The sequence below is a fragment of the Anser anser genome, assembly GCF_964211835.1.
Source record: "Anser anser genome assembly, chromosome: 21".
Classification (NCBI taxonomy): domain Eukaryota; kingdom Metazoa; phylum Chordata; class Aves; order Anseriformes; family Anatidae; genus Anser; species Anser anser.
In genome coordinates this window covers 12,946,108-13,078,582 of record NC_139742.1, presented here as the reverse complement: position 1 = coordinate 13,078,582, position 132,475 = coordinate 12,946,108, and the positions used below count along the sequence as shown (strand labels likewise).

Below are 132,475 nucleotides of genomic sequence, written 5' to 3'. Positions count from 1 at the left end.
TCCGTTGACTCGCAGTCCCCTACATGCACATCCGGTCGCTAAAGCTATTTTTACTGGGAGTTAAGATATGGTTTTCAGGTCCGTATCGCAACTCAGGATCTGGGTGCAGTTCCACCATGGGACTGCCTTCACTCGTTCTCGACTACTAGTTTCCTTCTGATCTGCCATATATTCTTGGTCCCTTTGGCTATCATTTGTCTTACCAGTCCACTGTATGCACCAGGGAGTATTTCCTCCATATTGATATCTCTGCAGTACGCTCATGGTCCATGCGCTATCCCAGCCTTCTAATTCTCCTGATTCACTTACTTCCTCGCTTTCCCATTTAACTTTCTCCTGTGATTTTGTACGTTGCTCATCATACTCACACCATCCTAGTTGTCTGCTCACGGTGTTTAAATTCGTGAATTGATAGTTTCTTTTCTTTTCGCATTGTGAGTAGTAGGCAATTACCCTTTCCCTGTAATATCCCTCGATCTTTTCCGTTTCCACAGTCTTTTCTGCTTTGCATTGAATTGTTTTATTCCGCTCAATCTGGGGCAATGAAGATGTTATTATGCCCCATGGTATAGGGTCCCCTGCTTACTTGGGTATAGGTAAACAAGCAGTTACTTGACTCACATTCTGCATTTTTGCAAAGTCCCTAATCAAACCTATCATCAGATTTTCTTCTCGATTCTTTACTACCCATTGCATTCCTGGTGTTGTAGGCTGAATTGATCTTTTCCTTTTGGTTTCGGAGACTGTAATCTTACTAAATCCTCCAGCAGTTCCGTTATTATACGAACCTTGATATTCTTCTAAGTTCTGCCTGGTAACTCCTCTAATTGTTAGGGTCATCTGGCCTCCCAATCCTATATCTGTCTTGTGTTTCTCATCCTCCTCAACTGGATCGTTGTTCCTTGTCCAGCTGGTATTGGCTCTACTGTTACCCTGTAACCTACAACAATGACCAGGCCTAATTCCATAGCCCTCTTTTCCTCTCAGATCCTCACCAATTCTCACCAAGCACCTATACTTTCCTTGGCCTTCGAGAGTCAGGTTCCAGGGGTGCAGCTCTACACTTCCTTCTTTCCCTTGACATTTTTCATTTACCCATCCTTTCTTTTTCCAGTGCTCCCATAATCCCTCATGCCCGCCCTTGTTGTAGTAAATTGTATCGGGGTCTTGCGGGGGGTCTCGAATCTTTTCCCATACAATCTGGGCTTTAGACAGATCTATCGGGGAATCACTTTTGACCCTGCAGGCCAGAGTGGCATTATTCCCAACATATACGATCTTATTCTCTTTCTTCTGAGGTATTTTCAGAGAAGCAGCATTTGTCTCACTATAATACGATAGTACCCACCAACCCCAAAACACTCCCAAAATTTGATAAACAATCATATCAGATACTCTGGATCTTTAATTTTGTAGGGCCCAGTGGCTGTGCCTCCCAAAGTCTCGGTACTCGTTTCACCCGAGCGTAATGTATCCAAGCACCTACCCCTTCTACCTTGACAGCGGTGAAGGTTACCAGTAGAACTTGGTAAGGTCCATCCCACCGTTCCTTCAAGGGTTCCTCGTTCCAAGTTTTGATGTAGACTCTGTCTCCTGGCTGCATATCATGCACTGGATTCTCCAAGGCCAGGGGTCGGTTCCACACCAGAACGCTGCGTAGTTGAGCTAAAGTCTTACCAAGGGATAAAACATAATTATATACATCCTGTTTACCGGTAACATGCATATTCGGGTTCGGTTCAGGAGACTCATAAGGTTTTCCATCCATGATTTCATAGGGACTTACTGACATCCCACTTCTTGGCTTTATTCTAATTCTTAGCAAGGCTATTGGTAAGGCCTGTGGCCACTGTATCTTAGCTTCCTGACAGATTTTGCTTAATTGTCCTTTTAAAGTTTGGTTCATCCTCTCTACCTGACCACTAGATTGAGGCCTCCATGGGGTATATAAATTCCAGGTAATTCCCAGTAACCTACTAACCTCCTTAACCACATTGGCAATAAAATGTGGTCCCCTGTCTGAAGAAATACCCAATGGTACACCAAATCTAGGGATTATTTCCTGTAGTAACCATTTTACCGTTTCCTTTGCTTGATTGGTGCGACAGGGAAGGGCCTCCGGCCATCCTGAAAAAGTATCAACCCCTACCAATAGGTATTTATAACCTCTTGCTTTGGGCAGTTCCACGAAGTCTATTTGCCAGTAATCTCCAGGCTCTATCCCAGCCCTAGTTCTTCCCATCTCAGCATGTTTCCTTGCTACCGGATTATTCTTTAAGCAAAGCTCACACTTTGACATTACTGGCTTTGCCATTGTTAACATGTGTACCGAGATGACACCTCGTTTCAAATAGGTCACCATTGCTCCTGCACCCCAGTGACATTCGTTATGTTTTATTTGTAAAATTTCTCGCATTACTATAGGAGGCACTATGAGTTGCCCTGTCGTAGTCACATACCATCTGTCAGGATTCTTTTGGGCCTTCATCAAATTCGCAAGTCTCTCATCTTCTGCCGAATACTTTGGGTCTTTAGGTAATTTAAAACGAGAGGCCTACCTTTGATGGAATTAGAGTCATTACTTTCCATACTTCACACGCAACCTTCCGGGCCGTCAAATCTGCCAGTCTGTTACCTTCTGCAATCTCTGACACCCCTCCTTGATGGGCTTTACAATGCATTATGGCCACCTGTTGGGGCTTCTGTACAGCTGTTATTAATTTCAATATTTCTTCCTGGTATTTTATATTAGTCCCTTGTGAGGATAACATTCCCCTTTCTTTCCATAATGCCCCATGTACATGAACTACCCCGAATGCATATTTTGAATCTGTCCAAATATTCACGTTCTTACCCTCGCTTAGTTCCAGGGCTCGTGTCAGGGCAATTATTTCTGCTCGTTGGGCTGAAGTTCCCGGAGGTAGGGAATTTGCCTCAATCACTACCTTTGATGTAGTTACTGCGTATCCTGCGTAACGAGTCGCATTTTCCACAAAGCTGCTTCCATCCGTGAAAAGTTCCCAATCCGGTCTCCCCAGAGGCTGATCCTTTAAGTCTGTTCTGCTGGCATAGGTATGTTCGATGATCTCCACGCAATCATGACTGAGGTCTCCTTCCTCTGTAGTTGTTCCTAGAAACACTGCTGGGTTCAATAAGTTAGTAGTTCTTAAGATTACATCATCTTGCTCAGTTAGTATAGCTTGATATTTCATCATTCGGCTGGGTGATAGCCAATGGCCCCCCTTTGCTCTAATACCGTAGTCACCATATGTGGCGCGAACACCTCAATTCGTTTCCCTAATGTGAGCTTCCTGGCTTCCTGTATTAAAAGGACTATGGCTGCCACGGCCCTTAAACACGAGGGCCATCCAGCGCTTACCGCATCCAATTGTTTAGAAAAATACCCCACAGGTCTTTTCCAGCTCCCAAGTCGCTGGGTCAGTACTCCTAATGCCAATCGTTGTCTCTCATGCACAAACAGCTGCAAGTCCTTTGATAAGTCCGGCAAGCCCAAGGCAGGCACCTTTATCAGGGCTTCCTTTAATTTCTTGAAGGCCTCTTGTTGTGGCTTTCCCCAGGTATATGTACAGGCCTTTTGGGTTTCATAGAGGGGCTTTGCTATGAGTCCATAGTCCATTACCCACAGTCTGCACCACCCAGCCATACCTAGGAAAGCCCGTAGTTCATGCAAATTTCACAGCTCGGGGATTTCACAAATAGCTTGTATTCGGTTAACTCCCAACTTTCTTTGTCCTTGAGAAATTTCACATCCCAAATAAATTACTGTTGTGCACGCGATTTGTGCCTTTTGTTTAGAAACCTTGTACCCATTTAGTCCCAATTGATTCAAAATATCAATAGTTACCTGAATACATTCTGACTCTCCTTCAGTAGCTATTAATATATCGTCCACACATTGTAACAGCAGGTATCGATCCTTTGGTACCTGAATCTGTCCTTGGTTAATCCAATCTTCTATTTCTTTAGCTAGTTGACCGCCGAAGAGGGTCGGGCTATTCTTGAATCCTTGAGGCAATCTTGTCCAGGTCAGATGCATCTTTCGTCCGTTCCGTGGATTTTCCCATTCAAAAGCAAAGAGTTTTCTACTATCCTTGTCAATGGGTATGCAGAAGAAGGCATCTTTTAAATCAATTACCGTAAACCACTTATATTTCTCTTTTACAGATGTTAACAATGTATAAGGGTTAGCCACCACTGGGTGAATATCTTTTGTTATTTCGTTTATTGCCCTAAGGTCCTGCACTAGCCTGTATTCCCCATTAGGTTTCTTTACTGGGAAAATTGGGGTGTTATATTCGGATTTGCATTCTTACAGAATGTGGTAGCTAAGAAACTTATCTATAATCTTTACTATTCTTAGCCTAGCTTCTAGCTTCAACGGGTACTGTTTAATCCGTACCGGTCGGGCCCCTTCCTTAAGTTCAATTTTTACTGGCTGGGCTACTTTCGATTTTCCGGGTACGTCTGTTTCCCAAATCGTAGGCATTACTGCATTTTCTACCTCTTTTGGTATATGAGGAACATATATGTTTGGTATATGAGGAACATATTAATCATTAATATTTGTCCCACTTTTGATTCCGGGATTCTCATAATCAATTCTCCATCTTCAAACGTTATGGTAGCGTTTAGTTTCGTTAACAAATCCCGTCCCAAAAGAGGAATAGGGTATTCTGGTACATATAAAAATTCATGCGTAATTTCTTTACGTTCAAACCGTAAATCAAGGGGTTGTAAGAACGGCCGTATTTCCTCCTTCCCGGTGGCACCTACAATAGTAGTTTTCCTTTCCCCTATCTTACCACTCAATCTATTGAGTACTGAATATGTGGCCCCTGTATCAATTAAAAATTTTACTTCCTTATTTCCTATTTGAATTTTTACTAAGGGCTCTTTAGTTTCTGCTACCGGATCTCCTAGTCAGCTATTATATTCCCCCAGAACCATCGCCTTGGCCGCTTCTTGGTTTCGGAACGAATTTCCCCCACCAACGATCAGCTGTCCACGGAGAGGGCACTCATTTTTCCAACGACCCTCCCCCTTACAATGGGCACATTGGTTAAGACCCAGCCGGTTTCCCCCTGAGCTCGGGTAGCCTCTCCCTGTTCCTCTACCTCGACCATTAATATTTCCTCTTCCCCTGCCCCTTAATCCTGCATGTTCTCTCCCTCGAATTACTGCTAATAAGTTCTGTTGTTGCCTTTTTGTCATTTCCTTTTCTCTGTTATTATACACTTTCCAGGCTATTTCCAACAGCCTATCCAAATTTCTCAAATCTGCACCTTCCAACTTTTGCAATTTCTTCCTAATATCCTCTTGGGCTTGTCCCAGGAAAATGAGTGCTAATTGAGCTTTAGCTTGCTCAGTCTCTACGTCTAAATCCGTATATTTCTTAGCAGCTTCTTTCAATCTCTCTAAAAAGGCGGAAGGTGATTCCGCTTTTTCTTGCCTGACATTATACAATTTTGACCAATTTATGGTCCGGGGCATGGCATTCTGTACCCCGACTTGTACCCAATCTTGATATCTCTTCAGCCTCCTTATTCCATCCCCTGTGTTATAATCCCATTGGGGATCCTCAGTGGGGAAGTTTTGATCTAGATTTCCAAGCACTAATCCATTTCATACATCCTCTTGGGCTCTCTCTAGCTGCCCGCAATACCATGTCTTTTTCTGTCGAGTCCATCAAAGTATCCAGGATCACCTGGAGATCATCCCAATCGGGATTTTGGGTTTTAATTATCATTTTCATTACCCTGGCTACTTTATCTGGGTTTTCCCTGTAGGTGCCGGCTGCTTGTTTCCATATCATTAAATCCCCAGCTGAAAAAGGCACCTTAACATATACCGGTCCTTCTGTCCCCACTCCTTGCCTGAGGGGAGCGATTATCTTCCCTCTCTGTTCATTTATAGTTTCTCCTGCCCTTCGCTGTTGCCGAGTCCTATGTGACACAGGGGAGACTAAAGTCGGGGATTCTCCATCACTACTGCTATCTTCATTCTCCCTTTTCCCTCCCTGTCCTGGCTCTTCCGGCGGAGCCGACGGCGAAACTTCCAAATCAATATTTCCATTATTCATTTCCCCATGGTACTTATTATTCTCTATTGCCTGATGCTGTATACAGCGTCCCTCCTTAGTACATGCACAACAACGTTCCTCAGTTGAAACTTCAAGCACCATTATTCCACAAGCATGCTGCCATTCAGGCTTTCGGCGCAAATAAAAGAATAATTCCACATACGGCAGTTCATCATATTTTCCTTCCCGCTTGCAAAATAGCATTAATTGTAAAATTGTGTTATATTGCAATGTTCCATTCTCAGGCCAAGTTTCTTGGTCCTCTAGTTTATACTGTGGCCACCAAATATTACAATAATCAATCAGCTTTCCTTTCTGCATTTCTTGACCCAAACCTCCCTCTTTCCAATGCGCTAGCAAACACCCCAGTGGGGATGTTCGCGGGATAGGTACATCTTTTCCCAAAATTCCTTTAATCTTTTTCATTTTGAACTTATGATACAAACCCAAAAGCTGCCGGAGCAGCAGCAGCACACTCCCCCAGAAGCTGCCGGAGCAGCAGCACACTCCCCCCAGAAGCTGCCGGAGCAGCAGCGTGCTTACCACATACCAATAATACCAGGTGCTGACCCTTCAGCACGAACCAATACAATTACCAATACCAAACCACCAATGCCGAACCTGCAGAGCTTTCGCTCTGTCTAACGGACAGCGCCTAGGCTTACCCCGGGAGCTCCCTGCCCAACCGAGTGTGGCTTTCGCCGCGTCTGACCGGCAGGCTTTCCCAACCAAATCGGTACCGAATACCCAAAGTCGAAAGCACCTTTGCTTACCGCTCCAGTGGTACGTCGTGAGCAGCGGAGGTCGGTCACGGTCAACTGCTCCCCAAGAATCCCTCGGTGCCGGCTGGAGCAAAACCGAGACACGATCTGCCTCAGCAGTGCCAACGCCGTCCCATCTGGGTCGCCAAAATGTTAGCGTAGCAACCACATAACCACCAAGTGATTATATGAAGGTGCTTTATTCAGCGCTGGAAGCCGGGGCAGGTGCCCAAATGTGGCTTCAAGTCCCGTTACTTCCCAGCCATTATTTATACTTTCAACATTACGTAAGGCATACATATTCATTACAGGTGGTAACATCAGCCTCGCATTCCATTCTAATTAGCTCCCCTCCCCTTTGCACATGCGTGGCGCTCTCTGGCGGTCATCCAGGTGGTCGTCCAGATGAAGTAAGGAGTCTTCCTCTCCGCTAAACTTTTTACCTTTCTCACTCGACGCATGCTCCTTCCGCTCCTTGGTTCTGCTTCAACTCATTTCAGCATTTCCAGGCCCTTATCCAAGGTCAGGTTGTACCTGTTCCCTCCCAGGGTTCCCCTTCAAAGATTCATTTGACTGTTCAGTATACTCCCTAAGTTTCCCAGTATACATAGATTAATTGATAATATACTCCCTACACTTCCCAGTATACATAAATTAATTGATAATATAAGTACATTTGGCAATGCTTAATTATACTTTATGACCCATCACCTAAGAGACATTAATAAAACATCCGTTCGATTATCCCTAACACTAACAGGGTGGGCAACCGAGCTCCACCACAATAACTCTCTCACTCCCCCTCCTCAAAGGATAACAGGGAAAAAATATGATGAAAAGGGCTCAAGGGTTGAGATAAGGACGAGGAGATTACACAGTAAATATAGTGACAGGCAAAACACACTCAGCATAGGAAGACAGAAAGATTTATTGCTTATTACTACACGATGTAGAGAAGCGAGATACGAAGGAAAGCAACCAAAAGCACCTTCCCCCCCCCCAACCACCCTCTTCCAACTTCTCCCCCCCAGCGGTGCAGGTGACCGGTGTTTATGGCCAGTCTATAGCGCTTCTTCGCCGCCACTCCTTCTCGGACGCCCTCGTCCCCTGTGCTGTGGGGTTCCTCCCACAGGATGCAGTCCTTGGTGAACTGATCTAGCATGGCCTTCCCACAGGCAGCGGCTTTTCAAGAACTGCTCCAGACGTAGGTCCATTCCACGGGGTCCATCCCTCAAGGAGCAAACTGCTCCAACCTGGGTCCCCCACGGGCAGCAGTTCCTGCCAGCTTGCCAGCTCACCTGCTCCTGCAGGATCTCCTCTCCACGGTCTACAGGTCCGGCCCGGAATCTGCTCCGGCAAGGGTCTTCTACAGGCCGCAGCCTCCGTCAGTGCAGGTCCACCTTCTGCACCGTGGTCTCCTCCACCAGCTGCAGCGTGGAACCCTGCTCCACCGTGGTACTCCATGGCCTGCAGGGGGACAGCCTGCTTCACCCTGGTCCTCACCACAGGCCGCAGGGGACTTCTGCTCCGGCACCTGGAGTACCTCTCGCCCTCCTTCTTCACTGACCTTGGCGCCTGCAAGGCTGTTCCTCACTCCTCTTGCTCTCCCAGCTGATGCGTGGCACAGCGTGTTTTTATTTTTTTTTTTCCTGTCTTAAATATGCTCTCACAGACGCGCAAACAACATCGCTTATTGGCTCCGCTCAGCAGCGGGGCCCTTACCTAACGTGGGGCAGCTTCTAGATTCTTCTCACAGAAGCCACCCCTAGAACCCCCTGCTACCAAAACCTTGCCACATAAACTCACTACACCCCTTCACTTCGGTTAAGGGACGACCAGGCTGACAACATGCTCACCTTCCCTCACTGCTCCGTGACACGGGGATTTCCCTGTCCAACACTGCACGAAGCACCTGCAGAAACGAGAGAAAAAGCACACCCTGAGGCACCTCACAGCCACAGCGTACCTGCTGCAATACCTCCATTGTCCCAGCTCCTTTACCTCAGCTGCTCGTTAGCTTGATCTGAGATAAACGAGCCCGGGCGGCGCCGCGCAAAAAATCACAGACTTACCCTTTACAGATGAAAGAGGTGACCCTGCTCAGTCTCTTGGTAATACTACAGCGCTTATGCAGTCGAGGAACCGTACCCCACCATTTCCCAAAAACAAGTTAGCCGGCAATCCCTCCTAAACTCACCTCTATTACGTGAATTCCAAGCACTTAAAATCTAGAAGGCTGCAACGTCTAAAGACTCTACAGCCACCCAAACCGCAGGCATAAGCTCCAAAACTATAACAAACTGTCCCTAACCCTGAAAAAGACTACACCTTACACGCCTACTGCTGCTCTTTTCAGATACATGCTTATACAGGGAGCTTCAATTATACTCATCTCCTAAACCCTGCTCCATCACTTTGCCATCAAGGTTGTAACTTTGATAATATTTGCCTTAATTCAGCAGAAATCATAAGGGACCCAGAACCACAAAGCAAACACACATAGTAAGATTGCCACCCTATCCGTAAACATGCTATAACAATTACTCACCTGAAGAAGAGCTGCATACAATACAGGCACCTATTACCAGATTGGTTTACTCTAACAGATCCTACTAGTTGTTACCTCACAAAGATGGGCGTACCGGTCTCTACCTGGAAACGCATCGGTCCATGGACTCTTAACCACCTAAAGAAACCTGCAACTGACTGAAGGAAAAACAAAGCACTTACCCCAAAGTGCAGCCCAGGCACAATGAGCTCTCTGATGGGATGCCTGTGACTCAATTACCACTAGGCCCTGCATGGAACCCAAAGCCAATCACCTGGGAAAGGGGAGGGGCAAAGCACAAGAAAATAGAGGAGGAGCACCAGCTGTGGTTTATTTATTTATTTGGCTTAGCTCAACAGCATGCAGAGGGCAGACAAGAGAACTGGGGTGTTTCTAGAAGCAACAATCCCCATGCTTTTGCTTCAGCCTTGAACATTGAAAGCTTTGAATATTGGAACCCTGCTCCACCATGGTACTCCATGGCCTGCAGGGGAACAGCCTGCTTCACCATGGTCCTCACCACAGGCCGCAGGGGACTTCTGCTCCGGCACCTGGAGTACCTCTCGCCCTCCTTCTTCACTGACCTTGGCGCCTGCAAGGCTGTTCCTCACTTCTCTTGCTCTCCCAGCTGCTGCATGGACCAGCGTGTTTGGTTTTTTTTTTTTCCTGTCTTAAATATGCTCTCACAGAGGTGCAAACAACATCACTTATTGGCTCCGCTCAGCAGCGGGGCCCTTACCTAACGTGGGGCAGCTTCTAGATTCTTCTCACAGAAGCCAACCCTAGAGCCCCCTGCTACCAAAACCTTGCCACATAAACTCACTACACCCCTTCACTTCGGTTAAGGGACGACCAGGCTGACAACATGCTCACCTTCCCTCACTGCTCCGTGACACGGGGATTTCCCTGTCCAAGACTACACGAAGCACCTGCAGAGACGAGAGAAAAGCACACCCTGAGGCACCTCACAGCCACAGCGTACCTGCTGCAATACCTCCCTCGTCCCAGCTCCTTTACCTCAGCTGCTCGTTAGCTCGATCTGAGATAAAAGAGCCCGGGCGGCGCCGCGCCAAAAAGAGCCCGGGCGGCGCCGCGCCAAAAAGAGCCCGGGCGGCGCCGCGCCAAAAAGAGCCCGGGCGGCGCCGCGCCAAAAAGAGCCCGGGCGGCGCCGCGCCAAAAAGAGCCCGGGCGGCGCCGCGCCAAAAAGAGCCCGGGCGGCGCCGCGCCAAAAAGAGCCCGGGCGGCGCCGCGCCAAAAAGAGCCCGGGCGGCGCCGCGCCAAAAAGAGCCCGGGCGGCGCCGCGCCAAAAAGAGCCCGGGCGGCGCCGCGCCAAAAAGAGCCCGGGCGGCGCCGCGCCAAAAAGAGCCCGGGCGGCGCCGCGCCAAAAAGAGCCCGGGCGGCGCCGCGCCAAAAAGAGCCCGGGCGGCGCCGCGCCAAAAAGAGCCCGGGCGGCGCCGCGCCAAAAAGAGCCCGGGCGGCGCCGCGCCAAAAAGAGCCCGGGCGGCGCCGCGCCAAAAAGAGCCCGGGCGGCGCCGCGCCAAAAAGAGCCCGGGCGGCGCCGCGCCAAAAAGAGCCCGGGCGGCGCCGCGCCAAAAAGAGCCCGGGCGGCGCCGCGCCAAAAAGAGCCCGGGCGGCGCCGCGCCAAAAAGAGCCCGGGCGGCGCCGCGCCAAAAAGAGCCCGGGCGGCGCCGCGCCAAAAAGAGCCCGGGCGGCGCCGCGCCAAAAAGAGCCCGGGCGGCGCCGCGCCAAAAAGAGCCCGGGCGGCGCCGCGCCAAAAAGAGCCCGGGCGGCGCCGCGCCAAAAAGAGCCCGGGCGGCGCCGCGCCAAAAAGAGCCCGGGCGGCGCCGCGCCAAAAAGAGCCCGGGCGGCGCCGCGCCAAAAAGAGCCCGGGCGGCGCCGCGCCAAAAAGAGCCCGGGCGGCGCCGCGCCAAAAAGAGCCCGGGCGGCGCCGCGCCAAAAAGAGCCCGGGCGGCGCCGCGCCAAAAAGAGCCCGGGCGGCGCCGCGCCAAAAAGAGCCCGGGCGGCGCCGCGCCAAAAAGAGCCCGGGCGGCGCCGCGCCAAAAAGAGCCCGGGCGGCGCCGCGCCAAAAAGAGCCCGGGCGGCGCCGCGCCAAAAAGAGCCCGGGCGGCGCCGCGCCAAAAAGAGCCCGGGCGGCGCCGCGCCAAAAAGAGCCCGGGCGGCGCCGCGCCAAAAAGAGCCCGGGCGGCGCCGCGCCAAAAAGAGCCCGGGCGGCGCCGCGCCAAAAAGAGCCCGGGCGGCGCCGCGCCAAAAAGAGCCCGGGCGGCGCCGCGCCAAAAAGAGCCCGGGCGGCGCCGCGCCAAAAAGAGCCCGGGCGGCGCCGCGCCAAAAAGAGCCCGGGCGGCGCCGCGCCAAAAAGAGCCCGGGCGGCGCCGCGCCAAAAAGAGCCCGGGCGGCGCCGCGCCAAAAAGAGCCCGGGCGGCGCCGCGCCAAAAAGAGCCCGGGCGGCGCCGCGCCAAAAAGAGCCCGGGCGGCGCCGCGCCAAAAAGAGCCCGGGCGGCGCCGCGCCAAAAAGAGCCCGGGCGGCGCCGCGCCAAAAAGAGCCCGGGCGGCGCCGCGCCAAAAAGAGCCCGGGCGGCGCCGCGCCAAAAAGAGCCCGGGCGGCGCCGCGCCAAAAAGAGCCCGGGCGGCGCCGCGCCAAAAAGAGCCCGGGCGGCGCCGCGCCAAAAAGAGCCCGGGCGGCGCCGCGCCAAAAAGAGCCCGGGCGGCGCCGCGCCAAAAAGAGCCCGGGCGGCGCCGCGCCAAAAAGAGCCCGGGCGGCGCCGCGCCAAAAAGAGCCCGGGCGGCGCCGCGCCAAAAAGAGCCCGGGCGGCGCCGCGCCAAAAAGAGCCCGGGCGGCGCCGCGCCAAAAAGAGCCCGGGCGGCGCCGCGCCAAAAAGAGCCCGGGCGGCGCCGCGCCAAAAAGAGCCCGGGCGGCGCCGCGCCAAAAAGAGCCCGGGCGGCGCCGCGCCAAAAAGAGCCCGGGCGGCGCCGCGCCAAAAAGAGCCCGGGCGGCGCCGCGCCAAAAAGAGCCCGGGCGGCGCCGCGCCAAAAAGAGCCCGGGCGGCGCCGCGCCAAAAAGAGCCCGGGCGGCGCCGCGCCAAAAAGAGCCCGGGCGGCGCCGCGCCAAAAAGAGCCCGGGCGGCGCCGCGCCAAAAAGAGCCCGGGCGGCGCCGCGCCAAAAAGAGCCCGGGCGGCGCCGCGCCAAAAAGAGCCCGGGCGGCGCCGCGCCAAAAAGAGCCCGGGCGGCGCCGCGCCAAAAAGAGCCCGGGCGGCGCCGCGCCAAAAAGAGCCCGGGCGGCGCCGCGCCAAAAAGAGCCCGGGCGGCGCCGCGCCAAAAAGAGCCCGGGCGGCGCCGCGCCAAAAAGAGCCCGGGCGGCGCCGCGCCAAAAAGAGCCCGGGCGGCGCCGCGCCAAAAAGAGCCCGGGCGGCGCCGCGCCAAAAAGAGCCCGGGCGGCGCCGCGCCAAAAAGAGCCCGGGCGGCGCCGCGCCAAAAAGAGCCCGGGCGGCGCCGCGCCAAAAAGAGCCCGGGCGGCGCCGCGCCAAAAAGAGCCCGGGCGGCGCCGCGCCAAAAAGAGCCCGGGCGGCGCCGCGCCAAAAAGAGCCCGGGCGGCGCCGCGCCAAAAAGAGCCCGGGCGGCGCCGCGCCAAAAAGAGCCCGGGCGGCGCCGCGCCAAAAAGAGCCCGGGCGGCGCCGCGCCAAAAAGAGCCCGGGCGGCGCCGCGCCAAAAAGAGCCCGGGCGGCGCCGCGCCAAAAAGAGCCCGGGCGGCGCCGCGCCAAAAAGAGCCCGGGCGGCGCCGCGCCGCGCAATTAATTCGTTCTCCATCTCACTGGAAAGAGCTTTTCTCTTATCTGTGACAAAGGAGAAAAGTTTTATGATTGTGGGAGTCATTATACAAAGCCACACTCAGTGAATTCACTGTTACAGTTAAGATCGTTTTTAATCAAAAACACCTCAGCCGCAATGTTACCACTGCAAACATAGCGCTGCACAAAAATTCAATTCAAGATAAAGGAACAATCATTAGCTTGAGTAACAATCAAACCACTTGAGTAACAATCATTATCTACGCCTACACTTAAAGCCAGGACTACACTTATCTACTTAGCATTTCCCCTTATTATGACTACACGACTACCTTGGAATACAGAAAATTGTATTTTTATGTATCTCAGGGAAAGACCGGCCGCGCACCCCGGAGCCCACGTGGCCTCCCGGCACCGCAGAACTACAGCTCCCAGCATGCCTTGGAATGGAGCAGTCCATCGAACCCAGAGCGGAGTCGGCCAAGCGCACACAACCGCCCCTTCCCCCCCGGCGCTCCAAACCCAAAAATTCAGACCATGTGACTAAGTGAACAGTCCAAACGCTTCTTAAACTCCGACAGGCGTGGTGCAGTGACTACTTCCTTGGGGAGACCGCTCCAGTGCACGTAACCCTCTCGGTGAAGAACCTCTTCCTGCCCTAACCCTAGACCCAAAAAAAAAAAAAAAAAAACACACTACCCCTAACACTATCCCCAACCCTACCCCCAATCCAAAAAAATTAAAAAACCATAACCCTAAACCTAACCCAAAAACAAAAAAACCTAACCCTAAACCCTAACCCTATCCCTAACCCTAACCAAAAAAAAAGACTCTAATCCTAACCCTAACACTAACCCAAAAACAAAAAAAATACCCTAACCCTAACTGTAAACCTAACACTAAAACCTACCCATACCCCTAACCCTACCTCTACCCTAGCACTAACCCTAAACCCTAACCCAAAACTCCTAACCCTAACAGTAACACTAACCCAACCCTAACCCAAAACCTAACCCTAAATCTAAGCCTACACATAACCGTAACCCTAACGCCGAACACTAACCCTAAACCTAACACTAAACATAACACTAACCTTAATACTTAACCCTAATAGCTAACCCTAAACATAACCATAACCCTAACGGCCTACCAACCCTAACCCTAAACCTAACCATAACCCTAACCCTATTCCTAACCCTAAAAATAACAGTAACACTAACCCTAACCTAAACCCTAACCATAACGTAGCTACCCCTAACCCTAACAGGTAACACAAACCCACACCCTAACCATAACCCTAACCCATACCGTAATGCTAACCCTAACTGAGCTAACCCTAATTAGGGCCCTAGGAAACACATACGGCACCACTTTCTCCCATCAAAAAGTACTCCCAACAGAAGCCTTTGGGTACACCTGAACTCCCTTGGGGAGCCTTTATGCAACCCCACACACAACAGGACTCTGCACCTTCTCTCTTTCCAAACCCTAATTGTATCCATTCCTGTAACACTAACCCTAACCGAAAATCCACAAGACAGTATATATCCTCTCCCCTTCTTTCCTCCCCTACCCCAACAGCCAAGCCCCAGAGCCACCATGTCCCCCAGCCCAGCACCACTGCTTTGCTCACCTAATGTCCCAAAGAGATCCATCACACTCCCTGCTCCTGCACTCTGAGCATCTCCAACACCTCAGGAACTGGAACTGCTGACATCCGGTGTACCTCAGGAATGTGGCATGAGATGCACACTACTGTCATGCGGTGCTTGCCAAGACTGCCCAAATAACTCAAACACAGATACCGGAACCCAAAAAAAAAAAAAAAAAAAAAAACAGATCCACAAATGCACAAAAGCCATGCATACACAGCAGCCCTGGCAGGGGTAATCACAGACTTAACCTTTATAGGTGAAAAAGGTAACTCTGCTATGACCCTGCTCAGTCTTTTGGTATTACCACACCTATGAGGTCAAGCCCCTCACGGTGTGTACTGAAGCTCTTTTGAGTCCTCTGGAGAGTTACTCAAGTGGTCTGATATATCTAGAGATCAAAACATAACCTAAAAACAGAAGTATACCCCACCATGTCCCAGAAACAATCTGGCCAGCAGCCTCTACCAAATATCCACTTATTAACTGAATTCTAAGCACTTAAAATCTAGAAGGCTACAAGGTCTAAAGACTCAACAGCCAGCAAAACAGCAGGCAAAAGTTCCAGAATTATAATCAACTACTGCTAACCCTGAAAAAGATTACTCCTTATGTGCTTACTGCTGCTGTTTTCAGATATATAGTTGCACATAGATCTTAGATGATACATTGACCCTAAACCCTGCTCCATCATTTCACCATCCAGGTTATATCTTTGGTAATATTTGACAGAACAGGTGAAGACATAAGGTCACATTCACAGTAAGCCCTATAATTGTGCAAAAATCAAACAGGGCCTAGAATTACAAAGCAAACACAAAGTAATGTCATCTTTCTAACCATAGACGCCATAAAAATTACTCACCTGAAGAAGAGCTGTAGGCAATAAATGCACCTACTACTATATAGATTGTTTTACTTTAAATGATCCTACTAGTTGTTACCTCAAAAAGATGTGTTTACCTCTCTCAGTGTGGAAACACATCAGCACACAGACTCTGACCCACACTAAAAAAGAAAAAAAAAACTGCAACTGACTGAGGAAAAAACAAAGCACTTACCCCCCAAAAAAGCAGCTCAGGCAGAATGAACTCTGATGGGATGCCTGTGGCTCATATACCATTGGGCCCCGCCTGGCACCCCGCCCCAATCACCTGGGAAAGGGGAGGGGCAAAGCTCAAGAAGGGATGAAGAGAAAAGGAGGAGCAGCAGCCCTGTTTTTTGGCTGGCTTAGGTCAACAGTGTGCAGAGCACAACAAAGAGAACTGGGCTGTTTCTAGAGGCAACAATTCCCATGCTTTTGCTTCAGCTTTCAGTATTGAAAGGACAATACGACCAAGCAAGTAACTGAAACTATTTCAACTGAAATTAGCTTAAACCTTTCTTTACATAGGTAAAAATAATCTAGGAGTGTAACAGACTACACATGCACACACACTCACTCGCTCACTCTCAACGTAATAACATTACTAAGAGGAGAAATCACAGACTTGAGTAGGATATCTGAAAAAACATAAGGCTGTGCTGATAGGTCAAAACAGGACACAGGATACTGGTCCTCTGCTGCGCCAACTTAAACCCCATTGCCACAAGGTGGGATGAGAGAGCAATGTGCCATTACAGCATGTGAGCGACACCTGCTCGGGGATAGGCTGGGCATCGGTCAGCGGGTGGTGAGCAATTGCATTGTGCATCGCTTGTTTCGTACACGTTATTATTAGTTGTACTATTATCATTATTATTATTATTATTCTCTGCCTAAATAAACTGTCTCTATCTCAACCCACAGGCTTTATTTTCCTGTTTCTCTCCCCCATCCCAGAGAGGGAGGGGGGAGGGTGAGTGGAACAGCTGTGTGGTGCTTAGCTGCTGGCCACAACAAGTGGAAACAGTGGGGAAACGTGGAAAGTCACACGTGAAAACAGCAGAAAAATGCACCCCACGATCTCGGGGAGGAAATAACTATCCTGAGCAACGTGCTGCTCTCGGCATGGAAGCCGAACGGCAACGTAAAACTACATTTTCCGGCATGCCCCAGTGTTCCAGTTCCAGCTCCTGCAGATTTGGGATTTGACGACGTCCATTTTGCCATTTCATTCCTAAAAACTGGATCTCTTGTGCAGGTCCTTTACCTTTATTTTGTTTTATGGCAAAACCAGCCTTCAGAAGGATTTGGACTATTTTCTTCCCTTTCTCGAAAACTTCCTCTGCAGTGTCACCCCACACAATGATGTCATCGATGTACTGCAGGTGTTCAGGAGCTTCCCCCTGCTCCAGCGCAGACTGGATCAGTCCATGGCAAATGGTAGGGCTATGTTTCCACCCCTGGGGCAGCCGATTCCAAGTATATTGGACTCCCCTCCAAGTGAAAGCGAACTGTGGCCTGCACTCTGCTGCTAGAGGGATGGAGAAAAATGCATTAGCGATATCGATTGTGGCATACCACTTGGCTGCCTTTGATTCCAGTTCATACTGGAGTTCTAGCATGTCCGGCACTGCAGCACTCAGTGGTGGCGTGACTTCGTTCAGGCCACGATAGTCCACTGTTAGTCTCCACTCACCATTAGACTTTCGCACTGGCCATATAGGACTATTAAAAGGTGAATGAGTCTTGCTGATCACTCCTTGGCTCTCCAGTTGACGAATTAGCTTATGGATGGGACTCAGGGAGTCTCGGTTGGTGCGATATTGCCGCCGGTGCACAGTTGTGGTAGCGATCGGCACTTGCTGTTCTTCAACCCTCAGCAACCCCACAACAGAAGGGTCCTCTGAGAGACCGGGCAAGGTAGACAACTGTTTAATGTCCTCTGTCTCTAAGGCAGCTATGCTAAAAGCCCAGCGGAACCCTTTTGGGTCCTTGAAATATCCTCTTCTAAGACAGTCTATGCCAAGGATGCACGGAGCATCCGGGCCAGTCACAATACGGTGCTTTTGCCACGCATTACCAGTTAGACTCACTACAGCCTCCAATACAGTTAACTGCTGGGATCCCCCCGTCACACCATAAATACAGATGGGCTCTGGCCCTTTATAGCTTGATGGCATTAGAGTACATTGTGCACCGGTGTCTACTAAAGCCTTATACTTCTGTGCGTCTGACGTGCCAGGCCATCGAATCCACACAGTCCAATAAACTCAATTGTCCCTTTCCTCCCCCTGGCTGGAGGCAGGGCCCCTCTAGTCCTGGTCAGAATCTTCATTTCTGTGTTTAAAGGACTGCCTGCTGGAAGTTGGAGCAGCAAACTTTTCAGAGAACCCCTTTTTCCCAATTGTTTTCTTTTGCAACTCACGTACCCGTGCCTCTAGGGTCGCAGGAGATTTTCCATCCCGTTTTCTCATGTCCTCTCCATGGTCACGTAGGTAAAACCACAGGGTGGCGTGGGGTGTGTGCCCACCATATTGTCTTCCTTGCACAGATGAACGTTTACCCCTAATAGCTGAGACACTGGTTTGTACAGGTGGGGAGGAACATAAACTCTCTTTAAGTTGGTGGACCTCTTCAGAAAGTTTCTCCAAAGTATTCTCTTTTAGCTGGTGGACACTGGTTCGTTCAGGTGGAGGGGAAGATAAATTCTCTTTCAGTTGGTAGAACTCTTCAGAGAGTTTCTCCACAGCCGAGACGCAGGCCTGTAGGAAAGAGGAGAGACTTTCTTCGTACTGCCGGAGTTGTTTAGCCACTTCATCCACTGTGGGTTCCTCTTCCTCTTTCCAGGCTATTATTGCCAATGAGCTGGCATATGATGATGGTGCACTCCGTACAAACTTCCGCCACATGGGTCGTGTACACTGGACTTCATCTGGATCTGTGGATATTTGTGCGTCGTCTAGGTTCTTATAAATTACTTCCCGTACGGCTAATTCCCTCAGGTACTGAATTCCCTTCTCCATGGTGGTCCACTTGCCTGGTAGACATACAAGTTCTTCCTTGAAGGGATACCTTTCCTGCACAGCTGACAGGAGACGCCTCCAGAGGCTGTGAGATTGTGCTCCATCTCCAATTGCTTTGTCAATGCCTGCGTCTCTAGCAAGGGATCCCAGCCGCCTGGCTTCCCTGCCCTCTAATTCCACACAATTGGCTCTGGTGTCCCAGCACCGGAGCAGCCAGGTGACAAGCTGCTCACCTATACAGCGACCAAAATCTTTTTGCACATCTCATAGCTCACGCTGGTATAGGGTTCAGGTAGTTACTGTTGATTTTTCGACATCCTCATCCTCATCTTCATCCTCCTGCACATTTGATGGCCCAGCCTCATCTTCTCTATACCTAGACCTAGCAGAAGACTGTCTGCGTTCTAAACGACCTGAGTCTCTATACCATTTTTTCACCTTGTCTACAGGGGCAACTTGCACTGCTACAGCTCGTTTCTCTGACCCAGCCACAGGGTCTGCCACAGGGCTTGGAATACCCTCTGCAGGGGCAACTTGCACTGCTACAGCTCGTTTTTCTGACCCAGCCACAGGGTCTGCCACAGGGCTTGGAATACCCTCTGCAGGGGCAACTTGCACTGCTACAGCTCGCTTCTCTGACCCAGCCACAGGAGTGGGAGCGGCTGCAGGAGCTGGAGCTGCTGCAGGGGCTGGAGTGGCTGCGGGAGCTGGAACTGGAACGGCTGCAGGAGCTGGAACTGGAACGGCTGCAGGAGCTGGAACTGGAACGGCTGCAGGAGCCGGAGCGGCTACGGGAGCTGGAACTGGAACGGCTACGGGAGCTGGAGTGGCTACGGGAGCTGGAACTGGAACGGCTGCAGGAGCTGGAACTGGAACGGCTACAGGAGCTGTCGCTAGGTTGATAGTAGCATCAATTGCAGCTCGATAGGCACAAGCCAGACCCCAGCACGCTACAGTGATTTGTGTCACTTTGGAACTGCCAGAGTCATGACACCTTTTTTCAAGCATTCTGCCAGCTTTTTAGGATTTTGCAGTTGTTCAGGGATGAATGTCCAAAACACTGGAGGTGACCACTGCTCTAGAAACCTGCCCATATCCTCCCACACTCCCTGCCACTTGCAACTATCCCGCCTCAAGACAGATATCCAGATGAAATTCCTAAGTAGTTGTTTAACCTTAAACAAAACCTGAAGCGCATTCAGGAGACATAACAACAAGAACATGCTGGTCTGAGTATCCCAAGGATATTCAACATCTTGGAGATCTACCGTAACTAGCTCGGGGGATAAGAGGGTGGTGAAGGAGAAAGAGAGAGTGCACAGGTAGGGAAACATGTCTTCCCCTGTCCCCTCCACAGATTGGCTCCCTGTTGAAAAAAGGCAATAGGTGTAATTGCTAATAGTTTCCGAGATATGGTTTCCAAAGTATAGTCGATGACAGTGCTGAGTACAAGTACCAGGTTAGAGTCATGACCAGAAATCTCATCATTTCACAAGCCATTGTTACACTGCACAGTACCACAACAATCTTAAACCAGGGCCCGGAAAGGATAAACAGTGCAACAGGGAGCACATACAGAAAGTAACGTGCTATAAAACTCAATTTGGAAAACAGGCACAGCAGACTGGAGATTAAGGCAATCAACATCGCGACTAGCAACTATTAAGCAGGTCCAATACTTATACCAATTTCAGTTTAACACACTCCGATCAAATCTGCCGATATCTCAATCCTTTGAGCCCCACGTTGGGCGCCAAAAGGACTGTTGTGGTTTAACCCGGCTGGCAGCTAAACACCACACAGCCGTTCGCTCACCCTCCCCCCTCCCTCTCTGGGATGGGGGAGAGAAACGGGAAAGTGAAGCCTGTGAGTTGAGATAAAGACAGTTTATTAAGACAGGAAAATAATAATAGCAATAATAATAATAATGATAATAGTATTAATAATAATAATGTGTATGAAACAAGTGATGCACAATGCAATTGCTCACCACCCATTGACCAATGCCCAGCCTATCCCCGAGCAGCCGGCCCCCCACCCCAGCCAGCCACCCCTATATATTGTTTAGCATGACGCCAGATGGTATGGAATACCCCTTTGGCCGGTTTGGGTCAGCCGTCCTGGGTCTGTCCCCTCCCAGCTCCTGCTGCACCCCCAGCCCGCTCGCCGGCAGGACAGAGCGAGAAGCTGAAAAGTCCTTGGCTTGGTGCAAGCACCGCTCTGCAACAATTAAAACATCAGCATGTTATCAGCGCTCTTCTCATCCTAATCCAAAACATAGCACCCTACCAGCTACTAGGAGGAAAATTAACTCTGTCCTAACTGGAACCAGGACACCCGGGAACCAACACGGCCGACCGGAAGCCTGGAGCGCAAAGACCACAACTCCCGGCATGCTGCGGGGCACGACGCCTGGCCACAGCTACAGCGCATGCGCAGTACATCTCTGCCTGCAGTACCAACTCTTCGCCAGCAGGTGGGAGAAGAGTGCAACGCGCCACGACTCCGCATGCGCTGCGCATGTCCGCCTGCAGTACTCATTTTTCTCCAGCAGGTGGGAGCAGAGAGCGAGTCGCCGCTGTGGTGCCTCTCCGCCTGCAGTACCGCTCTTCGGCCAGGAGGTGGCGGCAGAGTGCGGCAGTTGCACGTGCCAAGAACGGCAGGCACGGCTTCACAAACTGTTTTCTCGTTAACGGAAGCAGTGGGATCCTCACGGAAAGTTAGACATGAAAAGAGCAGAAAGAAATGCACACCACACTGTCGAGGGGAGGAAATAACTGCCCTGAGCAACGTGCCGCTCCTGGTTTGGAAGCCGAGCAGTAACGGAACACTACATTTCCCGACATGCCCCAGAAACCAACATGGCCGACCGGAAGTCCGGAGCACCGGAGCCTAAAGACCACAACTCCCGGCATTCTGCGGGGGGCGAGGCCTGGCCACAGCTACGGCGCATGCGCAAAGCCTCTCCTCCTGCAGTACCGATTCTTCACCAGCAGGTGGGAGCAGAGTGCCACGTGACGCTACTGCGCATGTGCTGCGCATCTCCGTCTGCAATACCGATTTTTGTCCAGCAGGTGGGAGCAGAGAGCGAGTCGCCGCTGTGACGCCTCTCCGCCTGCAGTACCGCTGTTCGGCCAGCAGGTGTCACCCGACACCGCCCCGGCGCCCGTGCCGACTCATCCTTCTCTCATGCGCGGAAGCAGAACTGCAGGCACGGCTTCCAAAACCGTCTGCTCGTAAAGGGAAGCAGCGGGAACCAGGCGGAACACCGCACGAAAACGGCAAGAAAAGTCACCCCGCTTCACTGACGCGGAGGAAGGAACTGCCGTTCCAAACTGCCCACGTGACACTCCGGGATTGGAAGCTGAGTGGCAACGTGAAACTACATTTCCCGGCGTGCCCCAGAAAGCAGCTTGGCCGACCGGAAGCCTGGAGCCCAAAGACCACAACTCCCGGCATGCTGCAGGGCAGGGTGCTCACAGCCACCTGACCGTGTGGACGCCCCAGAGCCAGCCCCGAGCTTTCTGACCTGCTCCCCCGCCCCGCAGTTTCGCCCCCCTGCCAGAGGCTTTGCCTGTCCCAGGAATTGAGGAGCGTGAAGAATGACGCTGGGGCGGGGAGAGAATCTAATGAAACCTAGGGGGAAATTTACTGTTTTGTGAGGGAAATTCTGTGATAGCATTAGAGGATAAGAAACTACATTTATGGATTAAAATCTGAGATAACTTGAAGGGGACAAATGGAGCATTTTGTGAGGGAAATTCTGTGGTAACGTTTGGGGATATGAAATAATATGTTGGGGATAAAATCTGAGGTAACTTCAGAGGGCAGAGAATGACACCGTTAGGGGGTGGAATCTAATGAAACCTAGAGGGGAGAATTATCATTTTTGCAGGGAAAACCTGTGGTAACATTAGAGGATATAAAACTGCAAATACATTTATGGGTTAAAATCGGGGGTACCTAGAAGGGGACAAATGGAGCATTTTGTGAGGGAAAATCTGTGGTAACATAAGAGGATATAAAACTACATTTATGGATTAAAATCTCAGGTAAGTTGAAGGGGACAAGTGAAGCATTTTGTGAGGGAAAATCTACAGTAACGTTAGAGGATATGAAATTACAATTATGGGTTAAAATCTGAGGTACCTTGAAAGGGACAAACTAAGCATTTTTGCAGGGAAAAACTGTGGTAACAAGAGGACAAATGGACGCAGCGGGCATCCCCATATCCTTCAGCTGCAGGAGCTGGCTCTTGTCCTGTCTCACGGCATCATCCTTCCTTTTTGCAGCGTCCGATGGTGCAGGAGGAAGAAAGAAGAGTCCTGGTGTGGAGCTGTGAGGCAAGAGGAGCGGAGGACTGATGAGGTGGCAAGAGAAAGGCAGCCAGGGCAAAGGGAACCCCCTGTCACCGGGGCTGCGGTCATGGGAGAGCATGGCTGGTTTGTGCTGGGCGCCCTCCCTGTAAGCAGGGCTGGGTCTTTGCACTCTTTTTGGCCTTTTGGCCCGTTGCTCCTCTGGCTGCCCAGAGAGTGCAGCCCCCCTGTAGGCAGGGCGAGAGGCAGCATCTCCGCACCCAAGGGGGAGATGGAGCTCGCCAGACCCCAAGGCCTCCCTGTAAGCAGGGGCGGTCTGTTTCCCTGCTCCTGCGGCCCCAGTGGCTTTCTGCCTGCCGTTGGCCCAGCCAGCGTGACCCCCTGTCATCGGGGTGTGTCACGGCTCTTGGCCTTTGCCTCCTGAGAAGCCCCTGTTGGCATGTTGAGGTCTGTGGCCTCCATGGAGCCCTTCGGGGCTGGCCTGAGGCTCTCCCATCCTGCTGGCGGGGAGGGAGAGGCTGCTTCCCAGGCGCTGGCTGCACGGAGCTCTCTTTCTCTTCTGGAATGCTAACTTTACCCCACAAGGAATGGAGGAGGAAAAACAGTGATGGGTGGCAGGACAGATGGAGGAAGGAAAAACAGGGACAGGGAGCAGGACAGAGGTATGAAGAGCAAAACGGGAACAGGGAACAGGACATAGGAAGGAATAGAGAGCAAGGAGAAAGGCCAGAGAATCAAAGAGAAACAGGGACACAGATTGGGACAGAGGAATCAAGAGAACAAGAAATGAGTGGGAAGAAAGACAGGGACAGTGGCCTACAGAAAACCAAACCAGGGACAGTGAGCAGGACAGAGGGAAAGAGAGAGAAAGGACAGGAAGAAGGAAAGAAGAATAGAGAAAGAATGGCACAGGGAGCAGGACATACAGAGAGAGAGAAAAACAAAGAGGACAAGACAGACATGCTTGGCCTGGTAGTATGGAATTTTGGTTATCGGGTCACAGAAGAGAGCTCGGTAGTGCTACAGTTTTCCTCCTCATATGTGCTTGTATTTCTTAAAACTGAGGGTTCAGTGTCTTTCAATTATCGTTTACAGTGGTCGTAGTTGAGGGTTTCTTACTCAGGGGTTATAGTTTATTAATTTATTGGGTGGGACTTAGTATTTGTCTGGGTTTATAGTTTACTCATTTACTGATCAGGCATCAGGGTTTACAATCTAACATCATCCACAAACTTTAAATCCCTGACAATAATTTGTTGGCCCCAGGTCTCTGCAAAGCTCCCAGCTGTGACACTCCTTCAACTGTTAGGGTACACCTCAGCATCTGCAAAAGACTGAACAGTTAACAAATGGCCAGGCACAACCCCCACAGAACTATGCCCTAGTCTGTGGTTGCCACAATTAAGGCTGACTCTATGCTACTTTGGTCACCTTCTCTGGCTCTGTTTCATTACCAGGATGTCAAGTAGCCCTGAAGGTCTGACAGTTCACTTAGGTGCCCAGCTAACTCCAGCCCTCTGTTGATGACAGTCCTCAGAAACTGCAGCACAAACTGAGACTGCAATGCTAAGTGTCTCCCCTACTTGGCCTGACAATGCACACACCCAACACAGAAAGGAGGAACAAGCAGTCCCCTCACTTAACCACCCTCTCACTCATCACAGGCAGAAGGAAAGTGAAGCAACCAGCTGTCACAGTGCCTGAGCAGTGTGTTCAGCATACCGTCATCAGAAAAGTGCCTCTCATCCATCTGAGAGCCAGGAAGACAGCCCACCGCAGCTGTCTGTACCCAGCTGTCTGTCACTCCTTCTCCACTAATGCTTCTGCATTAGGTGCAGCCCTAGTCCTTCCTTCAAAGAGAACACTGCCACAGCATGCAAAATTTGTGGTCACCTTCAGACCGCTCATAAAGCTGTGTCCAGCCAAAACAGGATGAGAACGACGGTCTCTTAAAAACAAGAGACACTGGAGGGACTGAGCTACTGAGGCACTGACCCTGGCCTGGACAATGACCGAAGCAGGGCTCCGCGTCCCTCGCTCGAGCAGCCTAGTAAACAACGCCGGCGCCCTCCCTGCGGCCCGCGCCGTGGACCCGCGGGCTCTAGGACCCGGGCTCCGCGGCCTGCGCCATGGCGTGCGGCGGAGGGGACACGGGCTGCCGCGGCGCCGGGCCGCAGCGCAACCCTCGCCGGCGGCCTCCGCCCCCGTGCGCTCGCCTGGTCTGCGTTAGCAGGGCAGATCCGAAACCGAGGGGAGCGCGGGGGCGCCGCGGCGGGAAGCGTCCTGATGCCCTTCTCAGGTGCGCCGGACAGCTTCACCTCCAGCTGCTGCTGGTGCCCGGCGCCTCTGAGAGTTCTCTGGTAACTACCTGGCTCGGGAGCGTCCGAGAACTGCGGGCTCTCGGCCGGCGGGGTGGTGCCGGGAAGCGCCGCCGCTCCGGTAGCGCGGGCGGTGGGCGGGCCCCGGGCGCGGCGGTGCCGGGCCCTACAGCCGGGCTTTCCGAGGGCAGCGGCGCCGGCTGGTGCTGGCACCGCCAGCCTGGGAGGGGCGGGCGAGCCGCACGTTCTCTCCGTTGTTCGGCGGTGGCCTGCCCGGCTTGGTGGCGACTCTGAAACATGGGAAAACAGACAAAACGCCTTCAGAGATCTGTCTAAAATAAACCGAGAAACAGAAGATCTATGAAGAACTCATCCGAATGAGGTCTGTGGGTGAACCTGCCGGCCCTTGATAAGGCAATGTTTTCTTTGGTATGGGTTCTATACGTGTATTCAATGGTATTTATGTCTTTGTGTATGTATAGGTAGGCACACACATATTCTCAGAGACATAAGAATGTCTTGCCTATAGGAAAAGAAATTCTTGTCCTTTTATTTTGCTTTACAGATCATTCAAAACTGTCCCTAGAAATGTATAGATGAATTTTTCATGTGGGAAATTTAGAATGTTTTTAAAAGGAAGTGTTATCTTGTTTTCTTTAAAACTTTTATTTTTTTCTTTATCCACTGCTTTGCTGAAGTATTTAAAACATTTTAATTACTGAGAATAATTTATATATATATAGAGAGAGAAACATCCAGCTTTACCAGCTGTCTGCAAAAATAGCTAGAGTTGAGTCAATCTCGAAAAGTTTTCAGTACATTTTAGAAGATAATTACCTTAGTTCGACCTGTGCAAGATACCATTTTTTCCTAGAAGAAAATACAGCATAATGGCCTTTTTTTCCACTACAAGTTACACATTTTGTGCATTAGCCTGCTTAAAAATTTTCATCAGTTGTACTTTTTTTTTTTTTTTTTTTTAACAGCTCATGTTCTGTTTTGGGATTTATCAGATTAACTGGGTTTCGTTTGGATTTTCATCATTTTTTGCACCAGCTGTGTAATTGCAAGACACCCCCCTCCTTTTTTTTTCTAGAACTTTTTGGTCTAGAATACCAAATTCTCCATTTCCTGCTGAGATTCTGCCTGCCTGTGTGGTGCCATATACGCTTTAGAGAATGTTATTGTGGTTCTTCTGGTTCTTTACTTCTAAGTATTTAAAGTGTGCCTGCAGTATTAGTATTTTATCTGTTCTCTCTTATTGCTCTCTCCACAAACTGTGATGACTGGCTTTTTCTCAGTGTTCAGTATGATGCTATCTAGCTTCCTTATAAATTCCATTGCTTTCAGGGAAGTTGCCATGCATGCCCAGTATTTTAATATAATAGTGTGAAGGGTGTCTTGAATCAGGAGCAGCAAAACTTTCATGTCTCCTTGGCTAACTTGGAACTGGCTGGTTTCTGCTACTTGTAGGCATACTGAATACTCTCCACAGAAAACTGTCTGTAGGCAACTGAAATTATGTGATAACTTTACAATCCCATAAATGATCAACATACAGCAGGGTACTAGGAAGCAGATGAGTCTGCTCCTCTGGATCCATTGCCATGTATGCATATATATATATATATATGCATATATAGATATATAAGTTTGGAGATATAGCTAGTTCAGGAGCTTAACTGAAGTACTTTGGCTCTCATGTTATATGGTTGGTTTGCATGCATGCTGGGTGAGCCTTCAGAGACAGGGATTATAGAAGAGTGTAGAATCTCAAACTTGCCCAGGTCAACTTCTGCCACTTCAGGTCTGCACAGGTCCATTGAATAGACAGTGTGAAGGGGCAAGCTTGGAAGTAGTAATAGTGAGTAAAGTTTGGCTGTGCACTAGGAATGTTTATGGCTGGAAGCCAATGCAAACCTTCTGGTCAAGATCCAAGTGGTCTGATTTCTACCTGTCATTATGACTGCTGTTCCTAGTTGGCTAACTGCATTTGAAGGTTCAAAATGGATGACACAGAAAATGCTGGTTATGTGGACTTAATTATATTTTGAGCCACCTTACTCTAGCCCAGAGTTTTCAAGACCTCATTATTTATTTTGCAAACATTTAAAAATAAATAAATAAAACACCAAAACTTCAGTATTTGTGGCTTAGCCTGCTTTTCAGAACTTTGCTTCTAGATGTCTTCGTACCAATTTGGTTGTGGAAAAGATGAGTGATTTTGATTTCATCTAATAAAAGGAAATGGAACATCAGTTCTCTTCCTGGATCCTTTATGTTATGTAAGTATTTTGTTCTGCTTGCTTCAGAAGATGTGAGGTGCATCACCAGCAGAGAGTTACTAAGTGGTGTGGCTATAAAGGGAACGTTCATCCTTTAAAGGTGTCACTAAAAGCGTATTTATGCTCTTTGTGGAAAGCCAAGGAGATAAAATGGACTGATAGAGTTGTTTTGAAATCCCGCTAGTATCGTTACTTGTCAGGTTGAGATGTACCAGCTATATTCCTATATAAGAGTCTGCAATCCCTTCCAAAGTATTTTCCGTGTCTGCAAAATGCTGAGGATCTCATCTGTCCTAAAGTTGGTTAAAGAGTAAGATTTGTTTCACAAGGCTATAACAAAAGTAATGAAGACTGTGTTTGTGGTGGTTTTACCTTGCTAGGCAGCTGAACTCCACCACAACTGTGCTCTCACTCCCCCTCCTCTTCTTAGGAGGGGGAAGAAGAAAAGGAAAAAAAAAAAAACAGCTCATGGGTTGAGATAAGGATAATTTAATTAAAGGAAAAATAATTATTAGGGGGAAATTATTATTAATTAAATAATTTAACTAAAGAGTAAAGGAAAAGGGGGAAAGGGAAAAAAAAAGAAAAAGAAAAGGCTGTGTGGAAGCACAGAGGAAAAAAATAGCTCTCTACTTCCCGCCAATGAGCAATGTTTGACCACTATGTCCTTGAAGCAGGGCCTCAGTGTGCCTAGGATTGTTGTTCGGGAGGACAGACATTTTCACGAGAGCCCACCTCTCCCCTCCCCTTCCTTTTTTCACCTTTTATTACTGACTGTGACATCATATGGCATGGAATATACCTTTGGTTGGTTTAGGTCAGCTGCCCTGGTGATGTTCCCGCCCCACCTCTTGCCCACCTGCAGCCTGCTGGCTCTTGGGGGGTTAGAGGGAGTCCTGATTCTGTGCCAGTATTGCTCAGCAGTAGACACCACACTGGTGTGATACCAATTCTGTTCTAGCTACACATGCAGAGCACAGCACTGTATGGGCTGCTGCAGGGAAAGTTAACTCTATCCCAGCCAGAACCAGTACAGTGTTTTAGGAGAAGTATAGCACTATTTGAAATTGCTGACAGTACAGATACCACAAGTCTGGTGAATTAAGCCCTTCATTTATCGTTATATAAATCATACAAAATGGAATGCTGTTATAAAGGCAGAAGCAGATTAAAGGAGATGTAACTCTGGAAATTAAACAGAAAAAGTAGGGGGTCATTTTGATTTATACTTTTCTTCAGGTTTATTACCATGCCATATAAAGTAAATCACTTCTTTTTCCTAATATGCCCATAATTCTATTTCTCAGACTTTCTTCTTTAAATCATACATTGTGGGTCTTCTTTAAATCATACATTGTGGGCTCATTTGTCTGGCCTGTTTTAAAATATTCTCTCTCTGTTTATCACTACATGTGCTTAGAAAATCCATTTCTGTGTGTATAAATATTTCTTTTTGAGGGAGTATAGGGAGAAACTTGGCAAACAGTCAGCAGCAATTACAAATAAAGCAAAAGCAGTTCTTTGTGTCTCTGCCAGCCTGTTACTGCAGAGACATGCTGCATCCTGCAACAGAATAAGAAGCATCTATCGTTGCTATAAGCTGCCAACAGGAATCCCACATCTTATTAGGCAGCATCCAAGTAACCTTTCCTAGTTCCACCTCTGTGTGCTTATTGTTTAAAAAATAGGAAAAGAATTACTGACAGCGTGTTGTAAGGGAGGAAGCCCTTTGTGCAAAGAATATTGTGTTTTTATCATGTTTAAGATTTATTACAGCATTGAAATGATAGCATGCTACAGAAATCTGATGTGCTGTTCTTTCTCATGCAGAGGGTCTGTGTTTGCATTCCACTCTGGCTGGAATTTTGGCATGCTTTTGGACTTCAGTGTGGTGTAACACAGGCCCAGAACTTACTCAGGCTTTTCATTTCAGAAGACCTTCTTAGGAAGGAGTTGATTGAGGAAAAAGCTCAGTCTGAAAAACTGAAGTGAGAATCTTCAGCCTTGTTGTAGTTTCTAAGGTCTGTGCAAAAGTAGGTGTGGTTTCTTTTCTGTTTGAAAGAGAGGTGGTCGTGTTTTGGTATTACTTTTTCAGGATGACAGTGGGGCACTGCAAAGCAAATACTTACATTTGAATGCATGCATGTGTTCTTTTTTACTCTGTTTTATACCTAGTGCTTAGAAGGGAAGAGGAATAGGGTAAATGACAACTGCGTCAAAGTGAAAATTAAATACATTAAGTAGTAGGTTCTTTCTGTTTCATTACTTCCATAGAAGTAGGTTCTTCTGAAGGAGCAAGAGAAATGAAGCTTCACTTACGGCAAGCTTCTAAAGCAGTCCACGTATTCATAGAGAACGAATATTGTGGTTTAGTACAAAATGCTGAGGAGGGGTAATAGTTTTTTGTTGTTGTTTGTTTGTTTGCTTGTTTGTTTTTCTCCAGTAAATATTTTTGCTTCTCTAACATGGAAGATCCCTTGAAGCTGTTTTACTGGGTATGCCTTTTCTTGTCTATTAGGGTGTTTCTCAGTATACAGGCAGTCAGTCTTAAGTTTCCTGTTATATTAGGTGAAAATTACTTTCAGCTGGCATGTGGAATATATTAATTTAGGTTTGCAATAAACTTGTTTGTGGTAAGTGGTTGGATTTGTGTTCTGACATTGAAGTTACGATGTAATGGACTCTATACACATAGTCTGCAAACAAGTGAATTATTCTTTACAATGTTTAACGTTACAAGACTAGTATCAATTATTTCCATTGATGTTCAAAACTGGAAGATCTTTTCAATACATGGGGGGTAATCCTTTAGTAACAAAAGCAACTTTTACAGTTAACTAGTATGAAGACTTGTTTGCAGTACTTAACCAGTTATCTTGTAGTTTCTTGCCTGTAGACATAAGTTTTAGATGCACTTTTTTAAAAGAAAGTTGTAGTTGGTAAGGTGCAGATTTCTGTCTCCTGTTAGCTTTGAAGGTTTGTCAAGGTGCTGCTGTCATGTTTATACATTTAATATTGAGTAAAATCACAATAGTATAGATAGTGAGGGGAGATTACTCTCCAAATTATTAAATGTTACTGATTTAAATTTGATAGCATTATGTCTATCTGAAAGAATTATGACATGCTATAATTACATATATGAGGAAAAAAGTGTGCAGGAGAAAGCATGAAGAGATGTTACTCCAAGAGTGCTCCATGCATGGAATTCTTGCTCTGTTTTAGCATTGGGGATCAAAACAAAGAAAATAAAAAGTATGTAAGTATATTTAAATTTTATTCACCGAGCATCATGTTCCAGACTTAGATGCAGCCATCAACTGCCTGCAGTTTGCCCTTTCTACATTGACTTTCAGAGGTTGAAAACTACCTTGGCACTGATACATGCTTCTCTAGTAATAACAGCCAGTTTTGTGTGAGGAGATGGATGAGTGGATGCAATTTTATTTTATTTTTTATTTGGACCTCAGGAGCCACCTGCCAAACTGAGCAGCTGTTGGACATGTAACTTGTAGGTGGTCCTACATGATGATGTAAGGTTCAGAATAAAGGCAAGCTAGGTTCCAATTGCATTTTATCACTTTATTCATGCTTGCAGTTTGCTCGTATTAATCTACCATTAAACTCACAGTCCAACTGTGTTCCATTAATTCCTTGTATAACAAAAGAGTCTCTCTACCTTTTTTTGGAAGGCTTCCTCCCCCTTCCTCCCCCTTTTATTGAGTAGCTGGTAGTGTGGCTCCTTAAACACACCTTATCAGAATTAATAGTGAGGGGTAATGCTGTGACATAGAAGGAAGAGTAAGTTACTGGTGGAGGATGCAGACTTACTTAGACAGCATTGCTGCCAGAAGCTTGTATTATGAAGCTATCCTCAGGTGTCAAAATGTTGTAAACTTTGCTTATAGAAGATCCAAATTAATTTTCTGGTGGCTGACACAGTAAGCAGAGAGACTCAGAACAATATGAATTCTGGAAATTGAATTTCTTAACACTAGGGTAGCTTTTCATTAAAATCAAACCTCAAAGTTTTAGTATGTTACCTGAAGTTGCAATTTCATGGTAATGGTTGTAAAGAAAGCTAAGAATATACACACGATTACATCATGTAATAATTCATTACAGTTTACTACCTGGATGGCTGTGGTATTTCATAATACACAGTAGTGCACTTAAGTTTGTTACAAAACATGCGAGCCATTGAAATTATTGAAGGAGTTGGTGTAAACAGAGTACAGCCATGCAAGTTAAATTACTTGAGATACAAGTTGTTACTCTAGCAAAGAACTGTTTCATCTTTAGTCATAATGGTTGATTTCAATACTGGTTTCAACTCCTACTGAAAAGTTTTAAAATAAGTCTTCACATGGTCAAAGTACTTTATGTCACGTTGTCATGCGTAGATTCGTGATGTGAAGGTGATAAGCATTGACTATGTTTACCTCTTGGAAAGATAGAGAACAATAGCATGTATCTACATTAAAGGAGAAAGCAGGGAGAAGAGCTTCACACGCTTGAAAGTGTTTCCCATTTGGTTTGTGTTAGACTCTTAAAGGCGTGCAGGGCTTGTTGAAGGCTCAATTGCAATGAAGTGGTCTGGTGCCGGCTAGCAAAACCAAAGATTCTGTGCATGTGCCGTCTGAATTTTCAACTTTGTGAATGAAGTAATACTGGATAGAGCTGCCATTCTGTCCCCAGTAAGGTTTTGCCCTGATGGCTGGCTGGTTGTGTTTGAACATGACAGAATAGTCTGTGAGATGACTGCACTTCTGAAGTGTTCGAGCTGTAGCCAGGCAGGCTGAGAAGACCTTTTTATGTGCCTTTACTGATATAACAGTAGGCAGATTAAGCCTGGCTTCTAGGATGCAGCAGAAACCAGAAGCAGACAGTGAGCTGGCTAAAGAGTATTGCTGTGCGGAATGTTTTCCTCGGTGTTTTGCTCCTATTAAATAGCAACCAGCTCTGAGAAAACGACTCTACAGGAGCCTGCTTCTCTACGTCCCGCGTTTACCAAGACAGAGTTCGCACGGAGTGCTGCCGCGAGCCTGGCCCCTGTCTGTGTGTGGAGGGGCCGCAGGAGGCCCCCGTCTGTGGAGGAGCCCGGCGACCCGCGGGGCCCGTTTGTTCCCCTCGTGTAGCCAGCTCCCGGCTGCGGAGGACGGGCCGCTCGCTCTTGGGACTACAGCTCCCGGCGTGCCTCGCGGCGGCGCGGCAGCTGAGCGGCTGGCGCGCCGTGCCTGCGCGCCAGGGCAGCGGGATGTGTGAGGGGAGCTCTCGTCGTCTCTCCCGAGCGGGACGAAACCGCGGAAGCGACGCAGGAGCGGTGAGGCCTCCGCACGCATGGAACTGAGAAGCGCAGAGGCGGTCTCCAGTCGGCTCCTCGGCCTCACTCAGCGGTACCGGGGCCAGGGAGGCGGGGGCTGATCTCGGGTGGGGCGCGGCGTGGGCCTGCGCTGTCGATGGCGGTCGGACGGTACCGTAATTGCACCGGCTGGGACCCTGCGTGTGGGGGCCGGAGGGGCGGTGCCGGGCCGGCCCCCGGGCGGCGGAGCGGTGTGAGTCCCGGAGCGGTGTGAGTCCCGGAGCGGCGGCCGCCTCCCTCAGGGACCGTCGCCGCTGGCGTGAGCAGGGCCAGATGTGGTGTCCCCGGGGTGGATTTCTCAGCCTGTTCAGCGTCGTGCTCGTGCAGGCAGGTATCACTGGGAAAGTAACTGTGCGATTACTCGTCTGCCTAGCGTGTTTGTACCCGTGCCTACCTGTTCAGTGAAAATAGATTAACAGCTACGATATGTCAAAGGGCTAACAAGTAATGATCTAGATGGTATGGAGATAGGAGAGCTGAAGAGGCGTGCAGGCCTTGTAATCAAACAGGTGCAGTGTGCAAGCTCACCCCTTTCTGCCGCTGTTCTCCCCCCACCTCTCCCTGGTGAATTGCTCTCAGGTGTCAAAGTCCTAAACCACAAAACTTTTGACGTGACACTAGGATACTAAAATCACGTGCTTAAGTTTAGATTATCCGATATGTGGAAACTTGCTTTGCCATTTGACTTTCAGGACTGTTGAAGTTTGTAGGAACCTGTGTTCCCAAATAAATGGGTGAGGGAAATGGAATATATCCTGCTAGTGTACAAATGGGTTTAGACTGGTTTGTTTGTTTGTTTTCCATTGGAATAAGGGCTTGTCTGTATTAAAGCACTTTACAATAAAAGTAAATTCTAACTTATTAAACAGATATGAGCCACTGGTAAACTAACATTAGTATTTCAGTGCTGGCAATTCATCTTAATGCCATGAAAACTATTTTTTAAATTGTCATAACTGGAACACTAGTGTTTTTGTAGTGTAGGTCAGGTCAGGACTGAGGAAGGATGTGATCCGGTGAAGAAAATTAAAAAGAAAAGCTTTTATGTATAATTCTGATTTCAAAAGGACTGATAGTGTGTGGAAGTTAGGTATATTTTGGGTATTTTGATTCAGGATGCAGAAGGACAAGACTATTAATACTAAAACACTAGTGGAAACTGTCGCTGAGCTGTGCACTTATGTATGTAGTGGTGAGCATGGGGAGTTCTTTTTTATTTATGTTTTGATCCTATTCTCTCTGGAAGTTGTTTGGGAAAAAAATCGGTCTTGTTTGCACAGATTGTTAAAGAACTTATTTGCCATTCATAGAATAAGTATGTTGAGCAAACTGTCACTACAGTAACAGATCTGTTTAACATTTTTAGCAATGGTCTAGATGCAGGAGTTGAATGCATACTTAGCAAGTTTGCTGACAGTACTAAACTGGGAGATGCTGTTGACTCTGGAAGGGCGAGAAGCAGAGGGATCTAGGTAGATCGGAGCAATGGCATGAAATTCAACAAAGGTGAAAGCTAGATGCTGCACCAGGAATGGAGTAATGCTGATCAGAAGTACACAATGGGAGATGAATGGCTGTAGAGCAGCTCAGCAGAAAGAGATCTGGGGGTGCTGGTCGACAGCAGGTTCAACATGAGTCAGCAGTGTGCCCTGGCAGCCAAGAGGGCAAACTGCATTTTGGGATGCATTAAACACAGCATAGCCAGCTGGTCAAAAGAAGTGATGCTCCTACTATATTTAGCATCCGTGCAGCTTCATCTTGAATATTGTGTGCAGTTCTGTGCTCCACAATAAAAAAAGAATATTAAGATACTTGAATGCATCCAGAGGAGGGCAACAAAGCTAGTAAAAGGGCTGGAAGGCTTGTCTTGTGAGGAGAGGCTGCGGATACTTGGTTTGTCTTGTCTGGAGAAAAAAAGACAGAGGCGATCTCATTGCTCTCCTGAGGAAGGGACTCTCCTGGAGGAGGGAACATGCAGAGAGAAGTGCCTGTCTCTGCTCCCTGATAACTGATGGCAGGACGTGGGGCAGCAGCACAAAGCTGTGCTGGGGAGGTTCAGACTGGATGTTAGGAAAAAAGTCTTTAGCCTGAGGGTGATCAAAAACTGGAACAGGCTTCCTAGAGAGGTGGTTGATGCCCCATTCCTGTCAGTGTTCGAGGCATTTGGACAATGCCCTCAATAATATGCTTTAACTTTTGGTTAGCCCCGAAGTGGTCAGGCAGTTGGACTTGGTGGTCTTTGTAGGTCCCTTCCAAATGAACTACTCTGTTCTACTGTTTGCAGCTTATATTGTACATGCATTTGAACATGGAATGCATGATTGTGTTTATACGCCTATTTTCAAAAATGTTGTGCTACATTAATTTTAATTTCTACATTTTTTATGGGTGGAAAAAATAATCTCTGTTCATTATTGTGAGTATATGTAAGACTGATGAATTGAAACTATTGATGCTTAATTTCTTACCCTTCTTCAGCAGCAGAAATTCCTCAGTGAAAGAAAAAGCATCAGAGAAATGTCTTTGGTATTGAAAGGTGTCATTTGTGGTGGGACAATGTATTTTCTTAAATTATGTGACAATAGTTTGTGGAGGGGATAGGAGCGTGAACATTTTTGGTGTATAAGCTGTTCTTTGTTTTTTCTAAGCTTGTCTGTGTTTTCCATCCGTATCTCATGGTCTGAGAAAATAGATTTTTTTCTCCCATTAAACACACTTGCTCTTGGGGTTCTCCTCTGCATAATTTGATGAATATGCCCACCACTCTCACTGCATCTGGGAGTCTCTACTATACCCTTAGTAGGGTTAGATCTTAGGTATTCGGGTTAGAATGCCTCACAAGGCATGCATGCATATCAGTTCCTTTTTTTTCACCTGTATTGACATGCATCTCTGTGACCATGGGGTTGCGTTGGAGGTTGGCAGTGGTATTGCAGTAACTCTTACCAAGATCCAATGATGAGTGGTGCAAAGCCTCTGCCGATGTTCTTTCAGAAAGCAACAGTGCTAACTCTTCATTGTTTTATATATACTGCTGCTGGCTGTTTTCTGCTTATCGTTGTGTCTATCATGCAGTGACAGAACTCTAACGCAGCACTGCTCCCTGTCATCCTGTGGCAAGCAAAACTGATATAACATGAGATGTACCCAGTACTTTACAGTGCCTCCTAAAGGTAGCTATTTTATTGCTTGTCATTATGGAAATGCTTAAAAAAAAATCAAATAACTGTACTGGGATTGTCTAGATTGTGTTTTTCTTTGTTTGTTTGTTTTTGAGAATCTGGAGTAAAGAATCACACCAGCCATGAAGAGCTTTTGTATTTGCAAGTGCAGGTAAAATGTAAGTTTATGTATCAGCTGGTCTCCTTCAACATCTACTCTGTCATGGAAATCAGGGAGTCTTCATGGTGAACCGTTCTTTGGGCTAGTTGACCTCCAGAATATTGCTAGAAGCGGTGTTGCATGCAGCTGATCATATGGAGGACAATCACCTATTCCATGTTGGAAAAAAAAAAATTTACATTTGAATTTATTCTGCACCTCACTTTGTTTTGTTGTGACTTTCTAGTTGGGAAATGTTAGTGCAGTATTTGTTGTTGAAGTGTAGTCTGATCTGGTCTCCGTATTTTGGACGTTACTTCCCAGGCTCTTTACCTGGGTTGCCAGGCATATAGGCATATACATTAATATATGCATTACATTTTTATATTCAATTTTGCTTTCAATTTTGCCCTCCTTTACCTTGACAACCTGTACCCTTGTTACATTAGTGCACTTGTGTTGTATATGTATACCATTTCTTAGTTATATAATGTTTATTTTTTGAATTTCCGATTATCAATGCAGACAAACTCAATAAAGAGGTTAGGATTGGAGGCAGTCTGGGATGCAGAGACCGTGCCCTGGTTGAGCTTGTGATCTTGAGGAATATGGGCCTGGCAAAGAGAAAAGTCAGGACCCTGAACTTCTAAAGAGCAAACTTCAGGCCATTTAAAGACCTAGTGGATTAGATCCCCTGGAACGCTGTCCTGAAGGATAAAGTAGCTGAATAGAGCTGGCAACTCTTTAAGGATGTAAGGAAGAACTCTCTATCGCCCTGTGTAAGAAAGTGAACAAGGAGGGCAGAAAACGAGGATGGCTGTGCAAGGACCTGCTGGTCAAACTGAGGTGCTAGAAGGAAATGCACAGTCAGTGGAAGCAGGGACATGTGGCCTGGGAAGAGTACAGGCATGCTATCCAGATGTACAGGGATGGGATGAAGAAAGCCAAGGTACAGATAGAATAGAGCTTGGCAAGGGATGTAAAAAATAACAAGAGGGGATTCTGTAGGTATGTTGGTCAGAAAAGAAAGGCCAAGGAGAGTGTACCCCCTCTGATGGATGAGAAGTGAGGACTGGTAACAACAGACGTGGAGAAGGCTGAGGTATTCAACAACTTCACTTCAGTCTTCACTGCTAGTCAGACTTCCCATGTCTCTTGTTTCCCTGAACCTCTGGGTGACAGCTGAGGGAGCAAAGACCCTCCCACTGTAAGCGAAGAGCAGGTTCAAGACCACCTGATGAAACTGAACAAGTACAAGTCTATAGGGCCTGATGACATGCATCCCAGGGTCTGGAGTGAACTGGCTGATGAAGTTGACAAGCCTCTTTCCATCATATTTGAAAAGTCCTGGCATTCAGGTGAAGTCCCTGGTGACTGGAGAAACATCCAAACTGGAAACATCACCCCCATTTTTAAAAAGGGTAGGAAGGAGGACTCGAGGAACTACAGACCAGTGAGCCTCACTTCTGTGCCTGGAAAGATCATGGAAAAGATCCTTCTGGAAGCAATGTCGAGGTACATGCAAGACAAAGAGTTGATCTGAGAGAGCCAGCATGGCTTCACCAAGCGTAAATCATGCCTGACCAATCTGGTGGCCTTCTACAATGGAGTGACTGCATCAGCTGACAAGGGAAGACCAACTGATGTCATCTGCCTGGACTTCTGTAAGGCCTTTGACGCGGTCCCACATGACATCCTGATCTTCAGCTTGGAGAGATACAGATTTGAAAGGTGGACCATTCAGTGGATAAGGAATTGGCTTGGAGGTCGCACCCAGAGAGTGGTGGTCAATGGCTCCATGTCCAGGTGGAGTCTGTTGATGAGTGATGTCCTTCAATGGTCCGTTCTGGGACTGGTACTGTTTACTATCTTTATCAACAACATAGACAGAAGGATCGAGTACACCCTCGACAAATTTGCAATGACACCAAGCTGAGTGGTGCAATTGATACCAAAGAGGGAACGGATGCCATCCAAAGGGACCTGGATGAGCTAAGTCTAAGTGCAAAGCGCTGCACCTGGGTCAGGGCAATCCCAGACATGAGGACAGACTGGAAGAAGAACTCATTGAGAGCAGCCTTGCAGAGAAGGACTCGGGAGTTCTAGTGGACAAAAAGTTTGACATGAGCCAGCAGTGTGCGCTTGCAGGCCAGAAGGCCAACTGCATCCTGGGCTGCATCAACAGCGGAGTGGCCAGCCGGTTACGGGAGGGGATTGTCCCCCTCTACTCTGCCCTTGTGAGACCCCACTTGGAGTACTGCATCTATATCTGGGGCCCGCAGCACGGGAAGGATGTGGACCTGTTACAGTGAGTCCAGAGGAGGGCCAGAAAGCTGATCAGAGGGCTGGAGCACCTCTCCTGTGAAGAAAAGCTGAGAGAGCTGGGGATGTTGAGCCTAAAGAAGAGAAGGCTCTGGGATGACCTTTTTGCAGCTTTTCTGTACTTAAAGGGGACTTATTTAAAAAAAAAAAAAAAAGAGCAACTTTTTGCTTTGTCAAATAATGACAGGACAAGGGGGAATGGCTTTAAACTAAAAGAGGGGAGATTTAGATCAGAGGTTAGAAGGAAATTCTTTACTTGGAGGGTGGTGAGGCACTGGAACAGGTTGCCCAGAGAAGTTGTGGATGCCTTATCTCTGGAGGTGCTCAAGACCAGGTTGGACGAGGCCCTGGGCAACTTGATCGAGTGGGTGGCATCTGTGACCATTACATGGGGGTTGGAACGGGATGATCTTAAAGGTCCTTTCCAACCCAAGATGTTCTTTGAATGCTCTTTTTATATTTTATTTTTGAAGCTTTTTTTTAGCAATTGATTTTGTTATCTCCGCAGCATTAATATGTAGCATCCTGAAGTAGTCTTACTCATTGGAACTGACTCCTGTTGTGGCTCATTTGTAATTTATGTAAATCTTATTATTACTCTTATTACCCTTTCTTATACACCAATAGCAAGCACTTGAATTATTTTCGTGAGTTTTAAAGTTTTGTTAGATATGTCTTGTTTGTATTGTTCTTCCTTGTTTGAAGACATGGAATCCAAATAAACAGAACTAAGAATTAATGAATCATGTTTAATAAATTCTGAGTACCTATAAGTACAAATCCAAATGGAAAAGCTGTTTAAATCAAGATATTTCAGGGTTCCAGTGTCACAGTATCTCTTACACTCAAGAACCAAGTATGAGGGTGTTGAATTAAAATTCAAGTATTTCTTTTTGTACTGATGTAATGTTACAACTTACGGTACTTATCATTCTCAGAAAATTTAATCCCTTATTGCTGGTTGGTGGGTTACTGCCATTTAATTTTAATGTGAAAAAAAGGCGTTATCTTCATTAGGGCTGACATAGTGGTGAACTGTGAGTTCGGAATATGATGGAGTTACTTAGTTGATAGCCTTCTCAGCTGCTAGATGAGGTAATAAAGGTTTATTTTATATTTGCATCTAAATCTTTATTTAGCTTGTATTTGTAACATCTACCGCTAAGCCTTCCATTACAAATTTGAGAGGCTTGGTGTTTATAGCTAGCAGAGGTATTTGCCGTCTGTTTTGAGCTCATGAAACACATGCTGATGTGCTTAATGGGACATGATGGTATAAAATTATAAGCGATAATGCATGTAGATTTTGAACGTGGTGTTCGAGGCTTCCCTTTGCTTACCTGACAATTTTATTTTTGTCAGTGTTATGGGAGGGGGAAATCTATGAAATACCGTTCCTTCTTTCTGCTTTTGAATTGAAATAATTGTTTAATTTAATTGTGTGTAGTCTAAAGAGAGACTTTCTGGAGAAAAAAAACACACAGCAACATACTAAGCAAAGTTTATTAAGCGTAGACATTTGGAACTCTCTGTTGGTTCCATCATGACTAGATATTTAATCGTAGTTTTTGCTTTCAGTCAAGACACAGACATTTCTTTTCCTTTGGCTGGTAGTACGAACACCAGACTGCAATGGCTAGATTGAGCACATTGTAAGGAGTGTTCATTGCAGTAACGAGCTTATGCACTGCAAACCTCGTTCAGCAGGAATGATATTTGTTAATGGCAGCATATAGTGTTGCAGGAGTTCTAAGGCTAATTGACTGTGTATACTGATGAAGTGTTTCTATTCCAGCTCTGTCTCTGAAGATCTGGGTTGCAGACGTGGAGAGTTTAGCAGAAAGCACTATGGATCTGTGGAGCTTGTAAGTTTACTTTGCCCATCCTTTAATTTAAACACCTTATAACGCAAAGTGCAAATCCTTTTCATTTCCAGGTAAAAATTCGAATTTAGTTTGGAAGATGTGCTTTCTAAGCTGGACTTGAAAATTTTAGAGTAATAAAAAGAGGCTGCCAATTACCTGAATTAGATGTGTGCTAGGAAATCTTTTTACAACCTTATTTATGAATCTTTCATCTTAATGTGACAGAAAATATTATATAAATACCCTGTTTACCCCAGTTGATTCAGGAAGATGGAAATTGAGCATTTTTTCCCCTCTATAAGCTGAAGATTGTGAAATATTAGGGCTATATTTGATGAAGCATTTGTGGTGATCAGAGTTAAAAACTGTATCCGTGCTCATGTGTTGGCGTGTGTATGTCATTTTATGTGTACTTGCCCCTGAGTAGTGGGAAAGGGTGTAAAATTAAAAGAACTAGGCAACATAAGAATATTGAAAAATCTGTTTCCTGAAATCTGCTAGTTTTTCTGAATTTTCTTCAAAGATTAGCTCAGCACTTTTTTTTTTTTCTCTCATGTAGAAATTCTTTCTGTGAATTATTTATTCTATGTCAGGAGTTAAAATAGTATCACTGTATACGAAGTCATAATAAAATCTACGTAAGCGTGGAGGGGCACAAAAAGTAAACTTCAGCTCTGTTGCTACAGGAAGAAATCATTAATGTTCTGTTAACTAAGGTTGTACTTTCAAGATCTTGGCTTGTGTATTTATAAATATAAATGCTTTCAGTTGGTGGCTTAGTTTCTGGAATTTTCATTGCAAGAACACCAGGTACCTATCTTCACTTTCCATACATTCCATGTATTAGAGATGGTATTTTAATCAAAAAGGCAAGTGAAACACTTTGTGCTAAGAGGCACTTTCATTCCTAGTATTTTGGTTCTTTAGCTGGAAAAGAGAAATATATTGGTAATTATAAATTCACATTAACCTCGTACAAGTAGTCTTGTCTTGTGATTGGTTTTCTTAAAATTCTGCTAGTATTTTATGAAAGCATGGGTGGTAGTTTAACGAGGGATGAGTTAAACCACGCTGCCCTCACACTCCACCTCCTCAGAAGGACAGAGAAAGAAAATATGATGAAGAAAGAAAAGCTCTTGGGTTGAGATAAGGATAGGGAGAGATCACTCGCCAATTACTGTCACAGGCAAAACAGACTCAGTATAAGGGAGATTAATGTAATTTATTACCTATTGATAACATACTGGAGCAGTGAGAACTAAAAGCAAGCACAGGCATCTTCCCCCTCTCCCCCCCCAGCCTCTTCTGTGTCCTCCCATTGAGTGGTTCAGGTGAATAGGGTTTGTGATCAGTCCATAATGCTTCATCTCTGCTGGTCCCTCAGGGTCCTTCCCCTGGTCCAGTGTAGCATCTGTCCTGTGGGATGCAGTTCTTCTGAACTGATCCTACATGGGCTTCCCACAGACTACAGTTCTTCAAGAACTGTTCCCATGTGGGTCTGTACCATCGGGTGCAGTCCTTCAGGGCCGGACTGTTCCGGCATGGGTCCCCCACAGGCGGCAGCTATGGCCAGATCCACCTGCTCCTGCATGGGCTCCTTCATGGGATGCAGCATGGAGATCTGCTCCACTGTGATATACCACAGGCTGCAGGGTGACAGCCTGCTCCACTGTGTTCCTTACCACAAGCTTCAGGGGAACTTCTGCCCTGGAGCACTTCCTCCCCTCCTTCTTCACTGACCTTGGTGTCTTCAGGATTCTTTCTTTCCTGGTGGCTCACTACTCTCTCCCAGCTGCTGTTGCGCAGCAGTTTTTTCCCTTTCTCTAATATGTTTTCCCAGAGGCGCAACCTGCATCACTCATGGCTTGGCTCTGACCAGTGGTGGGTCCCTTTTGGAGCTGGCTGGAACTGGCCCTTTTCTAACACAGGGCAGCAGCTGAACTCCTCACAAAGGCTACCCCCGCAGCCCCCCTGCCCCTGCTACCAAAACCTTGCCATGTAAGCAAAATACTCTCTTTATCTTTTGAAATAAAAATGTAAAAAGGTGTTTGCCCTTTTAAGTTTCTAAATATTTAATTCCTTAGTATTTTCCTCAACGGCATCCCTATTGCTCAATGATTTTTATCTTTTATTTATTATAACACATTTGTTTTGTCTCAGCACCTAAACAGTTTCTCCTATGTCCTTCCTACTGGTCTGCTATGACCAGTTGTCCCTACGGTTTTTCTTGCAGTTCATACTGGGTCTGTTGCAGTTCTTGCCTTGTTAGCTTATTCCTGACATAGTCTCAGACCCCTTCAAAGGAAGGGGCAAAGAGAACAAAACATTCCGATAACTCTTCCACCAAGCAAAGAGAGAAAGTATTATCATGTAATAACATGGATTGCTGGAGGGAAGTGAAAAAGGGTATACTAATGCATTATTGTTGTTCAGATCCTATTTCCTAAGTTTGGTATAATATGTGACAATCTCTTTTTTACAGTTTTTAGAGGAGCAACATGCAGTGTTATTTACAGCTGATCTTTGAGGGGAAAAAAAACATTCTCCTCTTCTCTGCTGCTTCCTTTTATGGATCGAAAAACTTCTGAAAACTTACATAAATATGTAATAAATGCAATAAAAGACTGCTAGTCACAGTGACACTACCAACAAGTAGAGTTTTAAACATAGCAAAGCTGAGAGGACTAGAATCAACATGTCTGTAAGAGCCATTGTTTGGAAAGGAGTGAACTTCAAGATCAGTTTCTGGAAGGTGGCATGTACCTCTGTATGCATTGTGCATGTTGGTGTAGCCAAAACCTGAGACAGGAGAATTTCTGAATAGCACTGGATATACCAGAAGAAAGTACAGCTTTCCCACTCACGCATTCTTAGAGTTATAATTGGGTCATTCCAAATCTGTAGTCAAGTTGGTAATGGATAACACCTGGGAGAAGGAGAAACCAAGTAAGATTTGTTTGCTGATCATATTGGTGTCTTTGGAACTAGAACGTTTATCTTAAGCTCTTTCATAGCTTATATCTAGTGATGCTGATGGAGCCATCCAAAGAGCTGGAAGATTCCGTGTGGAAAATGGCTCCTCTGATGAGGTAAGTGGCTACATATACTCATAGAAAACAAAAAATAGATCAGTTTCAGTTACTCTTCACAACTGAAAGGTGGATTTACAGTCAATTACTAGGGGACTGGTCTTAAAAATGTTAGATAATATGAGAATATAAGAGTCTGAGAGTAGGGAGATGGTGGGCTTTTGCCCTCAAGTCTAGGGTTTTATTTCAAGAGTACAAAATCTTGACAATTTACTTTTTAAGGACAGAGATGATATTTATTTTAGTTTTGGTGATATTTTGCTCATTTGATCAGGTTAGAAGAAAAAAAAAGTCTTATTCTCTGAATAACACTTTGCAGACTTTAGTTCACTTTGTTACAATGGTGTCTTGATGATACTATAGTGTTCAAGCTAACCTTTGTGATTTTAAGTTTGTTCATGAGTGTGATGAGTTTATAGCTTTTTTTTTTTCCTCTTATATGTGTTTAGGCAGCTATGCTCATCTTTTAAATGAGAGATGAAGAAGCTGAATGGTGTCTGAAAGAGTCATTCCTTCCAGATTCCTGTGCTATTAATCTCATGGTGTTCCCCCTTAACCACTCCAGTGATATTTAGATTTCTCCTTAAATGGAGGACGGGAGTTATCTTCCTTTGTAAAACATTTTTAGCTATAAATATCAACTTAATACTTGAAGAAATAAAACTTCATAGTCTAGAAATGTGCATGAGGTCTTGGTAAACTTGTATTGAACTAATATTAACCATAAACTGTTACAGATCATCTGTTTGCATCTGCACTGGGTGCAGCATTAAAGCAAACGTTTCTGCATTTACTCCCTGTGAGGTCATGTTCTGTACACTGTTTTTTCAGTTTAGTTTCATGCATTTCAAAAGCTGATTAACTTGTATCACAGAGAGATCCTCTGGGTGACTGATTATGCAACATGGAGAATGGACCTGGAGAATGGCTTTTTCTTTGCATATGCTCTTAGTAGAAAGGGAGTGAGGCATGCTGGAGAACTTATTTTAACTAGTCAATCCAGAAAGAATGCTGAAAAACTTCCACAGCATGATTGGCTTTAATGAGGAGTCCTTGAGGAAGAACTGAGAAAATGAAACTTGTGGGACAGGAATCTGTTCATCTATTGATTTTTAGGTTTTAAAAATCCAGGTCTTCAAACTCCACATTAAAATATCTGCTTGTTAGTGGAATACTAAGTTATTACCTATAATGGTGGTACAAAGGGAAAAGTTATTTTAAAAATATGTAGAGAGAGATACATTTTAATTTCATCTGCACAACAACTGACTTCAGGATAATTCTTTGCTTTTTATAAAAAAAAAAAAAAAGTATACAACTAAAATTCTTCTGCTGAATTGGCCACGCTTGCTTGACTTTTCCCTCTATTATGTTCTCAATTTTTTTCTTCAGCATTTGATCTGCAGTCTTCCAATTCTGTTTCAGAATACAGACTACACTCCAGGAACATGGCACAGAACGGATGTGCATTTGGAAAATCCAGAATATTATACAAGATGGTATTTCAAATATTTTTTAGGAAAAGGTATTAATGTTTTTGTGAATGTATTTGAAGTTTTGTTCAATGCAAAAGCACTGTAGCTTTGAATTGCAAGTATTTAAATATGGGGAAAAAATGACGTTAATGTAATACTAACACATTTTTGCCCTGTACTCAAAGCAAGTTCTTGTTTGATGTATTTTTAACTTGAAGACAGAGAATGGTGTTCTGTAAGCAGCGGAACCCATGCTACCAAACAGAAAACAAACAGAAACCCCTCTAGGCCTCGAAGTCTATACCTGTCTCTTGTCTTTTATACGTATCTACATAACTATGTATTTATATATAGATAAGTATATATTTCCACATGTAAACCTGTGTGTGTGTGTTTTCTTTAAAATACATAACACTTATTTTTCTCTAACAGTTCATCAAAATTACATAGGTACAGATTCAGAGAAGAACCCTTTCTTTCTGTCCGTTGTACTCTCTGACCAAAATAATCAGCGTGTTCCCCAATACCATTCAATTCTTTGGAGAAAAACAGTAAGAAAAAAGTACTTAATTGCTGCTTTTTTTTTTGTTTGTTTGCTTGCTTGTTTGCTTTGTGTGCATTCACCACAGACTTTTTTGCTTCTACAGAATTTCAGTATTTAATATATGGAGATTTCATTTTTATATGAGAACATATAATTCTATCCTAGTAGATAAAACTAAGCTAGCTTAGTAGATAACAGTAAACTAAACTTTATGACAGAAATGTATGATGCAAGATATTTCTAATTGTTCTTACATGCAGCTCGGCATTGTTTTTAAAAATGTTGCCTAAATTGTTCTTGATTTATATCCTGTGATGAGTTTAAGCTGTGATATACTACTGATTTACTGATATTTTTATACAATGTTAAGAAAATAGCCAAATGTGATACTGGTTTTACTAGTATCTTCTTAGGATTTTCTTTTCACTTAGCTCTCCATAATGACCTTTATCTAAGCAATTAATTTAATATTGTTTAGTACGCATGCATAGTTCATAGTTTTTTAGAAGAAGAGAAATAGTTAGTTATGTCTACTAGTTTCAACATTCTTCCTAACGCCCAGTATTGTACTGTGAGTTTCCTCCTAAGTTCCTACATGGCAGAGTAGTAAAAGCTAATTAAAAAATATTTTTGCACCATCCTATGCCTTTTCATGTTCTTTTTTTCTTTTTTTTTTAATTCAGTAGTAAATATGACTAAGTAAAACTAGCATGGTCTTGATCTTTGTTTTTTACTTAATTGTTTTTATCAGCATTCCTATTTTAACGTATAGAGAATGTCAATATGTCCTGTAACGTCTTCTATTTTTTTGTAATTTTTCCCCCTTTATAGGGTACTCAGAAAATATGTCTCCCTTACAGTCCCACAAAAACATTATCAGTGAAATCTATATTGAGGTATGTATTTACAAATAAATTATGGGTTAAGAGACTTGTGTGTATCTTTTCTTCCTGTAATTCAGAGCTTGTGTTGAATGATCTTCATGATTTTAAAAACAGTAAAAACAGGTTTACAAATCTTAATCACTGAGGACAGGAAAAAGTGCTTTTAATGCCTGTCCTGGAGTAGAAAAAGTGACAATTTAGAATGGACAAAGATTCTCAGACCATTTCTTTGGCAGAGGGACTATTTTCAAATTAATTGTAAAACGTGTATAAATTTAATCCTGACATCCATGCAGGGTTTTAATGGTTTCTTTACTTAAAATGCAGAAGTTTGGGAAGTCTTGGAGATTAGCATTGTGGAAAAGAAATGATGATTCTGGCAATGTACACTTACAGCCCAGAAAGCCAGCCATATCCTGCGCTGCACCAAAATAAGCGTGGCCAGCAGGTCGAGGGAGGTGATTCTCCCCCATCTGCTTTACTCTTGTGAGACCCCACCTGGAGCAGTGCATTCAGCTCTGGGGCCCCCAGCACAAGAAGGACATGGAAGTATTTAGAACGACTCCAGAGGAGGGCCACAAAGATGATTAAGGGGCTGGAGCACCTCTCCTACAAAGAGAGGCCGAGAGAGTTGGGGTTGTTCAGCCTGGAGAAGAGAAGGCTCCAGGGAGACCTTATAGCAATCTTCCAGTACCAAAGGGGGCCTGCAGGAAAGCTGGAGAGGGGCTCTTTGTCAGTGAGTATAGTGATAGGACAAGGGGTAATGGCTTTAAATTAAAAGAGGGTAGATTTAGATTAGATATTAGGAAGAAATTCTTTACTCAGAGAGTGGTGAGGCACTGGAACAGGCTGCCCAGAAAAGTTGTGGATACCCCATCCCTGGAAGTGTTAAAGGCCAGGTTGGATGGGGATTTGAGCAACCTGGTCTAGTGGAAGGTGTCCCTGCCTAAGGCGTGGGGGTTGGAATTAGATGATATTTAAGGTCCCTTCCAACCAAAACCATTCTTTGTTTCCACAATACATTCTATGTAAGACAGGGCCTGTGAACAATTCCTTTTGTAAGCAGTTCTAACTGCAACTATTAGTGCTTTAATGTTGAAATGTATGCTTGCCTTTCTATTACACAGTATTTCATTTACATTTCAGTGCTATGAGTCTTGAGAAATTTGAGAAGAGCCCAAGGGAAATTTTTCATCCCGAGATACAAAAGGTAAGTGGTCATTTCTTCTTTTGCTTAGTTGTTTTTCTTTATTATTTTCTGGAAAATAAATCATTAAGCATAAATATTGCTAGTTTGTTTGTTTCAGCAGAATAACAATGAGGATTAGGGGTTTTAAAAAGTAAACTTTGTTTATCAGTTGAACTGGCCACTTCAAAGCAAAACTTAAATACACAGGGATGTAATCATTTTATTTGTGTTGCCTTTAATGCCAGAGTGCTAAACAAACTGTTTTATTTGCAGGATTTATTGGTTCTTGAAGAGCAAGAGGTAAATGTAAACTTACCACTCCTAGCTCATAGACTTATTCAAAGAATATAGCTGTATTTGTTATATTTGTACTGACATCTTTGTGACAACTTCCCAGTCAATTGCTTATTGCAATAAAAAATGGAGTATTAGTTTTCAATATATGAAATCAAAAATCATTTTAAACACCAGTGTAAAAAATATATCATACAATTCATAATCAAAGGTAAAATATTAGGTGCTTGTTATTTGTGCATGTAATGGAGTTGGTATGAGATATATATTCACATGTGCAGGATGTATACAAAGTTACACATTTAAAATTCCTTAGAGAAAGCATTAGTTTAGGTCTTTTGCCTGTTTAGCTTATAATCTTTAGTTTTATTTCTTAGGGATCTGTGAATTTTAAATTTGGAGTCCTTTATGCTAAGGATGGGCAGCTTACAGATGATGAAATGTTCAGCAATGGTGAGTTTTTTACCTTTTCCTTAATTTTTTATTAAAAATATAGGATACTGCCCATATACCGAGCATGTGGAAGCCAGACAGTGGATAATGATTATGTTAACAGTAGTTTTGTAAGGTTTTCGTGTTCATATTGGGTGGAAAAACTGTAGCAAAGAATATTCTATTTCTATGAAAGTTTGCTATAGGAAACCTAATGTTACAGCTTGGAAAATGATGAAATTTTCTTTCTAGAAATAGACTATACAAAGTAAGATTTAAAAAAAAAAAGAAGCAGTTGAAGGAGGTGACTCTTGTTACCTGCAAGAAGTCACTGTTTCTAGTTCTTTCATTCTTAAGGTTTTGTGATCTCATTCTTCTATGCACTTGAACAGTGTTGTGGAGTTAGCAAAAGAGATCGTTGTTTAATGTCGCATGGTGATCCTTTTTCTGCCATTCTGCAAGGCTGGGATGCTCTTTCTGTAAGGGTAGAAACCCTGGATGACATGAGAAGAAACTAATGCAGCTTAAACTCTGGTCTTTGTGTCCTAAAGGCAGGATCTGTTCCTGTATTTTAATCAATCTTTGGTAGGTGTTCTATTACTACATGTGCTTTGTTTTTGTAACATTTCTCCCTTCCATGTATAGAAACTGGAAGTGAGAGCTTTCAAAGATTTTTGCATCTCTTGGGCGACACAATTACTTTGAAAGGCTGGACAGGCTACAGAGGAGGACTGGACACAAAAAGTAAGAACTCAGCTGAGGCAAAGAAGCAGGGGCTACAATATGAATGATATTGCTTACTGCATGTGCATAATATTTGTTGAAGAAATAATACGATTCCAAAAACTTTTTCACATGCATGCTAAATGCTGTGCTTTATGAGGAAACAGTTAAGCAGGTTAGCTTAAATCACTGGTATGTAATGCAGTGGAAGAGAAGATATATAACTTGTATTTTAAGGTGAACGTTTCATTTTATATTGTAAGGGAGTGGAGAATAACCTGAGACATTAGTTGTTTCATAACAGTAAAGCATCATGGTTTGAATGCCCATATGTGGTTTCAGGAGGTTAGGTGAAGGACGTCATAGGTTTTAGCTGTGGGAATATGCAGACTAGGCTGCAAACTCAGATTTAGACATCTACGCAAAAACATGCAGTGTGGACATGTTCTAAAATTGGTCAGAAAAAGGGATGACTAAAGAAGGTTTCGTAGAAAGACCTGAAATATCTTTTAATCTTTAAAAATCTTAAAGGATACATTCCTACTAGGAATCTTGTCTTCCTTTGCAGATGATACAACAGGAACCTGTTCCATCTATACAGTTTACCAAGGGCATGAAATTATGTTCCATGTTTCAACCATGCTGCCATATTCTAGAGAGAACAAGCAGCAGGTACACGGTTCTCCCTTTCCCCTTTCCCCTTTCCCCTTTCCCCTTTCCCCTTTCCCCTTTCCCCTTTCCCCTTTCCCCTTTCCCCTTTCCCCTTTCCCCTTTCCCCTTTCCCCTTTCCCCTTTCCCCTTTCCCCTTTCCCCTTTCCCCTTTCCCCTTTCCCCTTTCCCCTTTCCCCTTTCCCCTTTCCCCTTTCCCCTTTCCCCTTTCCCCTTTCCCCTTTCCCCTTTCCCCTTTCCCCTTTCCCCTTTCCCCTTTCCCCTTTCCCCTTTCCCCTTTCCCCTTTCCCCTTTCCCCTTTCCCCTTTCCCCTTTCCCCTTTCCCCTTTCCCCTTTCCCCTTTCCCCTTTCCCCTTTCCCCTTTCCCTTTTTTTTTTTTTAACGAAGTTAATCATAAACTCCAAAACATCTTAAAATAAAATAGGGGATCTTCTTGCGTGTTAATATTTTAGAAATACAAGTCCTAAGACTTTTGTGAAGAATTTCAAATTTAATTAATTTAAAAATTACTAAATAGTCTGGTACTGAGGTGACTTGCAGAACTTCACTGCTGCAGTTGTCACTGCCTTCAAAGAATTTATGAAGGCTGGAAATTAGACTTAATTCTGAATTATCAGAATATGCACATGCATAATGTACAACTCATACTCAGGTAGTACTTAATGTAGCTTGAAAGAATCTCTGCTTGTGAACGTGTTAATGACCAGTTCTGTGCATTTGCTGTAAAGCACTGCTGTTCCCCTCTCATAGGCGGACTAGGTGGATTCTTAGGGTGCTTGTTCAAATACGCTCTCATCCATCGCTTGAACCTTTATGAAGGAAAAAAAAAAACACAACACTTTATAAGCATGTCCATAATGATTTATCTAAAATTACTCACAAATTGTTTTATTAATCTTTTAGAAAACTATTATAATCATATAATTAGATTATATAATGTCTTTTTTTTTATTTCCATGTCAGTTTTCTCATGTTTTTGCCTTGGATGACAAGATCATAGCAGAAATCAGAGGACCTTTATTGTTTTTAAAGAATAATAGGATTGGTGTTTTTCTCCTTTTATTTCAAGTGATGGATTTTCTTTTTTGGAATATTATGTGTTCCATACTCTATTAGTGATTATTAATATTTGGAAATTCTGAGAGCTTTTCTAACTTAAAAAAAAAAAAGGAAAGGAAAGAAAAAAATAGCTGCACTTTTAGCAGCTGCCTTGTATGTGCAACATGACATTGCTAAGTGTACTTAATTGTAGTTAGTAATTTATATTGTCTTCAATCATATTTATGATACTTTTTCTTAAGACTGGCATTTCCTGAGCTGCTTACAGATTAGGAGTTGTTGTTTCAGGGTTCTGTCACAGAACTGTTGAAGCATTGATATCCTTTAAATCCTTGTGTCTGTCTTTTCCTTCCTATTTTTCTTTTTGCTTTTTTTTCTCTCCTTCTTTATTTTTCTTTCAGGTAGAAAGGAAGCGGCATATTGGAAATGACATTGTCACTATCGTATTTCAGGAAGGAGAAGAATCTTCTACAGCATTCAAACCGTCCATGATTCGCTCTCATTTTACACGTATCTTTTTTCTTATATATGTATTTTTTTTTTGACTAATATTATTATTTCTAATTCTACCCTAATCCCTCTTACATGCTGTTTAGAGAAGGGAAAACTATTTTATGGTTGGCTTTCTGGGCTACAAGCGCACATCTTGAGCTTGTCATCAACCGACACCCCCAAGTCCTTCTTATCAAGGCTGCCCTCAATCCATTCTCCACCCAGCCCATATTTGTTTTGGGATTGCCCCAGCCCAGATGCAGGACCTTGCACTTGGCCTTGTTCAACTTTACAGTGTTCACACGGGCCCACTTCTCAAGCCTGTCCAGGTCCCTCTGGATAGCATCCCTTCCCTCCAGCATGTCGACTGCACCACACAGCGTGGTGTCATCAGCAAACTTGCTGATGGTGCACTCGATTCCACTGCCCATTTTGCTGACAATGATGTTAAACATCTTGAAGATGGTGTGGAATAAATGAGCTGATGAATGGAAAACACTGATCAGAATACTCCAGTGCTGAGGTGTTACTCAGCACCAGAAAAATGGTCCTGGAAAACATTTTGAAAGGTCTGGCGTGTAAAGGGATTTCTCTTTCCCTGAGGTACATGATTCTCCTATTGAGTGGCCTTATTGAGAAATGTACCTAACATCTGCCATTTCAGGATGTGTCCTATATCCATACGGACTTGTTTAGGTCATTGTAAGTAATACGCAGGTGGTCCACAGAGTCATATCACCTTCCTGATGTTTTCAGTTAAGAGCAGCCAGGGATAAAGGTGTCCATAAAAAATACAGGGGCTGGTCTGTGTGAAATGTGTAAATCTCAAAACTTATTTAATATGCTCTGTCACTTCCTACTCACCCTCTTGCATACTATAGCATCCCCTTTTTGTTACTTCTGCAATGGGAAAAGTTAAATATGCAGATATTTCAGTGTGCTGTCCTATATAGCAATGACACAGGTAGATTAGGATTGAGTTAATCAAATAAAGGCAGCCAGTGTTAGTTCAGATGTCCCAACGTACCTGAAATGTCTGTGCAAGTCTGGCTTATATGACTTAGGGCTTACAGAAGATCTTTACTCTTTTGGAGTGCCAGCTAGAGTCTAGAGAGTATGCTCTCAAGCATCTTAAATATATTTTTGTGTATTCCCAGTTTACATCTTTCTCTTTATTTTCTTACAACTCTGACAGCAAAATTATTTCGTGGGATTATTTTTCCTCAGTTGGAGTTTTGGCATAAGAGAAGCTAGGAATCATTTTTTTTTTTTTCTGGTCACCTAAAAGAATTTTTAATCTCAAGTTTATAAAATATGAACATGAAAGACAGAACTATATAGCACACTTTATGCTTCATATAACAGCAACAAGTATGTATTTGTGGTAGTAGCTCAATTTTTTAAATTGACCCCTTTTATAATAGTAAAATGTACGGTCTGGAATATTTTGTCTTTACGTTTATTATTATGCTTGACTACTATTAAATCTGTTGCAGGAACAGATTAAAATTAAAATACATGTGAGCTTTATTAGTACTGGATTAATTTCCTTAACTGAATGACAGATATTTTTGCCTTAGTGAGATACAATAAGCAGAATGATAGTTACAGGTACGTTGTGATTGTAACTAATCATTTCATACTTAATTTCTGATCGTTTAGAGGTAATGGGAAAACATTTTGTGTTGTCCACCTGTCTATATGCCTGGAAGCCGAATGAAGTTTTAAAGTTGAAAGACAGTATGGATCTAGATGCAGAGAACTGTAAATTGGTTCTAAGCTATGTGTTTCTAACAATCAGAATAATGAAATTCTGGAACAGTCATAAGCTAAGGGGGCAAAACAAAACTACTTTTTAGATGAAATGTGAAAAATGATGGAAGATATGTCTGCAAGATTCTGATCTGATGAGATCAATGACATAGTGAACTACCTGTATGATGGAAGTTAAATAGACATGATGTTGTGATAGCTGTGTAGCGGATCTTTACTGGTCCGGTTTCGGTTGTAGCTAAGCAAACCAGCTCATTTTTAGGGATCTTCAGAATACTTAAGAGATGTACATTTGGTCGTCACATACTTAAAACCTAGGGAAATTTTGTGGGCAAACAGTATATCTTTCAGTTAGCTGTGGGACCCTCACACATAGAGTCCTGTGCTGTCCAAGTCTGAGTCTGTTAGCTGTCAGCAGAATCTCAAGAGCAAGCGTTCTGGCATTCTAGCATTTTGTAGGCTTTAATGATGTGGTGGTTTTACTCAGGTGGGCAGCTGAGCTCCACCACAGCTGCTCTCTCACTGCTCCTCCTCAAAGGGAAAGGGGGAGAAAATATGATGCAAAGGGCTCAAGGGTTGAGATAAGGACAGGGAGATCACTCAACAATTATCGTGATGGGCAAAACAGACTCGGTATAGGGAGATAGAGGAGTTTATTGCCTATTACTAGCAAGATGGAGAAATGGGAAACAAAGGAAACAAACTAAAAACACCTTCCCCCCATCCACCCTCTTCCACCACCTCCCCTCAAATGGCACAGGGGAACGGCGGTCAGTCTATATATAGCACTTTGCCTCTGCCACTCCTTCACGGTCACTCTCTTCGCCTGCTCCAACCTGGGATCCCTCCCGTGGGATGCAGTCCTTCCCGAACTGATCCTGTATGGGCTTCCCGCAGGAAGCAGCTCTTCAAGAACTGCTCCAAATATGGGTCCGTACCACAGGGTCCATCCATCAGGAAAAAACTGCTCAGACATGGGTCCCCCACAGGCAGCAGTTCCTGCCAGGTCACCTGCTCCTGTGTTGTCCCCTCTCCATGGGCTGCAGCCCATGTAACATGTAAACATGTTACGAATGAACAAAGTGGCTTTTACCACATAAACCATTCCAGCTATTGTCCTGAGGTTAATGGTGAGATGCCAGAGATATCTGTCAGTCTTGAAAAAGCAGAATTGCAGAGGGATATCATTGTCTGAGCTCATGGGAGGGTTTCAGTTTGGGCTTGAACAGAATAAGCAGTAAAGACAAATAAAAGAGCTGCCCTTTGACTTAAATTGTTGTGTACTGCATTTCTCAGCATAGGTTACAGATTTGGCACTGTTATTTCTCCTTTACAAAGTAGTAGCAATGTCTGTACTAATCCCTCTTCTATTGAAACTGTGCTACATCATTTACTATTTAGACTAGGTCAATAAAAAAAAGAGAGGATTGCATTCACTTTCAGATATGTCTGAGGACAGGACACTGTAAGCTCAGATGCTGAAGTCTCTTATGGCTAAAGAATTTATATTAGGAAATCAAAATATTTGGTTTATCTAGCACTAGACAGGAGATTTTGGGGCATGAAACTAAAATTATGCCTCAAACTGGAATGCATGTGTGCATCTATAACAGTAATTCAGAGCTACAAACTTTGCAAGATGGAAGGGGGAACTCAGTGTGTTAGACTGTGAATGCAGACTCCTAATGATGGTGTGACCGTGCATGACTTCAATAGTTAATTAGCATAATTTTAAACTGTTTGCTTGTAAATCATTATACCCCACATTTGCAAGACCAAGAGGAGGATTGACCATGCTGGGTCTGTTACTTTGTGTGAAGTATCAGGTAGCTTGTAGGGGAAAGAAAGAAGCTGTGTACAGGGTAGACTTAGAAATGGCTTCCGGGAATCAACAGGGTCATTAGGTGGATTGGTTTTGCTTCCTCCTTTCCTGAAAATTCCATAACTATAAGGATTCAGGCAGGTTGAGAAAGAGACCAACAATATGCCTTATACTGATCACCTGGCAGTAGTCCTTTTTTGAACAACCAATCTCATTCTGACAGCTAAGAAATAAAGTGTTGAAGGAAGGCATTCTTTTAGCCTCTTCTTCCATGCACGGTATAGACCACAGATACCAACCATGGTCCATGGTTTCAGAAGCTGCTGCTCAGATCTGATCACGTTATTCTAACGTAATAATTTCCGGCTTGCTTTGGAAAGTTTTTTAATTCTTAATAGGCTGAGCTATCTTTATAGTCATCTATGAATCCATTTTTTTGTTCGTTTGCTGTTTTTTTTTCTGCAACACAAGTTACCTGAACCTTTTTTATTTTAAAGATACTGCATTAATTAAACCATACTGCCTAGCTCCAAAAGTTGATAATTATCAGTGGAAGTTTGGTGTTTCTGATGTTACTCAGAAAGAATCGCATCTTTCATAAGTGTGGTTAATGCACAGGTAAGGTAGAAATCTATAAGGAGAATATGTTTTGTAGGTGAAGAACTGTTCTTTTACAGCTTTTTGGAAAAGGACTAGATTTTGCCAATACCATTAACAGCATTATTCTATGAGTAGAATTGCAAAGTTTTGCTGTAATTGTTATTGTCCCAATGTTTATGTAAAAGATTCAGAATTTTGGGTCAAGCAATTCATTCCAAATGAATGCCCGTTTATGAGTGAGTTTGCTTGCTTGTTTGTTTGTTTGCTTTTTTTTTGTTAGACCTGTGGAAATTCTTACCTTAGACATACTCAGATAATTGTTTCCAGTTCTTTCTCCTGTCTGTAAAAATGGTGGGTTTTGAACATGGCTTTGAACACAGATAAATACTTGTTCTTTCACTAGGCTGAAAATATTTTCAGAAGAAAGTGTTCCTCTCTTTGGGCCTCCACTTCCATCCCCCCCTGTGTTTACAAATCACCAGGAATTCAGGGATTTTTTGTTAGTGAAATGTAAGTCAGTTTTTTCTTTTGCTAGAAACACTTTTTAAATAATTACTTTACTAAATTGAAATTCATGATGCTTAAAACGTAAATACATTTTATTGTGTGTGCTGCTCTTCTGTACAATTTTTTTTTCCAAATCTGTAAAGTAGATGGGATGCCAGGTCCAGTCAGATGAACACAAAAATTATTTTCTATGCAGTTATGCTTCTCAGACTACTAGATCTAAACTGACCTTTACATATGTAGAATGTGCAGCCACATATATTTTCATGTTTTCTTATAGGAACCTGAGATCTCACATAATTTATAGTGCTGCTCGATACTTAGTAATAAAAGGTGTTAGGTTAGCATCTCTGAAAATATAAGTATTTCTGAATGCATGCTGAATAGTTGCCTTTCTGCACCTTTAAGACCTTTTTAATTCTGTAGTGATTCAGTTCCAGGTTTCCTTGACCCTTACTTACGCTTCTAAATGAGCCATAAAGAGATATTTGGGAGCTGATCATAGAATCATAAAATAACCCATGTTAGAAGGGATCTCAAAAGATCATCTGGTCCAAAAGGAAGCTGAGATTATCTAGCAACCTCTCCAATTGCATCTTGAAAACCTCCAATGATGGGAATTTTACCACATCCCCAGAGAGATTGTTCCAGTGATTGATCTCACTATAAAACAAACAAACAAACAAACAACAACAAAAAAAAACACACAAAAAAACACTTTCTTATATCAAGACAAAACCTCTTCTGGTACAACTTGTACCCATTGCCCCTTCTCTTCTCCATGTGGATCCTTGTGAAGGCAGAGCTTCCATTCTCTTTGTAGCCACCCTTTAACTATTGGAATACTGTGATGAGGTGACCCCAGAGCCTTCTCCAGGGTGAAAAGACCTCATTCCTTCAGTCTTTCCTCATATGGCAGATTCTCCAGCTTTTTGATCCTCTTCGTCTCACTCCTTTGGACCCTCTTCAGTCTGACCCCATCTCTTTCAAATTGTCGGAACCGGAATTGGACAGTACTTCTCCTGTTTTCAGCTGTGATAGAGCTAAGTTTCTCCATAGTAACTGGTGTGGTGCTGTGTTTTGGATTTAGGATGAAAATAATGTTGATAACATGCACGTTATAGTTGTTGCTCAGCAGTGCTTATACTGGACAAAGACTTTTAGACTTCTCATGCTGCAGGGAGGTTGGGAAAGCACTAGAAGCAGTGAGGGGACACAAACAGGGCAGCTGACCTAAACTAACCAAAGGAGTATTCCATACCACATGATGTCATGCTGAACAATAAAACTAGGGGGGCGTTGGCTATGGGGGGTGCTACTGTTGCTCGGGGACTGGCTGGGCATTGATTGGCTGGTGGTGAGTAGTTGAGTTGTGCATCACTTCTTCTATTTTCTTTGCCCTTTTTCTTCTGTATTAAACTGTCTTTATCTCTACCACACGAGTTTTACTTTTTTTTTCCCCAATTCTCTCCCTGATCCCAGTGGGGAGGGGGTGTGAGCAAATGGCTGTGTGGTGCTTAGCTGCCTGCCAGGTTAAACTGCAACAGTGCTCCAGGTGTGGCCTGACAACCACTGAGTAGGGTGAGATGATCACATCTCTCTCTCTCTCTCCTAGTAATGCCTCTGTGGATGGAGCCCATGATTTGATTTGTCTTCGTTGCAGCACTAGTGCACTGCTGAATAATATTCATCTTGTCTACCAGGACCTAAAAATCCCTTTCAGCAATGCTGCACCCCCAGATCCTAGCCTGTGCTGGGCTCTTTTGTAATGCCATCCCAGGTGCACTTGGCTTTGTTAAACTTCATAGAGTTCTTGCTTGCTCACTCTTCTGGCCTCTCTAGGTCTGTCTGTAAGATGACTCTGCCGTCTGATGTGTCCACCTCACCACTCAGTGTAGTATCATCAGAAAACTTAGTGATGGTGCTTTCAACCACACGATCCAGATCATTTATGAAGATGTTGAACAGCATGTTTCCTAGTGTCAGTCCCTGGGGGACCCCACTTGTGGCAGGATGCCAGCTTGAGTAAAAAACATTGATCACCACTTTGTGCCATCTTAACACACGGGTGGATTCCATCCAGGCCCATAGATTTGTATGAGTGCATGCCCTGCATAATGTCTGCAGACCAGCCCTTCCACCACTGTTGGTGTGTCAACACAGGTGTTGTTGGAGCTACTTGATACTGTGATCTGGATTGTGAGCTACACTGGTAAAGAAAGAGGAAAAGAAGGTATTGAGAGCCTCTGCCTGTTCAGCACTATTAGTAACTGGTATCCTTGCCCTGTTCAGCAATGTCTTCTCTGTGCTGCTGCTTGTTGCTCATATATCTGAAGAGTACTTCCTTGTTCTTGACATTTTGGGCCAATTTCATATCTACCTGAGCCTTAGCCTTCCTGTCTGCATCTCTGCATAGGTCTTGGCAAGGTTCTTGTAGTCCTCAGTGTACTCATTGAAGCCTTTTTTCCATAGCTGATATGATTCTTTTTTGCTTCTATGCATACCCAAAAGCTCATTGTTATGCCAGGGTGATCTCTTGTTCTGCCTTCATCCTTTCTCTTTGTAGGGGATGGACTGTTCTTGTGCTTCCAGGAGGTTGTTCTCAAATAAATCCCAGCGCTCACAAGCTCCTTTGCCCTCCTTGCATGTTTCCCATGAAATCCCTCAAAGCTGGGCTCTGAGCATATTGAATTTGGCTCTTCTAAAATCCAGAATCTTTGTCTTATTGCTGGTCTTCGGTGTGCTCAGCAGGCTCTTAAACTTCAGTGTTAGGATTTCTGTATCCAAGTCTATCATTGGTAGTTGTGTTGTCAAGTTCACAGTTTGCGGGCAGTAAACCTAGTGCACCTTTGGCATGTCCAGCACGGGTAGCAGGAAGCAGTCCTTAATGCATTCCAGGGACCTGATGGAGGATCTGTGCACTACTGTGTTGTGTTCCCAACAAGTGTCCAGGTAATTGAAGTTACCCTTGAAGGTCAGGTTTTGTTGGCCTGAGACATTTTTGAGCAGCTGAAGTAAGGCTTCATTGGCCTCGTTGTCCTGACTGGGAGGTCAATAACAGACATCTAACGTAATCATAAGGATTACAATTACCCACTTACCTGACAGGAACTTTACTAGTAACTTATTTTGCACACATTGCTAAGAAATATTTAAGTTGGTTTAGCACTTAAATTGATTAGTAGTTTGTCTTTAATTTTTATATCAGGAGGTTATTGGGGTGCCTTGTAGAATACTGCTATTAGTCTTTATTTCCTTTTAAGCTTGAGGGATTGTCACTTACTAAAAAACATGCAAAAAGTGGTGAAACTAAATTACTACGGGAAAACTGGTTATATTTATATAGAGGCAAAATAGAGTCAGTGGAAAATAGCAAAGCACATTAAAGTAACGTATCTTCTTTTCCATATTTTAGTAATAAATGGTGAAAAAGCCACCTTGGAAACCCCAACATTTTCTCAGAAACGTCAGCGCACTCTAGACATGCTGATCCGCTCTTTATACCAGGACCTGATGCCTGATCTACACAAGGTAAATGTAAGTCAGAAAGTCAAAAGCGATCTCTGTGCCTCTCATGTTCTCTCCTGCTTTCACTAGTACGTTGAATGTTCTGTTGCTTTAAAAGGCTTTAATCCTGATGAGCACTGGATTGTGTACACTAGGCTAAATACTAATAGTGACATAGTTTGTTTTACAGTTATATGAAAATTGACAGACTGTCCTTTCAGGATAGGAGGTGGTGCTTAGGAACATGGTTTAATGGGTAATATTGGTGGTAGGAGGATGGTTGGACCAGATGATCTTGGAGGCCTTTTCTAACCTTTATGATTCTATGTCTGCAGCCTTTGTTGTAATTGTGTAGTATGAAAGTGGTAAAGGATGACAAGTAGGAAAGTAAAGAAGTCAATGATTGGAAAAATAGTGATTACTGTTCTCTGAAAAGCAATACAGTTAGATTCATCATGACAGGAAACTATATTAAAAAAAACAGACAATGTAAATGGTATTGTATTAAATTGACTAAAATTAAAAAAAATATGAAAACTTTTGATTTAATTTTAAAACAAAAACAATTTTTTCTGTTTTAGAACATGCTCAATAGAAGGTCTTTCAGTGATGTGTTGCCAGAGTCCCCGAAATCAACACGGAAAAAAGAAGAAGCTCGGCAAGCAGAATTTGTCCGACTTGGTCAGGTGGGATCAATTTAGCAAGTATGCATCTATGTTTACAAAGACTGTGTCATCACTTTATAGGCATACTGGATTTTGGTGTGCTGTAAATACTAGCAATGAAGATATATAAGATACCTTAAACAGCTTTATTCTCTATCTGAGGGGAACTATGTTTATATGGTATTTCGCTAGAGTGTTTAGCCCTTTTAGAATCAGAACACTTTCAGTTATACGTAGCTGAAGAATTCATGATACTGTGACCATGTGTCTTTTGGCACCACCCCTGTAGCAGTGTGTATCTATATAGTTTGATTTAGTGGTTTGCTAAATGCTTTTGCAAGTGAAAGGCCAGCTTATGTAACTGATAAAAGGTTCCTCTGATCAGCTGACCTACAGAATGAATTGTGTAGATGTGTCAGAGGCTCTATGTCCAAGTGGAAGCCAGTGACGAGTGGTGTACCTCAGGGATCTGTCTTGGGACGGGTACTGTTTAATATTCATATCAGTGACATAGACAGTGGGATTGAGTGCACCCTTAGCAAATTTGCAGATGACACCAAGCTGACATGAAGCTCATTTATATTTATATATATAAAATGCCTATCACCATATTGATAAACACTCTTTGGGACCACTCTGATGGCAGGGGTAAGAACAAGAGTTGGCCTTTTAGTACCTCAGCACTTCTGTTTCCAACCAGTTTAAAAAAAAAAAAGGCTACAAGACTTTGCTGTAGAAGGAAAGGATGCCAGCCAGAGGGACCTGGACAGGCTGGAGAAGTGGGCCCACGTGAACCTAATGAGGTTCAACAAGTCCATGTGCAAGGTGCTGCACCTGGGTTGGGGCAATCCCAGACATGAGGACAGACTAGGAGAAGCACTCATTGAGAGCAGTCCTGCAGAGAAGGACTTGGGGGTTCTGGTGGATGAAAAGCTTGACATGAGCCAGGAGTGCATGCTTGCAGGCCAGAAGGCCAACTGAATCCTGGGCTGCATCAACAGAGGAGTGGCCAGCAGGTTAAGGGAGGGGATTGTCCCTCTCTATTCTGTCCTTGTGAGGCCCCACTTGGAGTACTGCATCCAGGTCTGGGGTCCCCAGAACAAGAAGGAAACTTATCTTTTAAGAGCGGGTCCAGAGGGGGGGCTACAAAAGTGCTCAAGGGGCTGGAATACTTCTCCGATGAAGAAAGGCTGAGAGAGCTGGGGCTTTTCAACCTACAGAAGAGAAGGCTCCGGGGTGACCTCATGGCAACCTTGCAGCGCTTAAAGGGGATGTAAAAAAAAGATGGGGAACAACTATGCTCAATCAGATGAAGACAGGATGAGGGGGAATGGCTTTAAACTAAAAGAGGGGAGATTTAGATTAGAGGTTAGGAGGAAATTCTTCACTTGGAGGGTGGCGAGGCACTGGAACAGGTTGCTGAGAGAAGTTCTGGATGCCTCATCATTGGAGGTGTTCAAGACCAGATTGGACGAGGCCCTGAGCAACCTGATCTAGTGAGTGGTGTCCCTGCCTATGGCAGGGTGGTTGGAACTGGATGATCTTTGAGGTCCCTTCCAACCCAAGCCATTCTATGATTTCATTCTGTCGTTCTGTTCATTACTATGTTGAACACTTCATATTTTGAGCTTCCTTTTTTTTTATAAGCTATGGCTTATGGCTAGGCTTTGGCTGCAGCTCCATAGTGATTAGTGCATTCTTTCTTCAGGGTATAGATAATTCCCCTTCTTTCTTAATAACTGTAATAGCAATTCCAAGCTGTAAACTACTTTGTCATCCTAAGCTGTCCTTTCTTTTTAGGCTTTAGGTTATATATTAGTGACAAAAGCTTTAGTATTTAGTTAAAATACCTGTTTGTATTAGGCGCTGAAATTGAAAACCACTGTGAGAGGGGATACACCAGCTACCCTAGCAACCGCCAGCTTTTGTAAAAAGGAGGTGAGTGAACCCATTTGTGTAAGGAGAGTTCAAAAAAAAAAAAAAACTAAATGCAATTGAGTATGGTATTGTATATCAGTTCTATATATTGTTTATTTACTTTCGTGATTAGATACTATAGCAGCAAAGTTGTAATGTATAGTGTTAAAGTGATTCTTCAGCCCGTAGCAAATGAATAAAGGATGAGCCTGAAGGTAGTAGTACTTCTCATGTTAATGCAAGTCTGGATATTTTTATATCTGAGCATATTTCATGAAAAAAAAACATAATGTTTTCCATAAGCAATCATCTTTTGATTATTTTAACATCTTTATCAAGTTTAAAGCAAAATTTAGTTGTGTTTTTATTTCCTGTAACTACTCTTTTTTTTTACAAGGCATAGGAGTGAAAAATGTAAACCACACTTTTCTATGTGCATCTTATATATAGAAGCTTCAGAAGTGCTCGTAGAATTTCAGACTTCAGCTTAATACTTAATATTGGGGAAGAGGGCGGGGAGGGGACAGAATTTAGGAGGTAAGTACAGAGAACACATGACAAAAGAACAATTTGGGGGAAAGGTAGTTTTAGCAGTACCATGTCTAAATATCACAAACTGAACCATGAAATGATATCAAACTGTATATGCATGGTGGTACTGAATATCAGCTGCTTGGGTTTTAATTCCAGTGTTCCAAGTGTGTATCTTATACTTATTAGTCTCCAAATCCAATTGGTAGGGAGAGTATTTCTCTGCAAGAAAATTAACTAGATTTTGATATTTCAAATTCAAAAAATATACTTTTAAGAAATGTATCCTGCCAAAAGTATTTAAGTGTTCTTACATGTCATTGTCTTATCTCATTCGTGTCTATATGGTCAGTATTTCTTAGTATAATTAATATGTATCCCTTATGTTACATCATAGCCTTGGGAGTCCCAATCTTTCTGCAGTAATTTTCCTCATGAGGTTGTCTGTGCAGATTCCTGGGGCCAGTCCTTGTTGGTTTCTACAGATGCTGGCATCTTGTTAATTGATGGTTAGTAAATGATGCTGTGTTCTTGTGTCAATTATTTATGTATCTGACCATTTTCTTCAAAATAAATGTTCATAAGCTCTGTTTAGGTAATTGGTAAGTCCTCACCTGCAAGGATAGTACCAATCCAAGTGAATCTATTACATTTATGTAATCTAGTTGCAGATTTTTTCTCTGCATCAGAATCCTTATTTGGAGCCAATTTTCATGCAGATTTCTGAATATTTTGTTATTTCAGGTGCTGTTATCTTGACCATCTGAAAAGATTTATGAAGTCAAATCCAAACTCAAGGAGTGTCTGGATTTTTTAGCCCTTGATAATACTAATGAACATGAAGCACAAGGCTTATGTGATGTTGAAAGCCTGTTTCTTCCATAGCAGTGCTTTTACTAGTTTAACCTCTTATCTTCTGTGTGCCACATAAGGCCATTGGGAATAAGGGAATGAAGTTAGTTCTCAGTGAAAATTTTCAAACTTTCCAAAGAAAGGTCCCTCTTAGGCTTCAGTTGCATAATTTCATCCATGGCAATGATAAAACACTCCCATAGGGAAGTACTGGTTATGATGCTGCAGCATACATACGAGCTTTGTGCAGGATGTTTCATTTTCATGAGAAAAAACAAGACTTATTTTATTAGAAAGAAATAGTTCAGAACCATTGACTACCAAATTTTAGCAGAATTGTAAAGAAATATGTGTGTTTTCTTTTTAGATGGTCAGCCATCAGTTCAAGTATTTGATAAAACGCTCCAAATAAAGCAGATGCATGTGTTGGAAGCTCTGGATCTTTTGATTGCCCGAACAGACAAAGGTAGGAGAGGTCCTTGTTATTTGGTTCTCATATGAATATGTTTGTTTAACTTTTTATTTGGCAGACATAAAAAGGGAATAGAAGGGAATGCCTTAGCTCCTCTTCTTTAAGAGTTGTTTTTGTTTTTTAACTGGGAAACATGCTGTAGAATTTTAATTCCCACAGCACTAGATTTACATAATTGCCTTTTGTCACATCACATAGCTATTCTTAAATTGTTGTTGTTAGGTTTTTGAGCTCTGAGTTTATTGGTTCTCCTTTTCAGATCCTTCCACCCCTTTCCCTGTGCTGATTTCCTCTGGGCTGCTCACATGATGCTAACTTACGTTAGCCCTAAGGCTTTAGGGTTTGTAAGTGTCATGAGGCAATCATGTTCTTATCAGTGGCAAGTACATTAGATGCCTCATTTAGAATAAGGGAGAGCATACAACAACTACTGTTGTTTGTTGTTTGTTTGTTTGTTTCTAAAAAGTGTGGAAAAAAATCTCTAGATGCTAAGAATCATGCTTCAGAGCAAACCTGAAACTGGCCATATCATCAAATGGTTTTGGTTGTAAACAACTTTTCAAGACCTTTTAGTCCGACCTCCCTGCTATGGTCAGGTACATCTTTCAGTAGATGAGGTTGCCCAAAGCCTCATCCAGCCTGACCTTGAACACTTCCACATCCTCTCTGGGCAACCTGTTCCAGTGCCTCACCACTCTCATAGCGAAGAATTTCTTCCTTATATCTTATCTAAATCTACTGTCTTTCAATTTGAAACTATTATGCCTTGTGCTGTCACTACGTGCCCTTGTAAAAAGTCTCTGTCTTTCTTATAAGCCCCCTTTAAGTATTGAAAGGCCACAATAATGTCTCCCCAGAGCCTTTTCTTATCCAGGCTAAAAGAACGCAGCTTTCTCAGCCTTTCTTGTAGGTGTTCCAGCCCTCTGATCATTTTTGTGACCCTTCTCTGGATCCACTTTATCAGGTCCATGTCCTTCTTGTGCTGGGGGCACCAGAGCTGAACACAGCACTCCAGGTTGTATCTCACAGGGGCAGTGTGGAGTGGGGGAGTATCACTTCCCTCGACCTGCTGGGCTACACTCCACACTTCTTTTTGTGCAGCACAGGATATGATTAACTTTCTGGGCTGAAGGTAGACATTACTGGCTCATGTCAGATTTGTCATCCACCAGTATATAGTTGGTCTCCAGCTACTGTTAGAACTCAACACTCTTTGGAAATCTCCCTAGCTGAATAATGTGTTTGTTCAGTTGTACAAAAACGTGGAGGAAATTACTTATGCTGTCACTGTTCTACCAAATGCATAACTGGTTTTTGTTCTGTGATGTGTAACCACATTTTAGTGCTATAGATTATATTTTCTTGAGTGTTCTGGTGTAAAAAAAAAAAAAAAAAAAAAAAAGGCAACTTAAAACCTGTCAGTCCAAACAACTTTTTTTTTTATCCTCATTTCAAAAGGATTAAATGTCCCTAAAAGATGCACTTTTTCAATTAGGTACTTTTTACTCAGAAGTCTGCGATTGAATTTCACGAAGTGAATATGCACAGTGCAAGAACAGGATCTGTATGTGTAACACAGATAAAAGAATTACAAATATGGTTGTTTTATTGTTTTTTACCACATTATGTCTGTTTGCTCAATATTAGCTGAAGTTACATTTACCTAAACTAAGGGTAAAATGTGGTTCCTTTTGTATCATTGGGAGTTGCCCATTTTGGCTGGACCTGATGAAGTTCATCCTGGAACCCTTGCAGAACCAGCTGAGATTACCCGAGAGGCATTTGCAGTCATCTCTGAAGACACCTGGTGGGTGGGTGACATTTTTGAAGATCTGAAAAGGGTAGTTGTATCTGAGGCTTAGTTTATGAAGCTTCTAGAATAGATAATTGCATTTAATAGTCAAAACGCTGTAATGATTGGTTAAACCTGAAGAGAGAGATGTTACAAGCCATTTTGAGGTAACACGATTAGGCATTACTGGCATCAATTCATGATGCTTCAAGCATATGTTGATAAAGACTTTTTGTGTAAAAAGTTGCGGAGATTTTTGACTGCTGTTGTGGGTGCTTTCTGAATCATTTAGAAGAGAGAAAGTTCTTTTGTTCTTGCTAGCATCCTTGCCCCTTATTTTGCATTTGTATACCATAGTGAAATTGAAATCTGGAGTGGAAGAAAAGTTATCGTTGCCCGTTATTTTCAGACTATGCCTTAGTCTAGTTTTCAATATGGTCTTCTGGAGACCCTCTTCCTATCCCCATGGTGACTGATTTTGGCTGATAAAGGAAAATTAGAAAAATAATGAGTTAGATGGGTAAAAGCAATCTTATATTGGGTGCACAAATTGGTATTAAAGACTGTATGGGTTTTTAGGATATAATAATATGTTTCAAGGTTAACTTTGTATGTACTTTAAATGCATCCTTCTGATGTACTTCAAGTGCATCGAGGTAAAAGTGATATTTTAAGACTCAAGCAGAAAGACTGATGTTTGTGTTATGAAAATGTTCATATAGAATGTGGTATTACCAGCACTCAGTTGTAACAGCCAGGGTTGAGATCACTTTAAGGCGGCAGCTCATTTAAGAAGAAAATCCTGTTTCTACTGCTTTCTAGTACCCTGTGCATTTCCAGGAGAGAGGAAATGTTAACAGTGAAACTAGAACTGAAGATAATGATATCACTGACATTTTTCAGGTCAGCATACCGAGAGAAGGGGGGTATTGTAGGCACCAACAATACATCTGGTATTAATGACAGATGCAGAAATTGCTTTGGTAGCAGTGCTCTCTTTTCTAATGTTGATTAAATTTGTCTTAGTAATGAGAGATGAGTTATAGAAGTGGATCCACTTTGTCCTCCAAACATGTTTGTTTTTTTTTTGCTACAACTTATTTTGTGAAACACCTAGATATGGTGAGGGGGAAGGAGGAAGAGCTCCTTCACTTGGAATAATCAAGTCTGTAGGAGGTGAAGAAAAACTCTCTTAAAAAAACCGACACCAAAAAAAGCTTGGATAATGGTCAGTTTCATGAGCAGCCACAGATAGATGTAACACTGCAGTGGGGTTGTTTGGGACATCTGCAAAACAACTAGTATCCTGAAAGACGAATGCATTGAGGAGTGCAATCTCTAGGATGCATCCTATAGGACATACCTGACAAAGAGACAAAGCTGAATTAATGAGTAGTAACACGGTTCTTGAACATTTGATTTAGCTTATGTTTTCTGGCCTTCCTTTCAAAAGGGTGAATTTTGCTTGCCATTCTTCCTCCATGAACTCATTCACAGAAGCACACATTCTTGTGTGTACATTCTTGAAAAGAGAGAGATTGCATATATTTTATTTTCCTTTTATCGGTGTTAACAGTAAGAATTTGCTGGTTGCTCAGTGTTTCAAGTTGTGGTGGACTTAAGGAAACATTGCATCTTCTTTACTCTTACACCTTCTATGGGAAAAGAAGGTCCTAAAGGTTCCACAAGCTGCCCTGATTCATGTTTATCTATTATCAGAATTGAAGGCAGCAACTGTGATCTTGCTTTTGTATTTACGGTAGGATCCACACTGACTATATATTAAAAAAGTGTGCTTATGTTTCCAGCTCTACCAGTTAGACTAGTAAAAGAGTACCCCTTTGTCAGAAAATCTTGCTTTGCTTGCATTTTAAGAAACTTGGCTTTTAGGTAAGAAACTATTCTTAACAATAGCTTATTTCCAACTGTAAATAGTAGTGTATCGTTTATTTATTTATTTATTTATTTTAAATTTAGGAGTTGTGTATTCTACTCATGTCTATCTTTGTGGAAAATACATTTAGCCATGGTGGTGGATGCTATAGTATTTTTGCAGTTGGAATATGCCTTGAACCTAACTTGCCTAATTTTGAACAACTGATAAGCAAAACCAGTCCGCATCTAAAAGGTTTTCAGACTCTGTTAAAGATCCAGGTATCAGCTGCTAGGCTGGATGGTTGCAGGATTTAAAGTTAACCCTTCTTCTCTTGCCTTTAGTTTGTATCTATCGTATTTTCACTGCCTTCCAGCTGTGTAGGTTTCACTGTTCTGAGGCTCCTATCATTCGTTGCTGCAGCACCATCTGATGGGAAACTCTGCTAGTGAACTGAAAGGGTTGCTTACTGGAATTGTAGAGTCTAGACAGAGTTCACAAGCAGTCTTTCCTTCCTGTCACATTGCTGCTTACCCTCAGAGAAGCAAAATTGTTTATCTTTGCTTTCATGGCAATGCTCTGTCTGTTAGGTGCTTCATCTCTTTGGAAGTATTAATTTCAAACCACCACTGTCTTTTTCTAATTTGCTGTTTCCTGGCTTTCTCCATCTTCAGGGAAAGACTCTCGTCTCCTTGTCTTCAGATTGAGTGCTGTCCAAAAAGATATAGAAACAAAGCAGATGATAAGAAGCAAATATGACTGCAGAGAAAATAAATTGGAGAGAACAAAAGGTGGCTTTATTATCTTGTGTTAAAAGCGTCCACTGTGGTATTGTGCCAGTAGTTGCCAGGGTTTATTAGCTCCCTTGAGGCTGTTGTAGGTATTCACCTTTAGTTTTATCTCTGCACAGTTAATTCAAACTTTGTTAAGCTTATATGTGAAAATAACGAAGGGTACAGTCCAGCCCACCATTTGAGAACTTGGTAAAAAATACCATGTTACTTGGCAATCACTGCTGATGAAAAGCTCTGGAGAAAACAGGTATGTTGCTTTCAGGATTGAGGTGTATAAGAAAAATTATGCATGGATGTAAGACTGAAATAAAGGTCACTATGAGGTAGAGGAACAATGGCAAATCTTTTTAAATTAGTAGTGCTTAGAATAGTTTGGGTATTGCAGATTATTTTAGTAGATGTAAACGTTTTCCGATCTTCAGCATCAAGCTTCCTTGGAAAGCTGGAAACTACAGAATAGAAAAAAAAAAAAACAAAAAAAAAACATATTTACTCTTTTACTTGCAAACGGAGTAAGGGGGAAAATAGATTTCAAAAGAGTTATGGCCTTTTGTCTTTTTCTAGAATTTAATATTGTCCTGTTGGGATGTTTGTAATTCTGTGGTGCTCAGGCATCAGATACCCATTGTGCTAACCATCATACAAATACAGAACAAAAAAAAAAACAGTCCTTACCCCAAATACTTACAATCTAAATTTTTTTTTCTTAGGTTGCCATTTGTATGCCATTAATACTCACCATGGCAGTGAACTGAGGATTGTTGTGGCTATTCGGAACAAACTACTACTCATCACAAAGAAATACAATCCATGCAACAGTTTAACCAGCAGCTCTCTGCTATCATTACCTGAATCTCCAGTAGACGAGTTCCAGTACATCCGAGTATGTGTAATCTAATCACTAATTACTTTTACAGACTGGGCAGCGCTCAGCTAGTGGGGGAAAAAGGCAAAGAGCATACATTTTATCTTCTGGAACCTCCATACAGATGTAAGTGAGAAGCGATATGATGGAGATCCCTTATTTATATGCCAAAGAAATATTTCAGACTTCTTAAATTGTCATCTTGTTCTGTATCATATTTCTCTGCTTAGAGTACGTTCCTGTAAATTCATGGAGTAATGCAGTATTCACACTAAGAGCCTGAAAAAGAGAGTAATACTATTATTTATCTTATAGGAAATATGCCTTTCTGACCCTCCAGTGGTTATGACACTGGTGGATGGACCTACTGGAGACAGTGACAATATGATATGTGTGGCATATCGGCATCAGTTTGATTTAGTTAATGAAAGTACTGGGGAGTCCTATAGACTGCATCATGTTGAAGCAAACAAAGTAAGTTTCTAGCATTGAAACTGTTTTCTTGCAGAATTGGTCCATGCTGTGCTGTATGTTTCTAGCATTGAAACTACTTTATTGCAGAATTGGTCCATGCTGTGCTGACCTCCTGGGAGCAGCATTTATGGAGATCCTCATGTCTCCTTTACTTTTCACTTCTGTAACTTCTACTTTAGGGTACTCTGAGGCATTTTTTGCTTTTGGGAAGTGTGATAATAATCACTCCTAGGAGAGATAGTTATAAGGTGTGACACATTAGGAAAGAGCCTGTGTTTCAAGCTCTGGAATATTGCTGTTGATACAAATGCAAAGCCGTTTTTCTCCTTTCTTAGTCAATATTTTGATTTTTGTCTTTTCTTCATGGTCTCAGTGTTTTATTCTTTTGGAGGTTGCAGAAAAATAATTTCAGGTTTTGGCCACCATTATCTCATTCAGATTTGCCTATTTGCATGTACTAAAGCTGAAATATTTGTGTATATCTTTTAGTTCTAAACTCCTGCCCAGCCAAGTAATACATTAACTGTATCTTACTAACTAGGACATAGGGTTGGGATTTAAGTAAACATCCTGATTTTCGGAAAAGAGTTCAAATGTTTCCTGCTGCTGGGAAGATAATGATCTTCAGCATGTTAGAAAATCAGATAATTTTAACAATTTCTTAATACGGATGTGGATGTATAACTTTAAACGTAGTTTAAAAAAAAAAAAGGAACCTTTTACAGGGTTACTCTTTTGTGTTCTGTTGACTTCTCTGCTCATAACGATATAAGGGACGTCTCTTTTCATCTGATGCTTCTTGTTGATTTTTTTTGTTGTTTTTTGTTTGTTTTTTTTAAATCATCTGTATTTCTATTCAGATTTGATGATGAAGAGGGTTGGTACTCCTAGCATTGGCAATACAGCGTTAAGCTTCTCCACAGCGATGGGAATCTATTTTAATCTGGATGAGAAGGAAATACAATTAAAGAATGTGGACAGACGAGAACCGCCCCCCTCTGTTCTCCTCCGCAGTAACCCTTATTTCCTTTGAGAACACAGACAAAGCAGGAAGTTAATTAGAGCTGTGCCAGTGATTTTTGTGTTGCTGAAATTGGTCACCAAATTATTTCCACAGGTCACAAAGCAGAAATGTCTTTCAGTTGCTACAAAGGATGGATCAAAATGTGTTTTGTATAGATATATATAAGCTTCCAGGTCTGTTCAACAGTTCTTGCCCTATATTTGTCCTAAATCAAGAGAACACCTACTTTATTGCACAAAGGAAAGCCAAAGAACTGCTGTTCGTGTAGTCAATCTCCAGCCCTGCCCAAGTAGCAAATAGTGTGGTCTAGGAGACATTTGTCTAATCCAATCTTAAGTATTTCATCAGGGAGGTCTCATTTTCTGAATGTATATACTACTTCTTATTGGTGTCTTGTGTTTTTTTTTTTTAATTTAACTGTAAAAGACAAATGCAGGATTGAAGTATGAGAATGTAAGTAGCCTATGCTATGCAAAAAACAGTTTATCCAGCAGTGGTTCTCAGTTTCTAAATTCAGCTTATTCAGTAATTCTTGAAGTACATCCACGTCAATCAATGTACCTGTTAGTGGTTTTGATCCAATAATTGGCACTTTCGATCTTTCTGCTAGTCATGATTTTCAGTGGAGCTTTTTAGATTTCACTTTTTGGAAAGAATTGCTATTTTTAGCATAGCGTGTTAATTCAAAGCTATCCTGAAATAACTCCATTTCCCAAAATTTATATTGTCAAGTAAGTTAGGTATGTTTGTATCACTTTATACTGTAGGTATATATTTATACTGAAGGTACAGAATTGAATATGCATTACTGAAATACAGCATTGAATACAAAAGAAATTGATTTCCATCCTATCAGCATCCTGAAAATGAATCACAAAAGAGAAATAGTATTTTTTTTTTCTTTTGTCTGTAATTGTGCACCAACTGATTTGATTGCTTCTTAGTCAAAACCTGGTCATAGTAACATCAGTATCCCATCTGCCTGATCATTACCCTTTCCCATTATCATTGCAGGTTAATTTTGTTGCAGCTATTGATGTGTATGAAGATGGTGAAGCTGGCCTACTGTTATGTTATAACTGTAAGTAGTTAGGGAAGACTGGAAATGATAATATCTCAGTATGTAATTCTTTCTTCATTGGAGTTTAGATCTGTATTTTAAAATGTCAGTGTTTAATGGAAAGTATTTCAAAATACATTTTTTTCAATTTAAGTGCATATTAGAAGGACTAGAAATGGAAGTACTGTTTTATTGCAGTGTGTGTAATTGGACAGACATTACCACCTTACTCACAAAAGTCCTATTTCTTCAGATCTATCTTACTCTTTACCTGGTCACACACTAGGTGTTTCCAAGACATGTACAATTTAGTATTCCACCCCTTTTCTTCTTTGTGCTTTCCCATTCTGTCATTGTGCTTTCTTTCCTTCTGCACACTTCTTTGTGCTGTCACATTTTTTGGTTGTAATTCTCTTAACCTCTTTTTATAAAACGGCCTTAGATTTAACATGCGTATGCTTTTCTGTGCAGTACATGTAGTTTTGCTTTCAGTCCTCAGGAAAATCAAAGTTATGAGTATGAAACATCCTTTATGAGGTGATGCTGAAGGACAAAGCACAACTTTCTGTTTCAGATGGCGTGTCCTATTTGCCTTTCCAAAGTGAGCGTTGATGGAAACAGGATAAATACATCTACGTATTCTAGCATTGGCTGTTAGATTGGTACCACAGGGAAAAAGTCTCTAAAGTGTATCTTTCTATGCTCTGTGAGGCCTCATTGGTTCTGGTAGTTTAACAGATCCTACCTAGTTCTGGTTCACTCAGCACTGCTTCAGAACTAAAAAGTCTGCAACAGAGTAGCATGAATTCCCAAACCTGTATTTCTGTGCAGAATCAGTTCTACTCTAATAGGCTCATCACAGAGTCAGAGCTAACAAACTTGGTTGATCCTAAGGTCCTAAAGGCTGTTGCACAGGGTTGCAGCAACTTGAATCCCTATTTGTAGGGCCCTGTCACAGGGAAACCTCCTTTGGTCTTGTGACAGTTTTACAATTATGAAAGTATCATCATGGAACAAGTATGAAAACACATGATTTGACAGTGTTCCAAGTTTGGATTTCAAACAAGACCTTTTTTTACAGTTGTGGATATAAAGTTAGTTTCAGTTTAAGGACACCAATTACAGAAAAAAAAGGATTTTACCTAAAAATAGAGAAGAATAGAGAAGAAGTAGATTCACAAGTTATATGATTAATGAAATCTTGGTATCTGTAGTATCCCATGTGTATTACAATCCTCAAAGAACACAAACTGTGCTAGTATGTGGCTGCTTGAAGGGTAGTTCTTACAGTCAGAGGGGTACAGCTCTGCTTACATAACTTTCAGAAATGTTCTTACCTGTTCCTCTATCCATAGACAAAGTAAGGAGCTGATGATTATTGAAACAGAATAATACTTTGTGAAATCTGACAAGTTATTAAAATGTAGCTCTTATTTTTATCTTGTAAACGTATTTACAAAGGAAGCACATTTCCCTTATGATCTGTTTAGATATAGAGGGACTTCTACATAAGTGTTTGATATTTATCTGTGTATTATCCACACTTCTGTAAAATCTACCTATAATGTTGGTGTTCGTCATTTGCACTCTAAGATATTGGAGGCTTCATTTTTCCTTTTGTTGTTACAGATGTTTGCCAATATAGAAAGGTGTGTCCTTTTAATGGAGGTTCTCCACTCATCCAGTCATCGGCTTATGACTTTCACTTTAGCTGGAATCAAGTTCCTTACGCTGTTGGTAAGAACATACCTCTTTTTACCCTTTTTTTCATTACTGTTTAGGCTTGCACTTGGCCATTGGTGGAATTGCAGCATGTGTGCTAGGAATATATAAGAACAAATATAAATTTAAAAATAATTTAACATACATAAATCTATATTTAATATATTAAAATTTAATAAATATGGATTAATTAATTCTTATAAATAAGAATTTCTTCATGGAGAGGGTGGTTAACCATTAGAATGGACTGCTCAGAGAAGTGGTGGAATCCCTATCCCTGGAGATATTTGAGGGAGGTGTTGACATAGCACCAAGGGACATGGTTTAGTGATGGAACTTTTGGTAGGTCAGGTTGATTGTATTTCATTTACTTGAAGGTTTTTTCCAAGCTAGATGATTCTGTGATTCTCTAGGCGTGTTGCATTCATGATGCCACTTCAGCTAAGATTCTGCATATGATATCTTTAGTAAGTGGAGCCTTGGGGCCAAGTTTTTCCTCTGATAAACTTTTTTTTTTTCCTTTCTCTTTTTTCTGTTTTTCATTCTCCGTTGAGTTTCATTCTGCCAGGCATGGAGAGTGAAGTTTTCTTCAGGCTTGTTGTATCTGAATGTCCATCAGTACAGTAGACAAACCTTGTCATAGGAAAGGGAGATACCAGAGTAGGTCAGATACTCAAGAATTGTTTTCAGGGAGCATCTGAGAAACATTTACATTAATCATTCTTCCTTGCCAAATAATTTTTGTTTCATTGCAGTCTGTGCTTTCCCTTATATCCTTGCCTTCACTACTGATTCCATTGAGATCCGATTAGTGGTGAATGGAAACTTAGTCCACACAGCAGTTGTGCCTGAGCTTCAACTTGTAGCATCAAGGGTAAGACACAAGAAAAGCATGTTTGACTATTTGTGAGGTGTTCGGACCTAATTCACATAAAGAGTTGCTGAAGCCAAACCAAACCAAAACTGACATGTTTTCTGATTTGCATTAACTGTTAATCTGTGTGCTCTTAGCTTGTAGTGAGTACAATGAGAATCAGAATTGATCTAACTGTCCTTTATTGCTTGCAGTAATGCAGAGCTGAAGTATTTGATTATTTATGGGGCAAATGCTCTTCTGAACATCACAGAAGTTCTCCCCATTTACAGTGAGATAGCCTTTCTGTGGCCAGCTCTAGTTGACTTAGCAGCAATACAGCAACAGTGGCAATAGAACATAGTGGACAAACATTTGAGCTCTTATTCAGCAAATGTTTAAGAAAGTTTTGCTATACTAATGATGAGTTCTTTGTGATTTCAGTCAGATATTTATTTTAAAGCTACTGCTGCAGTAAGGGGATCGTCTCATAGCAGTTCTAAGGAAATGAGTTCAAGGAGTTCTCCTCAAACACCGACGGCTTGTGAAATGGCAGAATGTCCTCTTTCTTCTTCAGAAGGTAACATGGTTTCCAGGCAGCTTGAAGCTTCAGTTATTATCTTTAGTAAAATGAAATTGATCAGGTAAAAGATTTTGTTTTCATGGCTGAGAGTCTGGAAGATGGAAACCTTTTTATCCACAGATCTGAAGCACCTGGCTGAGCTTTTGCCCCATAGTATCTCTTCTGAATGCATAGCAGCACTGTTTTGAAGAAATCATTTCTGTAGGTGGGGAAGAATTAAGCTTCACTAGCTTAATGAGTCTTTGGCAATGTGGCCAAGACTATAAGGCAAAAAGAGGTATAAAATTGTGGGAAAACTTTCAGACTTCATGTATGCCAATCCTTTAATTTATGAACAGCTAAGCTATCAATGGCTAATTAAACTAATGCAAACTAAGGGCAAGAAGTATTTCTAGTCTCAAAAGAGTTAATAAATTTAAAGTTAATAAATGGACAGTAAATTTGGTGTAACATGATCTGTGAACAATCGATCTACAAGGGAAAAATAGTGGAGAAACAAGGGAACACCAACTAGATAATGCAAGATATATGTGGATCTAGTTCATTTAGATGTATTTAAATCTGCTGCTGCACTGTTGACAGAAGGGGAAAAGAGAAGGGAATTGGAATTTCAGTTTTTAAGACAGTCAATATGCTTTTTCTCAGTAAGCCAAATTGTCTGTCTGCAAAATGTGGTCGTATTTCTTCATCCTCCTAGCCTATTTATATTGAAAGATACAGTACAAGGAAGATCTTTGTTACTTGGGTTAAAAAGCACCCCACATAATGTTTATAACTTTTCTGTATAACTTTTCATTGGAAGTATTTAGAACTGATACTGGTATGAAAGTGTAACGTTCTTTTTTCCTTCTGCATTTCAGGTGAAATTTCAGGCAAAAACCTGTACAAAATTCCTCTCAGTAATCTAGTTGGGCGAAGCATTGAACGACCTCTGAAGTCACCTTTGACTCCCAAAGTCATCACTACTCCAACATCTAGTGGTGTTACCTCTCTTCCTGTTACTCACTCACTATCCTTATCTCGTATGGAAATTAAAGAAATTGCAAGCAGAACACGTAAAGAATTGCTAGGTAAACTTCCCTTGTTCTTCTGTACATATATCAATTACCAAGTACGTAATTTCTATTTTTTGGACAGTCACAGTCAGATTAGTGATATGCAACCAGTGTTCATAAATAATTAGTACAAAGAAACAAATAAATCAGTGTGAAATGTTATTTGCAAATACTCTAGATAGTGTCTGGTTGAATTATTTCCACGTGGAGGCCAGTGACGATTGGTGTCCCTCGGGGGGGGGGGGGTCTGTCTTGGAACCAGTACTGTTTAATATCTATATCAATGACATAGAGAATGGGATTGAGTGCACCCTTAGCAAAATTGCAGATGACACCAAGCTGAGTGGTGCAGTTGATACCAAAGAAGGAAGAGATGCCATTCAAAGGGACCTGGACAGGCTGGAGAAGTGGGCCCACATGAACCTAATGAGGTTCAACAAGTCCATGTGCAAGGTGCTGCACCTGGGTTGGGGCAATCCCAGACATGAGGACAGACTAGGAGAAGCACTCATTGAGAGCAGTCCTGCAGAGAAGGACTTGGGGGTTCTGGTGGACAAAAGGCTCGACATGAGCCAGCAGTGTGCGCTTGCAGGCCAGAAGGCCAACTGAATCCTGGGCTGCATCAACAGAGGAGTGGCCAGCAGGTTAAGGGAGGGGATTGTCCCCCCTCTACTCTGCCCGTGTGAGGCCCCACTTGGAGTACTGCATCCAGGTCTGGACCCCCAACGCAAGAAAGATTTGTACCTGTTAGTGCGAGTACAGAGGGGGGCTACAGAGATGCTCAGAGGACTGGAGCACCTTTCCAGTGAAGAAAGGCTGAGAGAGCTGGGGCTGTTCAGCCTGGAGGAGAGAAGGTTCCAGGGAGGACCTCACTGTGACCTTTCAATAATTAAAGGGGTCTTGTAAAAAAAGATGGAGAAGGACTCTCTACTCGGGTAGATAACGATAGGATGCGGGGAATGGTCTTAAACTAGAAGATGATAGATTTAGACTAGACATTAGGAGGAAGTGCTTCACTGTAAGGATAGTGAGGCACTGGAACCATGTTGCCAAGAGAAGCCGATGCCCCATCCCTGGAGGTGTTCAAGGCAAGGCTGGATGGGGCCTTGGCCAACCTGATCTAATGGGTGGTGTCCCTGTCTATGGCAGGGGGGTTGGAGTTAGATGATCTTTAAGATCCCTTCCAACACAAGCCATTCTATGATGATTCTATGATAAGGTAACCATATTCTAAGCCAGCTAGGAACTGTTTAGTTAGTAATGAAAACCATCAAGAGAGATCACAATGTTTTTGTGAATGTCTTATTTCCTTTTGAGAGTATTAAGACTTTTATTCCTTTATTGAGGCCTTTTGGATGAACCTATTCCCAAGATGGAAGGTGCACAGAAGCAAAAAAAGGCTCCTCGAAGACAGTCAGATCCCAAGCAGGGAGCGGTAAGATCAACTAGTAGTGACAGGTAAATATATGGGCTTTAGAAAATAACCTAAGTTAGACTGTAAGTATTTTGGGAACTAATTGTTTCTCAACCTTTCTACTCTAATCTTAGTTCGGTGTAGACTGACTGAGGCCCTTGTATACTAATGTGAATTTCATCCTACTGTGTATGAGAGTATCTGAATACTATCAGTACTGAAATGGTTATACCTCTTGCTAAAGATATGTTATGAGCAAAGCAAGACTAAATGGGACTTCGTGGGGACCTGGTGCAGTTGAGACGGTCATTAGGCCTACTACATCTGCACTGTGCAGACTCACTTGCTGTTTTCTTCATATCCTTGTGTCTCATTATCTCTAAAATAAATTTTGCAGATAAACGCTATTGCATATGTCTGTCTCTGCTTACCAGACCCCCTGCCATTCTGTTTTTTTCATTGGTTTTATAACCTGCATTTGTGATAAGTAGCAGCAGAATTTAGCCAAGATATAGTAGACTGAGATTATTTTTTTTTCAATCTGCTGCAGTGTAAAACTGTATTTTATTTGTTTCACTATTTGAAAATTATATGGAGGGGAGCATTCATTAACGTTACCTTTGGGCAATAATCTGGTGTATGTAATCTTTGTTTTAATATGAGTTGTTATCAAGGCTCTGGTTCAGTGCTAGCCTGGTGTTGAAGCAGAGTAAAACAGAGAGAAATTCAGTTTTAATGGTGTGTCTCCTCCTTTGGGATAACTTGATTGTATGCAGAAATAGCCACTGACCCTGCTTGCCCTTACCTGTGTATTGTTTCTCAATAACTTTTGCCTTCATCTTTGCAGATTAATCTCAACCTCTTTTGAAAGCTTTTCTGAGAGTCGTCATCTTTCCACTAGTTCAGATCCTGATACTGTAGCAAACAGAGAGGAGAGCTCACCATCTAGCTATCCATTCCATCTGACTTCTTTATACGATGAGGACATCATTGACTTGAAGTGAAGACCAACAGACTGTTCCTTACTTCACCTTTTCTTACAGATCTGTGAGCTCTGTAGGAATGTCACAAACACTGCTTCTAGTGGTAAAATGTGGCTGGAAGTATTGGTGATTAATCTTTATAGATCCCATGTTGTTCTGGCTTGCTTAGCCTGATTTGGTGATGCTTACATCTTTGACGTATGTATGTTTTCTTATCTCAGTTAATGAAACATTACTTTTTGTGGCATTCTAAAGGTAGGTAATCAATGAGAGCTTCAGGCTGAAAATGAAGTAGAAAGTATTATTTATTCTGAGCTTCTTATATTTGAAGTACCTGAGTGAAAGTGGCATTCAGTTAATTGCCGTTACTAATGTCATGAGCTGTTTTACAAGTGTGTACCGTGTAGAAAGAAGAATTTGATAATGTAAATCACTCATTTTGTTTTTTCATTCTTAAAAAAAAAAAATGCTTGTAGACAAGGTCTTTCCAGACAGTACAAGCGCAGTCTGTCCTTGAAATGATGGAGCTGTGTTTTATTCACTGAGGAGTGATGGTTATTCTATAAAGATCAGGTAACACAAACGTGCTGTTTTCTTTTCTCTGACCTGTCCTTACACATTTTTTTTTTAAGAGAAACTTGAAAACTGTTTTGGCATTAAGAATCTTTGAGTAGGAGGACTTTTTATAAGAAAATACAAGCTTTCAAATCTTCCATAAAATTGAAAGTCAAACATACAGTGTATTTCTCCACTACTGGAATGCTGTTTCTGTAGTGCACCTGCAGATTTCCTCATGAGAGGCAGAAGCCTGTGCCCTGATTTTCTTTCTGACTACACAAAGATTCCTGTGCTGGCATCAGAATTAACTGTTGTCTGCTTTTACACCAACAATAGAATTCATTGCTCCAAGTAAACATATTTTTCTAAATGGACCGGGCTGAAGTTTTACTGCCAAGAAGCTAGTTTTCTATGATGAAATAGTCATATTAGATCTTTTGTTTTGTTAAAGGACGGTATTTAATCATTAAAGCTTGATTTTTTTAACCCTTTCCTCTATGCCAAAAATCAATTTTAGACAATTTTTTGAAGGGGTTTGCTGTTTTTCATGAAAAAGTGATGCTTCCAGGCTTTTTATATATGAAGATTTGGGCTTTATTAGGGTATTTCTTGTTCTTTATGTGGAAATATTTCTGTATCCTTGATTTATTTTGTAATACCATTTATGTGTCATGATTTCCCCTGTCCAAGCATGACATCTGGTGATTTGTGCCTTTTGCTTCAGTCTGTCTGATTATAAAACTTTTTTTTTTTTTTGCAAAGTTTCATGGTATATGATGACTTTATTTCTCCGCCTAAGAAAATATGCAAGGCCTTAACTGAAAGGATTACTTCTTATTCTCAGTCAGAGTAGCTGATCAAGAATAGAAGCAGTATTTTAAACATTAATTAGTGCAGAAGCAGTATTAACCAGTGGCTACTTGTACTTTAGTATTTTTGCACCTAAATACGTATGGGGTGAACCTTAGTAAACACCTGGAAGTGCCACCTCAGAGTCTTTGCAAGAACTTGTAATTCTTTTTGAGAATGTCTCGGGTGGGGGGGGAACCAGTATCCATTTACTCTGTTCTACTTATCTGGTTAGCTATTGTTTAAAAAAAAGTCAGTCTCAAAGTATCATGTAGTCCTTATTCTGCTGCAAGTTGTAACCACTTGTGTGGACTCATTGAATCAATTTTAGGGGAAGCACTGTTTGGGCTTGGATATTTTTAGAAAGCAGAAGCATCACCTTTTTCCATAAACAGGTTTCTCAGTGTAGTATTTTTATTTCTGTTGTGTGGGTGTTTTTGAAGACTGTACCAGTGTGCTGCAAAACTCAGGCTTTAATTAAAATAAAATTTTAACTGGAAAGTTTGCTTTGAACTTTTAGAATATCAGATTTTAAATGTATTGCAGAGGTTCACCTCTGCTATTCTAGCATGATTTAACATGATTAAATGATAGCTTGATAGTAGTTGAATATACATGTGTATACATATGTTGATTAGAAAACTTGTTTGAAGAACCTGAACAAACACACATTTAGGTATCCTGAAAGACACAGAAAGACCTTATAGATGGAGCAGTAGAGAGATCAAGAAGAATGGAGGAAGCTTGACTATAACTGAGCTAGGGTGATAGTCAGGATGCGAAACCACAGCAGTGGCAATAAAGTATTGCTATGAAGTGTGTGTGTGGAGTTCTGCCTGTAATAGCAGCATTGATGACATGTAGCAAATACTAACAAGCAGCAAAAGTACTGTAAGGAATACAGCAAAAGTCTGACTGCTTAAGCTAGACAAAAAAAAGAAAAAAAAGGATCAGACTAGCTTCATGGTATTTATTTTATCTGGAAGAGGATGTTGGAATAATTTTAGGAGGGAGGAAGCTAGATCCCGTATCAATTGGCTTCTCTCTCCCCTCCAGTCTGAATTTTATGGTATAGTTTAATGTGTCAGATGCAAACTGTTATACAGGTCACATTGGGAACTACCGGACCTAAAATAATATTACTCGTACAGGACAGGCAGGATCTAAACACTGGAAAAAATGACCTGTCTTCATTCCTTAGGTATGCAGTAAGTGCCTTAACAGTACTGTCACTTCTTGAGTATTTACTTCTGTGGTCAACCAGCATGTCATGCAGGCACGTAGGAATAATATTGGATCTAGCAAAAAGAGGTGAAGGAGGGATCAGGCAGAATTATTTTGCTTTATATGACTCTTAGGTATGGTAACTGAGGCTTTAGGTTCACATACGTGTAGTTTACTCTCTACTTACCGTACAAGAGCAGCCTGGAGCGTAGGTAGAAGGCAGGGAACATGGTAGTTATGCTTGAATTTTGTTTGACACAAGCCACAGGAACCAAAGTGTGTGAAGTTCTTTTTCACATTTGTCGTATCTAAAAGACAAAGTATCACACAATAATGTGAAACTGCTGGGAAAACTGGACAAATAGCCAGTATACGAGTAGTCTTGTCAGACTGTGGCATGAATTACATGCATCTTAGTGTGATGAGACGTTGTTCTCTGAACTAGCTTCTAGCCATTGGCTGTCTTAAAGTAGTGTCTTAGATCCATCCTATTCAGGCTCTTGATCTAAACAAAAGCCAACTGGTGGTATTGATGGATAGGTTCTTGTTCATCATTTCTAAAGGCCACATTTTTCATACATCTTTGTAATCTCTCTTCAAACCAGTGTCAGGTGATCAGGAAACATGAAATGGCTTATTGGAAGGCTACTGCGATAGACAGGTATACTGTTCGTTACTACAGCCCCTTGGAATCATGTTATTTCTCTTCCTCTTTGTAACATGCGTCTACTCATTAAAGCTTAGAAAGAAGCCTTGGACACAAATAGCAGCCCTGTCCACCCTAAGCACGACCATTCCCACTTTCACATCTTGTGTTAAAACTGCTATTAGTAGCCTGTGTTCTTAGTGTTGGCTAATCATCATATGCATGAGAAAAAAGAAAATCTCTAAAACTACAGCTATGATGGGTAGATGCTTTTTCTAATAATGAGGAATACTGAATAAAGCTTGCTACCACCTTCAACAGAAGGGTAAAAAAATTCCTTCCACTAAGGAAGAATTGTTACCAGCTTGAACAGTTGCTATCAAGCTAAGCTAAACTGAAGGCCAGTTATGAACTCTTATTACAGATACGTTTCTGTAGGAAATGTTTCCTGCTTCACTTGATGGATGTGTTGGAGGAGGTGGGCTTTTAACCTCTTCTGTACAGTAGGATTGTCATCACTTCAGTATCGTGTGTTAGTCTGACTAAATTATAGGAATGTAATTTACTTGGTTCAAGCAGTGGGACTGAACAGGCAGCTAACTTAGAATGGACATGTACCTCCTCAACACCATGGGACACAACACATGGAATCACAGATTAGGTGAGGTTAGAAGGGATCACTGCAGATCATCCAGTCCAGTAGCTGCCCCCATGCACCTCCATTCAAAACAATGAAAACTGGAGCAGCTTGTTCAGTATGGTGTCATTCGATGTTGATTATGTTCAAGAATAGAGATGCAAAATTTTGAGCAACTCATCATCCTTGCATTGCATTTGTACAGCATGCAGATAAACCATCACAGCTTTGAAGTGTAAGTAGGACTTGAGAGCCCTGAGACATTAGTTAAATCCTTCCCATGTGCATAATATGTCACTCAAGGCTGATGAGCCCTTTCCAAGGTCTGTACCAGTTTGACATTTAGGAACTTTGAAGAGAGATAAACCTACCTGTGTTCCAGACTAACAGTCATTTCTTTCTAACTCTTTCCTCAAGTGGCAATGGAGTACACATAAATTTTAAAAATGTTTGAAACTGAAAGCAATGGAATGTTTCATTCTGAGGAGATAAAGACCCAAGCACAACTTTGGAAGGGCTGGGTGCTCTCATGATGGCAAAAGATGCAGACTCTAGATTGAATGGACATGTGAATAATAACTCCAGTTGATTGGTTTGCCAGGAACAAGTGGGGCCTCTTCTGATTACAGTTGTTTCCTAGACTGGGGAAATGAGGAATTTTCATTTGTTCTGGCCTTTTTTTCTTTTTTTCAGTCCGTGACAGGATGTGAAGTGTCACTCGGAATGAGTAGCAGTTTTGTTGTCTGCATTCATGTATCTGTCCCTATACATGTGCAAGCATTTGTAATTGATTGGTAGATTAAAATTAAAATATTTTTGGAGTACTGCGCCAGTCAACTGCATATATATTTAAACAGTTCTTAGTAGGGCAGGTAATAGGTTAGGTTGCACCCACAGGAAGTGTAGCATTGTTACATATGGCCAAGGCTGCTGTGCCTGCCATTTCCTCTCTGCTGTTCTAGGCGTATTTGGACAAGCGAGTTTCAAGCTCTTGCAGGCTTTCCTGATTTGCATTTATGGCTTGTGCTTGCAGATGCAGGAGCGTCCCCAGAGCTGTGGCTGAGTCTGCATTTGAGACGTAGTCCTTGGATTTGGATTTATTTTTTTTAATGTGTGTTTATATATATATGTGTGTGTGTGTGTATATATATATATATACACGTGTGTGTGTGATACTGACTGGTGTCATTATTAACAATTATTAACAATTTTGATGTCATGGTTCATTGCCCAGTGCTTGCTAATTCTGTTAAAGCAGTTTTCTCAGATACTTAGGCATAGTCTGAATTTGTGGAGAAATAAATTATACCCAGAGAACTAAATAATACTAATAATACAAGGAAGCTCTTATGCCAATAGACAGTAAACATCTGTACTAGCATGCAGGGTAGAAAGTATGTGCATTATTACAGTTGAGCACAGCCACTTCACCAGGCTGTTTAATGCCTAGCTGCTTCACTTTGTTGTTGCTCACCTGCAACTGACTGACACCCTGTTTGCTACTGAAACCATATTAGCCTATAATTTCAGGAAAAAAAAAAAGTTGTTTTTGTGTGTGTACTTATAACTCTACTAGATATATATCCGATTGGATGGAAGGTTTATGCAGACAGTATTATCAACCTGCAGTGTCAATTTTAACAAAGTCTTTGAATGTTGGCAGACTGTTTTTGTCATTTAATGACTGATATTGCTAAATTGCTGAGTTTGTGATCAAAACCTCTTTAATACCACTTGTCTTAAGTATGTATTATCATTGTTTTTATGTCATGTGATAGTGCGTACGGTTTGTGTTTTAGATGTAGCATCCAAATAGAAACATTCCTATCACAGCTGGAACTGTTTTAAGTGCAATTTATTGTTTTTGTGAAGGAGGAAGAGCAGATTTATTCCTTCATATGTAATAAACTTTACATCGATTCTTTCTTTCACAGTTGCAGGACTAATGGCTTCTCTAAATTTGGTTCATCAGTCGAGAAATTAAAAAGAAAAGAGGTAGTAGTATGGCTGCCAACAGTGCTGGATTACTACTTCTGTAGTTCTGTACAAAGTGTTTCAGACATGTCATTCATTCAAGTGCTGTCACAGCTGCTGAGATTGGTGCTTGTATCTTAAGTATTACCCATCTTTGACAAGAGCTATAATTCAGCGTTGGTTTTTGTTTCTGGGCCATTAAGTCTTTCGGGAATCTCCAGTTACAGATCTTTACCCCTTAACTTAAGGCTACAAAAGACAGATTTCCTCCATTTTTCTGGCTATATATAGGTATATTGTCTCAGTCTATAAGATCTATTGATTCCTTTTGAAAAGGAGACTCCAAAAAACATTCTGCTGAGAGTTACAACCCATCTTGTGATTTAAATGCATTTCTAGCCAACTTGACAGCACTAAGACAGGTAATGCCACCTTAACACTACCACCCACTAAAGCCAAACCTTCATCTCTGTTTGGGATCTAGACTTACTTCCTTGGTCAGGTATCCCAGATACTGAAGTAGTAACACACACAAAGGAAAAGTCACAGTCTGAAATTAACGTTATCCAGGCTCTATCACTAGTTTCTCCATATGCCATCAGGAAAAGGTACAGAAGAACAAGGAATTGTTTTTATTATTATTTATAAAATTAGATCTCGATTTACCTATTAGAAAAAAAGATACCAGCCAATACATTAAACATGCTTTCTTGTCCATTACAGTCTGCACAAGGTAGGGGAAAATAAACAAAAAAACATGGCAATTTAAGAAAGAGTATGTTTAAGACTTTTACAAGGAAGATATGCTACAGTGAACATACAGAGATAATCAAGTTGCAAGTGGGGGGAGAAGGGAAAAACATCTTACAAAAATTCATTAAAACAATTTGATAGGAAGTTGTGTAACTATCTGCCAAGTGAGAGTCAGTTTTAGCAACAGCACCATAATTCATGATATAAAGGTTTCATATCAATAACAGCCTCCGACTTAAGATCTTCTGAAGTGGGCTTCAATCTGTTCCAGGGTCTGTCCTTTTGTTTCAGGTACATAAAAGGCTGTAAAAGTCACACTGAGGCAGCAGAAGGCAGAGAAGAGCCAGAATGTGCCATAGGATATTAAAGCCTGAGGGAAGGGAAACAACAGCAAAATATTATGATAAATTGTTACTGTGCAACTACAGTCTGGGCCACCAGAGAAGACTGGCCCAATGCTCTCTCAGAATCATCTTAAATAAATTTCCTTATGAAAAGAAATACTGGATTGTAATTTATGATGCTTACTATCAAATCATGAAATTCCTTAGTTACCAAGAACGCCATAACCCAGTTTGTTAACACACAGACACCACTAGATATGCCCCTAGCTTTAAGTGGGAAAATTTCAGACATCACCAGCCATGGAACAGGACCCCAGCCAAGGGCAAAACCTGAAATTACAAACAGAAGAGATTAAATGCAAGTTAAGTATATTTCAAAGGGAAAACTGAATGATGGTCAAGTTAGGCAAGTAACTCCACATTCTAGGATGATTCTGCAAAAAACTGCCTCTAGCAAAAGCCTGGAGTTACTTACTTGAGGGTGGCCCACTATATGCTATTGCACTCTATGTCAAATTTCTTACAACGATAGTCTTAACAAGCAAAATTTCTTACTGAGAAGTTTCTGAAGCTACTTAAAAATTAACCTTGTTTCTTACTGCTGCTTCCTTGTACTGTCACAGAATTCAGTATGGCTCAAATACTACCAAAGACTCTTCTTTCCATTAATGACTACAAAGTAATTCAAACTGAGCGATTACTACTTAGTATTACAAGAAGGAGGTATAAATTGATTTTCCAGGACATAGGCTTAATTACTTTACTTCTGGCTTGATCAGCAGGGTTGTGAATGCCCAGCCTAACTTTGTCTCATACACTAAAAAAGCTCTGTCAAACAGAACTCCATTTATCAATAATGTGACAAGATGGAACAAATTTGTCACGTTCAACAGCAATTATGAGTGTCTTATAATGTCTGCTTAGAAGCTTGTTCCACTCACCAGCAACAAAGAGCCCTAGGCTTACTACTGCAAGCCAGGATAGGCTGTTTTCTGTTCCTGGGGATACTGAATTTAGAGTGAAACACAGATCAGCATTTGATGAGTTGTTCCCATGTGGAAGGACCATTTTAAAGTAAAGCCCAAACAATGCAGTACTGACAGCCATGATGATCCCTGAAAAGTAAGCAATAACCATGTTGTCACTGATCGCTGCTTAAGTACTCTTCTTTGTGAGAGCTAAAACACAGGTGCTCAGCCAAATACAAGATATGCTGGTCCTAGCAGAAGCGTTTCTAAAAAGATAGTGTTCTTGGAAACAAACACTGGCTTAGACAAGACTGAAAGATACCAGACAATCATTCCATGCATTAGTCAAACAAAAGTCCTTAAAGCAGTCATTGCTACTGAGTGTGCAATGCAACAACTATATCAAACATTTAGGGGGGGGTTGGCACATTTATTTGTAAAGTTAAATTTTTTTAAACTACATGCGGCCTTGCGTAGCTAAACAGCACAACACTCCGTGAATGTAGCTGCAGCTATGGAGAAGCTACTTTGAAATTACCACTTTTAGACACCTTAGGTAGGAAAATGTATTGTGTCTTCATGACCTAGCTACTCCGAAGTAAAAACTGGCCTGGTAAAATGACAAAAAGGATAGCCATACACAGGTTTAAGGGGTTCCACCTACAATGAGTTCTGACGAATAATCAGAAATTGTGTCCAAAGAATACATTAGGTTAAATACCATAAACTATAAACACTAGTATTAGGTTTTAGTTAGCTATTAGGAAGAACTTCTTTACTGAAAGGGTTGTTAGGCATTGGAATAGGCTGCCCAGGGATGTGGTTGAGTCACCATCCCTGGAGGTCTTTAAAAGACATTTAGATTTAGAGCTTAGTGATATGGTTTAGTGGAGGACTTGTTAGTGTTAGGTCAGAGGCTGGACTAGATGATCTTGGAGGTCTGTTCCAACCTAGATGATTCTGTGATTTGGCTATGGCCAATCCAAGTCAAACAATCAAATTATGTACATATAATGTGACAATTTCCTCTTATGAATTAAGAGTTTAAGTCCATAGTTAAACTATAAAGCAAACCACTTACGATACATAAATTGTAATACTTAATTCTCCCAACAGTTACAAGACTTTCTGGTACTCTATATGGTTCTTTTTCTAACTGAAGTCAGTAGTATGTTTTACCAGATATGTAAAGCAGCACTTTCCGTCCAGTTTTATCTATGATAAGTGCAGCCACAGCAGTGAAACATACTTGTACGGCACCCACAACAACAGAAGCCATTCTGCTGTTCTGAAATAAAGTAAGAGGCAGGGAGAAGAATTTGCTTTTTCAGGCTGATAACAGGATCACTTATTAAGCGTTAAAGATGCATTTGTTTCTTGACTCTGGAGGAAGAAAAGCTATCCCACAGAAATTGGGGGGTGGGGGGGAGAACCCTAAATAAATAATTAAAAATAAATGCCAACATAAAGATTAATTAACATAACATACTGGTCTCTTAATAAACTTTAAAACAAGTCACAGCTTCTCACAAGAGTTTGACTTTCTCTGAAGCATTGGATTTGTAACTGTACTAAAAAAAAACGTTATGAATTAAGATGACTGTAACAAGAATTTCTATCAGTAGCAAAGTTTCACGCACAACATACTTCCCCCAAAAAAAGTCATGTTCAGATATGCCAGAGTAACACAGTCAAGAGGGTATCTATAACCCAAAACCCAAACTGTTATTTATGATGCGGGCAGGATCAGCATCAAGTCAGTTTGCTACATGTTTTAGACTTACTCAGTACCTACTAAACTGAAACAACAGACATTTACCAACCTGGCAACACAAACTGATTACCTTGAAGTTTGCATCTTCAAAGATAGTTTCTGCATAAAACATAACTGCATTAATGCCTGTTACTTGCTGAAGGAACATCAGAGCCACACCAATAAGAAGCGGCCTGTAGATTGAAGGATTCTTAAATTCAGAGAGATTTAGTCCCTGTTAAAAAGATGAAGTAATGATTCCATGAAAAGTTCAATATTTTAAATTAGAGACCACCAACAAATGACGCGTTTGGAGAGGTGCAGGAGGAAATGCTTTCATATAACACAAACAATACGAAATCAGTGTTAGAGATGTTGAACAATTCTCCAAAACTGCTAGATAAAGAAAAACTAGATATCAATCAGCACAGATAATTACCAAGATCATGAGCTTGACTGCTACTCAGGCATACCAATGGCAGGCAACAGTGATAGTTGCAGCTGAAAGGAAGTGGAAAAAAAGACTCTAAATCTCACTGATTCTTAAATTTCATTTGTATGAGGGAACAGGTTTGGACTGATGTTTGTAGAAAAGGCTACTAAGCAAGCAATGGTAAAAAACCCTTTTAATTATACTGTATGCTTTGAAATAGTATTCAAAAAAATTTTTAATGTAAATCAGATTCTCATCACCTCCTCCTCAACATTAGCTTTGATCTGCCTGCATTCCCATTCATGGTCCACATATGGTCCCCGCAGAAACTGTAAAGAAGCTATGGCTTCTGCATGTTTGTTTTGATTCAGCAGAAATCTTGGTGTTTCAGGCATGAAGGACATCAACAAAAGCATTATGCAGGGTGGAAAAGAACACAACACTGCCAGCCAGTGCCATTTTAGTGTTATTCCTGGGGAAAAAAAAAAAAAAAAAAAAAACTGTGAACATTAGCTAGTTTTGATTCCTTAGTGTAGTTCTTTCATTACATGTACTAACTCTTTATTGTCATTTTAGAGCCCTAATCCCAATACCTGCAATGTAGGCTCCAAGTATGCCAGTTACCACCATCAGCTGAACACAAGAGCCAAGCATACCACGGACTTTTGTATGAGATATTTCAGATATATACACCTAAAACATAGGGAGAAAAATCTATTTACTTCTATCCAATTTTGGATCATGAATTTGTGAAGTAATTCATTTCTGAAATACAGATATACTTTCTAGTAACTCCCCTCTCTAAAAAAAAGCCTTAAATAAAATGGCGTGAGTAGAAAAGTACCATCTCAGAAATGCACATTAGCATTATGGAAAAACCATGGAAAAAGGGGAGGCCCTAAAACAGAAAAATGCTCATGTATCAGCATCCCACAGATGACTAAACTTGCATTAGTAAGGGCTTCTTTTGTTAGCCATATCAACAACAAATGCATCACTGAAAAGCACTCTGGTGCCTGGGACAGTCTTTGCATGAACACATGGCCCACACCACACATAAAACTCTTTGCAAATGAAGGTTGAAAATTTTTCATTCACAGTAAAGACTGTGTATTATGGCATTCTCCACGAAGTCCTCAACTGACAGCTCATCTTAACATACATGAACAGCAAACACATCTCCTCCAAAATTTGGGAACAACTTGAATTTTTTAGTTCTTTAAAAAAAAAAAATGCTGATCCTAAGTCAACAGCTACATAGAAACATAGAAGAGGAATCCCTCACATTTACAGATGCAGTTTTTTTTCCAAAGTTACAAGTTTAAGTTTTTCAAGAGGAAAAATAAGTAATCCTTAGCTCAGGAATAGTTTACAGCTACAAAACCATGGTATTACAGATAACATTTTCCTCCCTCATCACTGCAGTCATATAGATCTTTTACTGTTGGCTGTGGATGAATGCCTTTGCAAATGGGAACTTAAAGCTCAGCTCCAGGAAACAAAAAGCAAGCAGTCGTTGGTAAAGAAAACAGAGTTCCTTCATAGGCATTAGCACAACAGATTGCATAACCAAGCTTTTAGCAATGGAGAAAGTTGTACAAGATTATAATTTAGATCCCACTGCTGAAATCTTTTGTTTGTTTGTTTTTATAACTATCCGGATTGATAATTGAACATTTATTCTGTACTTCACCATGACTTCTTTCCCTTTTATTTTCAGTTAGCCTTTTACTTCAAAAGCAAAAAATGCTGGAACCACCAGAAAGGAAACAATCTTGAATAATGAAATTCTAGATAGCTTATATCATGCTGCCACTAGATCCAATAGGCAAATTATACCGAAAAAAGAAGACAACAAGAGAATGAATTCTTTCCATTAACCTACTGCACAGATATTTCTCAATGCATGTGAAAAGTTAATGTTCCAAAGACAGCAGTTAAATGGAAGGAGTAGTCACTGCTTGGTGTTGCGCTAGAATGAGTGAGTGAGCATAGTTTATTTGAAAACCTAAGAAGTTTGGTGAAATACAAGACTACTAGAAGCAGATGGCAATAGCAAAAACAAACAAAAATCCAACTTCAAGAGATATAGCTACACAATATTAAAACAAACAGAAGCAATCAGATAGTAAGGACAGACTAAAAATCTGAAGGATCATATCACTGTACTAAGAATGCATAATGCAGAAGTGCTATTAGAATAGCACAAATTTTTGTATTTGTATTTTCTTCATGACTAAAAATAAGCAAAATACGATCCTATAAAAATCAGTTTATTTTAAATCCACAAACTGCCTTGGCTAGAGTTAGTTACTGCATCCAAGCCACCTATGATAATACTATGAAATAACAAACATTCTCCTAGAAAAGCTTTAAAAACAAATGAAACAAACAAACCACTCACCAACAGAAATAATGCCTTACTTACCGGAACAACAAGTGAAGTAATTCCACTGGCTAAGCCAGTCAGTATTCGTCCAAAATAAAGCATCCAGACATTCTGAGCTGAAATAATAACTACATATCCAGAGACATATGGTATTGAGCACAGCATTAGACTCAGCTTTCTCCCAACTTTATCCACAAGATAGCCTCCCAGTATTCCTCCAGCAGCAGCTCCTAATGTTACTACAGACTTCAAAAAAAAGTTTAAAAATACGTATGCATATATTTATACATATATGCATATAAATAAAAACATTTTTGTTGTTGTTTTTGTTTGCTTTTAAAGTAAATAGCCGCCTCTGAAAAAAAAATTGTGCAAGAACATGCAGGTGTTTTGAAAACCAAAATAAACACTAAATTCCTAATCAAACCATGGCCAAGAAGCACTACTCACCACAATTGAACAGCAACTAATTTTCAGATCACATACAAAGCTCTTTCAATGAAAAAGGGAAAACAGCAGTAACCTTTTTAATCTGTCTATAAAGCCATCCATTCACAAACAGGCCTTCAAACTGTTTTAAAGCCCTGAATAATGTTATCTTGAATAACCTGAAGTCCAACCTGTATCCAAAAAGCAAATATTCCCTATGTTGACAGATTACACCTAATTTACTAAAGAGTCGATTTTCTGTGATCCCCTGACAGGCTCAATTGAGAAAGCTGAGAATTCTCACAAGATATTTTGTCATCAAAAGTAAGTTCAAATAACATGGGCATTTACTAATATATGCTAATTTAGGGTCATCAGAGCACAACAGCACTGTCATTCAGGAAAAATCTGAATCAATCACTGATTTCACAAAAAAAATCTCATTAACAAGATCCACATTTATCCTTGTTCTTACGAGGAGTAAGACCCCCTCATGTAAACAGTATCTTCTTTACCTACACTTTAAATCGAAATCACATAATGGTAACACTTTATCATACAGAGACTTACCCCAAACCACGATGCTTGACTGCTGTCTAATCTTAATGTAGGATCATTGATTTTCCTCAGCTCTGGTATAACAGGTGAGCTATAGCCTAGCACGAAGCCAAAGCTAAGTGGTCCTAGGACAGCAGCAAACGTGGCCAGGTACAGCTTCCTGTTTTGCACTCTGAGGCAGAAGAGACGGATGAAAAGGATCGCGCCGCCTGCGACCCCTCTCACAAGGGCCGGTAACGCCCATACGGGCCTGACAGAGGTCCCGACCCCGAGCTCGCATCCGTCACGCTCCCCCTCCCGCCCTGCCCCGATACCGGCCGCGGACGATCTCCACTGCAGCGAGCGCTGTCCCCGAGCCAGCCAAGGCGGCAGGGCCGCAGCGCCCGCGCTCACCTCTGGTAAGCGTCCGCAGCCGGGTAACCCAGCAGGTACTGCGACTCCTCTGCCGCCATGCCCCTACCGCGGGGAGCGCCTCAGCGCGGCCAGCCCCACACACTTCTGCACGAGCAGCCGGCCGCGCTCCAGGGCAGGCACCGGCCCTCAGGACAAGGCCGACCCCAGGGGGACACCGCGCCTCTCGCAAGCTCTAGTTCAGACGGAAGCGGCCAGGCTGCGGCAGCGGGGCGCGATGACGTTTGGAGGATGCGCCGGAAGCTGCCCGACCACGGAGAGCCGTGGGCTCCGGCCGAGTGCCTTCCCTCCGGGTGCCGGCCGGTTCGCCCGGCGCAGCTGCCACGGCGCGGGGCTCGCCTTCTCTCCGCGCCCTCCCCCTCAGCCCCCTCCCGCGTCGGGCGTGGCTGAGGCGCACAGCAGTGTCCGAGGGCGGCCGCTCCAGCGGGTGCCTGCAGGTTGTGGTGCGGGCTGCGGAAGTGGCGGGAGCCTGTCCTTTGCTGCAGGAGCGATGGCTGCGGGGAAGCCCCAGTCCCTGCCGGGCCCCGGCGGACCGCGCGAGCCGTGGCGGCTGCCTGCCGAGGGACGCCCCGCGCCTGGCCGCTACCTGAGGTGAGAGGGAGTTGTTCAGGCGGCTGCTGTTGGCTGCAGCTGCGCTAAAAGTCTCCGGTCCTCGCCGTGCTTTTTGCGTGTGGAGGGAAATGGGAACGGGTGGGGGAGTGGCGCGGTTGTCGGATAACGCCTAGGAAAGAGCCCTGTGTACGCAGCACCGGTTTCGGGCCCTCACGGCTGCTGTTGGTTTCAGCAGTAGCGTCATGTGCTGAATGCAACACACGCCTTAGAGCTCACGTATTTTTTACCGTTAGGGAGACTGTTAGAAAATTGTGTTTGTTCTAAAGAGAACGTGTGCCTGTTAGAGCAGCAGATATGCTTTCTGCCATATGTGCTGAGGAAAGCCCTTACGTGCTGTCAACAGTAACAGTTACTGCATGAACTTGTGACTCGACAGAAGCAGCTGGTTTTGTGCATTTAATGCCAAGTGCCTTCCTGTGTTTTTATCAAGAATCGATACTTCTATGCAGGCCACGTGCAGCCTCTCATAGTGAAGACTCTACTTTTCAGTGCTACTATGCCATGTTAAGAGGTGTACTTTAAGGTCTTATTCTGTGAAGGTAAACAGAAATACATTTCTGTACAGAAATAAACATATTATTGACTCCCATTCAGATTCCTCAATTGTTTTAGATTTGGGAGCTTCTATTAATTAAATTTGGTTAGTTATCTAATGAGTGGAATGAGTTCTTCCAGAGAAAATACATATAAATAAAGCTTTTTAACTGTTTGCCTGATGTTTCAAACATATTGTAGGAACCTGAGAATGTTACAGCATAGTATAAGTGCATACAGATCACAGAGTTCAAGAAGTAGCATTTGAAGCCTTCAGTTTCATGGTTAATTCTGTTCATTGGAAATAAACTGGGAAATAGGGAAAAAAATTAAAGAGGTCAGAGAGATATAAAAGATGACTAACATCCTTCAATACAATTCTCCAGACATATCTTTGTATCTTCTTTAAACACAAAGCAGCTAACTTTTTTTTTCTTTTTCCCATAAAGTGGTTCAGGACGAAAGTCTGAATAAATTCTGTCAGTAACTAGCTTCTTATCACTCTGTATGCTTTGTTCTCTTCCCTTTTTCAGCTTAACCACGAGTAAACTGTAAGACAGTGTTTATATGCTGTAGTAGGTTTAAAACTTGAATCAACCCTTACTGGATTGAGAACTTGAAAATGTTAACCTGTAACAAGAAAGATGTAAATAATTCATAATGAATGCTAACATGCACTTGCTCTGTACAACTCACTTTTAAGTCTTATACAGGTCAGACAATAGTTCAAAGTTTGTGCAAATGCTCATTACTAGCCTCATGAATATTTTACGATGTGTTTGGTCACTTCTGTCTATGCTTTAACCGACGGAATACTGATGTACCAGTAATAAAGATGTGATGCTTACCTTGTTTTCTGAATAGAACTAATACAGTATTTTGATGTATCACAGGTAAATTTTTCCATAACCTTATGGAGAAAAAGGACTTTGAAGCATGGCTTGATAACATTTCTATTACATTTCTTTCTCTGACGGACTTGCAGAAAAATGAAACTCTGGATCACCTGATTAGCTTGAGTGGAGCAGTCCAGCTCAGGCACCTCTCCAATAATCTAGAGATTCTTCTCAAGAGGGACTTCCTCAAACTTCTTCCATTGGAACTGAGTTTTTATCTGTTAAAATGGCTTGATCCTCAGACCTTACTCACATGTTGCCTCGTCTCTAAGCAATGGAATAAGGTTATAAGTGCCTGTACAGAGGTCTGGCAGACTGCATGTAAGAATTTGGGTTGGCAAATAGATGACTCTGTTCAGGATCCTCTACACTGGAAGAAGGTTTACCTAAAGGCTATTTCAAGGATGAAGCAACTGAAGGACCATGAAGCCTTTGAGACATCCTCTTTAATTGGACACAGTGCCAGAGTATATGCACTTTACTATAAAGATGGTCTTCTGTGCACAGGTAGGAAGTTCAGAAAACTTGTAGTCTTACAATTTTATCTTCTACACAGCCTCATTTGATTAATTACAAGTTGATTTTCCTTGACCAGATAGGTTATTTTCATAATGCTAACTCAATCCAGTGTGATTCAAAAAAAAATTTGTTTTGCAGTTTCTGAAGCTTCTGGCTCTAGTAAGCTCACTAGTCACTGTAATAGAAAAAAAAAATACACAAAAAATACACGAGGACACCAATTTCTTTACTGGTCAAAAAAAAGAAGATGGTAACCTTGTTGCATATCATTCTTCATATTAGCAAGCACATTTGAGAAGTACAGTTATGTTAGTTATCCTTTAGAAGATATGTTAGTCAGGTTAAAGTGACCTTGACTGGGCTGACCGTATGTATGGTCACTGCAGTCTCTCAAGCTGTATGAGGCAAAGTGTCTTCCTTGTGACAAGACAATTTCTCTGATATATTCATGGGCACTTTCAGTTCTTAACATAATCTAAGCTCTTGTATAAAGACCTATAAACTAGATTTAACCTTGCTACTAATCTGACTTGCATATTGTAATGGTGGTTTCAGCTTCGTTCCTGAAGAGTGCAGACTTCAAGATTTCAGTTTGAACTCAGAAATACAGCCAGAACAAATATGAAACATTAAGTACGAAAGAATGGTAACTACTGTCAGAGCATATTCCAAGGATTTCCCAATGACTTGAAATCACAGTGTTATAGAATAAGTTGGAAATAGTGGCTAAGTACCCCCACATCAGCTGGTACATTAGGGTGTTTACTAGAAACTAGCAACTAGACGCTGGCCTGTCTTTTACTTTCCTAGTCAGCAGGGAAGGAAAATCCACACGAAGCAGCATTATCAAACGTTACTGAAAAGTGGCACATTTATGTGCTGAAACCACAGGAGAAAAAAAGAGATGGAATGGTCTGGGCTCTTTTTCCCACTCTCTAAAACCAGGGGACTTGAGTTACTGTTATAAGTTTATTTGTTTTAAAAAACAAAAACAACAACAAAAAAAAACATCCAGGGGGAGAAAGGAAAATGGCAGGTGAGGGGGTCTGGTATTCATCTGCTGTCTTTCCATCTTTCTCAATGCAGAGATTTAATGGACTCCTTTCCTACCTGAAAGAAACTAAAACACAGTATAGTCAGTGGCTCCCCAAACCTGAGCGTGATCTATCTTATAAAGCTTCCAGGCATTTGCTTCAGTAGATACTATCAATCAGAGTGGGTGCTGGAATCTATGGAAGGGAAAAATGGAAGGCAGACATCTAGCAGCATAATTAAGATTGTTAATTCTTTCCTATGAGGAAAAGATGAGAGAGCTGGGACTATTTTCTCTAGAGAAGAGAAGGCCTGGGAGAATCTTAACAATATACATAAATACCTAAAGGGAGGGTAGAACCAGTTTCATCAAAGGTGCCCAGTGACAGGACAAGAAGCAGTTGGCAGAAACTGAAACACCAGAGGTTCCATCTGAACGTCAGGAAACCCTTGTGTGGATATTTTTTTTTTTTTTTTTAACTGTGCAGGTGATGGAGCACTGACACAGGTTGCCCAGAGAGGTTGTGGAGTCTGCCTCCTTGGAGATACTCAAAAGCCATGTGGTCATGATCCTGGGCAACTGGCTCTACATGGCCCTGCTTGAGTCATGGGGGTTGACCTCCAGAGGTCCATTCCAGCCTCAACTGTTCTGTGATTCTGTGAAAATGCTATGTTTAAGACAAAAATGAAATACTAGTGAAGGGTTGAAAATTGTATATATTATTTGCTTGCAATTATCCTGTTATTTTATATTCTAGGATCAGATGACTTGTCTGCAAAACTGTGGGATGTAAGCACAGGTCAGTGCATCTATGGTATCCAGACACACACTTGTGCTACAGTGAAGTTTGATGAACAAAAGCTTGTAACAGGATCTTTTGATAACACAGTAGCCTGTTGGGAGTGGAGCTCTGGGGCAAAGACACAGCATTTCAGAGGACACACTGGTGCAGGTATGTTGAACTTCTCAGTTTTTAATTTCACCAGTCAAGTAATATACATCACATATAATAGAACACATTATAATTTAGGTTAGCTTTCTGTACAATAGCATATTGTTTTAAAGCTCTGTCCCTAATCGCTTTTTGGGAGGGAAGTGGCCAGAGCAGATCTAGATCTGTCTGTCCTTGGATAATGCCAAGGCATAGTAATATAGTTTTTTGCAGGAAAATAATACTAGATGCAGTAGTGATGTAGTGCTCTAGAGTTTAGAAAAAAAGAGGCAAGCCATATATAACAGGGAGCACGTGTCAATAGGACATGTTTATATCCCCAAACTGGAGATGGTCTTACAGGAAAGAGCACAATAGATCCTGGGAATCTCTATTTGCATTTCTGTCTTAATTATCTGTCCTCTACCACAAAATATCCTCAACTCAGCTGTAGGTCTGTTCTTGTATGACATACCAGTCGTACTAATCCTGCTGAAATTGACTTCTTAGAACTATTATCTTAGGAACTACAGTGATGTTACACTTCACTGTAATCCAGTCATAATGAAACCACTGATTTACATGCTTTTAATTTGAACAAATGGTACTTTTGTAGTGTATGTTTGGGGATGCATTGATAATTCATGTATACAGTTCAAGAACAACAGTTAAAACTGTAGTAGCTTATGCATTTTGACCCAGTTAGTGTCTCTCATAAAAACACATGCACAGAGACGGTATTCCTTATTTAAAACCCACTCTGTTTGTAGTTTTTAGTGTGGATTACAATGATGAACTTGACATTCTGGTCAGTGGCTCTGCAGACTTCACTGTGAAAGTGTGGGCCTTATCAACAGGAACATGCCTGAATACCCTTACTGGACACACGGAATGGGTCACTAAGGTGGGAATATTGATTTTTTTAATTAAAAACACTTGCAAAAGACTTCCTTGCATGAAGTTTTTAGCATGTTCTGAATTTCTGTTTCCTAATCCCAACCTTGTCCCTAGGTGCAGAACCGGAAAATATCAAGAAATGTAGATATTGCAAAATAACATTTCAAAAGAAAAAATACTTAAGCTGTAACTAAACCTTTCAGAACACTGAAGAGATTTCTGTTCCAAAGCAGCTGGAATAATACTAGGAATTGGTGTTCAATTCAAAGACCAAATGAATACAGTAGTTCTGAAAGAAAGCTACTCTAAAAATTATGTAGAAAAAGTAATGATCTTGATAACCAAAGTGTAAGCATGACAGAAGTGTTCTGAAGTTGAGAAACAGTATTTTCCTTGCGAGCATTTCAGAACTTGGAATGTGTGCTGGGGGGAGAATTGTAGAGAAGTACATATAGTAGTGTATTAGTACAATAAGTTCTCACTAGTAGGAGCAAAAAAAGTGTAAACAGCAGTTTCCCTTCAGTTGCTAAAAGTATCTGTATTGCCTTTAACAATCTCTGTAGCATACTCCTGTATAATGAAATGGAAAATACAAATGAATGCGTGGTTAACAGCATCAGAATAAGTCATTACATCCTTCAATTACAGGTAGTTTTGCAGAAGTGCAAAGTCAAATCTCTTATGCATAGTCCCGGGGATTATATTCTTCTAAGTGCAGATAAGTATGAAATCAAGGTATGTACCATATGTCACGAACACATCATTGTTCTTCCTAGGGAAATAGAATACTTGAGTGCTCTGCTGATTTACAATTAATATAGGACTTTTTCTCTCATAGTCCTTACTTGTAAAGTTGTGTACAAGACAAGAAACTCTTTGGAAGCTAACTTTTCAATACTTTCTGTCACGTTTAGAATCAAATGGTAGCTCAACATGAATGGTAATTTAAAAAAATAAGTTTTTTTTTCATGCCTAATGTGCTAATGTGACAGTGAAACACTTGGGCAAATACTGCTGTTTTTAGAAGATAAGATAAAGAAGATAAGCATTTCTGAAAAACATTTGCACATTTACCTGCTGTTTAACAAGAGACTGAGCCTATTTGAGTAATGGTTTATAACTTGAATGTTTTGTGGTCTTAAAATGTTTTTTGTTTGTTTTTTAATTCTAGATTTGGCCTATTGGAAGGGAAATAAACTGCAAATGTTTGAAAACACTGTCTGTTTCTGAAGATCGCAGCATATCCCTGCAGCCCAGGCTGCACTTCGATGGTAAATACATAGTGTGCAGTTCAGCACTAGGATTATACCAGTGGGACTTTGCCAGCTATGACATTCTCAGGTAAATCTTTCATCTTAAGGTGTGTAGAACTTATTCCAGTGGTGTACATTGAAGAAAATATAAAGTATTCTGTGGAAGTATTATATGAAATGTATTGGTTTTAATAACTTTCTTTAGATGTAATTCAAAAGGATCTTGATAAAAAATCTTTAAACATCTTTCTTCACACATTCATAGAACTATAGAATGGCTTGGGTTGGAAGGGACCTTTAAGATCATCCCGTTCCAACCCCCATGCAATGGGCACGGATGCCACCCACTCGATCAAGTTGCCCAGGGCCTCGTCCAACCTAGTCTTGAACTCCTCCAGGGATGAGGCATCCACAAGTTCTCTGGGCAACCTGTTCCAATGCTTCACCACCCTCTGAGTGAAGAATAACCGGCTGGCCACTCCTCTGTTGATGCAGCCCAGGATGCAGTTGGCCTTCTGGCCTGCAAGCGCACACTGCTGGCTCATGTCAAACTTTTTGTCCACTAGAACTCCCGAGTCCTTCTCTGCAAGGCTGCTCTCAATGAGTTCTTCTTCCAGTCTGTCCTCGTGTCTGGGATTGCCCTGACCCAGGTGCAGCGCTTTGCACTTAGACTTAGCTCATCCAGGTCCCTTTGGATGGCATCCGTTCCCTCTTTGGTATCAACTGCACCACTCAGCTTGGTGTCATTGCAAACTTGTCGAGGGTGTACTCGATCCTTCTATGTTGTTGATAAAGATAGTAAACAGTACCAGTCCCAGAACGGACCATTGAGGGACATCACTCATCAACAGACTCCACCTGGACATGGAGCCATTGACCACCACTCTCTGGGTGCGACCTCCAAGCCAATTCCTTATCCACTGAATGGTCCACCTTTCAAATCTGTATCTCTCCAAGCTGAAGATCAGGATGTCATGTGGGACCGCGTCAAAGGCCTTACAGAAGTCCAGGCAGATGACATCAGTTGGTCTTCCCTTGTCAGCTGATGCAGTCACTCCATTGTAGAAGGCCACCAGATTGGTCAGGCATGATTTACGCTTGGTGAAGCCATGCTGGCTCTCTCAGGTCAACTCTTTGTCTTGCATGTACCTTGACATTGCTTCCAGGAGGACCTTTTCCATGATCTTCCCAGGCACAGAAGTGAGGCTCACTGGTCTGTAGTTCCTCGAGTCCTCCTTACTACCCTTTTTAAAAATGGGAGTGACGTTTCCTTTTTTCCAGTCACCAGAGACTTCACCTAACTGCCAGGACTTCAAATATGGAGGAAGGCTTGGGTTGGCTTGGTTTCATTCTGTTTATATTGACCAGATTTTATTCTAATGTATCACCAACCATTTGATTGCTGTTTTGCTTTCTGGCCACACACTACTCCTCTTATTTTCAAAACATGTGCTGTAGATTTTCAAAAGACTTAAATCAGACTTCAGTGCTCTAGTTGTGAACATAAAACTGTAGTGACTGGAAGCTAGTGTTGCTACCCAAATTGCTCTGCAGCAAACCAGAAGACCATTTCTGCAGGTCATTTGACAGTACAAGGTATTAAAAAGACATTTCTCCCTTGTATAGCATTACTCAACTGAAATCTGTTATTCTCAATAACAGTGTGGAATGACAGTAAAATCTATCGGACTGCAAAAAAAGGGTCAAGTATTCTGTTTCAAAAAACAGAATGAGGTTCTGTCTGTTGGAAATGGTGTCATCAAAGATTGTAACTTATCAAAAAAGTGCATTCTAGAACTGTTAGCAGACTCTTAATTGAAATGTCACGAATATTTGAAGAGTGCCTACTGTAGGAAGATCTACTTCAGAAGAAGTGCTTCTTCGAAAGAGAAAGATGTTCTCTCACTGCTGAGAACAGTTTTTCATCGCCATAGGTTTTTGTGCCTTAGTTCTGTGCTTTATGTAATGCTATAATCAAACAGTCAGCTGTGGAAAACATTCTCTTTAATTTCTGTTCAAGTTTTGTTTATTAAGGCAACAAAATCCCAAAGGTTTAGTGGAACTAATATATTCAGTTATTTCTCCCTAAAGTAAAAATATTTAACTTATGCTAAGGGTCAGTAAAGCAACATTCTTTTAAGGACTAATGCTGAATGATTTATTGTATTGTCACAAAAAGACATTTCTATGCTTTATTTCCAGCTTTTTTTTTAAAAGAGTGGTCAAAAGAATAGTAACAGATCTTGTACCTTTTTAAAGACATTTAGGTGTGAAATCCCTATGAAAATTTACTGTAAAATACAAGTACATCTTTTGTGTATATCTGGAAATTGATTTCTTTTTTCCTCTTCTGCTGTGCACAATCCCTTTCAAACTTTAACATTTATTTATCTTTAGAAGGGTCTGTCCTGAATGCAGAAAGCCTGCACTGAAACCAGTGGCCTGACTTGAGGGCTCACTTCCTTGATTTGAAAAATTTTCATATAGTTCTTCTTGAATAATTTAGAAAAGATGAGTTTAGACACTTATTCTCTATAGACACATAAGAATTTGTTTTAGTAATGCTGGTTCATGACTGTGTAGTGACAGAGTTTCTAACAACACTGTTTTATCTTCCAGGGTTATCAAGCCTCCTGACTTCTCAAATGTGTCCTTGCTGGGCTTTGGAGAGATATTTGCTCTACTATTTGATAACAGATACCTGTATATAATGGACTTGAGGACAGAAAAATTGATAAGCCGCTGGCCTCTACCAGAGTACAGAAAATCAAAGAGAGGTTCAAGTTTTTTAGCTGGTGAAATGTCTTGGTTAAATGGACTAAATGGCCAAAATGATATGGGCTTGGTTTTTGCCACCAGTATGCCAGACCACAGTATCCATTTGGTGTTATGGAAAGAACATGGCTGAAAAGATCACATATGCAGAATCTTCAGGACTATCAGCAGCGTGTCCATAAAATGAAACTTTGCATGAACCAAAGTTGCACACCTAGTGGTATCATCATGCAGTGCACAATCATTTACTTTTATTTGGGCATTTGGGAATGAGTTGTTTTTGACATAATGCAACACAGCATGCTAACAGTATTCGCCACTAAATTTGTCTTTTACTCATGTTTAAGCATACCTTTTTGGGCTCTGAAGCATAGCTTGTAATGTTTAAACCATTCAAATCCACCATTAAGTCTAAAATGAAATAATGCTTGTACCTGACTTCTGCCCTGTTTTTTTTTTTTTCAGCTGTTGGAACAGAAGGTGAAGCTACTATTTTAGAGTAGGCTTTTGTGTTTGGTTTTTTTTTTTATATGTATCAGCAAATACTGGTTACAGTGCATGGCTGCTTTTTTAAATTGAATGAGAACATAGACCCTTTCTCTCCCTAGAATTGATTTTTGTCAAAATGTTTTTTCCTTGAGATAGCTTTAAGCGCTTCATCTTTGAAAGTGAGGAATCAACACAGTCCTTTAACTAGGATCAGATGTTAACAATAATAATTTGTTTAAGTTTAGGAATATGTCGATATGAGCTTTCCTCAGACAGAATGAACCAACTTTTCATCTATCTGATAGAGCTTGCCACAGCAATTAACCTTAGAGAACATCTGACAGCATTATCATATTTATTGGTGGTTATCTCACTCAGAATGATTTGATCAGTATTTTATAGTTGACGTTTCCTATGGTTTGTGTGGGAATGTAATTTAGTTCACAGATAGTTAGAAATAAAATGAATCAGAAGATGATGTTCAATCCCTACACCAAGAATCACACTTACATTAAGTGATGTCTAGCAGCCATACACTTTTCCCAGAAAGTTGAAGTTAATATAATTACACACTTAAAGTAGTTGCTGCATCTAGATTTAGAAAGCAGGGGCATATGTGAACGGTACATTTCTGAAAAGAAAAAAAAAATCAAAATTTTGAAAAAAAAAAAAGGCATAGGAGTAAAAAAACATCTACTTTAATCAGCTGTAAGAGACCTGATGAACACGAGTTAACTATCGAGTAGCAATACTCTACATATTTTTGTGCTGTATGACTTGTACTTAAAAGCTGTATCAATGCCATCTCAACTCCTGTGCTTTAGAAATACTTTGAGGTGGTTTCTTTTGTTTGTTTATTTTGTTTTTGTTTTCCTTACAATAAAATCTCCCCTTAGTGTCTATTTTTACACACGCTGAAAACAGGAGTTTTCATGAAGATTGGCTCAGGTCCTTAAAAAGATGAATTTGCCTAGCACTAGTGTTTTAAGTGTGATGTTTTTTCTTTCCAGTATCTATCTGTGGAGACCTAGTTCCTTGGGTAGTAATGAACAAAAGTATATAGTATGAATTGCACCAATGGAAGGAGAATTTTTACAGGCAAGAATCAATACTGGAGTGATGCGGTAGGAATTGCATGAATTCACAGTGGAGCAGCATCTCTTGAATACAAGGCTGGAGTCTTTAGCTACCCAGTTTTCCATCTTTATTCATGCCAATTTACTTTGAAATTATGCTTGTAGTTAAGGATTTTATCAGGTAGAAGCCAAATTCACAACACTTTATTTAAACTATGCCAAGTGGGGCACACATGATGATCTCTTACAGCTTTTGCTATCTCACTCAAAAGTGAAAAACAAAACCAAAACCAACATGAAACAGAAAGCTTGCAATAACCTGTCTGGAAATACAGTTCTCATTGTTCTTAAGGTGAGCATAACTATGCTGTGCTTGATGTGTGCAGTAACTCATGTTAAAGAAGCTGTGTGAAGATGGGACACCTATAAAACATTGCATTAACCTTGAAAGTTTAATTAAGATTCCTTCACAAGAGGAGTTTAGGCAGGAACATGCCAAAAATGGCATTATACTCAAGCTGATGAAATATGGATTAAATATTTGGACTGCAAGATGAATGAAAAGCTTGAAGAGTGGTCATTAGTGATATGAAATCCAACTGGTATCCAGTTAATAATACTCTTCAAGGGCCAGAATTGGTTAATCTTTTTATTAGCGACCCTGATGATGCAGAGTGCCCTCTCAGCACGTTTATAACAATTCTAAATTGGAGGTGCAAGGGGGGGACCTGTAAGAAGGGGAAGAGTCAATATGCAAGGGAATTGGGAATGCTGTTCTGAGGGACTAGCAAACTGGACAAATAGGCTGGCAGAAATCTTGAGTTTAACCAAAATAAATGCACCATTCTGCATCTGAGAATCATCCCTCACAATGGGATAGTTGGAGACAACTCAATGGAAAGTGGCTTTACAGGAATGGACCTGGGAGTGCTACTGTACAGCAAATTGAACATGAATCAGTAGTATGCCCTTATAACACAGAAGGCTAACTGTACACTAACATGTTCTACCAAGTACATAGCTGGTAGTTCAAGGGAAGAGATTCTTAAATTATGTTCAACATTCAAGAGAACATCCGCAACCACATTCAGTGTTGAGTTCCCCAGTACAAAATAGACAATTATGCACTGGAACAGGTCCAGTGAGAAGCTGCAGAGATGGACAGGGAGCTGAAGCACAAGATGTCTGAAAACCTGTGAAAACTGAATTCAACCTTCCAGACAGAATAGGCGCGAAGGGACGGCTGGGGGTGGGAAAGTTGGTATGCACTATTACAGTCACCAGCTACCTATTAATATGGTGTAGAGAAGACAAAAAACAGACATTCCAGCATCTTGCAGCAAGATAAGGGCCAATGGTCATAAACTGTGCAATAGGAGTTCTGGCTAGCTTTAATGAAAATATGCTCTCCACTGTGAGGGCAGTTTAACACTACAACAGATAGCCTAGAGAGGCTCTGTGTGTCTACCTAACCTAAACAAAAACCTAAAGAACACCTGCTTCCTTAACCTCCTTTGAGCAGGGCGTTGGAATGGAGACTTCCAGCTGACCCTGCTAAATTATGAATGGACCTCTTGCCAAGTGCTAAATTCTTTTTAGCATTGTGACAGAGTATGCAAGCAAAAAAGCATGATGAGAAGTATCCAGTACACAGTATACTGCTGTTCTACCCTTCTAGTTTTAGTCAAAAGAAAAGAAAAGGAAAAAAAAAAAAAAAGCTTTTAGCCTTTACAAGGCAGCTGAAGTTTACTTTAAACACAATTAGCAAGCAGACATTTATTCACACACTGACTCTTGAAGACTTCCAAGGAAAAGTTCCACCTGAACCTAACCAATACTACTAAGCAACTCATGACAGCGTGCGTTCAGGACATAGGTATGTGCCACCACAAAACTGATGAAAGAATGAAAACATGATTTTGGCATAGAAGATAAATAAATGAAAGCCTACTCCCACACATACCTCCTGCTCTCTCCCACATCAGACTAATACTTCTGCCCCTTCACAGGAAAGTTCCAGTATATTGCTACATCAGTAGATGCAGTACAATGCGCTTACTGGGGTTTAGCAAAAATGAAAAATGACTGAAATTGTAAAAGTACAGTGAACATACTTCACTCATCTCACTACGCCTCAGCTCTTCCATCTAAGAAGGTTGCAGCACAGACTTCATCTGAGGAACCCAACTCTTCATCAGCACTCAGCCAATTTTTTACAAGGTACCATGTTTCATTTCACAGCTAAAACGCCTTTACATTTGGATGGTACATAAAAGGGCTGGTCTCCCAAAGCTTTACAGGATGTAATCTTCAGGTGCAAGAGATTTTTAATGTGATCTTTGAATGATATCCTATGTCTCCCTGGGACATAGACAACTCTCCACTTTCCCCTCCTTATAGACAAAGTTTCGCTTTTGAGCTTACAGTACTGTTTGCTGTAGCACTTTGTTAACATTCGTGATTAACGATGAGTTATATTTCCACAGTGTTGTATCCCTGATGAGGGAGTCTCTGGGAAGATTTTCTTGAAGGGGCACCCGACAGTGATAAATGAGGGCCACATCCATTGGAACATTCACACTGGTCCCATAAGCGCGTAGGACAGAGTGGACAGAAGTCTGAATCACCCTTCTTGGATCAATTATCATTTTCTTGGGATTGATCACCTCTTTCCTGTCAGGTTCTCTGTGCACATGCTGTAGTATGTTAACACCTGGCACGGTATTCCAAGATGAAACGTTGAACACAGGAGTGGATATGGTTTCTGGGAAGATATGGTTCTCAAAGAGGAAAATGCCAGTGCCTGGATTTTGCTCCTGAAGACTGCTCATCATCGTTTTCCAGTCTGGGTGCTTAAGGGGAAGAATTATTTCATCAGCATCATTAAGAACCACAAACTTGCTCCTCCGCATGTTACGGTATATACAGTCATTTAGAGCTGTGATTTGCCCATAGTAGCCAATGTGTGTTCCATCCTGCATGAAGTGCCATTTAGAGGAAACCTTGAGGTATGAGTTTATTGGCCAAGGAATTATCTCCACAGTTCCTTCTTCCATATAAAACTTCAAGACTTTCTCCATCAGCTCGCTGCAGCTGTTCTTATAGACTACCACTTTCTGTGCCCCAAGAATCTTGTACATTTCCATACTCTGTATAAACTGTAAGACATTGTTGTAATTTCCAAACATGGCAGAGATGCATACAGTGAAGTCAACAGACAAGGTCTCAGCCTTCCGGTTTTTAATTTCAAACCTTGGCAGCTGGTCAATATTTCCATGTGGAGACTGATGAATTGATACATGTGTTGGATCGCAGATTTCAGGTTCCAGACAAACTATATCTGCTGCACCATAAGGGAATCCAAATCTATCTGAGTGAACATCAATTTTTGCTTTTGATACGTATATCTGTCCATGGGGCTGACAGCAAAACCAGCAGTATAGTTCTTTTACATCTTCATGGTGAACAATCCCAATCACACGAGTGACTTTGCTTTCTCTGTCATCAAAGTATGGGGATATAATAAAAGTTCTTTTATCCTTTAATGGCGTTATTGTGTTATTTGTAATTTCCCCTCTACATCTTCTACCTTCCTGTATTATTTTTGGCAGGTGATCAATTCTCTGTAATCTAAGATATGAAAATGCGACCATTGAAGTTAGAGTAATAATGCACACAGTGGCAACAAAGTATGATTTTTTCCCACCACAAAACATTTTGAATGTATCTAAATGTAGATGCAAATTTCTTTGTCCTTGCAGTTTATGCTGCTGCATCTGCAGGAAAGAAAATATTTAGTATAAGATAATATTGACTCATGTTCATTGCTGAAGAATTTCAGAAACAATCTTGGGGCAGGGGACATATCTCTGTCACTGTGCAGAAAAAGAAAAAAAACATAGAACAAACCTTTAAACGAATGGCTGGTACTGTCTGTGACACTCTGAATGCACCTATATTTCAGATGTTTGGAATAATTTTTGTTAATGCAGGGTTCTTTGGGTACTGAATGTGAAAAAATATGACAGAGGTCTGTATACAAGAGAACAGGGAGCCATTAAGCATTATTTTTTTTATAATGAAAACTTCAGAACGTTAAATAGAAAATAATTTTTAAAGCAAAACAAAAAAAAATCTACATAGTGTACATGCAAATAATACACAAACTAAACTCAGTTGGACTTCTCACAAAGTTAGGAGCAGACATAAATGAAATATATGCAGAATTAATCAAGCTCAGAGAAGAAATATATCAATCAGGGATTATTACACACGATGGTCCAGATATAGTCTATAATGTGTGAATTACCTAACTTGCGTTTCACCACAAATGAAACAATACATACAGAGGAAGATCAGTTTGTACAATTCAGCAGAAGTGAATGTTTAGCTGGGGGGTGATATAAATCTTAGCTTCTCAGTTATCAGCTCTACACTACTTAGCACTGCGCAAGGCTGAGCTTGCAGGGAAAGCTGCCTCATATTATTTTTTTTACCAGAGATCTGTGTCTTCTGACACTGCATTAATGCTGGTACTGTTCCTGGCATGGCTGGGGAGGGGTCAGCTCTTGAACTTCTGCTGCTACAGGGACAGAGGCATCTCTGAGCATCTAGCTGGACAAAGTCCCTTGCAGCACTCTACTGTGAGCAAGTGTTAACATATGACTGGGAGCCCATGGCACTCTCAATCAGTAATTTCTGCAAATGGAGATAAAATTACATTTTTCCTTATAAATTCACCTTTAGCCATCCACATGTGATCCACAAGTAGTACGGTGACAGCAAGTCTCTTCAAAGGTCCGCTTGTGCTGCAATGATTCTTGGAAGAAGCATGACACAGAGTAATCAAATTAATGTTAGGCCAGAAAACTAGACTGGTAGAAAAAAAAATCCCTGAATTCCAGCAAGAAGAGGGGGGTTAAAATGCCAAGATGGAATAAACCAATCCTATTGCACAAGATGAAGAAAATGTATCTACAGGCCAAGTTATTACTGCAAAAAGCCAGCTGCTCATAAACAAACAAACAAACAAATAAATAAAAGAGCCAGATTTCCATGTGTATAATTTATAGAAAAAATAAGTAGCAATGTCATAGATTTAGTAGATATTGGAAGACTCTCCTATTTCTTATCCTTCCATTTTCTTCTCAAGGATCTGAATAAAAATCACTTGCATTTTTGGAGGGATCTGGCATCTTCTGAAAGTATGCACGTGCTAGATCTCTAACAATACTTTTTCCATAGCATATTACTCAGTCTATTGTAAAATAATAATTACACCTATTATTCCACACTTTTTTTTTTCACATTTCACATATTGCCTAGATCTATTTTGAGAGCATCTAGCTCAATATTGTTTTGTGATAGAACAAAATACTAGCATGTTTAAAGAAAAGCAAGAAAGAGAACTAGAAAGTACCTAAACACCTAAATCCATAGTTTTGATACAGGTACCACACTCGGCAGCTTCACAGTTTTGGAAGTCCCTAAATTCTCTAGCAACTTTACTGTTTGGCTTGAAAAATTCCCCTATGGTCTGGTTTTCTGCTTAAAGACAGTACCTTCCAAGCAGAGGGGAAAAAAATAAATAATAATAAAAAAATCTAGCTTATTAATATAGCAATCTAGCTTCTGCATCTCCAAGAAAAAAAATAATTGCCCAAGTCTTCAGAATTGTGTGCAGAATTTTCCCAATCGTCCTTTCCTCAAAAAGCACAGGAGAGTTATATTCACAATAAAACCCTTAAAGTGCCCTATTTGCCAAGGCTGATATTTTTTATATTTTTATAGCTATCAAGAAATTTCTTTGCAGAGCAGAACTGTCACAGGGCATCAAAAGGCTCACTGCCTTTCACTATTCAGAAAGCAGAACAGCAGCAGCAGACAATACTGACTCTGTTCTGAATCTGAGGTGGAGAATCCCCCACAGAAGTCCTTATAATTTAGAGCAGAACTGCAATAAAATACATGGTTAAGAGCCTGCTACAGTTATGCAATTTAGTGGTGAAGACTTGGGACTGAGAAAACTCAAATTTTGTGTGTCTCTTTATCAAACATTTTGAAGTCTGCCAAGAAGTTTCCCTGGAGCATTTAGTGTTCTTATTCCCAGACTGTTATATATTAAAATATATACAGTCTTACAATACAGATTTACTTTTCGTCAATCTTATTTATTTCTTAAAATATTGTTCACTCTTATAGGCTAATAGTTTTTAATAAAGAAATATCCCAACATATCATCATTAAAAATATACAAGCAATTTCTTACCTGTTATTTCTTCTTCTTTTGCTGGCTATAAATGGACAACAAAAAGTTATCATTTCAATTTTGTTTTGAATAGTGAACATCTGAAAGAAAAAGTACCTTTTTAAAGCAGACAGCTGAGTGAAGTTTTTTCAGTTCAACTGATTTTTTTTTTGCTAAGATGTATCTACTAATTGTTTATTCTAATCAGATAAAAGCTTTTTTTTTTTTTTTTTAAGATAATCTGCAAGAAATGCTCAATACAGAACAACACTGAGGAGAAAAAAAAAGTTGGTACAATACCTAAGACACATGCCAACACAGTCTACTTCAAATGACTAGTGTTCTTTTATGTGCGTAATAGCTGCCACACCTACCAGAAAAACAAGTTTTCCTTCTCTTGAGCAAAGCATACAGTTGCCTCCCAAGAGCTTCATTTACATTACAAACTTGAATATGGAGTTGTCCAAGCAAATCAAACTTAGGCACATGGATATTTTAAACCCAATTGGTTTCCTTCTGGAAATTAATCATGCATGTTGATATATCTGCGGTTCACATGCATGCTTAAAGAGAACTTTAAAAATATACTCTATATTTGGTTTTGTTTGTTTTTTTCTGTAATGTACATTTTTTCAGTAAAGTACTATAGGCTTAATTAAGATAGACAAAGACAGATTCAGATGAGGAAGTGTGAGAGAGATCCAAAACAATAGGAGTTTCTAGAAGCAGACACAAAGAGCAAAATATAAAAGTCAAGACACACCAGAGAACTGAATCTTAAAGAAAATAAATATTTGGGAGTTAAATTCACAGTTTTCCTGACATGTGACTCATGAATTTTTATCTCCTGAGATTAATAGCACAGAAATCTAGTCAGGAAATACATAAACTCAGATTAATGAGGAATGGTACATTTTTTATGTTCTCTCACTACTGAGAGTACATGGTAAATTTTAACTTAAAAAATACGTTTCCAGCATATTTTAAAGAGCTTATTTTCTTTTAATAATAATAATTAATTCAGGTTTTGTATTTTAATTCCAATTAGTATTCAAGTAGAATATGATACAAATCATGCAGATTTGCTTTAATACTAAATTAAGCTAATGGTATCAATGACTACTTCACACCAGTTTGTTCTTTTTCAGTATTCCCATTAAGAGCAAAAAGCCTTTCTTCCTCCCTGCATTTATGGACTGCAGTCATATCCCCTCCTAATCTTCACTTTTAATACTTTTTCATTAAACCAGGCAGGATGATCTAGTATCTTCTTATAAGAAGCATTCTTCCCTGATCGGTTGCTTTTGCACAGTTAGTCCAGTTTCAGTTCATCTCTAGCACAGGTGATCAGAAATACATTTGTAAATGAGAATTGCAAGCCCTCACATACTGGACATATTATTTCTTAACATGTGCTAAGATTACTTTTTTTGCACATGCATCACATTGGACAGATACATCTGAGCTTGTCATGAGACCAACGTTAATACACTGGCTCAGTTTTCCAGCCAACTGCAGTTACACAACATGCTTTCTTCTGCTGCAAAGTTGTAATAAAGAACATCTGTCCCAGCTGACTGAATTAATTACATTTCTCTTTATCTCTTTACTTACTGTCCTTAAAAAAATAAATAAAAATAAAAATAAAAACGCTCTAAAACCCTGTACATGATAAGATTGCACTTAGAAACTTCCACACACTTAAATCGTCTTTTTTTTTTTTCCCCAAAAAAGGGAACTACTTGTGCTTTCTTTGCCACATTGTACCAATATGATCACGACATATTTATTAAACACCTGTCACTGATTCTTCAGTAACTTATCTATCTTAGAATTTTGTAATGGAAATTATTCAATACTGGCCTCTAAATGGAGTGTTGTTTTCACCTTTGCAATACAACTTCTATTTTCAGACCTTCTTTTCCTGAACTCTCCACTATTAGCATTATCCTTACTAAAAGGTGGAACAAAGAGCTAATTTAGTTCAACAGCCCTTCACAGATCATTATTAATCTCACCAACATCTTCCCTGTGTTGTGTCCTTCCTCCTTAATTTATTTTCTTTGTATTGAGACAGCTGAAGATCTTTCATCCTGCTCATTTCAGTATCTTCACAAAGACATCTACATTAAGGGTGGCTGTTTGTTTGTTTGTTTGTTTTTATAATTCTCACCTTACTCTTCTACCTCTCAAAATGGGGTGGGGCAGAGGTGGAGGGTGGCAAAATAAACTTATTTCAGGGGTCAGTTAACAGATGTGATTACAAAATTTCAGTCACTAATAAACAGTCTTAGCATCAGTAGTACAGGAACACTACACAGCCTAAAACTTGGCTTCTTTGGGGTTTAACTGAAAGCAAGCTACTATTAATGGATAGCATTATTAATTTATTGTTTTTCATAAGTTTTATTCCCTCTTCTTTGCTTTATGGTTTTGCCAAAAGCAACCACACAAACCAACAGTGCTTAAATAAAAATTCTAAAGACTAACAATCATTTTGCCATCTTAATCTGGATTCTGTCACTGAACTTTTGATAGTTTAGCTTCTTCTCTTTGAAATGCCAGTGTTCTGGCATTCCATGATCTTACATGACCCAAAGTCAGAAGTATAATTTTTGAAGGGTTAAACTGAGGACAGTATTATTTCACTGTTGACAGAATATTGCTCTTGAAGGATTAAACTGGCAATTTCTATTCTAAATGCAGTGAAGGTAAACCAGAGAGTAATTCCATTAACTTAGTTTGAGCCATGAGACTTGCCAAGCACACATGTCCCTGTACACACAAAAAAGATCTGCCATACACCCATAAACCCATTGTAAACAATTAGACTTTGTATCCTTTGAACAGAAATAGGTCAGGTAAAATAAAAGTTGCATGACAATATTTAAAAGAGTGTTATTTCAACTTATTGTCCTTATCACTGTATTGGTTTTGGCTGGGAGAGAGTTAATTTTCTTATTTGTATCTCATATGGTGCTATGTTTTGGATTTGTGACCAAAACAGTGTTGATAACACACAATGTTTTAGCTACTGCTGAACAGTGCTTACACAGGGTCAAGGCATTTTCTGCTTCACGCATTGAGTCCCTGTGAGTAGTCTGAGGGTACACAAGAAGCTTGGAGTGGACACAGATGAGAAAGCTGAACCAAACCAACGAAAGGAAAAAAGTAGGGGAAAGAAGGAGGGGGAGAACACTTAGGGTTATGGTTTTCATCTTCTCAACTCTTACATGTGAAGAGGCCCTGCTTTTCCAGAAATGGCTGAACACCTGTCTGCTGATAGGAAATAGCGAATGAATTCCTTGTTTTGTTTTGCTTGTTCATGCAGCTTTGCATTATCCATTAAACTGTCTTTCATGCAACCCATGTGTTTTCTCATTTTTGCCCTTCTGCTTCATTTCCCCATCCTGCTGGGGGTGGTGGGAGGACTAAGAAGTGGCTGTGTGGGGCTCTGCTGCCTACCAGGTTGTGGTGGTTTTACCCTGTTGGGCAGCTGAACTCCACCACAGCCACTCTCTCACTCCCCCTCCTCAAAGAAAAAGGGTGAGAAAATATGATGGAAGAGGCACAAGGGTTGAGATAAGGACAGGAAGATCCCTCACCAATTATTGTCATGGGCAAAATAAACTCAGCATAGGGAGATTGCCTATCACTAGCAGACTAGAACAGTGAGAAACTAAAAGCAAACTAAAACCATTTCCCCCCCCCACCATCCACCCTCTTCTATGTCCTCCCCTCAAGTGGTGCAGGGGACCGGGGAACTGGGGCTACAGTCAGTCCACAACACGTGCCCCCTGCTCCTTCATGTTCACTCTTCCCCTGCTCCATAATGGGGTCCCTCCCACAGGATGCCATCCTTCCTGAACTGATCCTATGTGGGATTCCCACAGACAGCAGCTCTTCAAGAACTGCCCCATATGAGTCTGTACCACGGGATCCATCTTTCAGGAGCAAACCCCTCCAACATGGATTCCGCAGGAGTGTCAGCTCCCGCCAGATCACCTGCTACTACGTCAACTCCTCTCCACCTGCTACAGGTCCAGCCTGGAATCTGCTCCGGCGGGGGCTCTCTGTGGGCTGCTGCCTCCTTCAGGACATATTCACCAGCTCCACCTTGGGCTCCTCCATGGGCTGCAGTGTGGAGATTGGCTCCACCGTGATACCCATGGGCTGCAGGGGGACAATCAGCTCCACCATGGTCCTCTCCCCAGGCTGCAGGGGAACTTCTGCTCTGGAGCCTGGAGCAGCTCCTGCCCTCCTTTTTCACTGATGTTGGTGTCTGCAGGGCTGTTTCTCACTCCTCTCTCCGCCAGCTGCTGTTGTGCAGCAGTTTTTTTTTTTTTGTTTTTCCCTTTCTTAAATATGCTCTCACAGAGGCACAACCAGCATTGCTCACTGGCTCAGCTCAGGCCAGTGGTGGGTCCCTTTTGATGCCAACTGGAGCTGGCTCTTAACTGACATGGGGCAGCTTCTGGGCTCTGCTCAGAGAGGCCACCCTTGCAGACCTCTCCACCACCACCACCCCCGAAGCCCCTGCCATGTAAACCCAATGCACAGGGTTAACCCACAACACACACTGAAACCGTTCCTTCAAGAAGTTATGCATTCTTTAAATCTAAAATTAAACTCCCACGCTTGTAGTGTATTCAGAGAGAGACTTCAAAAATTGTCTTTTACAATTAATAAACACCTTAAACTTACCATTCAGGGGTCAACATCAGTACCCCAAAATAATGCTATAGCTGACCAATATCTTATTTGCTATTTCATGGGCGGCGAGCATGGCGAGCCTCTCTTGCAAGTGATGCCAGTTACAGGATCCCAAGCGGGCGCTGCAGCCTGACACCCTCACTGTGCCCAGCAGTTTACCAATTATCCGACAGCAACACGCCCCTCTCCCTGCTGCCTCCGGTCCTCGTCCCGTGGGTTCGCCTTTCCCAGCGCAGGCTGACGCCGGAGCGCCGCTGCCCGCACGACTGTAAGCGCAGCACGGCGCGAAGCTGAACCGCGGCAGGGCGCCGGCGCTAGGGGAGCTCTCGCCGTCCGTCCCCCGCCCCCGTCACCGAAACCAGCAGCGATTACCCCCGTGGCGGCTACGCCAGAGCCTCCGTCTCTGCAGCCCCAGGAAAGGCGGGGCCGGCCGGCCCCATCACCTCCCACCTGGGAAGGTGCGGCGGCTGCGGGCGGGGCAGCCCCGGCCCCGCGGGACGCCCCGTGAGCGGCTGCGGCACTAGACACTCGACCGTACGAGCCGCCGGCAGTGCCCCCGCCGCGCTCGCTCCCGTTATGGCGCCCCCACCCCCGCCGACCCGCGTGGAGCGGACCCCGCACTCCACAGCACCGCTCGCGCGGGGCTGGGTCGCGGGGCGCCGGCCCGTTCTGGCGCCGCCGGTATCGGCGGGCCGCCAGGGCCACCGGGCAGTCGCTCCAGTGGAGCGGGGCCCCAGGCAGCCGGCCAGACCACTGCGGCGAGCGCCGCACCGCGCGTGCCTCTGGCCGGTCCGGGCGAAATGCCTTCGTTCCCGCCACCTCCGGAGGTTCGCCGGGGCGTTCACCGGGGCGGCTCCCTGCAAGGCCGCGAGGCTGGGTGACGCGGAGGCCAGGCCCAGGACGCTGACACGGGCGGGGCCGTGTCTGGGCCAGCGCCGGTCCCGGGAGCAACACGGCGCTGCCGGTCTGCCCCAGCGTCTGGAAAGTGCCGGGCCGAACAGGGCTTGCCCATCCCGCGCCAGACCCGTCCCCGCAGCGCAGTCCGCCCCGGTCCAGATGCCGTGCACCGGGACATGCTCCCACACCAGCATCCCGGGAATGAACAGCAAAGAGAGCACAACTGCAAACGAGGGACCACAACAGTACTATACCTTGTTGGAGTGGGATCAGGGCTCTACCCCAAATTTAACTGACAGATCATGTAATTAACGTGTGAAATACAAACACAAACAAGCCATTATACTTTCAAAAAGACAATCAATTACAAAAAAAAACACCCTTCTTGAATCAAATACATTTTTTCAGTTTTGAATATTGCTTCCCTGGATACTTCGCTTCATTTCACAGCTAAAATGCCTTTACATTTGGATGGTACATAAAAGGGCTGGTCTCCCAAAGCTTTACAGGATGTAATCTTCAGGTGCAAGAGATTTTTAATGTGATCTTTGAATGATATCCTATGTCTCCCTGGGACATAGACAACTCTCCACTTTCCCCTCCTTATAGACAAAGTTTCGCTTTTGAGCTTACAGTACTGTTTGCTGTAGCACTTTGTTAACATTCGTGATTAACGATGAGTTATATTTCCACAGTGTTGTATCCCTGATGAGGGAGTCTCTGGGAAGATTTTCTTGATGGGGCATCCGACAGTGATAAATGAGGGCCACATCCATTGGAACATTCACACTGGTCCCATAAGCGCGTAGGACAGAGTGGACAGAAGTCTGAATCACCCTTCTTGGATCAATTATCATTTTCTTGGCATTAAAAACCTCTTTCCTGTCAGGTTCTCTGTGCACATGCTGTAGTATGTTAACACCTGGCACGGTATTCCAAGATGAAACGTTGAACACAGGAGTGGATATGGTTTCTGGGAAGATATGGTTCTCAAAGAGGAAAATGCCAGTGCCTGGATTTTGCTCCTGAAGACTGCTCATCATCGTTTTCCAGTCTGGGTGCTTAAGGGGAAGAATTATTTCATCAGCATCATTAAGAACCACAAACTTGCTCCTCCGCATGTTACGGTATATACAGTCATTTAGAGCTGTGATTTGCCCATAGTAGCCAATGTCTTTTGCATCCATAGAAAAGTGCCATTTAGAGGAAACCTTGAGGTATGAGTTTATTGGCCAAGGAATTATCTCCACAGTTCCTTCTTCCATATAAAACTTCAAGACTTTCTCCATCAGCTCGCTGCAGCTGTTCTTATAGACTACCACTTTCTGTGCCCCAAGAATCTTGTACATTTCCATACTCTGTATAAACTGTAAGACATTGTTGTAATTTCCAAACATGGCAGAGATGCATACAGTGAAGTCAACAGACAAGGTCTCAGCCTTCCGGTTTTTAATTTCAAACCTTGGCAGCTGGTCAATATTTCCATGTGGAGACTGATGAATTGATACATGTGTTGGATCGCAGATTTCAGGTTCCAGACAAACTATATCTGCTGCACCATAAGGGAATCCAAATCTATCTGAGTGAACATCAATTTTTGCTTTTGATACGTATATCTGTCCATGGGGCTGACAGCAAAACCAGCAGTATAGTTCTTTTACATCTTCATGGTGAACAATCCCAATCACACGAGTGACTTTGCTTTCTCTGTCATCAAAGTATGGGGATATAATAAAAGTTCTGTTATCTTTTAATGGTGTTATTGAATTTTGGGCAGGTTTTCCCCTACAGAGCTGACTTGCTGGACTGGCAGATTTTGCTGGTGGGAAGATTTTCCTGGATATATTATTTTGTAGCTGATGACTTTTCCAGGAGTAGATGAAAATAGTTCCAAAAATAAGAATACACACAACAATAGTACAAATATTTTTTTTTCCACTGTGTATCATTGCTGAACTTCAGTTTGGAAATTAACACACCTTTACACACAGTGTTCTATTTACTTTCTCTAAAAAAAAAAAATAAAAAAAAAAATCTTTCAGTGTCTTGCCAAAATAAAATAAAATAAAAAAGATGTTTTGCACTGAGCTGTATTCTCTTAAAGACATTAGCTATATTTTTGATACTTTAAACTTTAGTATTAAGACCTTTCATATAGACTTGGCGTTTTGAAAAAATGAAGCAATTTTATTTAACTCTACAATTGAACAGTTTCAGCTTTTTCACTATACAGTAATGGTAATATTGTGTGATTTTTAGTCATTTTGAAGCCTGGAAGAAATTTTGTGTTAGCGAAGATCCATAATCTTTATCTTCTGTTATTCTGAGAACTAAAACTATGGAGTTATTCTTTCCATTCTCCTTCTTAAAAGAGATGATGTGAACACAAATTGAAATTGCTTTCTTTTGTATTGAGTAGGAATAATCTTGTCCTATTCTTTCTGTGTCCTGAGTCCCAAGCCACAAAGAAAATGGTTTCAGAGCCTGCTGTGTTCAGAGTCTGGTGGGATCCTATGTCTAGTGGGCTCCTATGGTGTTCAACATTATCTAAGAAAAGAGCTTTGTAAAGAATTGCCTTTTAACTTGCACAGGTTGATATAATTATTTTAAAAGTAAATTGCTTTTACCACTAAAGATGAAATCTCAGATCACAATTCTAAATTGGCAGAAGATTTCAGAATAACTTTGTGTGAATATTGTGACCCTTCATTAGGACTACATGCAGTACTGAGCTTTTTAACCTTGCCATGGAAAGTTCTCTAATATGTTACCAAATCCAGACTACAAAGTGAAGATTTTTCAATACACATTCACAGCTTCGTATTTACACCTACTTAAACCCTGCTTAGACCATCAAGCAGAAGGATGGCAAATTAAAATAAAAATCAACCTTGCCTTAGTCTCTGAGTGGCCATAAAGGCATGATAATGTGACACATCACAACAACACATTAGAACCATTAACAATGGAAATCTATCATTTGTACGTGCTCTGTTCTCTTGTGTATACATTCAGTCACATCTGAATGACTGCTTTCAAATTACTTACAAAATCGTCACTTTAGTTACATCTCTATTCTGACTTCACAGTTCTAGCTTTAAAGAACTTACCGAAAGCACTGCTGCCTGGTGTAATTTGTAAATTCAAGATGTTGTTCAACTGTTTTTTTTCATTTTTTATTTTATTTTTTAAAAAAGGTAAGAATTATTTTAAAACACATATAACGATACCACGATATGTTAACAATATACTGCTAGCTGGCAACTTCCAGGAAGAATGTTTGGAACTGACAATTAACCTATTAAATTTCCTTGCACTCAGTGGGTATCCAGCGTCAAAGAAGAAGGCTCAAATTGCACAAGAAATTGTAACATATTTAGGTTTTGAAATCTTAAAGGGACAGAGACAAGTAATGAAAGGAAGGAAGCTATTTGCCAACTCCCAGAACCTCAAAATGTTCATGAATTAGAAGCTTTCTTGGGAACGGTGGGATGAATTGTTGAAGTTATCCGAGGGCTCCCTTCAGTGGACCAATGAAAGGCAGAGTCAACTTAAAAGAGCCTGGATGAAAGCCCTGGCTTTAGGGCTACCTAATTTAGAAAAACCCTTTGAACTGTTCACCTATGAAAGGCTGGCTGTAGCTCTCAGTTTCTTTACCCAGCACTTGGGGGAACATAAGAGAGCCGTGGCATACTTTTCCAAGCAATTGGATCTAGTAAGTCAGTTATGACCTGGATGCTTAAAAGTAGTGGCTGCTATAGTATTTTTAGCACAAGAGGCCCGGAAGCTCACCATGGGACAGAAAATACATGTTTATGTTCTGCACATGGTAACTACAGTATTGGATCAGAAGGGTAGACAGACATTGGCTCTCCCCTAGCAGAATGTTAAAGTTTCAGGTGGTACTGATAGAACCAGATGACGTGACAACAGCAGTGGTCAACCCTGCCATGTTTCTCTCACCTCAGTATGAAGAAAGTAAACCTGAGCATGATTGCTTACAGACAATTGAGGAGGTCTATTCGAGTAGACCCAATATGAAGTATACTCCTTTGCAAGACACAGATTGGGAATTGTATCAGTTTTATGAAGGCTGGATATGCAGTCAGTACTGTTGAGATGGTAGTGGAAGCTCAAACATTACCTGCCAGCACATATCAGCCCAGAAGTCTGAATTAATTGCCCTCACTCAAGCTTTGCAGTTAAGCAAAGACAAATGCATAAACATCTGGACTGATTCAAAATATGCCTTTGGAACAGTCCATGTACATGGAGCCATTTGGAAAGGGAGAGGATGACTGTCTACAGAAGGGACAGAGATAGAGCATAAGGAAGAAATTTTGAGTTTACATGCAAGTATACAAATTCCTGTTGCTGTAGCTATTATGCATTGTAAAGCTCACCAATTGGGGTGAACCCCCCAAGAAAGAGGAAATAAGCTGTCTGATTTAGCCACAGAATGGGCTGCAGAAAAAGGCATGGAAAAAGAAGTACTAGCTATAGTGCCAGAGGAGAGACTCTTCAAAAGAACCCTATTTATGATAAGCAAGATTTAAGATTAACTGAAACATCAAAAGTGGAAAAATAGGAGAATGGATGGGCAGTTACACCCTCACGTCTAGTAGTAGTACCCTATTCCCTTATGAATACTCTAGTGAAGAAAGAGCATAATTCTGTGCACTGGGGAACAGAAAATTTGTTAAAACATTTACAAATATCAGTTATTAGCAGGAATATGGTAGAGGCTGCTACAGGCCAGTCACCAAGAGGTGTGAAATATGTTGTAGGAATAATCCAAAAACACAGAATAAAATTCAAATTGGAAGGATAAAAACAAACAAACAAACAAACAAAAAACTCTCCACACTACTGAGGGCAGGCACCTGGAGAGTATTGACAAATAGACTTTACCAAATTGCCAAGAAAAGGGGTGGTGGGGGGGTAAAGTATTTGTTAGCCCTCGTGGACATATATACAGGTTGGCCCTGAGGCTTTTCTGTAATACCAATAAGGCAAGAGAAGTAGTAAAAGATTTGCTAGAAGAAATAATTCCAAGATTTAGGATACCTTTGGGAATGTCATCAGGTAGAATTCCACATTTTATAGCCAAGATAATTACTGAAATAAGCAGACTGTTAGGTATTAGTTGGGATCTGCCCTAGTCTAGTGGCAGAGTAGAAAAAATGAATTTTACTCTCAAGACTCAGTTAGGCCAGCTATGTGTATGTGGATCAGACTGGAAGAATTATGACAGACTTGAATGAAATCTAGAAGCAGACCAAAATTTTACACAAGGTTCAACGGGACAACATGTAATATGGAGTTGATTATGGATTTCCATAAAGCTTTCGATACCGTCTCTCACAGTATCTTTCTGGACAAAATGACCAGAACACAGTTAGAAAAAAGCATGATAAGATGGGTGAACAACTAGCTGATGGGTCAGGGAGAGTCCTTGTAACTGGGGTTACATCAGGCTGGTGACCTCTCACTAGTGGGGTTCCCCAGAGCTTCATTTTAAGACCAGTCCTCTTCAATGTTTTTATAAATGATTTGGATGAAGGACTTGAAGGTTTTTTGAGCAACTTCACGGATGATACCAAATTGGGTGGAGCTGTTGACTCCATCGAGGGTGGTGAGGCCTTTGCAGAGCGATCTGGACAGATTAGAGAGCTGGGCAGTTACCAACAATATGAAGTTTAACAAATGCAAGTGTCAGAATTCTGAACCTGGGAAGGGGCAACCCTAGTACAGACTGGGGGATGAGATGCTGAAGAGCAGCCCCGCAGAAAGGGATCTGGGGGTTTTGATCAACAGCAAGCTGAACACAAGCCAGCAGTGTGCCTTGGTGGCCAGGAGGGCCAACTGTATCTTGGTGTGCATCAGCAATGGCTTTGCTAGTTTGCAAGGGAACTGATTGTCCCACTCTGCTTGGCACTGGCGCAGCCTCACCTTGAGTGCTGTGTGCAGTTTGCGGCACCACAGAGTAAGAAAGATATGTTAAAGAGAGTCCAAAGGAAGGCAATAAATATGGTAAAGGGTCTAGAGGCGAAGACGTATGAGGAGCAGCTGAAGTCACTTGGATTGTTCAGCCTGAAAAGGAGTCTGAGGGGAGACCTCATCATTGTCTACAACTTCCTCATGAGAGGAGAAGAGGGGCAGGTGCTGATCTCTTCTCTCTGGTGACCAGCAATAAGACCTGAGGGAATGGGCTTGAAGCTGTGACAGGAGAGGTTCAGACTGGATATCAGGAAAAAGTTATTCACTGAGAGGGTGGTCGAGCACTGGAACAGGCTCCCCAGGAAATGGTCACAGCACCGAGCCTGCTGGAGTTTAAGAAGCATTTGGACAACACTCTCAGACACACGGTCTGATTTTTTGGGTGGTCCTTTGGGGACCCAGAAGTTGGACTTGATGATCCTTGTGGGTCCCCTTCCAACTTGGATATTCTATGATTCTAGGAGTTTTTGAAATGTGGAATTCTATGATACCCTGGTTGTCTGATTTAAAGTTATGGATGGAGAGAATTTTAGCTGTAGTAATTACACTTGATTTTTGTTTGTTTGTTTTATGTAGGTATTACTTCAATTTATCTTCAACTGCTGCTCAAAATTAAGGGTCTGGAAAAGACAATCATTTTGGAAACAGGAATTATCTGTTAATCATTTTTGTTATGGTTGTATATATAATCGCCTGTGTAATGATACAATGTTATGTTGTAATTGTTGCTACAACCTCTGTTGGAGCTTACAGTAAACTAATATGATGAGAGTTGTAGCTTGCTCACTACAAACTCTCAAAAGAAAAGGATGGATTGATATAGAGTCAGAAGGACATATGATTCTCCCCCTGATAGAATAATAGAACCAAATCTGAAATGTTTTATGAACAGATAGGCCAAACCTTCACTATGTCTATAAGTCTATAAAGGAAGGGGGAAGTCTATAACTTGATATCCCTGAAGCTACCTTACTCACTAGTTAGTCAGTCTTATCTGTAAGACCATACAGAATTGTATCTAAGGACAGGGGAGGGGAGTAAGATAACTTGGGCCTGAAGGAGGTGTCTGAAAAGAATAGGTGAGGAACTCATGGTAGGCATGTGTCCTTGGACGTGTACATAACTTAGCTTAGTATGCATGCCTAAGTTGAAACTATAAGATAAAAAAGAAGGAAATGGCCTAAGCATGCACAAGAACTGAGTTCCAACAGCGAACATAGTGAGGAAGACTACTGATGACCAGAAGACCCCCAAAGACCAACTGACACAAATGTGCATGTGTCAGGGACATTTCCATATTTTAGTGAGTTACGGGAAATATTATGAATATGTTAATTATTTATTGGAAATCTAATGAATATGCATACTCTGGTTGCATATAACCCCTCTAACCTGAAGAATTAAGCATGCACACTAGGTAGAGTGATCCCGTGTGTCTGGCACCTCAATTAAAGAATGCCTGCTGTCCTAAAACTCCAAACTGAGTCTTAGGAGAGTTTCATTGACTGACTTTTACGGTAACACATGGTTCTACAGGAAATATCTCTTTATCTGCTGTAATATAATTCAGACCAAGAGTTCTATCTGTATCAGCATAATCAGCTGTTAATTAACTTGCACAAAAGTTCTTCAAATACTTATTGTTATTTCTATTTTTGGATTGTAAACCATTTACAATTACTAATATGCTGTCAGAAATCTAAGAGAGAATATTTTAGATTGAAGTTTTTTCTTAATTGAGAAGTGGAATTGAAAAATAGTTACAGAAAAATTCATAAAAAAAAAGCTAACAACAACACAAAAAAGTGTCAGTCCAAGTTTTTGTTTTTTTTTTTTAATAAACAATTGCCTTTTTTTTTTTTTAACACTATGGAGGATTTAACTGTCAGTGTTGTCTTGTAATCAACAACAGATGGGACCAAGATGCATTTAACAACAACTTTAATATATGTAACAACTACAGTAACTTCTGTTAATTTCTAAAAGTAGAATAGTTTATGGGTACAATCTTTTCTTTCCATCCAAGAGAACAATAATGTGATTGAGGAAGGTAGAGAAGATCACAGAACCCTAATATAAATTTCATTACTCTTCTGGAGGGATGATTTACTGCATTAGTGTTACACCAGGCAGTTCTATGCCTTAAAAATTTCCTGTTAAATCAGGCTTGGGAAATTTACATGGAAAAGGCTTTTTTTTTTTTTAATTGAAGACATATTAGTAGTCTCTTCCTGCAATAGAGCCCCAGTGTTAAAATCCACTATGGGCAAACACTCGTTTACCCTTACTTCCTTTTGGAACACAACTACTTTCTAGACAACGTAAAAGAGCAATTCCTGTACATCCCCCCAGCACAGAAGCCGCCATTTTAGTTTTACATGCGAATTACACAAAGCAGGAAGTTCACTTACATGTTACCTTGTACCTCACATCTTCTAAGCACAGCAATCTTTTGTCTATTTTTAACTATGTGCAAACAAACTTTTGATATAGTTTCTTTTCAAAAATGTTGTATGCATATATTACTAAATTAGTGCGACCTAAAATTCATCCCCGTAGTGCATTTTTAGACAAACAACAGGCCTATGAGGAATAGAAGCATCTGGTCTGCCACTTCAGATTAGTAGTTTTAGCATACCAGAAGTATTATCATCTACTTGATTTGTAAAAAAAGTAAAATAACACTTGTATTAGAAAACAGAGGCCTCCTAGGACATGAAGAGTGACTGTGAATAAAACTATATAGTTAGGGAACATACATAAACAAGTAAGCCCCTTCTCTTACATGGTGTCCATAAGAGCTGTAGAGACACATACAGATATATATAAAATCTGTTTAAATAACCTATTGTTTTCCCATCAAAGACTTGTTTAGCTTCTGGAAACTTCTAGTGATAGCTGACCCTGGTCATTTTGGTCTTTAATTTTGACCTGTTCTCAGGAAGACTAGTTGATACAACAATTTTCTGAGAAAGACGTGGCACCAATTCCTAAATATGAAATATGATTTTGTGTTCAAGCGTGTGACGGTTCTTTCGGAGTCCACAGGCTAAAACCATTACCTGGTGTCCACTGAACTAGGTGGCTAAAAATGTAGTTTCTCTTTTTCTAGCTGGGACAGGATCATTAAAAAAATATTTTCCTCAGCTGTTGTTAGAGCAAACATTTGAACAAGAGTAGCCACTGTCATTCTGAAAAAAGACTCTACATGCAGGCTCCTTAAGAGATACTTATTGTTGTGCTTGGTATTGTCTTTTTTTTTTTCAAATGAGCATATGTTGGCAAAGCCTCACTTCATATCAGATGACATTTTAATGTCGAGAAAATGACCACTATTTTACTGTGTCTGATATCACTACAGTCTGTTTTAGTTACTGAAAAAATTATTTTGTATGCTCTGAAAATGAAAAATATCCCTCCTGTCTAAAAGAGAAGTTTTAAAATGCATTAGCAAATCTGGACCATCTCTGCCTGTTTAGATTAATACTACTTGTGTTACAGAGCAGAAACCAGAAGATAATGTTTTACAGCAAGGTATATCGACAAAGTAAAAGCAACTTCTTCAAACAAAACAATAAGAGCCTTGCTTGTATAGCTGCTTTAGATAAGCTTTCTAAAACATTGTCACCCATTTTCCCTGGAATAGTTAGACAAAACCTCAGTATTTTTCAGTTGTTACAAAAGGAGAAAATAATTGGTAATGGAATCAATGGTTGTTAGGTGCAGTCTTGGCACTTCACCAGAACGTGCAAAATTATGCCCTCCTGAACATATGAGGAATCAAATGATAATGTATTTACTCACAGTTTCTAGCCTCCTTGTCTAGCACTTCATGCTTTCCAGTGCTTCAGCCCAGCCTGATTTGCGCATTGAAATGAGAGACCTTGCAAGTCCGCTTGTCCCCCAACATCTGCTTCCTCCGCAATTACGCTATTACTTTGACCATCTGTGGGAAATCCCGTGACTTGGTTAGCTTCCTGTATTGCAAATCGGTTTACTTTCTGTTCTTTTTTCCTTTTTTTTTCCCAGATTAACAACTTTGACTTAACTCAATGACATTTTCTTCAGTTGATGCTTATACCACCTCAGGCTCTCAAACAGTTGTATTAACTGGGAAAATGATAGATGAACATTTTCCTCTATAATGGTGTCTGCGTATCTGTTCGTGTAGATCTTCTTATCTAGATCAGGATATTTTCCATTAGATCAAATGTAACCTAGTGTGTTTCAATGATCAATCTTAAATAATCCATTGTATTTTTCAGAAAAATTTCAGGAAAACTTAGTTTTCTGTTAAGAATGGTCTCTTGCACTTTATAACGACATAAAAATCAAGCACAACAATTATGTTCATGGTTGTTAGACCAGAAAATAAAGCTCAGTATTTAATCATACCATATCTTAATGTATCACAGCTGTCTGAAATTGCAGGTGGATATAACTTCAGTCAACACTTGATTGGCTGTTGGAGCTATGCTAGTAGCTAACACAAACATTATCTTCAGTGGGAAGAGTCCTCTGGATGGGGAAACATGAAAAAAAAAAAGATTATAATCTTTTGGGGCAAAGTGGATTAGCTTCCTTTGTTATCTCTTTAGAGAGAGAAAAAAAAAAATCTCTTAATAGGAATGTGGTGCTTGAAATTTCCATTTTAAATAAATTTTATTTCCATGGAAATACAAGCATTTTCACAGTGGGAAAAACTGAAGTTGCAAAAGAGGCTTGATTACAGTTTAACTATACTATTTACACATATTTGTTTCTCTACCCTCATGCACCAGCACCAAAAAAAAAAAAAATCAACAGGAGACCTATGCGATTTTCACCTGTTTGATAATTTGTTTCTTTCACTATCTAAGAGTAAAACAAACAGAAATAAATGTCCACTGCTGCTCCTTCTTGAACCGAGGCTGGTTGTGTTATGTGGTTGCGTGCAGTTGATAACTAGTCTCCATGAACCAGTAATATATTTTTATATACAATTTTTTTTCAAGTAAAACAAGATAGCTTCAACAAGATCTAAGGTAGCCCCAGACCTCCATCAGTAAGTTTGATTATTACACAACTAATGTCCATTTCCCTTTGCCATGCACTGACTGAGTTCAGTTCAATATTAGAAATTTCAATGCCCTTCAACAGCACACTTTGTCAGATAAACTTCTAGGCCAACATTTTTGAACTTGTATGTTGTTAAAATTCCCTGAATTCTAAAACAGATGATTAATCTTATTTATTAAGCTGTTATGGGAGATATTTCCAAAAGGAGTCCCTGAATTTGCAGTTACTTATCACTTCAAAAGAAGTCATCTGGATGGAGGAGGGAATTATTATTATTATTATTATTTTAATGCTATTGCTATACTTACAGGTATTGTTATGAAAGCAGTATGTGACTTGCCTATTTAATGTTTTTGAGTGAGAAGACAGTAAAGTAGCTGCAGTACATACTACTCAATACTTAGCAGGCTGTCATTCTGGTCCCAGAGCCTGTACAGGCGCCAGATATATAAACTAGAATAGGAGTGGTCTTGTATAGTTATCAAAGCAGTAATTTCTTTCCTGAAATCAGTTTGTTCCTGCTGCTCAGAAGCATAAGGAACTAATGTTACTGATAAACTATCATAATCTGTGAACTTCTCATATACAAAAAAGACACTTTCCAAATCAGACCAAGAAATAACTTACTTTTTCTTCCTTTCTTCCTTTCTTCCTTCCTTCCTCTTTCCTTCTTTCCTTCCTTCCTTTCTTTCGTCTTTTTTTTCCTGTCACTGAATTTGCAGGTAAGAGTTTTATGTAAGAGTTATTTTAGGGTCCTTCCCCCTTTTTCTTTTTTAGGTTGAGTAACTCATACTACAACTATCTGTAATATTAATTATAAACTTTAGTAGATTAATGTCAGGAAAGGCTCCACCCTAAAAGCACTGTAGTCATCTTGTTTTTTTTCTTCTAGAGTAGATTCAGGTTGTGAAGCACTTGATCACCAAGGGCTGCAGTGTGCACACGGTCACTTCTGCAGAACGGTCAGGCAAACACTGTAGCCACCTGACTGGAAATCTTAACATCTCAACAGGTCTCTTGACTTTAGCATGAGAACTAGAAAAATCTGCACTAACCTCATTTTAATTAGAGATCTGCAGCTTTTCTGAAAAACAAAACAAAACAATACGAAAAACTGTCTTTTGCCTTTAAGACTTCCCATTTACTTTCATAAAACTGTACCAAAACAGCGCTGCATGAATTTGCCCAGGTTACCATGGATTTTTCCAGGCTTGTGCTTGCACCTAGAGTTCTCTTCTCCTTTTCAGGGGTCACGTCATAAACAGAAGTGACTCCATGCTCCTATATATACCTTTGTCTTCTAGTTTCTTCAGTAAAATCTCCATTCTAGAGGGTCTCTTCTCCTGGCCCCTATCCTGGTGACAGTACATTACTAAACTGAAGGAAGAGTGGGAGTCAGCAAGAGAGGTGTCTCTATCTGATCAGTTGTGGCTTTGTGTAAATGGCAGAAGGAACCATCCCCTTGTGAATTGGACTGGCACTGATGTGTCCTTCCCTGTCACAGCTTTCCTTGGTGGCTACATTAACTGTTACTTAACTAGAGAGAGAGGAATGTTTGAACATGTTAAAAACATCCTGAAATACACTGACAAGTTTCCAGTGTTTCTGAGGAAACAGAAAATTCACTGAACACTTCTGTTTATTCTGCTTAATAAAGGTAAGAGATATACAATGAAGTTCAGAGATGGGTAACAAGGGAGACTAAAGGACCAGAGATACTTTCATGTAAAGACACAAAGGAATCACCTGGCCCATTTATCTTAAAGGATAGGAAAGAAATTAGCTTATAAACGAGATTTACAAAATAAATGTAGGAGAAAACTAAAAACATCATCAACAAAAACAAACCTTCAGGCCCTTTCTTCTCTGATCTTCCCTTTTCTCAGGTCAAAATTCAGCAAATTCAGATTTTTTTTTAACTCAAATATCATAATCACATGGTAATCTCCTCATGGCTGACAGACCCCTACGTCCTCACAGCGCATGCAAATGTTGGCGGTTGGGCATAGGCTGCATATAAATTGTGTTCACTGTCTGTGTGCCCCCACCACATCTCCCTTTCAAATAATATATACAGAATAAAATATAATTTTGCTTTAGCAGGCCAGCACGCTAGAGACTTTAAAAAAAAATGCAACCAGTTTAAAGTCCTGCTACAAACCACAAAATATACAAGACATGGCGAAGTAACCCTAACCTATAGTGTGTCAGGCCACAGCGTAGAAATATGTAAATAAATAACAGCATAATATATGCATATTGGAATTGTAATCTGTGCAGTATAAGCTTGCAACAGACCACATTCTTGTTTCTCAGTGTCGATAATTTCCTCATACTTTAAAATATGAATGGCTATATGTTTGCTAAAAAGAAAAGCAAAGAAACCTGACCAGAAAATATGCACATACCCACAAATACTTTGCTTATATAGTACATTCTTGTCTCTTTTCTGGCCTTGCCTTCCTCTTTCTGGTTTAGTTTTGCCCAATAGCTTTTTGATACAACATCTGAACCACCTTGGAACACTGCTATACATTATCTACAATTCCTGAGGCCATTACAAAATCTTACAGAACTCTTGACCACAAAACACCTTTGAGATTAAGAATTAGACTTTCATTAATAATTTATGTAACAAGGACAAACAACAAAAAAAACCTCTTCAATTTACTGCAACACTTCAGTCGGGTACGTACCAGATAACAAGACAGGAAAGAATTATCTTACAATCTGAATAACCCCTAATGGCAGGTACGGGATTTCTTGGTGCTTCTTAGAAGGCGACTGAGACCAGTCACTAATGAAGACAGGCTATCAGACTACACTAAGCTTGCTTTTCACTCAGACACTGCTATGTACATATTCAAACAACATCTGCAGGATTTTATTTTATTTTTCTCCTTCGAATAAAGAAAAGAACCAGAACAGGATTTCAGTGATATTCCATATATAGTTATCACCAACTGAAAACATACCAGGTTCCGTAGACTTAGTAAGTGAAGAATTGCACTACCACTTTGCCTTACTTTGGCACCAGAATCTTGGGTAAAAAAAATCCTCATTCAATTATAAAGCTAAATCTATGCAGCATCTCACTCACTGAATGGTATGGTGAAAGAAATAGAGACAAACAAATGATTTTTTATGACTATCAGATCTATAAGGAAACAAAATGAGTTTAAAAAGAAAAAAAAGTACAAATGCCAGCCTCTATATGTTGTAAAGACAAAACAGAAACAAAACTATCTAAGGAACCAGCCACCATTAGAAAATTAAGTAACAGCAGTAGTAACATGAATAAAACCCACAAGCATTTAATAGAATAAAATCACAGAAGCCCAGACCCAATCTTCTCTAACTACTGAAGCAAAATTTCACACACAGAATTAACAAAGAAGAAAAAAACAACAACAAAAAAACCCACAGTTAGCAAACAACTTAATCTAGACTGCCTGTATGTCATAGTGCTAAGGGGTTACAGTGAAGACATTTATCCTAAACCAATTCACCGAGACAGAATCTTAGCAAGCTTACAAAGCTGTGAGAAAACTGCAAGATATAAGCATGCTGGTTTCAATCACCATCAGAATGCTTCCAGTTTTATAGAATGATCTTAAGGCTTAACTGAGAGTCTTAATCAGCCATCACCTGAGTTTCCCCTGCATCATATACACTCCACCTTAGCATCTAGCCTTTTTTTGCTTCCTACCTTTTACAATGTCACAGCATCCTGTTGTCCTTCTCCAAAGTGAGATATTCGATCGAAACCAATGTGCCCTTGCCATGGAATAGCAACAAGTTAAGGGCTGGTTCAGAAGTTGGCTAGCTATGACGTTAAGTGATCTTCCCTCTTTCTTTGCCTCCTCAAAGCACAGAGTAGGCAGCAAGACAAAAGGCAGCTTGAACTCTAAGATGTCTAACGAACTGCATAGCCACAGATGCTTCCCCTAACGGTAAATCAGCACATTCACTGCTCGGGAATTGCTAGGTCTTATCTTCACATGGTATATGAAATAAAACTGTATTCCCTGCCATTCTCCAAATGATACATATTTGTTGAAATAAAGTAATTGCACAATTGCACTACTAAACAATGCAGTCAGGAGTGGTTAGGCTTAAATTTATTGCAGTACTTGAAAGCAGCAAAGGACACTTTGATACCTAAAAGGAAGAAAAAAAATCTTTTTTAATCTTCAGCTATTCATGTCTATATAGCATGTTGCTCCTTCCCTTGCTTTCTACTTTCAGTCTTCTGTGCCCTGTGAAAGACTATGACACCACCCTCTAACAGACAAGGCATACATTCATTCTATGCATTTATGTCAAACAAGTTCACATCAATACTTTGTATTACTTCGGGAAATGTTAACCATTTGGCTACAAATAATTGCCAGCGTTTCCAGAGGTCAAAGGTGTTCTCATATATTCAAAAATTATATTTACTTTATTAAGGTAGTGGTATCAATTAAAAAATCATGTAAAATCAATGATCTGTTTGTCTACTTTTTTATTCTGCAAAATTGCATAGACTTTTCTCTGTACAGATGCCAGAATGAATGCATTTGTTTTCTGATTTTCCAGCTACTGCACACTTTCAAATCCAAACCATGGATCACATAAACCAAATAATCACTTGGAACTAGACCTGCTCTTCCTTAAAGCTGAAAAGCTTATTTCTGGCAGTAAGAGCAAGTCTACAGAGTCCAGAAGTATAAAGGCTACTTCCTCCAATTCATTACTATCTGCACTTTCCTCATGAACAACTGTGCTGAGTTGACATAAAATGGGAGTTTTCATCCTTTCCAATATGCTTATCTGACTTGCTTTCACATCTGAGGTCTACAGAGACACACAAACTTTGACTTTCTTTTCTCTTTGCACCCCAAGGAAAGGTCTGGCATATTTTCAGGATGTGATAAATAAATGTTGCTATTAATAGATCACAACTATAGAAGTATCACAACAATCTTTACGAGTTCAGAAAAAAAATGAACATAATTTACCAGTGACCTCATTACCTCACTTACATACCACCCTTTGATGCCTGACATCTGAAGTAGGAACAAACTTCTTTTTTTTTTTTTCCTCTCAGACTACAAAACAAGAAGCTTGGACATAACAAACATTTAATGAGCTCTTCACTACTCATCCTTAGGTGTTCTATGACAGAAACGTTGCATTACAGTGAAATACTGCAATGCAGAAAGTAGTTCTCTCTCTCCATGAAATTTGCCTTTGTATAATACAATGACATTATGGAGTATAATGAATATAATTGCTCTTCCTTCCTAATGTGTTCTTTTAGTGTATTTTCTATCCTGTTCCCCACTGGGAGAAGAATTCCAATTTCCTTCTTTCATTTCTATTAATGCTATCAGTGAAATGAACCATTTGGTAGATGTAAGAGATTCACTGATGCTTAATTTATAAAATATTTATAATCAAACATTGGATATAGCCCTGGAGGAAAACTGTACAGATCCAAGTGATTTCCAAGACTACAAAGTACTAAAGTCTTGAACAAGTCTTCCTGTTTCTGGGGGAAAACAGGAAAATGAGTCAATGTCAGGAAAGGGATATGTGCTTTCATTTTCAACTCTGAAAGCAGCTTTTTTTTTTTTTTTTTGCTATCTTGTTTTGCTCTCACATTCACATTAGGTAATGTCTCATCTCTCAGGCAATTTCTTATAAAGTTACTATACTACAGCTAAAACACCCTACTTACCAGTCATAATATGGAGCCTGCTTCCCTCAAATGGGGAAAAAATGGTGCTTGTAACACGAGAAATTATCAAAAAAGGACAGACAATGGCCAACACTTCCATGTTGGTCTTCTCCAAGAGAATTTTCTACTGAATACTTGATTATTATGATTTCCCTATCAGTGCTCAGTGTTTCAAGGTTCTGAGTGAACCCTGATTTCATCACTGAAATAAGAAAGAATATTTCAGATCTCAAACCAGAAGGTATTATTACAGATGTCAAAACTGATATACGTATTGTGTAATGTAGGGCAGACAGCTTTATTAGTGGATGAAATATAACATCCTATTGATTTCAGCAGACAGGAAATGAGAACCCAGGTGTCT

General features: G+C 41.6%; 4 protein-coding genes across 40 annotated transcripts; 2 read left to right on the top strand and 2 right to left on the bottom strand.

The window, feature by feature from the left end:
- Positions 1-23,735: 23,735 nt before the first annotated feature.
- Positions 23,736-79,849, top strand: GARNL3 (GTPase activating Rap/RanGAP domain like 3). Of its 25 annotated transcripts, none has more exons than XM_083807031.1 (29): positions 23,736-25,429; positions 40,473-40,542; positions 43,557-43,631; positions 45,057-45,156; positions 45,539-45,657; positions 46,482-46,546; positions 47,681-47,744; positions 47,997-48,023; positions 48,395-48,470; positions 49,095-49,193; positions 49,741-49,844; positions 51,302-51,410; positions 52,958-53,003; positions 55,991-56,097; positions 59,510-59,631; positions 60,183-60,287; positions 62,130-62,204; positions 63,112-63,223; positions 63,934-64,032; positions 68,378-68,494; positions 69,208-69,380; positions 69,678-69,836; positions 71,875-71,941; positions 73,550-73,657; positions 74,398-74,516; positions 74,940-75,075; positions 75,939-76,148; positions 77,480-77,591; positions 78,395-79,849. In XM_083807031.1, the coding sequence occupies exons 1-29, from the start codon at positions 25,356-25,358 to the stop codon at positions 78,549-78,551; spliced, it is 3,006 nt and encodes a 1,001-aa protein (XP_083663157.1). In that variant the 5' UTR covers positions 23,736-25,355; the 3' UTR covers positions 78,552-79,849. The 25 variants fall into 25 exon arrangements, with proteins under 25 accessions (XP_083663157.1, XP_083663176.1, XP_083663165.1 ...); XM_083807050.1 differs by having other exon boundaries at positions 24,360-25,429; positions 45,557-45,657; XM_083807042.1 differs by having other exon boundaries at positions 24,363-25,429; positions 59,510-59,625.
- A 5,178-nt stretch (positions 79,850-85,027) lies between these two features.
- SLC2A8 (solute carrier family 2 member 8) lies at positions 85,028-92,579 on the bottom strand. 2 transcript variants are annotated; one of them, XM_083807070.1, is made up of 10 exons: positions 92,439-92,579; positions 92,058-92,217; positions 91,098-91,304; positions 89,263-89,362; positions 88,930-89,141; positions 88,328-88,471; positions 87,663-87,771; positions 86,457-86,630; positions 85,700-85,845; positions 85,028-85,541 (listed from the first exon to the last, which is right to left on the bottom strand). In XM_083807070.1, the coding sequence occupies exons 1-10, from the start codon at positions 92,495-92,497 to the stop codon at positions 85,407-85,409; spliced, it is 1,446 nt and encodes a 481-aa protein (XP_083663196.1). In that variant the 5' UTR covers positions 92,498-92,579; the 3' UTR covers positions 85,028-85,406. The 2 variants fall into 2 exon arrangements, with proteins under 2 accessions (XP_083663196.1, XP_083663197.1); XM_083807071.1 differs by lacking the exon at positions 91,098-91,304.
- Positions 92,580-92,659: 80 nt separating this feature from the next.
- On the top strand, positions 92,660-103,316 carry FBXW2 (F-box and WD repeat domain containing 2). The gene is given in 8 exon segments (XM_083807060.1): positions 92,660-92,931; positions 92,934-93,047; positions 94,588-95,005; positions 96,808-97,002; positions 97,752-97,885; positions 98,527-98,613; positions 99,050-99,219; positions 101,751-103,316. Coding segments are annotated over 8 exon segments (1,665 nt in total). The 5' UTR covers positions 92,660-92,673; the 3' UTR covers positions 102,040-103,316.
- Positions 102,136-131,779, bottom strand: LOC310884783 (beta-1,4-galactosyltransferase galt-1-like). Of its 12 annotated transcripts, XM_083807077.1 has the most exons (6): positions 127,014-131,779; positions 125,133-125,274; positions 109,740-109,819; positions 108,212-108,290; positions 107,381-107,424; positions 102,136-107,247 (listed from the first exon to the last, which is right to left on the bottom strand). In XM_083807077.1, exons 4-6 carry the CDS (start codon positions 108,225-108,227, stop codon positions 105,892-105,894), a joined length of 1,416 nt encoding a protein of 471 aa, XP_083663203.1. In that variant the 5' UTR covers positions 108,228-108,290; positions 109,740-109,819; positions 125,133-125,274; positions 127,014-131,779; the 3' UTR covers positions 102,136-105,891. The 12 variants fall into 12 exon arrangements, with proteins under 12 accessions (XP_083663203.1, XP_083663202.1, XP_083663206.1 ...); XM_083807076.1 differs by lacking the exon at positions 127,014-131,779 and having other exon boundaries at positions 125,133-125,681; XM_083807080.1 differs by lacking the exon at positions 127,014-131,779 and having other exon boundaries at positions 109,740-109,764; positions 125,133-125,681.
- Between the last annotated feature and the right edge of the window lie 696 nt (positions 131,780-132,475).

Excerpts from the sequence above, each read along its gene's own strand:
- GARNL3 (XM_083807031.1), top strand. The coding sequence starts at position 25,356 with ATGCCCTTCTCAGGTGCGCCGGACAGCTTCACCTCCAGCTGCTGCTGG. Across the intron at positions 48,024-48,394 it reads TGGTTCTTGAAGAGCAAGAG|GGATCTGTGAATTTTAAATT; the intron begins GTAAATGTAAAC and ends TTTATTTCTTAG. Across the intron at positions 49,194-49,740 it reads AGGAGGACTGGACACAAAAA|ATGATACAACAGGAACCTGT; the intron begins GTAAGAACTCAG and ends CTTCCTTTGCAG.
- SLC2A8 (XM_083807070.1), bottom strand. The coding sequence starts at position 92,497 with ATGGCGGCAGAGGAGTCGCAGTACCTGCTGGGTTACCCGGCTGCGGAC. Across the intron at positions 89,363-91,097 it reads TTACTTCACTTGTTGTTCCG|GTGTATATATCTGAAATATC; the intron begins GTAAGTAAGGCA and ends CCTATGTTTTAG. Across the intron at positions 85,846-86,456 it reads CCTAGGGCTCTTTGTTGCTG|GTTTTGCCCTTGGCTGGGGT; the intron begins GTGAGTGGAACA and ends TTGTAATTTCAG.
- LOC310884783 (XM_083807077.1), bottom strand. Across the intron at positions 107,248-107,380 it reads TACCAGCCATTCGTTTAAAG|ATGCAGCAGCATAAACTGCA; the intron begins GTTTGTTCTATG and ends TCTTTCCTGCAG.